The following is a 144179-nucleotide window of genomic DNA, read 5'->3' on the forward strand; positions in this document are numbered from 1 at the left end:
GGTTTAAATAATTTACAAGGTAAGGTAAGAATTTGCCTTTAAAATGCATGCAAATTCAAGGAGTGGGGAACAAAACAGCTGTCATTACATGTACAGATCAAGACTTTAATGGTTAGAATTGCATAATTATTTGCAATAAACTGATGGTGAAATGAATAGAAAGGAATATTTTAATTTCGATTAAGAAAATGAATACAAAAATGGGTTTTCAATCTCCATCATGAGGACTTATAAGGTCAAGCAACGGAGAGGAAACTTGTGAAACTAACGGAAAATCTTACTAGAATTACTTTCCAATTGCAATGGGAACAACGAACGTGGACTACCCTATTTAAGCAAGGTTTATGGGATCTTCCTTGTTCATCCTAGCTATCAGTTCATCAATTTAGGTTCCTCTCTTTCGAACTCTTTTCTTGATACGCATCCCAAAATCATGAACAATACCTATTTGCTTTTTCTTTCATTTTTGTTTATGCAATGTTCCATGGCTAGCTTAGCTATGACTGTGAGGAATCTCGCCACCGATCAATTTGCACTTCTCCAGTTTAAAGACCATATCCTTGATCCTCACAATGTCTTGGCAAACAATTGGACAGCCTCCAGCTCTGTTTGCAACTGGCTTGGTGTTTCTTGTGGTGTCGGACATGGAAGGGTCACATCCTTGACTCTCCCAAACATGAATTTTACAGGAACTATCCCTCCACATCTTGGAAATCTCTCGTTTCTACTCTATCTCAACTTGAGTAGGAACAATTTCTATGGCAATCTACCCCAAGAATTGGGGCAACTTCATCGTTTGAGGCTCATTCATTTAAGCTTCAACGGCCTTAATGGGGTGATTCCATCATGGCTTGGGAAATTACATAGAGTTGAAAAGTTGAGAATGAAAAATAATAGTCTCACAGGCACAATTCCTCAAACACTTGTTAACATGTCCAAACTAGAGATCTTGCACTTGGGGAACAATCAACTACCCGGTCAGATTCCATCTTCCATCGTCAAGATTTCCTCTTTGAAAGAGATTCATCTCCAACATAATAGTCTTTCTGGTAGTTTGCCAGATGATTTGGGTGTCCATCTTCCTAAACTTGAGATACTTGCCTTGGGTGTAAATGAATTATCCGGTTATATTCCATCAAGTATAGGCACATGCGGCAAGCTTCAAATATTAGCATTGTCTACTAATCAATTCAATGGGTTCATTCCAAGAAATATTGGAAATTTAACACAACTCAAAGGAGTATATTTGGGAGTAAATAACATAGAAGGTAAGCTTTAATTTGATTTCTTTAGTCTAAACACATTTTCATTCCTTTTTCATTTTTTCAATGCAAAATTTTTAATTTTCTAAACTAATATACTGAAATAATTAAACAAAAATAGGTAGTCGAGCTAGCACTTTGATTATTTACCTTGTTTGCAGGTGAAATTCCTAAGGAAATTGGTAATCTTTATAGTTTAGAGATATTAAGTGCATCAACTATGAGCCTTACTGGTCAGATTCCAGCTTTCATCTTCAACATTTCTTTTCTGACCATTGTTTCTCTGACAAATAATAGTTTATCAGGTAGATTGCCTGATTATATGTGTCATCATCTTCCTAAGCTTAAGGGGCTTTACTTAGCTAAGAATCAATTATCTGGCAATATTCCATCAAGTATAGGCAAATGCTGCAATCTGCAGAGTTTGATATTATCTATAAGTCAATTCACATAGCTCATTCCAAAAAATATTGAGAATTTAACCGTACTTAAAGAAGTATATCTAGGTAAAAACAGATTGGAAGGTATGCTTTTGCCTTTGATTTTTTTTTCTATGTTAAAAGCATTTTATTTATTTATTCTTTTATTTTAGTTCATAATCTTTTTAGAGTTATTTGGTTCATCATAGATTTTTTCATTAGAATATTTTAGTGCCAAAGTTAACCTAACAAGACTCGATGCTAGAATATTTTTTATTTGTATAATTGCAACGTATCATCAGCCTTTCTTCGCTACCATACACTAGCTAAATTTGCTTTTTTTGAGGTATAAAAATTGAATTAATCTAGCCCAAAATAAATATAGTTCAAGACTAGTGCTATAAAATGTATTTTGAATTTAAACATACTCGAAGAAGTACATATAACTAAAAGTAATTTAGAAAGTATGCTTTTGGCTTTGATTTTTTCCCAAGTCGAAAAACATTCTATTAAATGTGCTTTTCACTTTTGGTTCACATTTTTTGTAATTAGAGTTAGCAAATTTTTAGTGCCAATTTATTGCCTTATATTTTTTATTTGCATATACTCAAGTATATATGATCACAACCTATTTCAAAATTTGAATTAAATAATGTTTATTTTTTAAAATTTAGCACTGCATTTGACTGTAATATTTTGTAATATTTTATTACAAATTAAATACTAAATAAATGTTTTGATTATTTTAAAGTATTTTACATTAATAAAAGTTTAAAATTAGTTAAAATAAACATAATATAAGTTCAACGTAAATGATGCATTTTTTCTTAAATAAGAATGATTGAAATTAAATCTCGTTGACCTCACTATCTTTGGCTTAAACCCCCTGAAGATAGCCTTCAATAACTTATCTTCTACACTATGCATAGATTGTGGATAGGAGGAGGAAAGGAAAGAAAAGGAAAATAAAGAAAAGTAATAAAAATAGAAAAATATATTTATATATCATATGTTATTTTATTAAAAAAATACTATAATAAATTTTCTTTACTATTTATTTAAACAATAATATTAAAATTTTATTTATTAATTTTAATTATTCAAATAAAAAATACATGTGCTCTTTTTTCTCCTTTAATTTTTTTTTCTTTCCTTTATTAATATTTTTCCAAACGATTAGAGCCCTATCACCTATCCCATCGGCTAGGCAATAATAAACCCACTCAAAAATCTTACAAGGCCATAATCTCCTAAGTTCACAGGTAACCGATTTCTGAGTACCTTTTCACCATTTTGACTTGTAATTAATTTCCTCACTGTTTGGGCTTTCGTAACTCCACACGTACCGCCAACATTTGACAACTTCACCTTCATTTTAACACTGTCAATTCACACAGAAATCCCACGAGTAACCAACCACCCCACTAACAAATTCTTCATAACAACTCAATAAATTAAACTACCAACCACCGAATAAAACAAAAAGATTTAGATAGAATAGTATCGCGACCAAGACCTCCTCCCCGACTTGCCCGCCTCCAGATGTCCTCCGTTTCCTTTGATAAATTAGTTTCCTCATCCCCTGTACACGTCATTCTTGCCTTCCAACTTGTACATCTTTCGAATTACCGCTTGCTCGTCTCCTCTCGCCACGATACCTAGTTTTTTGGTCACCGCCCTAGTAGCTTCCGCGTCCCTCCACTCTTCTGGCTCTTCCCAAACTCTAGATAACACTCTATTTCGACTCCGAAAATCCCCGTCTGAGATGGAACCGTTTGCAATCTTATCAGATTTTTCGGTTACTGCAGAGATTTATGCCTCCCTTCTATTTTTTTTAACTGTTCTTTTCCCCTTTTTGTTCACCCTTCCTATTAATTTCTCCTCTATATTCTCGTTGAATTTCCACCTTTTTGCCTTTCTCTGAATCCCGGAGTTCACTTCCCAGCCCTCAATGCTTCTGTTTCTTCAACTATTAATGGGCTTACTTCCTCTACATCATTAAACCGGTCACTCTCTTTCACGACTTCGCCAGGCCCATTTTCTCCACACTATCAATGCCGCCTTATCTAATGGGCCTAGCTGATCCCTGGGATTCCCTTCCACTCTCTGACACCCCTCTAATTCCATCTTGTTTTCCATTGCCCATATCATTACTTTCTCTCCTTCCAAGCAACACTTCCGAGTTACAAGGTGGTAATTGTAGCTTGTCGCCTTTCTGCTACACTGCCTGTACCCAAAGGCCAAAACTAAGAAACAGTGAATATGGGAAAAAAAATGAAATATTGTAGGGTCGTTAATTTCATATATTCATGTCATATAAAATAAATTATGTGTTATAATTCGTGTCAATTTATAAAGTATCAAATATAATTTTTTTGCTTTGTCAAATTCATTTAAAATTTTTGTTAAAATTTTAAATCATCTCACCTTAATATCTTTTATTTGTATTGTATCATTATGTTATATTTTAAATTATCAAATTTAATTATTATTTTTGCAAAGTACCAAGATCTTTTAAGTGAATCTTGAAGTAAAATGTAGGCTTTCAAAAGGCCTGATTTTTGTACTTTTGTCTTTTCTTAATATAGGACATCGTTGTCCTATAATAAGAAAAAATATTGTAAGTATTGGAGTTCAAATTTTAGACTTACTGGATGTTTGGTTTTAAAGATATTTCATGAGTCAATTAAATTAAATTTTAAATTCACTTTTTCTTGATGAACTAGTATTTATGATTATCAATTATGCATATTGTCATATGAGTTGATAATATAATTGAATGAATAATTAAGCTATAATTAACCCATAAAGAGTTAGTTCAATTGGTAAAGAAAGGAGTTTCAATTTTACACTTCCTAAGTTCAATTCTTGTGGGGAGCATTTCAAAAATAAAGTCTTGAATGTAGCAAATCAATAAGGAAAATGCACCATTAAGATGTTTAAAAAAGAAATTAAATCTGAACAAAATTTGAAAATACTTTATACTATAATTCTAAACAAAAAAATTATTGTTAAAATATGAAATTAATCATTTATATATGACAAAAATATGTGTTATAATGTACAAGTTTGTAAACTTGATCACTAAACAAAATACAAAAATCACCACAAATCTTTTTTATTTAGATGTGTTGGTTAACTAATTAATTTTATTCTTTTTAAAGAGATATCTAATCTTAACTCAAGTTTTTAAAAGAGTAGATTTTAATTTATGAAACCAAAGTCATTTCGAAAGTATGGTTATATGCAAGAAATGTTATAGGTCCCTATAACTCCTATCAAAATAATGATGCTAGTTGATTTTGTTTTATCTATTAAGCTTTAAAATTATCTTTAAAAAAAATCCTTAAATTGAAAATTATAATTTTTAAAAAATTTCCTTACTTGAATTATTTAGTAGCAATTTAAAAATATTTTTTAACATCAAGAGTATTCAAGGAGATTACTGTCACTCTTGAAAAGACTCCGTCGTCAGATTTTATTTTCAAAATTTTATTTTTTCAATCAATAAAATCCTTCAAATATATTAGTAAGATTTTATTTCCCAAATAAAATTCTCAAATAGTTTGATAAGGTTTAGTTTTTTTTTTTTTTTAATTCATGAAATACTCAAATAGTTTTGTAAAATTTTATTTTTCCAATAAGATCCTTTAATAGTTTAATAATCTGGAAATTTAACACAACTCAAAGAAATATATTTGAGTGTAAATAACTTAGAAGGAGAGCTTTAATTGATTTCTTTAGTCTAAACGCATTTTTATTTCTTTTTTCATTTTTTCATTTTTTCAATGCAAAATATTTAATTTTCTAAACCAATATACTAAAATAATTAAACAAAATAGGCAGTCAAGTTAACACCTTGATTGTGTTTCTTATTTGCAGGTGAAATTCCCGAGGAAATTGGTAATCTTCTTATTTTAGAGATACTATATTTGGCAGATACGGGCCTTACTGGTCGGATTCCAGCGTCCATCTTCAACATTTCTTCTCTGACCGCTATTGATCTACATAATAATAGTTTATCAGGTAGATTGCTTGATGATATGTGTCATCATCTTTCTAAGCTTAATCACCTATTTTTATCCAATTAAAACTTGTTTTCATTTTTTTTTATTTTTCATTCCGAATTTTTTCAAAAATAAGAACACAAAAGATAAAAAATTGAAAACAATAAACAAAGAAAATGTAAAAAAAAAAAAAGATAGATAAATAAAATAAATTGTAAAAATAAAAAGATAAAGACAGATAAATAAAATAAAGTGTAATAATAAAATAAAAAATAAAGATAAATAAATAAAATAGAAAAATAGAAAAATAGAAAAAAAAAGATAAAGAAAGGAAATTAGATTTTTTATTTTTTTCCTTTTTAAATTTTTTAATTTCTAAAATAAAATAAAATGAAGAAAGAGAAAATAAGCCTAATCTGAATCAAGACCAATTAGTAAATTAAAACCTAAAGCAATTGTTGCCCTTAAGTAAAAATGTTGATTTAAATGGGTTACTTCAAAATTCAATTACATGCCTTATTGGACCTAAATGAATTTTGAAATTTGAAAGATCCTAGAAATACTATGGATTTAATCTCTTTTCATTTATTTTTACAATTTAAATTTTTAAATTTTTATATTATTATATGAAATATGAATTTCAATCTCTTCTTCGACACCATTCAATTGGTGATGTGTGTTTATTAGCTTGATGATAGTAATATATTTCACTTCTAAAACAAAGATGATCTTTCTATTTAAATTTAAAAATAAAATTTATTGGATTGGTGGTTGATTTCTTGGTACAAAATTTTCTATGAAAATAAACATAAATTACAAACATTACAATATTTTTCTTTCAACTTTTTTTTTTTTCGATTTTAGTTTTTATCTTATCAAATTTACTCTGTTTGACAAAATTGTGGTAAGCACAAAATACTAAAAGATTTAGTTTTTTAACAGGTAACTTGCCACCCATGGCTGGGCTTCAAAAACTTGGAAAGCTCGTTCTATGGGGAAATAATCTTAGCGGAAACATTCTCAACTCCATCTCTAATGCTTCCATGCTCATGATCCTTGACGTATCAGATAACTCCTTCTCTGGCCTTATTCCAAATACTCTTGGCAACTTAAGACATCTTGAGTGGTTTCAAATTAGGGGTAATCATTTTATCACAGAACCTGCCACTCACGAGTGGAGCTTTCTCTCTTCTTTGGCAAATTGCAAGAATTTGAGATTTCTATATGTTTCACTAAATCCATTGAATGGGATTCTTCCAACTTACATTGGGAATCTTTCAACAACTCTTCAAGAACTTTTAGCTTCTGATTGTGAGCTTCAAGGTAATATTCCACTGGAAGTCGCTAACTTAAGCAACATGTTTCTCTTAGACCTTAGCAATAATAAAATAAGTGGATCTATTCCAGCGACAATAGGAGGACTACGAAATGTCCAAAGTTTGACCCTTCAGACTAACGAGTTACAAGGGCCCATCCCTGAAAAAATCTGTGGTTTGGAGAGATTATATACACTGAGCTTATCTTTTAATAAGCTCAGTGGACCTATGCCTGCTTGTTTGGGTAATTTGACTTCTTTAAGAAATCTTTACTTGGGATCCAACAAATTGAGTTATGCAATACCCTCAACCTTGTGGAGCCTTAAAGATATCTTAAAAATAGATTTGTCCTCAAACTACTTTAGCGGCTCACATCCACTTGACATCGGACATTTAAGGGCACTAATGTGTTTGAATTTGTCAAAGAATCTACTAATGAGTGATATGGTGTCTACAATTGGGGGCCCTGAAACATTGGTTTCTTTAGATTTATCTAATAACAAGTTTCATGGTCATATTCCTGAGTCATTTGGTGGCTTGATTAGTTTGGAATTCTTGGATTTATGCAATAACAATCTCTCTGGAGTTATTCCCAAATCATTGGAAAAGCTTTCGAATCTAAAATATTTTAATGTTTCCTACAATAGATTGGAAGGAGAAATCCCCACTGGACGATGTTTTCAAAACTTTTCCTATGGATCATTCATGAAAAATTATGCACTTTGTGGTCCATCTAGATTGCTAGTCCCACCTTGCAAGAGTAGCATCCACAGAAATTCCAAGTTGACCATATTGCGTGTTTTAAGGTATGGTTTACCATCAATTGCTACTATTGTAGTAACAATAATTTTTACTATTATATACAGAAAACGCCAAAGTAGGAGTATAACTCTACCTGTTAAGGAAGATTTGTTATCTTTGAAAACATGGAGAAGAATTTCATATGCTGAACTTTCACAAGCAACAGATGGATTTGGAGAATGCAACTTTCTTGGTTCAGGGAGTTTTGGATCTGTATATAAAGGGAGGCTTTCAGATGGGATGAATGTTGCAATAAAAGTTTTCAATTTGCAGATAGAGGGAGCATTTAGGAGTTTCGACACTGAATGTGAAGCTATGCGTAATATAGTCCATCGCAATCTTGTCAAGGTCATTACTTGCTGCTCCAATGTGGACTTCAAGGCCTTGGTGCTTGATTTCATGCCTAATGGAAGTCTTGAAAAATGGTTACATTCTGAACATTATTTTCTTGATATCTTACAAAGGATCAATATAATGATAGATGTTGCATCAGCTCTAGAATACCTTCATGCTGGACAACCAACTCCTATAATCCATTGTGACCTAAAGCCAAGTAATATTCTACTAGATGAAGACATGGTTGCGCATTTGGGAGATTTTGGCATTGCCAAGCTATTAGAAGAAGATGATTTCATGAGACAAACCATGACACTTGCAACTATTGGATATATGGCACCAGGTGATCTTTCGACTACTTATGGTTATTTTCTCTCTTTTTTTCTTTACAATTTTTTCATATTCAGGATTTTACATGATAAAGTTAGACAATCTTTTTAGAATTAGTTAATGATCAATAATACTTTCGATTATACTTGAAATGCAGAATTTGGATCAGCAGGAATTGTTTCCATAAAATGTGACATCTATAGTTACGGGATTCTTTTAATAGAAACTTTTACAAAAAAGAAGCCAACGGATGAAATTTTTAGTGAAACAATGACTATGAGGCATTGGATGAAAAGATCCTTATCTAAAGGAATGATTGATATTGCAGATGCCACTTTATTAAGAAGAGAGGATGAATATTTCATTATTAAAGCAAATTGTATATCATCCATCATGGAGTTAGCTTTGAAATGTTCAGCTGAGTTACCTGAGGATAGAAACAATATGGCAGATGTTGTGGCTATGCTCAAGAAAATCAAACATAAGTTTCTAATCAGCATTGAGCAAGTTTAATACGGTATGAAATGTGTTAGCTTGTCATTATTAATTCATTCTTCATTTTCTATTCAATTCAGCGATGATTTGGCACGTTTTGTTGTTAGATTTAGACAAATATTATCTCTTCAATCCTGTGCTATAAACCCAAGTACATAATTATAAGACCCTAAACCCATCTCTTCAATCTTGTGCTATAAAATTCTTTAAACTGTTAAAATAAATAGAAAATGCATGCAAGAAACTAATTTTCCCTCTTTGCTCTCTCAATTGCTCTCAAGCATTGGGTTCTCGCAGCTGCATTCACTGTTCTCTGCAATTGAAAGTTCATTGCAAACCAAAACCGAGATTCAGAAGCAAAAACCAAGCAGCGGACTGTGCAATCAATTCCAGTTTATATCAGCGTTGAGAGATTGAATTACTTTCTTATTTGTCAAAATGGTGATGTCTGTTTACTTGGTTGTGTCTTTTATGTTGTAAGTTGTTTTTATCTTTTACTGATGATTAGCTGTACTTCTGCCTTTAGAAAGATTTTCCCCTTCTTCTCTCTAGTTAAGTAAAATATTTACCTATCAAAATAAGTTTTAAGTTACATATTTCAATTTCATTTATCTGGAAATGTAGTTGTCTATTATTTTTGGCAATTAAAATTTCTGAATCATTCAGCTTTAGAAAATGAGTTAAAGCAATTGCAGCGCCAAGCTAAGAACAAGGTATGGATCTTTACTCAATTTGATTATTGAGATTAAGTAAATAATTAATTTGCTTACACTATAAATGTCGGAATTTCTAACATTTGTTTAGATTCCCTGAATTAATGGTCCAATTGTTGTTGCCTTTGATATCTTGAGGCTAAATTCTCAGGCCAACCACTCCCTTATGGATATTATGTAAGATTACTGTCATCCGTAGGTTGTGAAAGGTTAGGGGCCGGATAGGTTAACCAACTGACCAGTATATACAAAATTGATTTCTTGCAAGATGTAAAAGACATGTTTGCAACAGTTACGAATAAATTTGGACAACGCCTAAAATTTCCCAGATTGTATTTGCCTCGTCCTATCATTGATCTAAGCCAAGTGAAATGTTCAGCTCTTATTTTTAGTTTTTGATTTGTCTATTCTCCATCCGGGATTCATTGAAGATTCTTGGAGGGAGAGGCTCAATCTATGTGTATGTTCCCCTTTCCCTCTGTTTTGGTTAAAGTTGACTAACCCGCTTTTTATGTTCTTCAAACAAGATTTTATATGCTTTCGTATCCCATTAAGTTGAATGGAATGTTTTCCTTATCATTTGTATTGTGATTCATAACCTATGGTTTAATTATTCACATCTTTGTGGTTAATATTATTATATCATTTAATTGTCCAGATCAACTAGAATCTGTCAATCCGCAAACTGCAAAGACAAATTTGGCATCGGGAATATGGTGGATACTACATCAGAAGCTACAAGTTCCTATTTATCCTCACAAATGGGACTACATGACCAAATTATGCATGCTGATCCAAGGAACTTTCAGCAGTATGCACCAGTTGAGTCAAGGGGAACTATCAGAAGCTTCACATCAATGAAGAACAAGAGGTCGTAGAGACAAAATGAATGAGGCTCCGAAAAGAGAAAACTAAAGACAGTGATGTGCAGTATCGACTAAACCAAGAGGTAATGAAATAGAAATGTCTTTCTCTCAATTATTTTTACTCGTTTTTCCTAGTAAAGTTTTTCTATGAGGTTAAATGGCTATGACAAATTAAGGCTCTATTATCGTGATCATGAAGCTAAGTTTCAATAGGCATTTTGTAAGCCTCTCGATGAAGAAGATCATTCTCACAAACTTAAAGATGTCAATGACAAATTGAGGATCTATTTTTTATATGCCATGCTTATCCTTATATTTTTTTGCCGGCTTTCTAGCTTTAAATCCAATACCCGCCGTCATCACTTGAAGCACAAGACTTGTAGCATGGAAAACATTTTTTATGGATTCTGTCATTTCCTTTTGCTTGATGTGGTTAATGAGAAAGAAGATAGTAAATAGTAGGGAAAGTTAAAAGGGAGTTGTCACGAGGTCACAGATGAAGAGGCTGATTCTGACAGATAGCATTAGTGATTGTAATAGGAAGATTTGATTCTTTAGAAGATAGGGATGCTGCTGGATGTTCTTAACTCTTAGCAACATGTGAATCTGATAACATGTGACATTTAGTTGTAAGCTTTTCGCTCTCTACTATTTTTTTCCTCATTAATAGTTCATTTAGACTAATATAATCGCTGCAAAAGGCTTTTGTTTCCTAGCTTTTTTCACCTCAAGAAAGTGACTAAACCAATTATCAGAAATTTATACCGTACATCCTTATAAACAAAATAGGGAAAAAAACATATATGTGGTATACATATGTCTCTAAGTCTCTTTGGTGGCATTGCAGGTACATAAAAACTTCAAGGGACTTTTTAATGATGTGCAACAGTTGGGAGATACAGTTTCCCAGTGTCTCTTATTCCTACCGTTGAGAGAATCAATGATGTATTTGGTGATGTTTCTGCAACTAGTCTAATAAATCCCTGTGCTGCTGTGACCTACAATCAAAGAGATGGATGATCTACAACTTGAGCAAGTTACTGAAAAGAAAATATTTAGGTGCTGGAACACAATAAAGGATGCACTACGCATTAATTTCAATGTGAGATTTGCGATGGAACATTTGAAGAAAATTGCCCAAGCTTACTTTGGTTTGATAGGACGCCTACTGCTCCAGAGCATAGATGCAAGGATCTTACAATTAGAGGTTGAGGTGGATGAACAGAAGAGGAACCGTGCTGAGACATATGACGGATTTAATTTTGTGTATAACTGTTGCTGAAGAGTTCAATAGACTGCCTGTCAGCACAGGTCTATTTCCTTAGTCCTCCCCACCGTATACAAGATACAGAGGAAATAAACAAACCGTAATTACAAAGTAATGTATGCCCTTCTCATTGCAAAAATCTTTCAGCTATGGAGTAATCGAAAACAATTATCTGTAGAAAACCATTCCTAAAAGTACTAGAATCCCAACAGTTAGATGATATAAGTTACAATCATCATCCTGGTAAATGGAGTAATTGTTAGACTTATGGTATAATCTGCATTTTTCTTGTGATTGCAAACTGATAAATATTTGCAAATTTAAAAAATGAGAAGAGAAAGAAACCTGAGTACAGGTTTGGTAATTTTGGTTTAAAATAAAAGCAGTAATCTTCAGAATCCAATTGAGAGTATTGTCTGGACTGAAAGCTACATATTTCAAAAAGAAAACCATTACAAGAACTGTTTTAGGCTTGATTTCAATAATATAAAAATGCTTGAAACTATTAATCTTTGTTGTGTTCAATATTGGGATATGAATTTGCTACATGTATCATTTTATCAACTTCAAATCTATTTTGCTAGTTTCATTTTGGAGGTGGTCAGTCTGAGATCTTTGTGTATGCTTGATTGGTGTGGATTAATTCTGTCTTGTTGAATTTCCATGATAATGTCAATAAAGATTTGACATGTATGGATGTATAGGTTTGTAAATTTTTTTTGTTGATACTTGAGACTTCTAGGAATTAAACCTTGGACACTGGAACGATATTGCTTACAAAGACGTTATCAATTTAAAAAATCAGATGGACAATCAGGCATCTTGATCCCCTCTTAAAGTTCATTATTCTTCAAGTTCCGAAGAAACAAATATGATCTCCATGGTTATACAGGAGTAGGTGATATATCATCTTTGCAACAAGCTAATTCAACTGAACATTTCAGACAAGAATCAACTGATAAAGGCATTCATTCTGCAGGAGATCAGTCTGCCAAGTCATTACAGCCTTTTGATAATAATTGCTCTGCAAATGAAGCTATGCCAAAATGGAAACTGAGCTTGAAGGAGACAAAACTATGCAAGAATTGGAAAACGATGGTATAATGGAAATCACTTATTAGGTATCTGTACAAAGGGACAGCCGGTAGATTATCTGTACAGTGCTTTAGCCGTAATTGCTGCTCCAAAGAAGTTAGGACCGAGCTGGAAGACAGGCTTAGAATCGGGACAACTTCTCAAGAATGCCCCGCCGCAGAAATTAAATCTAATCCAAGTTGTTCTCTCTTAGACTAGGCTTGTCTTAGACTAGGCTTGAATGTCATTGGAAAAGAAGCTGCAAAGAAGTAATATTTTAAAGAGAATGAAATACTCTAGGACGCAAGGTAAACAAAGAAAGAAACTACGGCAAAAACTTTTTGATGAATTAAATACTCTTAAGAATTCAAGGTCAAGAAAGAAATAAACTTTAAATCTATTATTTTATCAATCGAGTCTATCTGTGGTTAAAATCTTTAGTAGAAAATCACTTATATATTGAGACGACGTGAATCAATCTACGATTGAAATTTTAATTGAATTAATCTGCTATTAGAAGCTTGCCAATGTTCATCATATATTTTTTTGTCATATGATGTATTTGCCTAAATAAATTACGCAAAGACTTGTACAGTCTTTCCGCTGAAAGGGCAACAAGTCTTTTTCTCAAGTATATAGCTAAAGCTTGTGCCCACGGCGGGCAACAAAATTACAGTTATGCCATCATCTCCCAAATTCTTCCATCCGCGCACTTTGCCGTCACCCACTCACCCTACTAGATCAACGATCCTGATCTTCTTCGCCCTCTTCTCCTTCACCATCGTCTCTTTCCCCTTCGCCACTCTCTTCCAGTGGGTCAGGTTACCGTTGTCGGAGCTCCGGCCCAGATCCACCTGGGTTCTTTGGGACAGAACCGGGTTTGGGAATAAAAGTGGAGCTGGTGGACAGATCCATCTGGGTTTAGAATTTCCGCTTCAGGTTAGCATTCTTTAAAGCTGCATATGCGCTCTTTGATTCTGAGTTTTATGTCAAAGCTGATGATGATATATATTTGAGGCCAGGTGACCTGATTTCTTGACTCTTTTATGCATGTGTTGGGTGGTATTCTTTACCTTCATAATTCACTTTTATGTGGCTAGTTGACAGTGTTGTACTATTGTTTTGCAGGTCGGCTATCACTTCTATTAGCAAAAGAACTCCACACTCTCAAACTTGCCTTGGATGCATGAAAAGGGGTCTGGTATTTATTGATCCTAAGCTGAAATGATTAGAATTGTTATATTTACTATTTTAATCTATGGTTTAGATATCTATATTCAACTGCTTTTTTGGCTTCATGTTTTGGGTCACAAGTACATGCATCTTAATTGCACCATGCATCATGTTATGCCTATGTACTCTCCTTTATTGGTAATTATATGTGTAGTATAGAATATCATAGCTTTCTATTTTGAATTATGTTCAACAAAATTCAATGTTAGAGCACATGACGCCAAAAGGGTTGGCTTTGGATATTGATATACTAGTGAGTGATCAGATATGACTAAATTGATGTAGGTATGAGCCACTATCCTATCTACTAGGCAAGGAGTACTTTCTTCATGCCTATGGTCCTATATATACTCTTTCAACTGATGTTGTTGCAAGTTTGGTTGCTATCAGAAACAGCAGGTACGCTTATTGATTTTATATATAATCCTGTAATTATCTGCTAAACCATTTCTCTCTATTCTTATTGTTTCTTTTTCCCTCGGCTATATTTTGGTTCACAGTTTTTCACTTGCTGACTTTGTAGATTTTCTTTCCCAAATTTGCCCAATTTCAACTCTCTTTTTGAACTCAACATGCTTAGCTTTAAATGTTACTCAAATGTTTGAACTCTTTTGTTGAACTATATGGGTCATGGCCAACCTTGTTCTCTCAAGACAATATAATATAACTGAAAATTACGTATGTTGATCAAGCTCTTTATCTTTTCCTCCTCCTTTGTTGTGATCGAGAAGGTTAAGTGGTTTGTTTGAATCGAAAATGCAGATGTTCATAAAGAAAAGTGAGATAATATTAGGAAAGCTTAATCTAATATATATTTTGCAACGTGTTCTATCTTTCTGACAGCCCATTTCATAACATTAGATGAATGTTACTAAAGACGCTTTATCCACTACTATTTTAGATCTCTGATTTGTTATGATGTTTTTCCATTTTGTATGAATTGCAGTTTTTAGATGTTTCCTAACGAAGATGTTACAATTGGTGCATGGATGCTTGCAATGATTGTCAACCATGAGGATAATCAATCACTGTGTGAGCCAGAGCGTAATCTGACACCCATTGCTATCTGAGATATACCCAAATGTTCAGGTTTGTGTCCATTTAAAGCTTACAAATTGATGCACCAATAATCATTCTAAGCCTGGCAACATCATTTATTTCTATGGACGGTGGAACAAAAAAAAAAAAGGGTAGGTGCATAAGTTCTCTTAAAAAAATAAATTTTGTGTACATGATCCCCGAAGATTTGCATAATGAAGTATCAATGGCTTATATTTCCCACAATTTCTTATTATGTTTTCCATCAGTCATAATGCGGGAGCATACAGTTGGATCCATGGATGTACATTAATTTGTTCGATTAAACCAAGTTCAATGCTTTTGACATCAAATGTTTCATGATCAAGTCGAATTTTGATTTTTGGTATGAATTCACCGAGTGCAGTATTATACATATAAGTAAAAGTATAATATTCAGAAAAGGTTTCTATTAACAGTTTTTCTGTTGACCATAAAATGGAAGAATTAATTTGCTGGAACAATTCCTTGGTTAGGAATACCGTAGCTTTTTCAAAAAGAAGGATTCTCTTAAGCTTGTTTAGCTTAGAGGAAATATAGTTTTCTTTTTCAATATTCATATAGATTTAAAAAATTATTTATCTCTTGAATACTGTATTGATTTTCTTCCAAAGCAAAGAAATTAATATCTTGTTGTTGTTTCAACAGATTTGTTAATAAAAGGCTTTAGAAAGCTATTTCTTTAAAATTCTGAAACTCTTTAGCCTGTTTGACTAAGAATTCAGCTAATTTGGTCATTCCTTTTCAAAAGCTGGATTTATTTTCTAAGAGATGAGATTTTCAAACATTGTTTAACAAACTGTAGAGTTGTGGTTCAAGTCCAGGGTTATAAAAATCTTTGATCTTTGGGTTAGAGAGTTTTGTTCTTTCAAGCAGTTGTTCTGCTGAAGAAATTATTTATGAATAGCTCATAGGTGTCCATTCATTTGGGTTTGAAGCAAACTCAGAAAATTTTGGTTGAATCCTCATAAAAGGAGGTTTGTAAAGTGGTTGTTGGTAAAGATATAATCCTTGATTAGGATTATTATAAAACCTAAATCCTGGGTTAGGACTTGAGAAAACAAGGGGTTTTGGAGAAGAAGAAGAAGAGGATTTTTTACCTTGATGGTTCTCCATTCACCTGTATCATGGATAGTGCCCAATCGTTTATGGCTCTTCCATAGTCTTTGAGAGGGATTTTGTTTAGATCTAAATAAGTACCGGCTTGTGAAACTGTTCGTTTGTTTAACAAATCGATTACAGGTGTTTCAATCTTAACCTAACTTGTTTGGTCAGATTCAGAAGTAGATTATATGTTGTGTTCTAACATTACTTTGGCTTATTTGTGGTCGGACCCAAAGGTGGTGTGGCAAAACCAATTGCTACTGCAGTTGAAAGAATCCCATTCAGATTTACAAATGGTCTAGACATTGATAGCAATATTGGAATGGTTTATTTTACAGATGGTAGCATCATCTTCCAGAGGAGGTACCACACTTTTTCTTTCTCTGCCTCTATACTTCATCAATTTCCCTCCCAATATAACATCATATATTAGGATATATAATATCACATGTTAGGATTAAAGCCTTATTCCACTCTCATATGAAAAAAAAAAAAAAACTAATTGCCTTTCTGATTTTGTAGGTATGTTGATTACTTATTAAGATCCACGGTTAGTAATGGGAGGCTACTCATATATGATTCCCACACAAAAAAAGTGCACGTAATGTATAAAGGTTTAGTTTTTTCGAATGGGGTAGCTCCAAACAAAAATAATTCTTTTCTTCTAGTGGCTGAATCGACTAGAATGAGAATTTTAAAGTTTAGACTTGAAAATGAAATAAGAAACTATCATCCAGAAGTGTTTGCTCAGTTACTTAGAGTTTCAGATAACATTAAAACTAATGTTGTCATAATATATAGATCCGAAAATCTATAGTTAGATTTAACAAATTGATAGAGTCGTCACCAATCTTTTTTACTAGGTGTGATTGGTCACTTAAAGAATCTATCCTTTTAAGAAACTTTTAAACTTGATTAAGGGTCCTTACAAAAATAAGTTCGGGTCTACTAACCAAAATAGGATTCGATAATCGGTTACATGTAGGGAAGATTATAACACTCTCACATGCTCGTTCAAAGGTTTTAAATTTATCCTAAGGTCTTGGTTCTAATGGTTTTAAGTTTATATGTATAATAATTTTTAAGATTCTCTATCAATTTGAAAAAACTCTTAAAAATATTTTTTCACCTCAAGAGTATTCAAAATTTTCATTTAATATCTTGAAGAGGTTCCATCGTCAAAAAAAATTTTATTAGTTTTATTTTTTTTGGTCGAAAATATATTTAATTATTTCACCATTTGGATCAAATTAGAATTTTTTTTTTGAATTTCTAAATTCTCCACCATTTAGGTCTATTTAAAAAAAATTATTATTTTTTTAGAAGAAAATAATATGACAATTATTTTTATTGAAATTTCATCTAAATTATTTCACTATTTGGGTCAAATTTAAAGAAAATTTTTCACCTAAAGATTTCTTAAGAATTTACCATTTAAAATTTTTAAGAATCTCATCTTTGGATAATTATCACATATTTTCAACCAAATTTTTATTTGGAAAAGAATACAATTATTTGTATTGAAATTTTATCTAAATTATTTCATCATTTGGGTCAAATTTAGAGAAAATTTTTCACCTAGAGAATTTTTAGGAACTTACCATTTAAAATTTTTAAGAATCTCATCTTTAAGAAATTTTTATTTTTTTATATTTTTTATATTTTAATTTTTTTGGTTTGAAAATAAATATTAAATATTATTTTTGAAACTTTATATAAATTATTTCACCATTTGGGTCAAGTTTAGACAAAATTTCTCACATAAGAATTTTATAGAAATTTATCATTTGAAATTTTTATAAATTCTATCATTGGATAATTAATATTTATTTTCAAAATTTTATTACTTTTTTTATTATTTTGTTTAAATTTAATCATGCAAAAAAAAAAAACTAAAAAAACACAAAATAAATAAATGAAGAAAATACCAAAAATTGACTCGGCTTGTGGCTGAAAAGACTCGGCTTTAGGCACAAAGATCGGTTCGAAAATGCGGTTCAAGGAACACGGCTTGGCTCGGCTCGACTGAGGGCTGACTGAAACGCAAGTCAACCAAAGCAGGTTGCACTCAGGTTGCCCGAATGGAAACGCGCGGATCCTCTGGGTTTATTAATACCAAAACGTCACTTTTGCAGGTATATAAGGCTAAATCTTAGCCTTTTCAGCAAATGCCTCCCTTTCTTCTTTCTCTTTCCTTTTTTTCTCTCCATCTCTCTCTAAAAAAATTCAGATTTTGATTGAATGTTTTACCAAAATTTGGAAAAAAACACTTCAGAAACTGAAAAATCTTGTCGAAAAATTAATCGGATTCTAAAATTTTTTCAAAAATTTTCCAAAAAAAAAAACTAAAAATTAAAAAAAAATTCTTAAAAATTCTAGGATTGCTGCTAGCACCTTCTAAACACTCTTTTTTTTTTGCCTCAGTTTTCTTTGTTTTTCACGTCCTCTTATTTGTGTTCCAGCCTATATTTATAAGCATTGATAAGAAGAGTTTTTGATCAATCTCAATTTCTTCTGTGATTGGTATTCAATCTTTGAATTCAATTCAAACCCTATCAGCCTCAGATTTCACAGTAAATACTTTTCCTTTTAGAACAATAATTATATTAAAATTAATTAAAATAAAATCCAGAACAAATAAACCAAATAATAATAATAATAATAAATAAATAATAAAAATAAAAATGGGCTTATCATGCCCAATTTGGACCAGGCTCAATTAATCCAGGTCTGTACCAAATTGGGTGTCTACAACTATCCCTCTTTACGTATTTTTTGTGCAACAAAAATTGTGCAAGGATGTAAATACCCTGCATGTGATCATCCAAACATATTTGTGCTTCTCTTTTTTTTTTAAAATAAACAAAGCTCCTCTAAACAAAGACGAAACAACTTTGAAAAAATAATTGGTCTTCTAAATAGAGGGAACAAAACTTTGAAAAAATAAATTGCTCTTCGACAGTGATGTCCAGAGAAGTCATAGATTATGTCTGATGAAAACTCAAAGATTCACAATTTGGGTTTGCAATTCAAAGGTTCAGATTTGCAAGAACCTTTCAGCTTTGTCAGAATTCACTGAAATTTGATTATCAAAATTTCAATTTTGTCAGAATTCACTAAAATTTGATTATCAAAATTTCAGTTTTGTCAAATCTCAAGATTCGCATTTGCATGACTATCATTCAAATATTAGATATTCACATCCAAAAATTCGAAACTTCTCATTCTAGTTTAAAGACTCACATCCAATAAATTTCACAGTTGCTCATCTCAAATATTCTTATTTGAAACTTGAAGATTTTCATCTAAAAACTCTAAAATTTTCATTTGAGGATTTCTAAAAGATTCTTATTCAAGAACTCAAATATTTTACTTTTGACGATTCCTAATTTTACCTTTAAAGCCTTCACCCAAAGATTTAGAATTTTTTTCTCAGATGACTTTCAAACTCAAAATTTAGCATGTAATGAATATCATAATCAATGATGCAAGTGATTTTTTAATGATGCAAATGCAACAACAACCTAAGTCCTCGCAATGCCATATTCTTAATACTGCATATGTAATGCATGTAATACAGATGTCTATTTCATGAAATTTTAATTAATTGTGGTACTCAAATTTCTCAAGCTCTTTCCTTGGGCTCCAAACCCCTCAATCTTCAATGTCATTCTCAATCATTTCTCTTATTAAATTCTCGTATTCCCATTTTCAAGAAATCTCTTTTCAAATTCAATGTCTTTATCAAGAATTGAATATTTCAAATTTGCCTTTATCACTCTCAACTTTTTCAATGTAATGTAAAAATATTTCATACTATTATTCATTTATCAGTCATTATTTCAATCTCAAAAAGCAAGAATGCATTCATACATTTTCTCCATTGTACAGTATTGAAAAGAGAAGAGTAAAAATGGCTAGGAAATAATCAATAGAAAAGACACACGAAGAATGAAATGAAATGTCTTTTATTAGCAAGAATGATAGCAAACTTTAGCCAGTTGGCAAAGAAAGAATTACAAAAATGGGTATAGGGTGAAAGCCTAAAAATAAATAATCCGACAATCACGATAACATATCTTGAAGTCCTTTTCAAAAAGTTTAACCACTCAATGCACTCAACAACTTAGAGCTCCTTAGAACATGCTAGCATTTTTGCCAATGAACTTTCAAATTTGATGCTGTATTCTCCTTATCTAAGCTGTTTTTTCAAGTTTTCAACTTAGATAAACTCCCTTTTGACTCAAACTGCCCTATTGGGGTTTTTATCTTAAGTCCTCATTTTTTTCTCTCTTTTTTTCTTTTTTTTATTTTTTTATTTTTCAAGCATAGTACTTTTTCACAGCATCAGAATTTATAGGATGAGGTAAATTATTTCTATCCATCTCGGTCAATATCAATGTTCCATAAAAAAAAAGCTTGTTTCACGACATATGGTCATTCCCAATTTGGAGTCTATTTTTCTTTATTATCGTGTTGACTTAGAAGAATTCTTTTCAAGACTAACTCTCCTTCCTAAAAATAATAAGGTCACACTTTTTTATCATGAGTCATCATCATTCTTCTTTGATATAGTTGATCATGGCATAACGCTGTCAATCTATTTTTTTCGATAAGATTCAACTATTTATAGCACTTTTTAATCCATTCAACCTCTTTCAATTCAACTTCTTTTAGAATACTCAAAGATAAGATCTTTATTTCTATTGATAGCATAGCTTTCATCCCATAAACTAAAAAAAATAAGGTTGACCTAGTAGAGGTACGCACCGACGTTCGATACGCATGCAGTGCAAATGATAACTTCTCATGATCTTCTTAAGAATTCTTTTTATATTTTTATTAGCTGCTTCAACTACCCCATTCATTTTTGGATGATTTGACACCGAATTATGATGCTTAATCTTGTATTGAGCTCATACTTCTTACATCATCTTGCTATTCAAGTTCTTGATATTGTCTGAAATGATTCTCTCTTATTATGAACTTACAGATCACAGATCACATTACATTTTCAAATGATGTTGCCTCTACCAATTTCATGAAATAATCTATCATCATGAAAATAAACTTATGCCCATTAGAAGCTTTTGGGGTAATAGACCAATGACATTTGTGCCCCACATAGAGAATGGCTAGGGTGGTAACAAAACATGTAAAACAGATGACGGAGCATAAATCTTATCAACATTGATCTGGCACTTATAACATTTACGAGTATAGTTGATGCAATCATCTTTCATTTTCAACCAATAATACCCTACTCTCATGATCTATCTTGTCATCATATGTTTATTGGCATGTGCCCCACATATTTCATCATGCATTTTCTCAATAATTTTTTAGCCTCGGCCTAATTTATACCCCTCAACAATACTTGATCATGACTTTTTTTGTAAAGAACATCTTTATTCAAGAAAAAACTCATAGCTAGTTTTTGAATAACCCTTTTATCATTCTCAGTTGCCTGAGCAGGGTATTGCTAGTTCTTAATGTATTGTAAGATATCATAATACCAGGGTTTTCCATCTTTTTCCTTTTCTACATTAGAGCAATGAGCCGACATGTCTTTGACATCTAACCTGATGGGCTGAATGTCAACGCTATCATTAATTTGAACAATTGCTGCTAAAGTAACCAAGGCATCAACAATCAAATTCTTCTCTCAAGGTACATGATCAAATTGAATATCTTTAAACTACTTGATCAATTCTAGAATATACTTACGGTATAGAATATGTTTTGAATCTCACATCTCTTACTTTTTTCAACTGATATATAACTAAAGCTGAGTCTTCAAACGCTTTTAATACTTTAACTTTTCTGTCTATAGCAGCTTGCAAACCCATGACACATGTCTCATATTCAGTGATTTTATTTGTGCAATTGAAATTTAACTTCACTGTTATAGGATAATATTATTCTTCTAGAAAAATCAAAATTGTCCCAATTTCATGTCCTAAGGCATTAGTAGCTCCATCAAAATATATTTTTCAATAGTTCCCTTCATTTTTTTTCTCTTTCAGTTAGGAAACAGTCATCAAATCTTCATCAAAAAATTTTAATCTCATCGGCTCATAATTCTCAGCAGCACGATCTATGAAAAACTCAACTATGGTACTTTTTTTTATTGCTTTATGGCTTACATATATGATATCATACACTGAGAGTATTACTTACCATCTAGCAATTCTTTTAGACAAAGAAGACTTTTTGAAGATGTATTTAATTAGGTCTAATTTTGATATGAGCCATGTGGTATGATAAAGCATGTGTTATCTGAGTCTTTTAACGGTCCAAGCTAATGCAAAATACATTTTTTTTCAAAAAAGAATACTTGGATTCATATTCTATGAATTTTTTAGTCAGATGATAAATAGCTTTTTTTTTTCGACTACACTCATCTTGTTGTCCCAGCACACATCCTATTAAATTCTTACACACCGTCAGATATAAAATTAAGGGTCTCTTTGGAACAGACGGCACCAATACTGAAGGATTTGATAAGTATTACTTAATTTTATCAAAAGTCATTTGGCATTTCTCATTCTATTTTCAGGGTTATTCTTACAAAAAAGCTTAAATATGGGATCACATTTGTAGGTAAGTCGAGAAATGAATTGAGAAATGTAGTTCAATCTACCTAAAAATCTTGAATTTCTTTTGGTGTGCTTAAAGGAGATAAATTTTGAATGGCTCATTTTTTATCTGGATCAACTTCAATCCCTTTTTCACTGACCACAAAGCCTAGCAACTTTTCTGACCTTACCATGAAAGTACACTTAGCTAGGTTCAACTTGAGTTGAAATTTCTTTAACCTCTCAAATAGCTTTCTAAGGTTGGTGACATGATCTTCACCTTTTTAAGATTTTATAATCATATCATCGACATAACCTTAATCTTTTTGTGTATTATGTCATGAAAGAGTGCCACCATAACTCTTTGGTATGTTGTCCCAGTATTTTTTAGACCAAAAGATATGACTTTATAGCAAAATGTTCCCCATATGGTCACGAAAGTAGTCTTTTTCATGTTATCTTTAGTAATCTTTATTTGGTTATATCCTAAGAACCCATCCATAAAAAAGAACATCAAATGCTTGGTCGTATTATCTACTAGCGTATCAATATGAGGTAAAAAAAAGTTATCTTTTGGGTTAGCCTTATTCAAATCATGATAATCTACACATATTCGTACATTTTCATCCTTTTTAAGAACTGGTACAATGTTGGCTACCCATTCTGGATATATGGCCACCTGTAAGAAACCTACATCAAACTATTTTTTCACCTTTTTTTTATTTTTAATAACATTTCAAGTTTCATTTACCTCAATTTTTGTTGGACTAGTTTACAGTCTGGCTTAAAAGGTAATATATGCTCTACTATTTTTGTACTGAGCCTAAATATATCCTGATAAGACCAAGTAAACACATATACAAATTCTTGAAGTAGATTTTCTAATCATTGTTTGTCTGTCGACGAGAGTGACGTGCCAATTTTAACCTCTTTCTCATTTTTTTCATCTCTTAAATTCACCAATTCAGTTATTTTCTGATGAGGTTCAATTGGTTTACTTTCTTGCTCAATCAATCTCAATAGGTCTAGAAGAATAGCATATTCTTCATAATCATTTTCATTATCAAGTGCATTAGTGTTAATTGATTTTTCAAAATTAGCCCCTTAATCGTTATCATGATTATTTTTCTGTTCATTTAAGGACCTAAAATTGAATGAAATGGAATATGTTGGTGAAATGTATGAGAAGAATAAAGAAACAAAAGAAAGGAATGAAAATGCATTTTTTCTAATTTTATTAAAATAATAATAGATAAATGACCCAAATAAGAAAGATCACCCCAAGGCCTTGGGCATAAGCTATTGAGATGTTCAATTACATTGAATCGGTATCAAGGATAATAGGCATTTTGATAATGCTCTAATTGTTCAGCTCATAATTTGGTGGACAAAGACGAACACATGTTTCCTTCTCATACCCACTTTCGTCTTCAATCGCAGGGATGGATAACTCAGTAAATGTCTCATCCATGCTTTGTTCTAAATCTTTCTCTGCATTCGAGTACATAAATCTTCTAAGGCTAAAGGTCTCATAAAGGTGTGGGATGATCATTGCTATCTTGTTGGCTTGTCTTCCTCTAATTTCTCAGTCTTTTATTTCATAACCAAAACCCAATCTCTCTCTGTTGTCTATCATTATCGAAGGCTCCCTTATCCTCTGTAAATTTTTGCCCAGTCCTACTTTAGGATACTAGCCTTTATTGATGACCTGACACATCACTATCTTTGAACATTGTTGACTTTTAGGTCCCTCACCCATAGAGTTGACTAACTCAAAATACCAGTAAAAACATTCTATCGCTTCTTTAACAGCTTTCATATATGGAGCATTCAATGGCTAAATTACTAGCATGTTTTTTTCCCCAAACACTACTACCAACTGACCTTTCACATTGAACTTAATATTTTGGTACAAGGTAAAAATAACAGCTCTTGCCATATGAATCTATGACCTTCCTAGCAAGCAACTATAAGATGAAGAGATATCCATTACTTGAAATTTTACATTGAAAGTGCATAGCCAATTTGCAAAGGCATCTCTATGTCTCTCAAAACTTCTCGCCTAGTCCCATTGAATGCTCAGACAACCATTTGGCTATCTTTCATATGTGAGTAATCAGCATGTAACCTTGCTAAAATTGATATAGGCATGACATTAGTAGTAGAACCATTATCGATGAGGACCTTGGCTATGATGTCGCTCTTGCACTTGACAGTGATATGTAGAGTCTTTGTGCTTTTTTTTTTCTTCTAGAAGAAAGAGAGGAATATCATCATTGCTAAAGGATATATAATTTGGCATGACCAAATTTTTGGTTAAGTGGTTCACATATTTAATAGATACATTATGTGCCATATAGGCCTGGTTCAATACTTTCAGTAAAGCATTTTGGTGTGGTTTCAAATTTAATAATAATGATAACAATGAGATTCATGTCAATATCTTATTTAATTATTCCACCATTGAGTATTCGTTATGTTTTATAAGTTTCAAGAATTCACAAGCTTATTTTTGTGATACTGACTTCAGGCAATCTTATTAGGTACCATTTCTGGGTTATTCCATTTTTTGCCTACCTTGGCCTTTTCTTTTTTAACCTTCTCTAGCATTTTTGGAGTATAGCATCTTCTGCTTCGGGTGATGCCTTCCACACCAATTATATTGGCAACATCAGGCTTAGAGACATTCTCCTCTTGCCCCTGGACTATTATGTCACAGTCATATTTTCATGGCATAGTCTTATTGCTCTTGTAAGAGAATGGAGCAAGGACTTTAAAGGTTACTAGCCTGGAAGTGAACTTGTCTATAGTTGACTCGACCTATCCTTACAATAAATTGTTAACGACCTTGAAAATAGTTTGGATGGCTGATTAGTCATAAACACTTTAGCATTCTTTAAATTCTCTTTCTTTATAAAATTCAATCTGGTATGAATTCATGAGTTTTTATACTTCTTGGCGAAATTGCTCATAAGTTTCAATAGAGTAACCAGATGCCCCACTATGGTATCTACAGCTTTCATCTACTACGTATGCTCTATGATAAGTATATGGACTGACTGGTTGTATTATATCGACTTTTCATAAAGCATCAAATAGCTGGCTGAGAAGGATCTTAATTTTTACCATTTTTTTTAGTTGACGATCTGCTCCTCACTTAAAGTATTCACATTGTGATTTGACAAAGGATTACCACTAATGTTTGGTGTAGTTGCCTTTCTTGTATCAAAATTGATCATTACGTCATTGATCAATTGTTGCACTTTATGTTTCAGAACAATATAATTTTTAATGAAATGACCAACAATCTTATAGTGATAATCATAATAAGCTGTAAGATCATACCATTTAAAGTATGGTGGCTTGGTTGGCTCTACTTGATTAGGAGTAATTAGATGATTATTGTAAAGCTCACAGTATAACTCTGTATAAGTTATGGAGAGTTAATCAAATACAAGTTTTTCTTGAATAGTTTGTTGCTCTCGTAAACCACCTATTAGGCAAGCAGGATAAGTTTGAAGTCTTGAGAGAGGTTGAACATTAGAATTGTATATGGTAGCCAGAGGCCTAAAAGAGGGTCGGTAAGTTTGAGGGTAAGATGGCTATGGATTTAGTTGGTATAGATACGAAAAAGCATTATTCACAGTGGAATAATTTTAGAAGTAACCCTATGGTGTGTAGGGTCGATGATCCCTGAATTATTATTTATCAAAGCTCACAGCTTGAGCTTCAGTCTCTTTCTTTTTTTGGACTTTTTTAGTGGATGCCTCCCCTCCTTCTAACTTGCCATTCTTGATGCCACTTTTAATAATTTTGCCAGAAATCACCATATTGACGAAATTTTTTGTTGTATTCCTTATCATCTTTTTATAATAAAGAGATTTTAAAATGCTGACAAACAACACTGTAGTTTTCTTTTTAGTTAGAGGATATTGCACTTGAGAGGCTACATCTTTTTACCTTTGGGTGTACTCTTTAAAGGACTTATTTGTCTTTTTCTCTAAGTTCTGCAAAGACAAATGATCAAGAGTCAAATATATGATATGTCGGTATTGACTAATAAAACCTGAGCCATATTGCTCCAAGAATGGATGTGAGTTCTGTCCAATTGGATATACCACATAGTAACGAAACCAATAAGGATATCTTGAAAAATATACATTAGTAGTTTTTCATTATGGGTATGGGCTGTCATCTTTCGACAATACATAGTAATGTGGATCTTTGGACACTTTGTACCATCGTACTTCTTAAATTTTGATACTTTAAACTTTGAAAGAATAATCATATCTGGGATTAGGTAAAGCCTAGCAGCATCAATAGAATTATAAAAATCAATTACTTTCATAGCCCGTAACCTTTGTTCTAACATACTAATCTTTGAGTCTTTCTAAGATTTCACTTTTGCCTTTTTTTTTTCTTTTTTTCTTTTTTTCTTTCAATTCATCCAGATCAAGAACTTGAATTGATTCTACTATCTTTTTCAATAAAGATAGGATTTATATAGCTGTGATAATACCCTGGATTAAAGGCTGATGGCATTTTAGGATATGTAAGATATGTGAATTGTTGTGGTGGGACCTCTTGTGTAGACTGGGCTTGAGGTGACCAAAATCATGTGGATATAAAGGGTCAGTGATTTCTTATGATGGAGGGCTCTGTTGGCTTGTGTTCACTTCTATCTCATTTTTCTTATTTAACTTGTTGAGAGCATCCAGAATCTTACTTAACTCATTTTCATTCTTTTCTTATGCCTTTTCTATCTTTTCAAGTCGATGAGAGTTTTTTTACTCTATTTGTCTAGCTCTGGCTCTTATATTGTATCAATGAATAGAGTTTTTGCTGGATGGAGCTATCCTTAAACCTTGAGTACCATAATTATATGATTATTAGAAATCATGTGTTCTATGTATGATATGCAAATGTATGTATGAAATATGCTAATATTTGCCACATCACCATTATTGATAAAAGAAATCTTTATTTGAAACTTTATTTAAGAAATTTTCAAAATTACACCCTAATAAAGTCAAAGCAATAATCTAAAGTCCTAAACATATCCTTTTATTTCTAATGCCTTGTTATAAATTTCTTAGCTTGCTGGTAATGATTTTGTGCCTCGTCTAGGAAATCAAGTAATTGTCGCCTATAAACTCTCGCTAGTTACACCACAGCTTTTAAACCTTTCACTTTTTCTTACATTTTTTATGCTTTATTTGCAGCAATGCATATCTGATTGAACAAATGCCTTAGATGCCTTTGTTTTTCTATGCACACATTTTTCCATAGCTGGCCCTATTGAGCTTGTCTCATGCATTCATCAGACAAGGCTTCTACTTATACTGTGTGTCGATCCACTATCTCTTGTAACATCTAGCTATCTCTGTGTGCCCTAGCAGTGGCCTTTTGTTTTTTCTCCACCCTTACTTTTAACAATTCATTTTCTTTTAAAAATCGGGCAAGCTCGGGTGTGACTAATGAATGTGTCATATCTAAATCATTAAATAAAGCTTGCCACTGATCTTTTTACTCTGTGAGGCTTTGGATTTTCAATTCTTGAAGCTTCAAACTCTCTTCTATTTCTAACTTCGATCATTTATTTTTTTATTCCAACTCGTCTTTCTCGGATTGAAGTTTTTTCTTAGCTGTTTTCACTTTAAGCAAAGGATATTGAAGAATGAGTTTTGAGGAATACCCTAATTGTTCACTAGAAAGTATAATATCCTTTCCCCTCATCGCATGTCACACACTATATTCTAAGGTGACGTCATAAGTAAACCTCTCTTGGTTAACCCTGATGGTTTGCTTTCATGCTTTCTTGATCTTTTCAACCATTCCATATGCCTCTTTATCAGTGAATGAGAACTCTCACTGGTTAAGTCTATAGGTTTCTGGAATAAATTGTTCACATCTAGATTGTCTACTTATCAAAGTTGGGGCATAAGTAACAACACCCCATAAGCCTAATAAGAACACCCACAACTATTCTCCACAACTGTATAACAATGTACCATGATGCATCCAATGTGCTCTCCAAACTATCCTTTGACTATTAAGGGCTCGAAAGTAAGAGATTCATTCTTCTTTTTACGATAGCCCACCTTATTTGACCAGTAAATCTTGTTTAAGTTTGGCAAGTCGAAGTGAAGTAGGACCATATACTCTATAATTGTGGGCACCATATTTATTCTATTGAAGATAAAACATCTATAAGAAGGATCCCAGAACTGAATGATGGCTCTAATCAGATTATTATCCATATCCACTTGAAGCAGTAAAGTTATGTCTCCATATCTGTTCTCAAATGCCTCCTACGTTGTTCTACTCATGCATCTCCAGACATTGTTTAAGTCAGCTAGATCATTCTATTGTAGCTCCAGATGAACTCTCTCGAGTAATGATGAGATAAAATTTTTAAGCAAGCGATCTCTTTGTTTTCTTTGACCTTCATCTGACTTAATTTTCAATTAATGAGCAGACTTCTAATGGACTGATATAGACTTTGATTGCATTTGACTTGCCATGGATGTAAGTGGGAGATTTGATTTATCAATAACTGATATGTGGCAAATATTTTCAATATGATAATGATGCAAATGATAGTGTTAAACATGATCATGAAAATAATATATAGAATGATATGATAATGCTAAAACATGAGGATGGAAATGATGCATAAAATGGAATGATATGAAAATGGTGCAGATGCACAAAATCAAACAAACAAAATGGTTAGATAACAAACTATTTCTTTTTATGTCCTAATTTTGGGTTATATCTATTGATGGGTAGGAAAGGCTCTACCTTAAGTTGGTCTCTTAGGGGTGAACTATATGCAGGTTCTTACAACCATAAAAAACATACTATTTCTTACAACATTTTCTCTTGGATTTTAACGGCGGTCTTAATCTGTGGGCAAAGTCAGATTAGAGGTTTTGCTTCATTCAAAAGTTGGCATCCAAAGAGGGAACAAGTTAGATTGATGCCTATGGCGTCCGATATAATCATACAAATATATTTTTTATGAAATTTTAATTCAGTTAATTTATTCAATTGAGATAATATTTAGTATGTCTAAAATTTAAATTTTAACATATATATTTTTATTTTTAAGTTATGATTTAAAAGTGCTAAACCATTTTCGTAGAATCCTTATTGAAAACCACCTGAAATCTTTGATGAGTCTTCACTTTTTTGGCAAGAAGACGAAAGACTCAGTCGATTGATCGAAACCAATTATGGCTAACACTATTGCTTTAACATTCTTAAACCTCTTCAAGTTTATAAACAACAAAGACTTGGAGAAGCTGTCAGGTTATGTTTTATAAAGCTCTATTTTCTAGCTTTAAATATTATTCTTGGTAGCAAAATAATTTCAAAATGCAGAAAATAATTTGGAGTACAAATGAACAAGTTTTGAGAACAATGATGAAGGAAATGTTATAAATGAGTTTCTCATGGTTGTTTAGAACCATTAACCAAAGGGCGAAGACTATCCAGCAACTAACGAAATTCAAGATTATTGCCCCTAACAAGTCAAAACAATACTCAAAGTAAAAGCCTCATATGTCAACCAATAATCCCTTTAAATTCTATAGGAATCTCAAATTTACCTAGTTCTTGAAACATCTAGCTTCTTTTTACTCATGAATTATTATAAGGAATAAAGAAAAAGGAAGTCAGAACCCAAGAGGGATATTTTCTTTATTTTCTTTTTTATTCAAAAGATAATATTTTAAATATATTTAATATTCAAATCACGAGTTAAGTAAGTTTGGAGTTTAACTCAATTTATTTATATAATTGCTTTTAAAAATCTACAATCAATAAATTTTAATTCAAAATTTAATATTTATAATCGATTGACTCTTTGATAAAAGATATTTTCGACTTAAACCTAAAATTTGCATTGAAATTCAATTTTATTTAAGTGATATTACTATTTGAATTTGAATTAAATTCAAAGTGGGTAAAGGGTGATATTTTAATAGATAAAGATAGAATATTTTCTTCAAAAATAAAAAAATTAAAATAGAACATTAGTAAGAAATTGATACTGTGAAAGTAAGCCGTCAATGAGTTTGAGGTTGTGAGCGACAGTACTGAAGGGAGACAAACCGTCCAAGAATTGAGGGTCGGTTTTCATACGTTTAAATTAAACGGTAATAAAAAAAAAGAAAAAAAAACCAAAGAATTCAGGCTTTGACTTTTGAATCAAATCAAGCCAAAATAAAGTGGTGTACAATTCACATTCTCAATAAGAACAATGCAAATATTCTATAAAATCTTTGATATCAAATCATATGAGATTTTTTTTTAAATACAAAAATCGTTAAAAGGATTTTGAAGTTTTAAAGACTTAATGATAATCTTTACGAAGGAACAAAAACTGTATCAATTATTTTTTTTAGAAAATGGACTACTTTTGCATCAAAATAATTACAAGTTGCTGAAAATTGTCATGAAACATGACTTCTTAGATTTGGAGTAGAAATGACACGCTTTGAGAACAATGGTGAAGGAATTGTTATAATGAGTTTGTCATGTTTGTAAGATGTAGCAGCATTGTTTAGAACCATTAACCAAAGGGCAAATACTATCGAGCGACTGATGAAATCATGATTATTGCCCTTAACAAGTCAAAACAATACTCGAAGTAAAAGCCTCATATGTCAATCAACAATCCCTTTAAATTCTATAGGAATCTCAAATTTACCTAGTTATTAAAACATCTAGGTTCTTTTTACTCTTGAATTATTGTATAGAATAGATGAAAAAAAAAAAGTAAGAATCCAAGAGTGATATTTTCTTTATTTTCTCTTATATTAAAAAAAAGAGTGTTTAAACTGAATTAAGATTCAAATAAAAAATTAAGTAAGTTTGGAGTTTAACTCAATTTATTCTTATAATTATTTTTAAGAATTGATAATCAATAAATTTTAAATTTAAATTTTAACATCTACAACCTATTAATTTTTTTTTAGGTATGTAAACAAACAGAGTTCTCGACAAACTGATCGTGAACATATTCAGTTTTTATTTGTTTATTAAATTTAACAAATGATTTTGAACAATATTTTTATATTCATTTATTAAACGAATTAAACATACACAAAAAATTATTTGGTTCATTTACATTCATGAACAAATTTGTTTAAAGTTTATTCAAAACTTATTCGTTTATTATTCGTTTGTTATTTATTTGTTGTTTGTTTATAATAATATTAATAAAACTATATTTTTATTTTTTACTATAATCTTATTTTAAGATTCATTTATATTTATTTGGATTCGTTTATATTTATTTAGAATTTGTTTGTTTAAATTTATTTGGTTAAAGTTTATTTATTATTTATAAATATGTTCATTTTTATAAGTTCATGAATATATTCATTTAATGTTTACAAACGAGCTAATTTAACTTAATTAAACCAAACATGAATAACATATTATTTAAATGAATGAACACGAATAATTAGACTAATTTTTTTAGCGAATACAAATGCCTCTAAAATTAAATAAATAAATAATGGATATATGTTTATTCATTCATATTCAATTCGTTTACACTTTTAATTCTTTTTTAAAAAATAATATTTTCAACTTAAACCTAAAATTTATATCAAAATTCGATTTTATTTAGTGATATTACTATTTGAACTTGAATTAAATTTAAAGTGGGTAAAGGGTGATATCTTAATAAATAAAGGTAGAATATTATTTTCTTCGAAAATAAAAAACAACTAAAATAGAATATTAGTAAGACATTGATGCTGTGAAAGTAAAGGAACAAGGTAAAACTTGTAGCCAAAATAGCAGTCAACGAGTTTGAATAACTGAGAGACGGTAATGAAGGAAGACAAACCGTCCAAAAATTGAGGGTCGGTTTTCATACGTTTAAACGATAATAATTTAGACCAAGAAATAAACAAAGAATCCAGGCTTTGACTTCTCAATCAAATCAAGCCAAAATAAAGTGATGGGCAATGCACATTTTCAATAAGAACAATGCAAAATATTCTATAAAATCTTTGATATCAAATCATATGAGATTTTTTTTCTAAATGCAGAAATCGTATGAGATTTTGAATTTTTAATTACTTTAACCACAATGATAATCTTTACAAAGGAACAAAAGCAGAATCATTTAAAAAAAAATTGAAAGAAAATTTTATTGAAGTTAATGAGTCCAGATTATCCAAAAACCTAGTCACAAGAAAATTAATTACACCCATTGTCCTTTTCAATCAATGAAAGACTTGGGTATTGTTTTGAAACTTGAAAATATCATAGTCAGAAAAAAAAAATTAAGTTCAAAATTTGAAAATATCCCTAACCCGTATCATGAATAAAGTTAACATGAGCCAAAACTATTATTTTTCAAGATATAAAGTTAACAACATTATCAAGTATGGTGTCAATTAATGACAACTGGAATTCTTCAAAAGTAAAAAAAAAAAATTCCATTATTTGTCACAAAAGCTATCAGGAACATTTAATTAACTTAAATCAAAGAACAAATTTCAAATTCCTAGCTTCCTTGTATAAGTTAAAGCCCTAAAGCTCTTTAGCCTTAAGCAATAAGAATTATGAAAACTTTTAGACCAAGATTTTGCTTCTTTTTTTTTTTCCTTCTCATTCAATTACTTGTAAAAGAAACCATTAGATATTAACAAACAAAGCACATTACTCCTGAATCAAAGAGCCAACCCCAAAATCAACAAGTATTATATGCCTATGTCTCCTAATCCCAACAGGCTAAGGAATTTTTGCCCCATAATGACTAAGTCAGCAAGGCAATGGTGGGCTAAACCCAAATATTGTTAAGAGTTACTTTGGTTGAATTCACTGTATAAAAGTTGTTTCTTTTTTGCCCTTATACAAAATGTTAATTCTAATAAAGTCTTGAAGAAAATTTAGAATTTTGTTAAATTAATTTATTAATCATTTTATCTTATATTACGATTTTATTTATAAAAAATATTAAAGATAATAACATGAATTTTGATTTTTTATTAATTTTTTAATGTTGAGATTAAATAGCCATCATCATCATCATATTATTTTTGAATTGACACTTATGAAGATTGGAAAGAGAGAGAGATTGTTTAAATTTGTATTTTGCATTGTATGACTTACTATAGATAGAACATAAATGTTAAAGAGATGCTTTGCTTTGCCAACGTTAAACTATGTCCATTGTAATTAATGTTATAAATAAATAAATAAATGGTTGAGGAAAACAAGAGGATGTAATAATATACATGTGCAATGCCCTATGAGGATGAAACTATGAACATGTCACAGTACACCTTCCCTATAAGGTGTAATGATAAAGAAAATTTTTTATTCTTTAGTCTCTCTTGGAAAACTCCAATGTTTGTTAAATTACGATCTCTCTCTCTCTCTCTCTCTCTCTCTTTCAATAATTTTATGTATCTCTATTTTCATGCAAAACACTAACTCTTTTTCTTTAATTTTCTTTTTGCATGGGAAAGAACAAGAATATGAATAATGAACATGCAAATTATGTTGTATTTTCTAATTCAAAAACAGTTGACGTTTTTACTTTTTGTTATTTGTTTTTTATTTTCAATTATTTTTTATTGAAAAAATAAAAAGCAAATACCAAAAGCATATGCATTAAGCATAATATGAAATTGGAGACAATTAAAAATTAAAGTATTGCTATCTTTATATATTGAAAAGTTTTTTTTTTTTAATGAAAAGAAATATACACTTACCTTCAAATCAAATCTTTGATGGTAAAATGTATTGCATATTAGACCTTGAGGTTTGTATTTTTTCCTTCTTGAGATAAAAAATAAAATTGAAAACAAAGAAATATTAAATATGAAGACAAGTACAAGTGGTTTCCATGTTGGAATAGAAAAATGAAATTGAAACAAAGAAATATTAGATATGAAGACAAGTACAAGTTTTTGAGGTAAAAAAGAATCATGACATGGGTCACCTTGAAGTAAGCTTGAACCATGCATTCATACAAACAACAATATTATTTAAAAGAAAATGTAAACCACAAGCAAGCAAAGAAGAAAATGATGGCCATAAATTCCCTCTGAATAAACTATATATGCTAGTTGATCCGCCAAACATGGTTTTGAAGCATTTATAGTATCAATCCCTAGGATGAAAAAACTAGTAATTTCTTCTCGTTGAGATGCACCATTTTTTGCCGCACTCTATTCCATTTTTAATTTGGGCTAATTGCTTTTAATTAATTATTACCGATTGCTTTCCTCTCAAGTCCATATTATGCATTAATGAATAATTTATTATAATGAGGATTTTCCGGTCAAGTCCATGTTGTTAATCTTATTATTATTTTTGCAAGTAAGCCCGACTGTTTAAAGTGTTCCCCCAACAATTTGTGGTTTTAGAATTTAAATAAATCATAAATAGTTGCTAAAAATCAAATTCAAAAGATGAATCACTTAATTTTTACCACTCGATTACTGATTAGAATATTATATATGGATCACTTTACATTAAAGAAAATATTGTTATATGTGGGAACAAAGTAATTATTTAATTAATTGATCAATGATCCGAAAAGTTTAAGTCAACACATGATAATTATTATTTTTTGAATGGTAAAAGATTTTTAGGCTTCCTTCAAATTTTTTTGAATTGATTTAAATTTATTTATTTATTTAAAATTTAGTAAATTTATAAAAAGTAATTGTATTATGATTTTTTAACAAATTCAAATTCGAAACAATAAAAAAAATAAATTTTCTTATTAATTAAATCAATATCGATTGATATGTTATTTTAAATTTAGACGTATTTTAACTTGAAAATTTTTAAGTACATGCAGAATTATGTAACACTTTAAACGTCTTGATTTGAAATATTTTAAGAGAAAGGGAGAATTTCAATTGGACTCTATTTGAGAAAATAGCAATAGTAAAATGTACGAGAAAAGTCTTCATGTTATACCGACAAAACTGGTTGATAGGTGAGCATGGGCAGTGGATCTGCGGAAATGCCAGTGGGAAGTCAAGCAAAAGATGAGAAAATACGGAGAAAATGGGTTCAAATAGCAGCTAGCCGTTACAATTGAGAAACTTTAGGAAGAAAACAAAATGATGAGCTAATATGAAACATCTGCCACTTGCGTTCCCAGTGTCAAACAATTTTGCATGACACATGCTTCGTTGTGTTTTCAACTATGCAACGCCAGTATTGTTATTTTATCAAGATATGTCGACCTCGATTAGTTCAGATCATAAGAATTTATGGTGTAAACAGATAAAGCATTTGATAGATTATTTGTGAATAATTTTTATTTTTGTTTGTTTATATTTACTTATTAAATTTAATAAATTATTATAAATAATATTTTTAAAATTTATTAATTAATTGAATAAATTATGAGCATAATAAATTTTTTATATTTAGTTTGTTTATATTCAAAATATAAATAAATAAAAGATTCAACAAATAATTTGTAAATAAATTTGATTTGTTAAATTTAATAAACAATCATGAATTATATTTAAATATTTTTAATTAAATAAGCAAATTATAAATATAATAAATTGTTTCATATTCAATTCATTTACATTTTTAAAAAAAATTCATTTTCTTCATTAATCATATTAATTCAATTTTAATGAAAAATACTATCAAAATAACATTTTTAATGCACCAAAATAATATCACAAATATAATTTTAAGTATAACTTTTGTATGTAAAGTACAAAATATCTTATTGGAATATTTAAAAAATGATATAATTTTACGCAATTTAAAAAGGAAAAAGAATTGTTGCAGCACGTTCAATTTACTAAAAAGTTTCAATTTGAAATAGTTTGTTATAAATGTTTTGAAATAGTTTCAATTTTTATTGACTTAGGGTTTTTTTTTGGATTGTAAGAGTTTAATCTTAAATTGTGATAAATTTTTTTATAAACTTAATCATCGATAAAAAATTTTTTATCATACTATGAAATAAAAATTTTAAATTATATTTAATAATTCATATATTTATATTATATAAAATAATAATAATTTAATATATTATATAAAAATTACATATTATAATTTATTTTGATATAAAAATAAAATTTTTATTTTATTTTATTAAACATATGTATAATTTTAATTAAAATTTTAAATTATATTATTTTTATATTATTTTCGAGCTATATAAATTGTTATCAGTGTTTTGGGTACACCTTAAGTATTGAATCAAACCTAACAAATAGGGCAATGAATAATTTGCTTAGCTGGCATCGATTAGATGGCGTGGTCATCATTCCCCTTCCCTGCCATCACTGACAAGTATGGACTCCTCTGCTGTCACCATCTCTTTTTGACGTCCGTTATATGCCCATTCTTAACAGTACTAACAAATGCTAGTCAAACTGCCAAAATAAACTGGTTCATCTTAACGTCGTTACTAATCTCCGTCATCTGCTTGGCTGGGTGCCACTCTTGTCTTTCCTCCTTGGGCCAGCTGGCATGCCAGTCTCTGCTGCACATGGCCAGCTACTTCTGCCCCTGTGGGCCCACCGAAATCTCCATATGACCCCTATTTAGACCACTTTCTTACCATGCTGCCATTGCTGCTGGCCTGTCTGGCTTTTGGGTAGATACATTATTCGAGTATTCGATATTTGTATAATGTTAAATATTAAAATTAGTGTATTTATATTATATTTTATATAAAAATTATATATTTTAATTTGTATAAATATAAAATATATTTTTATAATTTTTATTAAATTTATATATAATTATTTTTAAAATTTAAATTTAAATTTTTATTCTTTATATTTTTAATGTTATTATATTATATTTTAAATTATTATCAAATATATTTTTTATTTAAAGTTGACATTTTACTCACTTTTTCGAGCTTCTCGAAGTAAACAAGCGAAGATTTTGCATGATTTAAAGCAATTTTGAAATTAATGGACAAGCGATACAGTCTACAGATTTATTGATTAAATTAATAAATTATGAATATAATAAAATTAATTTATTTTTATTATGGATATTTGAAAATATAAAATAATAAATTATTTTATAAATTATTTATGAATATATTTAATTTTTATTTATTTTTATTTATTTATTAAATAATCATAAATAATATTTTAAAAAATTTTAATTAAATAAATATATCATAAATATAATAAAATTAGTTTAGTATGTGATTATTTCCTCTTATAGGTAGGGGCATTTATGTGATTATGGGGGGCAATTTGAGTATATTGGAGGGCCTTTCAAAATATGTATTAGCTTGTGGCTTGCGTAAGAGTCTTAAAAAAGTACTGCTGGAAAGTACAGGAACCTAGGTATGAATTAGCACTCACGAATTTAGAGAAATATCAAAGACATTTACTATAAATATACCATAAAAAATTCAACCTCGCATGTAATCACTTACATATTTTCTTTATCATGACCTGTCATTTCTAGTCTTAGACGACTCATTCTTAATTTATTGTACTTTGTATAAAAAAATTGGAAATAAATAAGTTGTTAAGATCCTCCTCTAAAATGAATTTGATCTAATTTTAATGTAAGATTTTAGTTTAATTTAATATTAAATTTGTCTTATTATACAGTAATTCATTGATTAATTGATTGATTTAATTTAATTTACTAATTTTTATACACAATGTTAATAATTATAACATTATTGATGGGATTTTTTAGTGGCGGTGAGGTGGGACTTAACTGAATGATTTTGTGGAGGTGAATTGGACCGACAAAAAAAAAAAAAAAACAGTCGGAAGGTGTCGAAATTAAGAATTAAAAATACATTTCAATACTCAAATTAATCAAACAAAGGAGGTTGAAGTAAAAAAAAAAAAAAAAGAATGGAGCTTAGAGATAAAAAAAAAAAGGTTTTCTTATTAATAATTTTATGTAAAAAATATTAATTATATCATCATAAGTTGAGTATCATTAACATTAATAACATTCATAACATGTAAATGTAAATATCAATATGTTATGACATTTTTATGATAATGTCACATATATTATCTTAAAATCGTAATTTTTGAGAACTTTAACCACAATCACCTTTATGGTATATTTTACTTAAATCATAATTTTGTTTTATACCAAGAAGTTATTTATAAAAATATTAGAATATTAGACACTCTAATCACTCTTAAAAAATAAATACCTTTAAAATTATTACATTTTATTTCATATAAATGAATAAAATTACTTGTGATATATTTAGCTTAATTAGAAAAAAATTTAAATTTGATTTGTTTATTTTCAAATCGAATTTAAATTTGAGTTACTTAAGTTACAAGTCAAGTTAAATGTAAGTAATTTAATAGTTAATTTGAAAGGTTCACAATAATCAAAATTTTATTTTTGATATATTTAATATAAAAATAAATGATAAAAATATAATAATTAATGTCAATATTAACAATTTTATAAAGCCTATCAAACTAACCTTGAGCAATCAATTACATTACAAACTAAATTCGAACATAGAAAATAAGTTCCGTCGAACTCGAATCGAACTTCAAATTTTGAGTTTTAAAGACAAATTAAACTTGAAGTTAATAATTTATTCACTTTATTTAGCTTAATTACCCCTCTACTTGTGACTTAATAACAAAGTAACATTAATCGTTTTTAGTTGTAAGGGATTTTTAAAATTCACTCCATACATTTTTTTTTGTAGATTTATTCAAATAAAGTTATTTAGATTGAATTAAACAAATTTATAAAAAAATTATTTTTGTACAATCTTTCAACTAATTCAAACTTAAACAACCAAAAGTGAAGCATGCTTCCTTTAGAGTCAATATCATTTGGTAACATTATTCTTACTTAAGCATAAAATAAAAGATTCACATGCTGAGATTAATGGTGAGTTAATATTTTGCTCAAACAATAGAAAAGGTCGTGCTAAATTTGGTAATTACCGGAACAGCAGTAAATGCCCAAAAATTGAATGCTGGTTTGGTATTGATGTATGCTGTGTCCTAAAGTTGCGTCACAAGCCTCTATGGATGTGCCACGTGGTTAGGAAGGCTTTTTTTGGACTTTTTTAGAAGGAAAGACTTGAGTTCAATATTTACCACCGTAAAAAAAATTAACTGAAAATTTGAATATAGCAGCGTCGAAAAAACAGTAAAAATAACGCAGACAGAGAAGAAGATGATGGACCTGCTCACCTCTTTCCTGTTAATTATTTTCATACAATTTTAATTTTGCTTTCTCACTCTCCCTTTATTTTACCGTGTTCACGCGCTACAATGATAATTAGTTTAAGTTTAAATTTAATTCAAACAAATTTGCAAGTATATGGTTTGTTTATTTTATTTTTTCATAAAATATTATGGTTTAAAAATAAAAAAATTACATGTATTGAAATTTTAATTTAAAATTTATTAGATATTATTTATAATTATATAAATAAATTATATTAAAATTTAAGTTTTTAGTATAAAAAATAATTTTATATGTATTTTTAGTTTTTATGATATTTTATATTCTTTCCTTAAAGAATTGAATTTAATTGTGAAAAATGATTTATTTTTTTGTTATTAAGCAAATGACAAAATCTTTGGATGGTTAGGATGCAAAAGTATTAGTTAAATATATATTTCAGAGAGGAAATAAGATAGGTATAATGGATATGAAAATAAAACTATTTTTCTTGAATTTAAAATACATGTTATTTCACTTATTATTGGTTATGTGATAGAAATTAAAAAAGAAATAAGAGATAAAGATGACTCAATTTTATGAAAATTAAGACAATTTTCATTATAATTTTAACTTTATTCATGATATTAAAAAGTAAAGAAACATTCATATAAGTATTTATTTGATAATAGTTTTAATAATTTTTTTATATTAAAAATTATCAAAATTTAAATTTTGATCATTATAATTAAAAAATTAGTATTTGACAAATGCTTGTAATTTATTTTAATTTATTTAATTTTAATAATTTAATTTGATAAAAAAATAAGAATGATGTCCAATCTCATTTTCTAAAATAAAAAACAAATTAAATCCATTTTTTGAATAATTATAAATAATTATAAATTTTTTGGATAATTAAAAAACAATTCAATCTAATAAAAAAATTTTAATGTATAATAATTAATTTATATTGTACTAAAAAATTAGCATTGTTGGATAAAAAATAAAGGAAAAATTACTCTTTTGAACTCACTTAAATCATGCAATTAAAATTAAAATAGAATGTAAATTTTTATTATCAGAAATCTAAAAATTTCTTCTGAGAGTGGGATAAGACATAGCTGATAGCCCACAGCACTGTCTCTCTCTCTCTAAATTCACATTCATTCTTTGCTTCTTCCTTTTATATCACGAGATCCCCATCTCTTTCTTTCTTTCCTTTCCTTTCTCTCTGTTAGATGTCTTCTACAAAGATTTTCCTTTCTTCTTCAAGCTCTGTCCTTCCTACATTCACTTCAAGCTTCTCCTTTCACTCACATTGCCAATAAAAAAACCCAAATACAAGAGAGAGGTGGGAGGGGGACGAGAATTGGGGTAAACCCATTTTTGGTGAAAGGAAAAGGAAGCGAAATGTCGCATCTTGGAAAGCCTGTAACGGAGTTAGGGGGTTTAGAGAAACTCGCCGATCAACTCCTTGACTCACTGAGTTACGATGTTAACAAGCCCGATTTCCGTGAACTCGATCTGGGTTCACCCGTGTCGCCGCTCCGAACTCGGCAACAAGGCCTCACGACGACAACGACGAGTTCGAGCTCCAGCTCATCCGGATCCGTTTCGGGTCGAAACGGATCCAACGCGATTTCTAGAAGATCCGAATCGGGTCCGAATACTCACTCGGGGGAACTTTCCGGGTCAAGCGAAACAAGCCCGACAGCTTCGACCCGTAATATAAAACTGGGTCAGACAAGATCGGAACCCAACACAACCCCAACCCACCCGCTGATCTATTCAGGTCAAAGCTCCGTCAACTCGCCACCAGTCAACGTTCTTCCGACGGGAAATATATGCCCTTCAGGGAAAATCCTAAAAAGTGGTATGGCAGTTAACCGGAGCTCCAGGACCGACGTTTTAGGTTCCGGGTCGGGTAATTATGGCCACGGCAGCATAATGCGGGGCGGTGGAGTGGCAACTGGAGTCGTTACTGCCTCCAAAGGCGGCGTCTTTGAACACAGTAACCCCCTGGTAAGCCGGGGGAATGGAAGTGATTTATTGAGGAAAGCAATGAGGAGTTCCGAACCCGAGGAAGTTAAAAGAGTTGGGAATGAGATGTATAAAAAAGGTCATTTTTTAGAGGCTTTGAGTTTGTACGATAAGGCTATAGCTATGTCTCCAGGGAATGCAGCTTACCGGAGTAACAGGGCGGCTGCATTGACGGCGTTAGGCAGAGTAGGAGAGGCGGTGAAGGAGTGTGAGGAAGCAGTTAGATTGGATCCTAATTATTGGAGGGCTCATCAGAGATTGTCTTCATTATTGTTAAGGTGAAAACAGTTTTGACATATATATTTTTGATGTTTTTTCAATCTGCATTGGCGAAAGAAAGAGTGTCGGTGGAAGTTGTTTTGGATAGTTTTGATATTTAGTGGGTTATTGATAGTTTTATTGATGTTTTGGATCTGGTTTTGTGAGAAAGAATTGTGTTTCTTTCGTCTTCTATTGCTTTGTCTTGATGATATATAGATGCAGAAGTTTTGATCTGGTGAATGAATGTGAGTGATGCTAATGTTTTCATCTGCATTGATGAGAATGGTTACTGAGGTTTTTTTTTTTTTTTAATTGTTAAGTGTTAGATCAATATGTTTTGATTAGTTAATTTTCTGTCTGCTATATTTATCAACACAATTGTCTGCTCCCTATCTTTTCCTTTCTGATCTGAATCATTTTCATTTTAATGGTTGTTTGTATTTCTAAGATAACCTTGTCTTGGTCTAATTTTCTCCTTTTAAATATTACTTGAGTTCTTTGTTGATTTTAGATGTTGGGTTTCCTCTTAGCAATTCTTTGAGATGTAAGGACTTTGTGTTCAATAGTTACCTCCACCAAATTATCGGTTCTTGTAAGTTATTTTTGAAGGATCTGTTCCCTAAGAATGTTGGTTGGCTCATGAACTTTTCGCCTATATTTCTATCTTCTATAAAAATTAGTTATCCGTCTATTTTGGTTTTTTGCCAGTTTATGTTATTCGCTTTTCTTGATGCCCGCCTTTTGCTCATTTAATTATTAAAGGCACTTTGAGATCACTTTTGTTATCCAGCACCAGTCAAATGCATAAGTGTTTAGGTTGCCCCAATTGAATCAAATGTGCATGTAAATATTTAGGTTGCTCCAATTTAACTCCACTGGATTTCAGGTTAGGGCAGGTTGAGAATGCTAGGAAGCACCTATGTTTTCCTGGGCAACCACAAGATCCAACTGAGATGCAGAAGTTGCAGGCAGTGGAAAAGCATCTTAGCAGGTGTACAGTTGCCCGGAGAATTAGAGACTGGAACAGTGCATTATGGGAAACTGATGCTGCCATTGCCGCTGGAGCAGACTTTTCTCCTCAGGTAAAAACTTGTCCAAAACTTTCCATCATTAAATTATGAAGAATTTGTGCAGTTAACAGACATTGAAAATGGCTGAACTGGTTCAAATTGAATTTACAGCTTTTTATGTGTAGAGTGGAAGCCCTTTTGAAACTCCACCAACTTGAGGATGCTGAATCAAGCCTTTCAATTGTTCCTAAATTAGACTCATGCACCAACTATTCCTCACAGACTAGGTTCTTTGGGATGCTTTCTGAAGCGTATCTCTTCTTTGTGCAAGCACAAATTGAGATGGCACTTGGAAGGTTAGTTTTAAAAAAATGCTGAGCTTCATCGGATATAATATGGCAAAGACTTTGGGAGCAAATTAAGAAAATTGATGATGGATACCTTGCAGGTTTCAGAATGCAGTTACAGCTGCTGAGAAGGCTGGACAGATTGATCCTCGAAATGTTGAAGTTGCTGTACTGCATAACAATGTGAGGTTGGTTGCAAGAGCACGAACACGTGGGAATGATCTTTTCAAATCTGAAAGGTTCACTGAGGCCTGCTTAGCATATGGGGATGGTCTCAGGATTGATCCATCAAATTCTGTTCTTTATTGTAACAGAGCTGCTTGTTGGTTTAAGCTTGGGCAGTGGGAGCGTTCTGTTGAAGACTGCGACCAAGCTTTAAGCATCCTACCTAACTACATAAAGGCCCTTCTTCGAAGGGCAGCATCCAATAGCAAGGTAAATAATTCTTTAAAGCTTTCCTTCATCTTAAGAATAATCATCTTTTGTGTATATATTCATATGGCTTTGGTTGCTTCATAGTAATGTTTACTTATTGTGAACTACAGTTAGAGAGATGGGCTGATGCTGTGCGAGATTATGAAGTTTTGAGAAGGGAACTTCCGGATGATAATGAAGTTGCTGAATCTCTATTTCATTCACAAGTTGCATTGAAGAAATCTCGCGGTGAAGAAGTTTATAATATGAAGTTTGGTGGTGAAGTAGAGGAGGTATCCAGTCTTGAGCAGTTCAGAGCTGCGATATCTCTGCCAGGTAAGTGTTTTCCTTAAATTCCCGACATTTTAAACTTTTCCTTACATTCCAGACATTTTAAACTATCTTCAATTGCTCTCTCTCCCCTTTTCACTGTCTGGCAATCCTCTTGAGAGTTAATTTTGAACCACAGGCATCTCTGTAGTCCATTTTAAGATGGCTTCCAACACGCAATGCAAGCAGATATCTCCATTTGTGGATGTACTATGTGGACGTTACCCCTCCATAAATTTTCTTAAGGTAAATGGCCCACTTTTCTTTCTCCATGGTTTATTTGTTTTTTCCATGCTCGTTTAGATAAAGAAAACTTCATTTAAAGCCGTAAAAATAACAGAAGTGTTTCTTCTCTACTTTCTGTTGGTTCTTTGGAGTAAAGGTGGACATTGATGAGAGTCCAGCAGTTGCCAATGCTGAGAATGTGAGGATTGTACCAACGTTCAAGATATACAAAAATGGTAGCCGGGTGAAGGAAATTGTGTGCCCAAGTCGAGAAATGCTGGAACACTCGGTGAGGCATTACAGCTTTTAGAACTCATCACTGTACTGTATTCCTGCTCCACCCTTTTTTTGTTTACTTGCCTTCCAAATGTCCATTTTGTTGGGAACTTTTCCACCCCCCTCCCAATCTTTCTTCCCACCACATAAAGATTACCAGATACCTTTGACATAAACCAGAGCTACATAATATCACAACCAATGCCAGAGGAACCCAGAGAAATTAGCTTTAGTTCCATTTTTGCAGTTGTTATTTATTCATTCATTCCTCATTGCTCTAGGGTTCCCTGTTCTTCCTCCCTTCACCTTTTTGTTAATTTTTTCTCCCTTTTCCATTTTCAAGTAGGCCAGCCTGGTTCTTGTATCACTACTTTCATTTAGTGGAAAAAACAAAAAGAATTGAGAAATATGTGTACAATTTAATTAAAGTGGATAATTAGTTTACATTTTGGAGATACAGCGAAAGGACTGGCAGGCAGGCTGGCTGGTAGTGGAGGATCTGTACATGTTTATGTGATGATATATACAAAACATTGGAAGCCACGAGGGAGACTGGATGTCTGTTGGTACTTAGTTACTAGGTTAGTGAAAGAAGGATGAAATATGTTGTCATTAATACTGTTGTTTCTTTTTTTTTTTTTATCCTCAACCATTCCATAAATAAAAAAATTCCCATTTTTTTCTTCTCTTTCTCTATGCAACTCTATTATTTGATAAATTTCAATTTCACAAGGGCCACTTGTGTCAATTCTCTGATCTGTTAGGCACAGGGGTCGATGAAAAAAAGTACATTTGTTTATAAATGAAGGTTGGTTTTTCTTATTAAGTAGTGGAGTGGGTGGTTGACATTATTCATTGCTTTCTTCCTCTGAAATTCAACTGTTGCCCTCTGGTGATAGGTGAGAGACAGATTGGCCTAGGAACCAAAAACCCCCCACGTCCCACTATTTGTTTCTTTAGTCATTAATGGACTATTATTTTTAGTTTTAGTGCAATTAATGCTTGTTATCTATTCCATTATTAGGAGATTTGATATTATTATTTGTTTGCAAGTTAAGTTGTTGTTTACCTTTGTCATGTGGGGACTAGAAAGGGAGAGGAGAGCCCCTCCCCTCCCTTGAGAGAATGGTTTTTTTTGGGGGGCATTCACATGTGTGGGCACTTAAAAGTGTTTTGCTGCCTCTAAGACCTAACCAAAAAGGGTCCAAAAGGTGCAAAATGGTCGGTGCCAATGTGAGCCGGGTACCCTTGTCCATGACTGACAAAGCAACTCAAGCCCTTCCTTTGGGGGGGTTGAACCCTTGGGCCATGTGTTGTGCTGTGGCAATTAATGCTGTCTTAGGGAAGAGAGATGGAAAATTCTTTGATTTGTAGATGACAATATTGTCTTTTTCTATTTATTTGTGAGTATCATATTTATCTTTTTCAGTGAGCAAGAGAAGCTATCAAAAGCGAAGCCAAGTAGCTAGTTCCAAATTTACAGGTTGTTCAAAGATTCCCCATTCAGAAACTTTGCAATATCAGCATTTGAGAAAAAAATAATAATAAAAGCTTGATGCGTTAGGTTTCTAAGCCTTTGTCACCCATTGTCTTTTTCCCTATATTTGATTAGATATCAGCATTCAACAAAGCACCTGAAACAAGTATTGAAAGCCATTATCAAATCTACTACGAGCTTATTGAGTTAGGTTTTGGAGAATATTTCTTTGGCATATCCTTTTCTTGTTTTTTTTAATCTTTTTTAGAGAACACTCCAGATCGAAACCATGGCGACCATGGTGGTTTCTGCGTGTTTGTATGCATGAGTATTCCGCGAGATATTATTACTTAAATTTATGCATTATTTTGATGCACATACAAACATACATATATATATATATATATAAATAAGTGTGAATTTTAAAAATATTTATAGTGATCAATTTAAATACTTTTATAAATTTTAAAATTAATAAATTTATTTTTAAATGTTTACGATTTTTATTAATTTAGTTAAATTTAATTAAAATCAATTAAAATTAATAATAGAGTTTATAAGAAATTAAAGTACTTAAATTTTAAAAATTTTAATTTCAAAAATGTTAAAAGCTATTGGTTAAAATATCTTTAGTAAATATTTTTACAAATTTTAATTTAAATGAATTAAATTAAAAAAAAATGCTAAACATGATTGACTAAAATATCGTTAAAAAATTAGTGTCAAAAATATTAAAAGTGATTGATAAAAATATCACTAAATGTTTTTATAAATTTAATTTAAATGACCTTTTTTATTATTAGATTATTTATTATAACTATAATGATTTTTCACATCAAATGAAAATACAACTTTTATTAATTTACTTAAGTTTAATTTAAATTAATTAAAATTAAAAATAAAGATTACTTAAAATTTTAAAATTTTAATTCCAAAAGTATTAAAGTGATTGACTAAAATATTTTTAATAAATATTTTTTTTATAAATTTTAATTTAAATAAAATTTTTATTATTAGATTCTTTTTTATAATTAGATTAAAAAGTGCTAAATGTGATTAACTAAAATACCTTTAATAAAATTTTAATCTAAAAATTTTTAAAAGTAATTAATTAAAACACCATTAGTAATTTTTAAAAAATTTTAAATTTAAATGATTTTTTAAATTATTAGACCTTTTTGCTAAATAAAATGAATTTTCACATAAATAAAACTATAAATAGAACGAAATCAAAGCTTAGTATGTATAGAAATAAACAATTATATGGAGATTGTTTCTTTAGTTGTTGTAAAAACAATTGTATATGTTGTTTATGTTAAAAAATAAATTTATTAAAAGTAATCATAATTAAGTTGTTGAAACATTTTTTTATTTTTTGTCTCACAATTTTTTGTTTTAATATATTAACTATATACATCTATTAATGATTTTATTATTTGTATATTTTACGAGTTGATCGTTTGATCATTGATAACATAATTAAAATTTTCAATCCCTTGAAATAATTATTTATTATATCATTTTTAGTTTAGTCTTATTTTTATAATTAATTTTTTTTGTATTCTTCTTTATGATTTTATAATTGTTATTCTCATGAATAAAAATTAATATCAAATCAAATACAAATCAATCGGGACCCTTCATTAACAATTGGTATTATATGATTCATTTAAAACTTTAATTAGATATTTCATTAGTTAAATTATATGAGTAAAGAGGTGGTGCAATTTTCAATAGCTCAGGATTACATTCTATTAAATTGCCATAAGAATTGTTCCCTTGATTGAGACAATAATTAATTTTAATTTTTTCTCAACTTTTATCTTAATATACATATATATATTATATGATTAATTTACATCTCAAGATTATTTAATCTTTCTCAATTTTATTAAATTGCTCACTTTTTTTTATCATCCAGAATGATCTAACATGAATTATTTTGAGTAAAAAAATTATCAAGTAAAGTAAAATTAATTGTTTTTGTGAATTCTTTGAGGATATGGCAAAATTTATTAGAACAATTTTTTGAATGTATTTATGTTAAAATTACATTCATTCATGAAAACTTATGTTAGTAATGCTGAAAATAAAATCATTATAAATTGTATAGGTACTATATAACAAGTTTGTTATTCTTAGAATTAGAAATTTTTTAAGAAAATAGGACAAATACCATGGTTAGCATTTTATTTTATTTTTTAAAATTACGTGTTTTAATTTTTTATATAATAAAAATTTATGTATAACAAATTTTAAAATAAAAAAATAAAGCTTTCAATTGATAAAAAAATATAATTAAATTCAATTGATGGAAACACTAATAGAAAATTATTCTAAGTAGAAAAATAAAAAAATCTTTTGTAACAATTTAAAAGTTCTTTATTTAATATTTTCCTTTCATCTTTAATGTCTTATTTTTATTTTCTTTGTGATTGACTTAATTAATTTTAACAGTATTTCTAAATGAAATTATAATTATAAGTAAATGAGTATACTTTCTTTTTATTTGGATTTATGATTATTTGAATCGAGTTTTTTAAACAAAGAAAAACATGCATAATTATTAAGTTAAATTTACTTAGTTGCATAAGTGAATAAATTAAGTACACTATAAATAAAAATACATAATAGAATTTGACTTAACCTATTTAGCTGCTAATCTTAAGTCTAAAATCTAACTTGAAATTATGAAAAGTCAAAATTCAAAATAATTAAAATACTAAATATACAATTAAATAAAGATTTATCAAAATTAAATAAAGATTTATCAAATAAATTTTACTAAAAAATGCTCTTAAATCACTTTTAAGTTAAGTTAATTTATAATTTATAATAATATTTTATATTAAATATAATAGTGATAATTAATTTAATGAATTTCAATTCTTTTGATTAAACATTATCTAATATGACAACCTTAAAATTTTTTATACAATAGTGAATATTTTTCAATTGACATAAAAATGAAAATGAAAGAGTAATAATATTTCTTTGAATAAAAGAGTTTCATATTAATCTTAAAGAAATTTGAAATCAATAGATTTGTACATTTTTCATTGAAATATGACTAAGTTATTAACTTTTTAAAATCAATTGAAATATAATCAAATTAGTTCATTTTTATAGTTATGTGTATTCTAGTTTTTTTAATTAAATTAAAATCTAAAATAAGTAAAAAATTTATTTATACTCAATTTGAGTTTTGAATTATTTCAAGTATGAGTTAATTAATTTATGTTATTTTGGCTATACTTTTATGGCACCAGTAATAAATTTCAAAATATAATAAGAACACAACATAATGAAAATTTAAGTGTAAAAGTGATAGGGATACTAATGATAATTCTAGAAGAAAATCTTTATGTCGAAGTCTTACAGAGATTTAAAGATATATCTTCTTTTGAAGATTTTAAAATTTGTACTACAAAAATATTAATTTAGATCAATGGATTTATAATTGTTTATTTGTTAATTAAGTTACTGCTATAAAGGTTGAGGGAAATACTTCAAATATTTCATTTAAAAGAAATATCATAGTTCATACTTATTCACAAAGATGGCATAAAGTTAAATATTATTTAGGCTTGTAGATACCTCATTTTGTCCGAAATTTTTTAAAGATTAAATAGGCTTTGAATTTCATAAATTGTGAAATTGTGCAATTAGGTTTTAATTGTGAAACTGAATTTTATGTGCAAAATCAAAAAGTCTAAAAATTGTAATTTTGTTTTGATCCATTTTTAGTATTATTTTCTATTTTAGCTTTTGATTTCTGTTTTAGTTTTTGGTTTATTATTATTGCTATATTTTTTGATTTTTTGGCATGTGATAAAAAAATCAAAATAAAAAAGTGAAAATTGAAAAGGGAAAAGTTGGGCAGATTCAATCTTTGCAAAGGTCCAAGAATATTCAACACAAGTTAATTTTGAAAAACTTGAGTTCTAATCCATAGAAAAAGGAAAAACAATCTTTTGAAGAATTATTTTGGCAAATTTGGTAGGATTCGGGGTTTTCTAAATTGAAAGGGGTTTAATCCCCGTATAAAGAATCATAATTTGTAATCAAAACACACAAGCAAACAACAAGCAGTTATAACAATTAGCATACCACAAAACAGTAGCTAAAGCAGAAAAAATTTTTGGATTTAAAGATTCTGGGTTTTGAAAATTTAATTCAAAATTTGGTGTTTGTTTTGGTTTTTATATTTTTGGGTTTTTGTTTTTTATATGATTTTGGGATTTTAGGGTATTTTTGAAGTTTCTGAGATTTTGGATTTGGGTTGAATTTTTTGGGTTTTGGTTTATTTTTTGAAATTATGGGTTTTGTGAGTTTTTTTTGGGTTTCTTTAAATTTTTCAATGAATTTTGATTTTTTGCCAATGTTTAGGCAGTTAGAGGATTTCTAAGTGACCGGTTTCTGGATTTTTGAAAGTTCTGGGGATGGTTTAAATTTTTTTAGCACCGTTTGAATCTTTTGGTGCCAAAATTTGGATTTTTTGGCTAGTAATAGGATTTTGTTGAATTTTCTGATAGCTTTTAAAGAAAGGTCAGAGGAAAAGGGAGACTAGAGAGAGAAGGGGAGGGGAAATACGAGGAAATCAAAATTTTTTTTTGTTTGCTTTTGTGTAGAATATTAGATTTTAATTTTTGGTAACATTTTTTAAAAGTTTGATCACATTTGATAAAATTTTGGTAAATTATTATATGACTTAGGTGCTCATTAATATAATTTTGCTAATTTTTAATAAATTTTTAATAAGTTTGATACAATTTTGATAGCCTATAATACAATTTTGGTAGCTTATGATATAATTTTGATAACCATTGATATAATTTTGGTAACTTTAGATATAATTTTAGTAAGTTTTGATATAATTTGATAATTTTTTATTTAATTTTGATTTTAATAACCTTTTATATATTGTGATGACCTTTATTAGAAAATTGATAACAGTTAATAAAATCCGGTAATGTTTAATACTTTTTTGGTAACCTTTGATAAAACTTGATAGCTTTTTATATAATTTTGATTTTGATAACTTTTGATATATTGTGGTTACTTTTATTAGAAGTTTTATAGCATTTGATAAAATTTTAATAACCTTTACTTATATTTTGGTAATTTATGATATAGTTTGAGTAACCATTTATATAACTTTGGTAATTTTTTATAAATTTTTAGTAAGTTTGATATAATTTTAGTAACTTTTAATAAAATTTTGATAATCTTAGATATGAACCTTTTATATATTGTGATGACCTTTATTAAAAATTTGATAACAGTTAATAAAATTTAATAACATTGAATACTATTTTGGTCATCTTTGATATAATTTGATAACTTTTAATGTAATTTTGATTTTGATAAATTTTGATATATTGTGGTAACCATTATTAGAAGTTTTATAACATTTCATAAAAGTTTAGTAACCTTTAATATAATTTTGGTAACCTTTACTACTATTTTAGTAACTTATGATATAATTTGAGTAACCATTTATATAATTTTAGTAACCTTTCATAAAATTTTAGTAAGTTTGATATAATTTCGAAAACTTTTAATACAATTTTGGTAATCTTAGATACAAATCTTTTATATATTGTGATGACCATTATTAGAAATTCGATAACAGTTAATAAAATTTGGTAATGTTTAATACTATTTTAGTAACTTTTGATATAACTTGATAACCTTTTATATAATTTTGATTTTGATCACTTTTGATATATTATGGTAACCTTTATTAGAAGTTTTATAGCATTTCATAAAATTTTAGTAACCTTTAATATAATTTTGGTAACTTTTATTACTATTTTGGTAACTTATTATATAATTCGAGTAACCATTCATATAATTTTTTTAACTTTTAATACAATTTTGGTAATCTTAGATACAGTTTTGATAAGTTTTGATATAATTATGATATCCTTTGATATAATTTTTGTTTTGGTAACCTTTTATATGTTTTAGTAATTTTTGTTAGAAATTTGCTAAAATTTGTAAGCATTATAAAATATTGGTAACATTAGGTATTAGTTCGGTAACTTGATATAGTTTTAGTAACATTAATACAATTTTGGTATCTTTTGATTTTGTAACCTTTCATACAATTTTGATAACTTATGATATACTTTTAGTCATTATTGATAGCATTTTGGTAACTTTTAATAGCATTTTGGTAATATTAGGTTTAGTTTTGAGAATCTTTGATACAATTTTGGTAAACTTTGATATAGTTATGATTTTGTTAATGTTTGATATAATTTGGTAACCTTAAATACAGTTTTGATAACTTTTGATACAATTTAATAACCTTTGATGTAATTTGCTAACCAAAGAAATTGTTTTGATAACTTTTAATACAATTTTAATAACCTTTGATATAACTTAATAATTTTTTATATAATTTTGATTTTGATAAACTTTGATATAATTTTGATTTTGATAAAATTTTTTAACCTTTGTTAAACGTTTGATAACCTTTAATAAAATTTTAGTAGCGTTTGATACGATTTTGGTAATCATTGATACAATCTCTTTAACTTATGCTATAATTTTAGTAATCATTGATATAATTTTGATAACTTTGATAAAATTTTGGTAACCTTGAATACAATTTTAGTAACCTTTGATATTTTTTTGGTAACTAATGATATAATATTGGTAATCATTGATACAATTTTGGTAACCTTTGACAAGATTTTGCTAATATATTAATATAATTTTGGTAAATTTTAATAAATTTTGGTAATTTATGATATAATTAATTAGTATTACATAGATAAATTAATGATGAACTAAAATAAATGAAACTAATAATTTATAAAAAAAAGCTAAAAGTTATGCAACCTTTAAAAACTAAACTATGAGCTTAAAAAACAAAAATATAATGATTGCAGGAAATTAAATTATATAAATATTATATGCACAATATGAAGAGCAATTGAATATTTCTTAATTATATTTTATCAACATGAAAAGAAATTGTTTTGACTAAAAAAAAAGAGACATAATAATAAATGTCAACATGCTTTGACTAGAAAGAAATATACAAAATTCAAGGAGCTAAATGTTTGTATGTTTAAAATTGATTAAATTACGAATATAAATTAAAAAAATAAAAGTGTTAGCAATTCATTAAATTTATCATACAACTCAGAAAAAAATTATAAATTTTAGAAGTGCCAAGATGGGAAAATTAGATATGAAAGATAAAGGGTAAATTGAGATTTTAAAAGTAAAAGGGGGCAAGCATGAACTAACAATACATTAAGAGTTAAATTAGCAATAAATCTATGATGGTAATAAATCAGTGCAAACTTAGTGGTAAATTATCAAAAACTCTATGCTAAATCAATTATAATTTAGTTGTGAATCAATGATAACTTAGTATTAAATCAATATTAACTTAGTAGTAAATTATTATTAATTTAATAGTAAATTATTGATAACTTAATAGTAAATCATTCATAACTTAATAATAAATTAATAATAAGTATTAACTTAGTGGTAAATCATAGTTTTTGAACTTAGTAGTAAATCATCAATAACTTTTGCTAAATTGTTATAAAAGTAAATTAAAGATAATTTAGTAATAAATCAATATAAATTTAATAGTAAATTATCAATAACCTTGTAGTAAATCTTCGATAACTTAATAAATTATTAATAACTTAACAATAAATCAATATATAACTTAGTAGTAAAATGTTATCTATATATTTTATATTAAACTCTTTAGTAAAATAATTGTTGTATTGTATGGTATCCTCTAAAACGTTAGTAATAACTATACAAAAAATTATTGTTCTTAGGGACATATTTAAAATGAAAGAGAAATTAGTCTAATCTTATTGAAAAAAAATCATAAAAATTATCTATAAGTTATTTTCTTGGTTACATACAATTTTTAAATCAAAATTTATGATATAATAATAATAATAATAATAATAATAATAATAATAATAATAATAATAATAAAAGTTTGGGATGAAAAAGAAAACATTATATAGTTATTTTATCTGAAGTAACAATAATTTTACAATAATATGATTTTAAATCAAAATTAAAAATTTAAATTCTTAGTAGCAAATAGAATAGAAGTAAAAGTTTGAATGAGTTCACTGATAATTGATTACTTTACAAATTCATAAAAATAAAGATAAAAATCCACCACTAAAAAAATTAAAAAGAAATATAGAGGAAAAGCATTAAAGTAAAAAAAAAAAAAAGTACAAAATCCGATGTGATTATAATAGAAGACGATCCTCTAAGATTGAAAACTTAAAAAATATTTTTAAAAAAATAAAGATGATGACCTATTAATAATATACTTGAAAAAAATTTCTAAATAAAAAATTCAAAATAGAGAAAAAATAGAAATTTATTTTTATTAAAACTTCACTTTAAAATTTTTGTTATATTTATTTGCTTTTGAATTTAAATTTAAAATTTCAATTTAATTTAGCATTACAATTATTATTTCAATTTTATTACTACAAACAAATATTAAAATTATAATTTGATTAAAATCATGTGCATAGCACGTGTCAAAAATTTGCATACATAATATAATTGAACTTTTATTAAATTTGTTTGTATCTTAGTAGCCTGTCAACATTACAGATTTTGTGGTGTAAAATAAAAGAGTTTAGAAATCAGCTAAAGCTTGTTTGGAAGGGAAGCAATTGGCAAAAGCTAAAGACCAAGCTATCAACAGAATTGATGTGAACTATGGACTTCACTCCAAAACCAACCTGATTTCAGTATCTGAAAGTGAAATTTTTAATTTTTCTACGATATAAATTTTTTTTTGTAGAAAACCCAAATAAATTAAATATATAAAGCATGCCTTCTGATACATAAATAGAATGGGAAAATACAAAAAAGTACGTAAAAAGGTACTGTAGAATTACCATTTGTACGGAGTAGGCTGAAAATTTTGGATTTTCTTTTTAACCTTTTATGGCAAGGAATATAACCGCTGTAGGAAATTGATTTTAATTTATGTGATCAGAAAAATGGTTTCGTTTTATTAGTTTCATATTAATTTTTAAGAAGATTTGACAATCTTTTAATTTTATTTCTGCAATACTACTTCACCGGTGATATAAGATAATGATCTATTTCATTTATCTTGTCAAAATCAATAAAAGATTGATTCTATTAGTAAATTTGTTCATCTCAATATTAATTGATTTGGATTTGAATTTTATAAGTGATTTTTTGTCGGTATTAATCATATATAATATTATATTATAACATAAATAAAAATTTAATAAAATTTATTTACATGAATGTTTAGGTGGACAATTTATATTATTGACACGTAAAATATTTTTAAATAATTTTATTCAATCAATTATCTAATTTTTAAAAATTTTAAAGTTTCAAAATTTTCATTTATCAAAGTCTTTCAAAATAAATAAGATTTATCTTATTTTAAATCTAATAAAATATATCTTCTCATATTTCACTCTTACCTAATTCAAATAGTTTTTAAAAGTTAAATCTCTAAATTTTAGGAATTATAAAAAATTATATACCATCTAAATTAATATTTATATAAATTTATATAAATAAAATTTTTGGTTGAACCACTGTTATTTACTAATTTTTTGTTTTTATTTTTTTATAATTTAAAATAAAAAAATAATTTATCTCAATTTAAAATTACACACATATCTAAATTTAAAATTATATTAACTTTTTTTTATCTTAATTTTAAATTAAACTTGGATAAACTAAACTTTGAAAAATTTAAAATTTTTTAAAATTAAATAATTATCAAATATATATTTATGATTTTTTCTCACAGTCAATGTTTTTTTTTGTCATAAAATTATGACAAGATAAAGTTTCAAAATTAAATATGAAAAAATCTTTTATGATATATCACGTGTAAATCTTAGTTTATACTAAAATAATATATACTTTTAAAAATTTATGTAATTGTGAATAAGAGATTAATTTTTTCATTGTTATTTATAGATAATTTTACTTTCATAATTTAAAACTTTCATAATACTTATTTAGATTCGTTCATAATAATTTATATATAGACAAATTTTTTAATTTTAAACTCTAAATTATAAATGGTTATGATTATTTTTATTTATTTATATATAATATAAAAATTAATATAAATTAAAAATTTAAATTATTAAAAATATAATAAAAAATTCCGTGCATGGCACGGGTAAAAAAAAGCTAGTCTTGTATATGTAATTCATCCCTTTGAAATGAGAAGCATCTTATTTTGGACATGGAGATTTTGAGCAATCTATTTGTTTCGAATTTTGTTTTGACAAAAAATAAATTATTTATCAAATAAAGGGAAAAAATGCTTTTCAGTTTGAACCCACAAATTCTCACATATTTGAATGTTGATTGTTGAGCTTATTAACATTAATGTGTTTTTGGTTAATTGGGGGAAAATCAAAACCTTCATTATGACTTTTTTTTTTTTTTTTTTAAGATTTAATACCCACTAAGGAAATGAAGGGTCCCTCGAAATATTGCTACAATGATGTAATTTATCTGATTAGTAAATCAATTTTAGTTCAATATATCCAGGGATTTTGACCATTTCATGGGGTTGTTTTGAATTTTCAATTCTTCTTTTCAAGTTAAAAAAAAAAAAAAAAAATCAGCTCTCAATAATGAGGCCATGATTGCAAAATAGAGTATAATAATATAGGGATTGCAGATGCATTGTGAAGATTGTCAAAGGCCTCTTTCTCATTGCATCAGAGTAAAAACCACTCAAATTTTGGAGTTTCATCAGCCATGGCTAATACCAGAGAAATAGTATTTGGTTCTATGCCTCATGTGGTATGTATAATAGAATGCTTACAAATATTGGAACCTAAGTTTGAAAAAAATAATGAAACACCATACAAAGAAAACAACTACTAAGACACCATGTTTTTCCATACTAATTTTTAGAATGATGAACTTCTAATTGAATCAATCGTGTTTTTGCAGGTAACCTCACCATTGTTCTAAGTAGTTTGATATTTATCAAGAATTCACCTTGCATTGGCAAAAATATGTGCACTTACCTTGTGAAAACAAACCAAAGAATTGAGATGAAAGCATGTAAAAGCTCACATAACAGGAGCAAAAGGAGAAATTTAGAGTAACCTTGCCCTGCATAAGAGAAACAAGAGACTAGGAGGGTTTTGTAATGATCCATCAAAGAAAAGTTCTCTCTTTAAAGCACAGGAAACGAAGTTCTGAGGTGTGATCTTGTTCCAAAAGATCTCATCTTAGTTCTGTTTACAATTTTCACTATCAGCAATAGATATGTGATTTCACTACTCGTTCAAACAATTATGGATAAAAGATGAACCAATAGGTGAACCTGAAACAATCAACTTCTAAATAAGCAAATCCAAAATATCATCTTATAATTGTGGATTCAAGTCACTACTAAAATGATATCCACCAATATTGAGGAGCTTATAAAAACAATCAGAACAAATAAACAAGCAATAATAACAAAGGGATTCCAATCATTTATGGCCTTTTCTAAGGAACACCATGCAGAGGAGCACACTACTGTTCTATCAAAGACTCCACTTTTCGATTCATACTTTTATGATTTTAGCTTTTTCAAGAATATTAAACTGGTCTCTACACTATAAGAGTACAACTCCTTGTAATAATTCTTTCCACAAGAAGGGAGGAACTTGGTCACCAGCTATGGACAACAGAACACATACAAAAGATAGGCTTTTTACCTTCTGGGGTAGCCTATTCTAAAACCACTCAATTTCCCAAGTTAATTTGAGCAGAGGTGAATAGTTAAAAAGAAATTTTAAGATCCTCCTCAAGTGATTTCACAAATCATTCAAACAATTCAGGATACAACCAATGACTAATCAGCAATGCCAAGGATCATTCATTCTACAATCAATAATCATAGATTCAAGTCACCATTAAGGATCAACATACAAAAGTAATCCAAAGAAATAAAAGAAGCGAAAAATGTAATTATACCCAAATAAAAACAAAATTACGATAGTAAAAACTTCACCATCCATTCACTATCATGAAAGGAACAATATTTATCAAATAAACCAGACAGTTAGAACTTGAAACTCCAATTCAAAAGGTTTCAAGTTCGAATCTTTGCAATAGAGCGCTATCCAAATTGTTAGTCCAACAATCAATTAGTTCCAATTTGTGTAAAAAATTTATTCTAAATTTTAACCTTCTTATTTCATCTCCAAATCCTTGGAATCCTACGGAGAACCCAAATCCTCCTTCTCATTCTCTTTTTCCAATTCCTTGACAACCTTTTCCTCAGCCTTCTTCTCGGCTCGTAAAACCGGCTCATAGTAATCAGCATGAGCCTCCATACACTTCTTCAAAGCTGAGGTTGCTTCAAAGCATTTTTCCACAATATCTTCCTTGTTTTCTTCAGCTTCTCGGATGCAATTTTCCCAACCAACAAAGCTCTCTTTGCATCCTCCTGCTTTCATGAACAAGCAAAACCCGCACTCCCCTTCTTCTTCTTCTGATTCTTCGTTTGGGGAATCTTCCGGGGGCTGTTTGGGTTCTGGGTCTTTCAGGGTTTCAGGATCAGGGGACTGTTTGGGTTCTGGGTTTTGAGAGGACATTCTTTTGTGGGGTTTGATGAGTTGAATCCGTGAGTCGGGGAGCCAGTCAAGGTTGGGGTGTTGGTTGAACAGAACTTTCCCTTCCCTTGGGCTGCTTAAAACCTCCTTAAACCCCCTTTGAATTGTGTTTTTTTCTTTTTAAAATATTTTCAATTGTTGAATTTTTCTATTAAAATATATTTATTGGGTCAGGATGGGACAGGGTTCTTTACAAGAACTTTCTCTTGGAGATTTGATTAAAATCCAAGTGGAATTATTTAAGTATTATATTAAAAAGAAATATTTGATATACTAATATTGAAATTTTTTAACTTCACAATCGCATATTTAAAAAGATGATATATTTATTTTTTTAATTAATTTTTTTAATTTTTTAAATATACATTAAATAACATATATTATTATTTTAACCCTTGAAATTAACTCCGTACATCAAATAATTTCTCTACATTAAAAGGCAATTTATATATATTTGCCTAGGTGAATTAATAAAAAATTTGTTTGGTTGATTTTTATTGTTATTTATTTTTTTGACGAAGTCTAATATTCTACACGTAACCACTGGATATAGGCATGCAAATATGCTAATATAGAAAAACTTTTAAAAAAAATTGAAATATGAATTTATAAAAAACTTTTAAAAAATTGAGCGTATCCGTATCATAAATTTATTCGAATAATATATATTAGTAGTTGGGAAATTTATTCTAATAACATATATTAGTCATTAGAAATTAGTTGCCAAGTATTATACGTAAATTTGAAGAATACCTGCCGAATTTGCAGATAAAAAAGATGCATAGATTGCAGGCGAGTCTTTTAGATAAAATTTGACGCAAGTCTTTAATCCAACAACCTGTTGTAAGAGATTATAAATGCACCGTTGAAAGAACTTCTAATATTTTTAGGTTTTCAACATCAAGAACAATACTAAACCCTGAACCCCAAATTTAATCCATCTTCATTCTTACATTTCCAGTTAAAAGATTCTTTCCCCTACCTTTTCCAGTACATAATTTGCTTCTCTCTAGTTCCAATTGATGAACTTGATATATAAATAATGCACCAAACCCTAAGTGGATTGCTAACCGGAATCGGAAATAGCTATATTTGAGAATGATCCAGTAGTTCAGCGTTTGAGTTTTAGAGAAGAACGTATATTATCATACAAAGTTCAGAGACTGCTTCCAACGGTAAACAATTAACAGGTAGCAACTGGAAGCTATGCCAATATCAAACTCTTTCAAACATCAACTCTTCCAAATTTCCATATGAAATCGCCATTGAATAGCTTACATTGCATAAAAGGTTATTTTAAGAGGACAAACATTTCCAGCAGTGTTCATGCACCGCTCGCATATAAACGGGTCCATTCCTTAGCTGCAAAAGGTCAAGGAAATCAAGAACAGTCAATTATAAGAATAGTAGCATTATCATTCCTTGATTTTAGTAGCGATCCCAATGCTCTAAGATGGCAACCACAGATTTTACCTGTCTCAACAGCTTCAGCCTCATTTGTTTTCCAGTGCTTAGCAATATTCTCAGAGAGTGGATCATCGGGATTTGGAGCACTCAAAAGTGCCTGAATGCTGAAATAAAGATAATAATGTCAGTGTAGTATCCTAAAACTCAAGATGCTGCCATAAAAAAAAGATAATAACGCCTTCAACCCAGACTCAAGTGAAACCCTTTCTAGAGTATTAATATGTTTTTGTGTTTGAAATAGAAGTGAAGTCATTCTAGCAAAACAAAAACTACATCTTTACTTATAACACCTAATTTTCCAGAAAAAATTCTGTCAAGATGCAAAATCTTCTAAATATTCTTCAGCATATCATGAAATATTCGTGACACAAGAAATGTACACTGATTTACAACAATAGAGTTACATACTCACAAAAACTTATAATACCTCAAAAGTACAGTCCGGATCTGAAGCGCTGGACTCCACTTGTCTTTGAGAATATCAAGGCATATTCTACCAAGCTACAAGAAAGCTCAACCCTTAAGAGCTAAGAAAATACATCTTTCACACCATAAAATAAGGACAGCAGAAGGACAGATGCCAACCTTATCAATGTTAGGATGATAAATCTTTGTCAGAAATCGAACCTGTTACACCAAATTGGTTAAGGTGGATAAATATACAAAATACACCAAAAAGGACAGTATTAAGGATGATCGAAAATTTCGAAGAACAGAGAACAATAAATCGATGCTGAAATGCCAACTACTGTCAGTTAGCAATTCTATGAATATACTACACTCAGGAACCACTAGTGAAAGAGAGCCAAACAATTAAGTCCAATAACCAGAAACGAGACAATGAAGTCCCAATCTTGGGAAACCTGACAATTAAGTATCAAACATAAGAAGACAATTAAGTCTCAAATGCCATAATATCAGCCATGGAGAGTCCAGTTAGAAGAATAAGCACCTATTAGATCATTAACACGAATCAGAGTTGGTTCTGCACAACTGATCACATGCAAAGGCATCCACAGGAATAATGTTCTTCCCAGGTAAAATGTAAGACTAGAATCAGCTACCTAGGTAATAGCGGGTATGGTATTGACAGAATCAGAAGGACTTTCTGAAAGCCAGTGCATATGACATACTATTAGTATATATTCCGTAATCACCAAGGACACCTTAGAAAGTGATCAAAACTAGACGCACTAACAGCAAAAACATGCTAGATAAAACAAACCCACAAAGTAAAAACAGATTTCTCGACAATGCAAACTACAGCATCCTATATCATATTAAGATCCCTATAAGTAGCATTTTCAGATGAAGCCAAGTAATATTGTATATCAAAGGATCACCAATCCAGCTTGCAACAACAGATACAGAAACAGGAAGGCCATACTACTTTTTAGAAATGAATCAAAGTTGAGTACCTTGGGAGCAGCCATGGGATATTCTTCAGGTAAAAACAGTTCCAACTTGAAAACCCCTCCTGAACAAATATCCCAAACAAGAAAATGCATCATATCCTATATGTAAGCGCAAAATTAATTATAAAATGCAACAAACAACAAAAAAAGCAATGAGATATTACCAAAAACACATTTGATAAGCAGACTAAGAACTGCTTAAGACTGAAAAAATGCTAATTGGACCTATTTCAAGCCTGAAAACATCAGCCCATTTTTCTCTTTTCAATAAAAAAAGAAAATGAAATAAAATAAACACTTCAGAACCATTTTCTCAAAACCTTTCCTACTTTAAGTGTATAGAAATCATTTTAATGACTGAAAATCGGCAATGGTGTCACTCTTTATGACTTAAATCAGCCCACACCCAACTATTATACAATGAACAGTAAAATTTTACATTTCTAACACATGGCAAAATTATTTGCAACCATTATATGAAAAAATCAATTACCTTCATATGGAGACTGTGTGGGACCAAGGATCATCACATTGAAATATCGCATATTATCCTCTGATGGTGAAGCACTAATTCCCGGTGCTGTAATAAAAAAAACCCAAATAAACTCTCTTATTTAACAGAAAAAAAACCCAAAAAGTTATTTTTTCTCATCTCATAACATTTTAAATACTCTATAAAACACCGATACTAAACAGAATTCAACAAGAATTTCTATAAAAAGAAAAAAAATAAATGGGAAAGAAAAACCAAAGTACTTACCTGGTTCACTGAGGAGACGCTGGGTTTCCTGTTTAGATCAAAGATAAAGAAACCAAAATTAAAGCATGAAAATTAACAAAATTCACACAAAAATTAATGCTTTCTTCAATCTCAGAAGGCGATCTTAAAATAATTAGATGAGGATTTTGATCCATCAAAGCCCTAAAAACTTCGGTTATCAAACCAAACAGAAGAAACCCAGAAAAGAAAACCGAAAATGAAAAAAAAAAAGTAAAAGAATTAAGATTTTCTTAAGGATTCTTGGGAAACAAACAAATCGGAGAAATCGAGAAGGATTTGAACGAGATCAAAGGAGGAACCTTGATGATTCTTCGAGGGAGATTACTATTAGCCATTGGCGAAGATCGATTGATGAAGTAAAAGAAAAAGAGAAAGAATTAGGGTTTTGAGAATCGGCAGATGGAGAGAGAAATTTTTGAGAACGAAAACAGAGTAAATAAAAAGGACCCTTCGCTTCTTAACTCTCTTCAGAAGACTTTACAGATATATATAATTATTAATTTTCTCCAAAACGCAATAGTTTTGACCTTTATGTTGTACTATTCTCTTTTTTAACTACATTATTATGTTTTTTTTACTTTTTTACTTTTATGTTACTTTTTAATTTTTACAATGTATAAATTACTAATTAAAAAAGAGTACATAATGTTAGTAAAAAAAGATTTTAGTTAGTGTTATTATCCTGTACATATTTCATGAGACGGATTAAAATTTCATCACTTATTTGTTTCTGGTATACCTAAAGTGATAAATAAAAAATTAAAATTTTTTGACATATTATATAGATATGATACATTGTTATTTTTATTCTACTTTAATTATTTTTATAAAAATTTATAATTTAAAAATAAAAAATAAAAAATAAAATATAAAAATTAAAATTCTAAATTTACTTACTAAATCTCTTCTTTTAAATTATAGAGGAAGTGGTAGCATCAATCTATTTTTGCGTTGCTATAACGCTAAGAAAGTCTTTTGCCTTTTAGTGGAAGTAATTTGGTCCATGCTCAAACCATTTTTTTTTTTTAAATTCCTTTTGATCCTCCATGCATTTTTTATGTGGTGAAAATATGAGTCAACTATGAACAATATACAACACTAATTTTTGTTATCAATAATATGGCCAAAAATCACAGTAAATTTTTCGGATTTTCTGTGAAAGGATTGAAAATTTATGATCATTAAAATTAAAATTTTAATCATTAAAGTTATTTTATATTAAAATTTTTTTTGTTTCATTTGTCAGTACTTTATCGACGAATTATGCAATAGTTGGTAAATCTTAAATTATTTAATTCTTTTTTTTAGAATAAAACAGTGTGCATTTCTTATGGAAAAAAGTACAAAAAGATTAAAAAACTGCGATGTTCTAATGGTTTGCTTGTATCAAATTGAAGAATGCGTTCTTGAGATCATTCGAGATTGAAGTTGAAGTGCTCGTTATTATATTATCCAAAAAACGAAGAGGAAATGGTAGAGAAAGAATGAAAATAGAAGGAGCAATTTATGTATGAAACCCATCTTGTATATTGTTCAATTAAGATCATTCTATTACAGCATCAAGGTTTGTCCATATGATTGAACAAAACCTGATGCCAAACATTGTTATTTTTATATAGGCAAAAGTTGATATTTGCGACAAGTTACAATGTTTTCCTTGAGTTAAGAGGAAGGAAACCCATTTCTTTAAGAACTTCGGCGCATCCCGGAACAGCTTCCTTCTTCAAGAACCCAAGACCGTTGGCAAATCGACGGGGGTCCAATATCCCATCCTTCTTGGTGAGGACGACCCTGGCTTTGTTCCATGATTCCATGAATTCATTACAGTCTGCCCTGGGACTCTTGGTAACCCTAACTTCGCAAATTTCTTCCTCGTGATCGCCCTTGGCTTGGATACTGTATTTGCCCGACTCGTCTGTAACTGCCTCATGGCTGTATGTGATACTGCCATCAATGGTACGATTCCTGCATTCCAATTTCACTATTGCACCTGCAAAAAAAAACACAACATACCAAACCTTCATCACCCAATTTTGATCAATCGAAGGAATCTTTGCTAACAATGTCATCCATCTTAAGTGAATTTAATCCAATGATAAAAGGATTGACGTAAGGTTCATTTGGTAGTTAATGAAAAGAATAATTATTGCGTGTCGTGATATTATTTTATGACTGATATATATAAAATTTACCAACAGAACTGAAATCTTCAGCTTCAGTCATGTTGAACATGCTTATTAAAGGTAAAATCAGTGAAAATGTAGAGCATAATAGAAGAGAAGATTGCTAAACCTTTGATAGGTTCGCTGAGTCTAGTCTCAAATTCAACACGGCAAGTGTCACAGTAAACTTTGCCTTCGACAAAGAAGGTGTCTTCGGCATCGGAGAAGCTGAGGGACGACAGATAGATTGCCAAGGAAACAAGGGCGATGACTGAAGCTTTTGCCATTTTATTATTTTATTTGTTTTTTTTCTTTATTGGGTTATCAAAGCTCGTAAAAGAAGGGTAAATTTATAGGGAGGGACTGTCGGTTTTTTTTTCCCTACGATAGTCATTCAGGTTTTCTATTTTTAAGGAATTGTAGAGAGAGACTCGTTCTTCCCTTTTTTTTTTTCTCTCTAATTGGTTGAACTATTCTCACGAAAAACATTTAAGTATCAAAAAATGGGAATAAAACTTAACTATAGGAAATTGATTGGTGAATGGAGAAAGAGATTATACGATGGTAAATGTGCGATTAATTGCAAAAAATTGAAAATTGACCGAAGGCTTTTTTTTTTTTTTAGCATGAAAAGGTCCTAGCTTTCGTCCTTATTTTTTTCTTAAATTAATTTAAGCAAATTTATTTACGAATTCATAAAAATTACATTCTCACCACTTTTTGAAAACAATAAAGAGAAGAATGGATAAGGTGAATGTATAATAACAAGAGATTAAAATGTCAGATTAGGTTGCTCTTGCAAGTCATAAGTTGTTAAGTTCTAACTCAACAAATAGTCCTAAAAACAAATCCAAGCATTCAAACAAACAAGATCCTACACTCATACCTCCACTGTTTCAGCACCCTGTCTTTTTTCCGCAAAAGGGTAAAGAAAGAAAAACCTGACAAAACAACAAAAACACCGGTCTAAAATCAAGCCATCATAATGTCATAAACCTCCAAGAACAAAAAAAAATTCTAGAAATGGCCCTCTTTATCAACATCGCCATGTTTCCAACACCAAGACCTGTAAAATCCTTCATTTCCTCTTATTCTTGCCCCAAAACCCACATATCTAAAACCCTACAAAAGCCCCAACAAAACCCCGTTTTCTTTTTTTTTTGGTTTCAAGGAGGCAGAACTCTACAACAAGGGAGGGGAGCTTCGGTGTCTTCTTTAAAGCTTTCTTGACCACTAGGCCAAGAAGCTGAGGACAACAAAACCCCATTTTCAAAATCAAAGAACCTTCGACTCTCTCAGGCCACATTACCATAAGTGGCTCAAACAACTCTTCTTTAGCTCTCTTAGCAGCCATTCTCTGCTGCTTACGCTCTTCTCTTACACAACGTTCCCAATGTCTCAGATATCGAAGCTATGGCTTCTATCTTGAGCTCTTTGGGTGCTAAAGTTGAGGCCTTTGATGGGAAATTGATGGTAAACAGTGATGGGGTTGGGAAATTGGAGGTGGATTTGGAGGAAATGAAGAAGATTAGAGGTGGGTTTTTTGTTATAGGGCCATTGCTGGCCAGGTTTGGAGAAGCTATCGTGGACTTGCCTGGTGGCTGTGATATTGGAGAGAGGCCTGTGGACCTGTATCTTCGTGGGTTAAGGGCTCTTGGTGCTGTTGTTGAATTGAGGCAAGTAATAATAATAAATTTTACGTCCCTTTTCCTTTTTCTTTGACTGTAAAGTTGTTTTTTTAGTTAGACCATTGTTGACTATGGCAATTTCTTTTATGTCTTGTTGAGTGACGAGTACTGCTGTTAATCATATCTGCTTAATGTATGATTCTGAAGTCTGAGACTAAAGGAGAGAAAGTTCTGGTTGTCAGTTAATTACCCGATGTAGATAAATCATGAGATGATCAAACAATTTTGGGGTGATATGAGCTTGTTGAACGATATAATAAGTTAAGTAAAATGAAAATTTTGCAATGTTATAGGAATGGGAAAGTGCGGGCACATGCTGCAAATGGCAGAGGATTGGTTGGAGGGACATTCCGATTCGATTACCCGAGTGTTGGGGCAACTGAAACTCTTATGATGGCAGCATCCTTGGCTGATGGTATAACTGTGCTTTCAACTGTCGCCAAAGTATGACTTGAGGAATCTCGCTTTGGTTTTAATTTCTGGTTCTGAACATGATGGGAGGAAATCTAGAATTGTGTTGTCTACTGGAATTAATTTAACTCATTTTAGTGAGTTCATGCTCCATATTTTCACGACAGGAACCAGTGGTCGTTGATCTTGCTCGTTTTCTAACAGATGGTGGGGCATCCATTGAAGGTGCCTGGAGTGACAATCTAGTTATTAGGGGAAAGAACCGGCTCCATGGTTCTGAATGTGTTATAACACCAGATTTAATTGAAGCAGCCACCTTTATGCTTGCTGAAACAATTACACACTCATGCATCTCAATGTCACCTGTCATTCCTTCCCGTATATAATGTTTGATCGACAAACTCTTGAAAGCTGGCTGCAAATTTCACAGTTTGATCAGCACATACTGCAGGTATGAAGATTCTTTAAGACATTTTCCATTTGCCCATTTAGTTTGTTGTTTTTGACAAGAAAAGCTAATGGCAAAGGTTTCAGTAGTCCCTACATATATTGGTGACAATTTGAAAGGTTTTGATATTAGGACAAGTCCATTTCCAGGGTTTCCAACAGACCTCCAAACGCAAACAACGGTACTTCTCACTACATGCACTGGTTCAAGCTTAGTGGAGGAATCTGTGTTCGAAAATCGTATGAGTCATGGTATGTGTGAACTGGTCCATAATGTGTCATCAAATATTGCGTTTCACTTTAACTTCTTCATGTGCAGAACAGAAATATCAAAAAGAGTACTTTCAGATCTGATAACATCTTTTATCTTGCTTGTCTTGGAAATGGTTAACATCTTTTATCTTGTTTGTCTTGGAAGTGGTTACATCTGTTGCTTGGGCATTATTCTCATTGTTGCTCTCCAAAGCATACTATTTCCCTTATAAGCATTGTCAATTTTATGATATATACTGGTCTGTTATCTGTTTACTTCATTCTTCCATGATATCAGCCATAAGCCTTGTCTCATTTCGTTCTCTTGTAAGGGAACTGCCGAAGCTTGGAGCAAGGATTCGGGTTTGTGGGAGAAATGTACTAGTTCCTGGGAAAGATGAAGGAAGCTAAGGTGTTCTATTTGGTATGAGGTTTTGGATGTTCATTTAACTTGGAATGATTTAACATTGCATGGTGCCTTTTGCCAGTTCATTGCGTGGCTCTCATCTTGTTGCAAGTGACCTGAGAGGCGGGGTTTCACTTGTATTAGCTGGATTGGCTGCAGAAGGAACCACTGAAATCGACAACATAGCACATATTGATCGAGGTTGTGAGAATATAGATAGGAAGCTTCAATATCTAGGAGCCGAGATCAAAAGATTGACTCTCGTGCCCTGTCTATCATAACAATTAAAATTTTTCCTTTTGTTTTTTGCATTCTTTTTCCTGGATGAACGTACACTTGGAATAAACGGAAGGAAAAATGCAGTTCTAAGCAGCTAATAGTAAGGATACTCCCGAAAGAAACAATACTAGAACCTAGGAGGAAGTAACTAACATGTCATTTATCATTCTGGTTTCGATACTCTTTCATAAGTTTGTACATGCCAAAGACATTCTTCTGCTGCCACAAGCATGGCAACAAAAAATGATCGATACTTGGCTGGTGAGAGCTCCCTGCCCCAGTAAGGCAGTGCTGCAGTAGGCTGAAACAGGTGCAATTTTAATAAATCATACGAGAACAACAACATAAAAAGGAAAAAAAAGAGAAAAAAAATGTACTGTTATATTCCTGATAAAGTTCTGCATATACATATATGTCAACACTACATTGCTGTCAAAAAGAAAATCCCTTTATCTATGTAGCTCCAGTAAATTTTCAGTTTTGCAATAACAAAATAGACAAGCTACAATACTAGTGTATCATATAAGAGATTATTCAGTACCAGTTCCTGTATCATCATGGTGCTCCAAGATCTTTTAAACCTCCAAGGGAGCAGCATAACCAATGATCAATGAAAATGCACGTGCATGTGAGGCACATAATATGAGTATGAGGGCCACAGGTCGTCTAAGAGTTTTGGCCATCTGCATAAACATACCAAGAACATTTGAATCAGAGCATAGCCATGGTTAATCAAAGAAATGTAGAAGATGATAACTGCATGGTTTGTCCATCCGCCGTGGGAATGGTACTTTTCTTCAGGGGTCCTGGAACCTGTTTCAGCCCTAGTCCTGTCTGGGTCGGATACAAAGCAGCCCAAACTACATCCTGTCCGGCTTTCCATTTCACCAAACGGTGTCGTTGTACGCCTTCTTCCCTCATAAACAAACACACACTCTCTCTCTCTTATTTTGTCTTCTCAAAAATTTCAAGTTTCTTTTTTTTTTGGTTTGTCTTTAAGTATTATTGAATTTTTTTTTAATTTAAGATTGAATTTTAATCAAACCCTGGATTTTTTCAACAGAAGAATTTGATGCTTTGACACCATGAAAGAAGATCAAAGCTCACTTCTCCTCAAAACCTCCTCTCTCTTCCCTCCTCCCCAAGGTCTTTCCTTTCTTTCCCTTTCAAACTAAATAACATTATTTTCATTTCTGTTGCTAAAAAAAGACTATGTTTTGTTTTTGGCTTTTGGTTTTAGGAGTGAAGCTATCATATGGGACAGCAGGGTTCAGGGCAGATGCATCAATCCTTAAATCAACAGTTTACAGAGTTGGGATATTGGCTGCTTTAAGATCAGTCAAAACTCAATCAGTGGTTGGATTGATGATTGCTGCTTCACACAATAAAGTTACTGACAATGGAGGAAAGATTGTTGACCCAAGTGGTGGAATGCTCTCTCAAGAATGGGAACCTTTTGCTGATCAACTTGCTAATGCCCAAACTCCTGAAACTCTCCTCTCAGCAAGTAAATTTTTATGTTTTTGGATGTGGGTTTTGTGTAATTGTTATTTATTGAAATTATTGTTGAAAGAGAGTGGGAATTGGTGCATTTTAAAATATGTTTGCAATTTTCTTGATGGTTTGTGTTGGTGCTCTGCCTGTTTTGTGTTTGTTGTCTATTGAAATAAATGGAGAGGAAATTCTGAGGAAAATAGAATTGAGTTTGAAGAGAGGATTTAAATTCTCTGTGGATTTCTAAATGAGTCTAGAAACGCATATTATACTTATTTATAGTTTGTTTCTGTAACAGCTCATAACTGAATTTGTAAAGAAGGAAAAAATCCCATTAGATGGAGTGCAATCTGCGGAGATATTGTTGGGAAGAGACACACGGCCTAGTGGAGAATCTCTTCTGGAAGCTGCAAAGCAGGTATCTCTCCTCAATCACCATGGTATTTGCTGAAACTTTCATAATTTTCTTTTTGATGTTAAATATGTCTATTATTTGTTAATATCTATCCAATTTTAGGGGATAAGTTCAATTTTTGGAGCTATTGCACTTAATTTGGGAATTTTAACAACCCCACAGCTGCATTGGATGGTTCGTGCTAGGAATAAAGGCATGAAAGCTACAGAACCTGTCTACTTTGAACAGATTTCAAGCTCTTTCAGGTTAGTTGGACCTTAGGGTTTTTATAGCCATTTATTTAATTTGAAATTATACTATTTAGATTATTGTTTAGGTGCTTGGTGGACTTGATCCCAAATAAAAGTAAAAGCAAAAAGACGGATAATACAGTGGTAGTTGATGGGGCTGATGGCGTGGGTGGAGAGAAACTTTAAGTTTTGAAAAACATGTTGACTTGTTTGGTTACTGAGGTTCGTAATTCTGGTAAAGGTGGAGGTCTACTGAATGATGGGGTTGGTGCTGATTATGTACAGAAAGAGAAGGTTGTTCCACGTGGATTTGGTTCCAATGATGTCGGCATAAGGCAAGTGATCTCTGCATATTTGGGAGTAAATTAAATTACAGTTGTCAACTGATTAGAAGCTGATTATTATTCTTGCATCTTTCTAATTTGTTGATCAAAGGTTAAAGGTGCATTTTTGTTGCAATTCATTCTTGCAAGTCCATGTGATAAACAAGATAACATGGAATAAATTTGAAGTCATATTCAGTTCTTTCTATAATTAGTGCATGTTATATTTTGTTTCACCATTATTGGCCCTTTTTCAATAGTTTGATAAGTGGCAAATTAGGATTGCTTAATGAAGTGATCTCTAACTAAGGCACTTGATCATTGACTAAGTAGTATAATGGCTAGTCCTGATGGTTGGCTTATGATGATTATTAATGGTGTTTTTGGTGTGATGCTTGCTTTGGTAAATGTGATTTATGTTAAAATTGGCTAAATGCTCAATTTGGGATTAATCATTTGGGTGGTTGTTCAATTAAGGATCTCGGCTTTAATTTGGTTCAATGTAGGATATAATGGTTTTGAATTTGTTCAAATAAGGACTGAGTTACGATTGTGGCTTACACATGCCGTTAAGTCCACTTTCTGTTAACATTTTCTGTTAAAGCCATTAACTCCAATTGAAAAAACACAAAAATTGAGCACAATAGCAATTGATAATCAATATGGAGGCAAGGAGGAAAATTAAGCACAACAATTAGCCTCGAACAATCAAGCAAGGGAGGCTGAACAGTAACAATTCACAATTAGAGGCCATTGAAAAGCAAGAAATTTGGGCAAAGTTTTTGAATCTTTAAAGGGGCAGAAAAGTACACAGTAGATCAATTGTTCTGAGAAGCTTTTTGGGCTAAGGAAAATTTTTTTGTTAGGCAATCAACAAAGCAAATTCATCAACAAGATCAGCCATCAGCAACTAGCCTCAATTGAGCAATTGATCGAACAAGGGGGTTTCAATAGACAGAAGCAGCCACAGCAACAAGATTTGAGAATTCATCAGCAAAGGGTTTTTTCTGAGTTTGGTTCTGTTTGGGAATTTCTGGGTTTTAAGATAGAGCTAGAAAAGGGAGGAGGTGCTGATCGATCAGCAGCAAAGTGAACGGCAAACGGCGCTGGATCTTGGCAGCGAGATTCCATGATTCTTAAGCTCTTCATTTCCCGGGTTGTAGCTGGGTTCGGATTTCGGGATTTAGAGAGAGAAGAACACAGAAGAGGGGTTGAATCAGAGATTCTGGTTTCAGTTATGAAGAAGCTGTGGTGCTGGTGAAGGATGAAGACCTGCGGTGGTCATTGGCAACAAGATCGATGGAGGAAGAGGCTGATTTCTGAGTGTTTGTTCTTCGGTTAGAAAGAAGTTGGAGAAGGCAGAGTTTGCTTGAGAAGAGAAGTTGGAGAAGGCAGAGTTTTTGGCTATTTTTACTGTTCATTATGTTGCAGAACAGTGATTCATGTTATTTTTTTATGCTTGTAAGCCACAGCCGTAATGGAGGGCCTTATTTAAACAAATTCGGAAATGTTATATCCTACATTGAACCAAATTAAAGTTGAGATCCTTAATTGAAAATCATGCAAATGTTAGATCCTTAATTGACATTTAGCCGTTAAAATCTGGTCATGTTGTGAATATTTTGCTTATGGTGGGAGGACAATAACCTTTAAAAGTTTTTATTTATTAGGTGTGCAAGTTTGGATGGAGATGCTGATCGCCTTGTATATTTTTTGCTGCCAACTAATGTTAGCAGCAAAATTGATCTTGTTGACGGGGACAAAATATTAACTTTGTTTGCTTTATTCATCAAGAAGCAACTAATCATTCTGACCAAGGGGGATGAAAAATCAAATAACAATTTTCAAGCTCGTCTTGGTGTGGTACAGACAGCTTATGCAAATGGAGCATCCACTGATTACCTAAAACAGTTGGGTTTAGAAGTAATTTTTACTCCTACAGGGGTGAAGCACTTACATGAGAAAGCTGCTCAGTTTGATATTGGAATCTATTTTGAGGCCAATGGTCATGGCACTATCTTGTTCTCAGAATCTTGCTTATCTTGGTTAGACGCTAGGAATAATGAGCTAGCTTTGGTGTCTGAAGGTTATTTCTGAATGCAGCCTTTCTCTTTCCAAGAATTATCTATGATACTTTACTGCGTATTACGTTATTTTTTCAGTATCCGAACAGCAGAAAGCTGCTTCAAGACTACTGTCAGTCAGTAATTTGATTAACCAAGCTGTTGGAGATTCTTTGAGTTGCTTGCTTTTGGTTGAGGTTATTTTGCAACATATGGGTTGGTTAAGTGCTGCATATAATTCTTAAGATTAGCAGTTTAGCTAGGTAATGGAGAGAAAGGCTGAGTTTTGACATGACTTTTCACAAAAACTAGTAAAATTCGTTAATGTAATATTCAATTAAAAATCTTGGATTTATTACATAAAAAAGAGAAAGAAAATATCTTGGATAAACCTGGTTAAAGCTGATTTCTGGCTGCTGTTTACTTTAGATTATTTTGCCTTTAAACTTTGATCTTGTTTAGCCTTACATTAGCAATGCTCGTGCTAATTGATGCTTTCGTTGCTTGTGCCAGGTGAAAGTTGTAGACAGAAGAGCTGTTGTCAAAACAAACGCAGAAACTGTGGCTGTGAGGCCCGCTGGCTTTCAAGAAGCCATTGATGCTGAAACTGGTAACATTTTGTCATTGATCTTTTCCTGACACGTTCTTGTGCATATTCTCAGCATCCTATTAGTTTGTTTTCTTTCTTTTCTCGGTAAAATTGTGTATATTATTCAATTAACATCTTACAAAATGCAGCAAAGTACCCTAAAGGCCGGTGTTTCATACGACCATCTAGTACAGAGGATGTCATTCGTGTTTATGCAGAGGCATCCACACAAGAAGCTGCAGACAGCTTGGCCAACTCTGTTGCAAAACTTGTTGATCAGTTTCTAGGATTTGGCAGCTCTGGACAGTAGCTGCCCAAACTTTTTTATAATGTAACAGAAGTCTCAAGATGTCAAACTGGTGGTTCTAGTTTAACCAACTTAAGTTGCAGAGTTCATGATTCAGTATAGAGAGTTATTGTCCAAATTTCGGATTCCCTTTTCCATTCAGCATATATATATATATATATATATATATATATTATGGGAGGGATTAACTTACATTATTGTAAAGCTAAAAAGTTTTATATCTTTTTTAACCATTGATTTCAATAAATATAAAGGACAAAAGAGTCAAGTGAAAAAGAAAAAAAATGAGTTAATTTCATACACTGAATCTATTAAAATTAATGATTAGAAAAAAGTGAAATTTTTGTGTAAGTTGATTTATATATATATATATATATCTTTTACACATTAACTTATATAAAAAAGATTTATACTCTTTTTAACCCTAGATTTTAACTTACATAATTTTTAAAAAACTTTTTAGACTGATTATTTTTTTTAAAATCATATACTTGCTGTAATGGTTTTTCAAGTGAATAGAAAGTAAGGGTTTGGTTCCATTGTTAGGGGTCTAATCAAAATCACTTTGTTGGTTAATATAGTTGCATTTTTTTAATTAAAGATAAAACTTTTTTATTTCAAAATTTCATATCAATGTGAAGTTAACGAGAAAAAATAATATCAAATTGAGATCCAAATTAAAGATTGAACACGCTCCTGTCACAATCCTCAAACGCAGCCAAGGAGACATTTTCACATGCATCTCAATTTGGAGCCTTGAAGAAAAGACATACACGAATGACAAATTGTGGTGGTTGTGGCTTTTAATTCACCCTGTTAGGCTAATTAAATCAAAATATAATTAATTAATTAAGTTAAAATCATGCTTTAGTTAGGTTTCTCATGTCAAAATTCAATGAAAGTGGTATTGATGGGGTAAACACCAGATTTTGTCCAAGTTTATCAGATGAAATCCCATTTTCAGTTTTTGTTTAGTAATAATAATAATAATAATAATAATAATAATAATAATTTATCAGATGAAATCCCATTTTCAGTTTTTGTTTAATAATAATAATAATATTGGTTTAATTAAAATTAAAAAAATTATTAAAAAAAAAGAAAAAAATTAGGATAGGGACAGGGATGGTGCCATGTACCTCACCAGCCTGTTCACATACCGCTGCCACCATCATTCCCAATCCCATCATAGCCCTGTACCTCACCTGCTCCAATTGCCCAAAACCACCTACCTTATCTTGCCATGGCACCCATATTTTGTCGGGCGTATCCTCTACTTGCCACTACCATTCCTAGCCCTATAAAACACCCAACCTCTTCTTCTTTTCAAAGGTTCTCGGACTTTTGGACACTCAGACACAGGCACCCAAGCTTTCCCACACCTAAGAGACCCCAGTTCCTACACCTAAAAACTTTAGCTTTCCCAGAGTCAGAAGCTCTCCCATTACCCATATAGCCCCTAAACACTAAAAAAAAAAAAAAACAATTTTCCTCGTAAGGAGGAACCTTAGCGTCAAAACCATCCTACAACAAAAAAATAGACCATTAGTTTAAGTTTTCAAAAAAAAAAAAGGGAACACAAAAACTTCAAAGCTCGATTTGCTCATTTCGAGATTGTTTTTCAACAAAAAAGAGATTGAATCTAAAAAGATGACGTTGAGGAGAGTTTCTAAAAGTTTTTTTTCATTTTTTGATCATCGACGACCACCGTTGACGATGAACCTTAGAGGTGGCCGGTGTGACAGCATGACATCAGATTTCAACGAAGGCCAAAGAGTTTTTTTTAATGTTAGACTTTTTTTTGAAGGAAAGGAGAAAATGATCTAAAAAAAAGTTGACTTTTATATAAAAAAAATAAAGGAGCAAAACGATGCCGTTTAAAAGGGGAAGGATTTGCGTGTGCCTATGACTTGACCCAAGATTTGCTCAATCGATATGCTGACCCACCTTCTTCAATAGCCTTGAATCGATTCAATCAGGCCGAATTGAACTACCAAATCACCAAACCGATCAAACTGATTGAACCGACGTTGACCGGACCGTTGATTGATCCAGTTTAGGTAAATTTTTTTCATCTTTTTTTTTTTTTTTTACTTTTATATATATATATATTTCTTTTACTTCATTATTGCTATTTATGTATGTGTAAGACTTTTAAAATTTATTGTTTTACAATAAGTAATAATAATAATAATAATAATAAAATAATAATAGTGATAATATAACAACACCAATAATCAAAAATATTTTTTTAAAAAACTTTTGATTCTTTTTATTTTTTTTTAAGAATAATAACCCAAATTTTAAATAATAATAATAAAATAAGTATAAAATGATCATAAATAAATTAGTAATAGGAATATTTTCCTTGACTAGATGTTGGAGGAAACTTAATCATGTTTTAAATAATGATAATTTCACCTAGATGTTGAAAAATTATTATTATTATAAAAAAACAAACACTAAATAAATTAGTAATTTTATTATAAAAAAATATATGAGATTTTTTAATTAATTTTTAAAAATCATAAAAATTGAACTTCTTCCAAAAATCTGCCTGAATGTTGAAAATTTTTAGAGATGTTCAAGTTTTTTTAAAAAATAAAATAAAAATAAACCCTAAACCCTCAAAACCCTAAAACTAAACCCTTAAAACCTTGACCTAAACTTCTACTCAAAATAATTTTGAAAACTTTGAGGATATATGTGAAAATCTCGAGTGGAGTAACTTATTCCCGAATACCGCTTAGATGATGTGGTATTTAGAAAATTTTATTTCATTAAGTTTTTCATACGAGTTCTTAATTCATTTTAACAATGAGGTTAATAACTAATTAATAATAAAAGTATAATAATAAAATAGGATCTTAAATATAAATAGTTATACTTAGGCTCTGCCTAAATGTTGAAAAGTCAAGGTGGTCTCATTATATTTAAGAATTCATTTTTTTTAAAATTTGTATTTCATCATATTGCATAATATCCATTGGCATATATATGTAAGCATATTAGCGTTGGCAATTGTTTGCATTCCTCTGTCTTTAATTTTTATTTATTACTTGATGATAAAATGTTTTATAACAAAAAAGGGACAATACATATTTTTTAAAAAAACTGTGATTTTATAAAATAAACAAAATTAATATTCTGAAAGAAATAATTCTCGATACTCTACTTAGATGCTAGAAAGTCACCAATAATTATCTTTTACAAAGAGTGCTATTTTTATTTTAAGGAATATTGTGTTAAATCTTAAGCGAAAATAGTTATTTTAAATTTTACCTAGATGTTGAAAAATTTTAAGATAATTCTTTAACTTAAATATTTTCTCAATATTTTTAAATAAAGAGTTTTAACAAAATTTTCCTTTTTAAAATGAAAGGAATTATTATTAAATTTTAAATTAAAACTATTTCATCCAATACCGAAAATAGCGCATAATTAATTGGTACTAATTTATGGGTGTTGTAGGGATGCTAATCCTTCTTCACACGTAATTGACTCCTGGATCCAACATAATTTTCGTAGACCGAAATTTATCTTTAAACCCGCATTTATAGTTTTATTAAAAGATAAATTTTTAGGTGATCAATTACACCATAAAAAATATTGGTGGTGACTCATCTCATTTTTTTTCAATTTTAAAATTTTTTTCGTCTGACGGTCCTAAAACTGTTATGACAGATGGCAACTATATTAGTAGTTTTTTTTTCTTTATTTTATGTATATATATATCTATAAATTATACATATAATGTTTAAATCATATGTAAAACATAAAGTTGTATCCTAAATTGGTGAGATTTAGATCTATTTAAAGGTCGAGTTATCCATATAAACCCAAAAGTTCACCTAAATTTTGAGAAAGTTTGGATAAAAACTTAAAACTCGTTAAACGAGATTGAACATAATTTTTAGGTTTGTTTAAATTTTGGATAGAGTTTTAGATAAAAAATTTAAAATTTGAGTTTGATCCGACCCGATCTAAATTCACACGTATATAAATTTTTTATTTTTATAATATGTGAATTATATATAAATTAATTCACATATATATAAAAAATAAAAATAAAAATTACATATATTTTATTAAACTTAATTTTTATTTTTATATAATTTTGATTTTTAATTTATATATATAAATTGAATATAATCTCGTTAAACTTAATTTAATCACTTTTTTAATTTTTTATTATATAAATTAAATTTAATGAGTGAGTTTGAGATTTATTTTTTTAATTTGGATCGAGTTTGAAAAAATTTTGAAACTCAAAATTTCATACCAAATCGAGTCTAAACAAATATATAAAATAGATAAAATATGAACCCAACCTGAACTTAATCCAACACGACCCATAAACACCTTTACGTGCTTTTAACAATAATTTATATATAAAATAATTATGTAGCTAACTCTTAGGCATGAAATTTGACTCTTAGATGTTGGATGCCAATATCATTCTCTTGATTGAGATGGCAACTTGTGTTACTATTAAGCTAGTTTGCTGATGAAATTGATGGTGGAAATTTGTCAAAATTTATTACTATTTCATAGTACCAACTTGGTATATTAAATCTTAAAAGCTTGAATGCTGACTCCACTAAGAAGACAACAATGCCCACCAAAAATGTGCTCAAAGATTTCATTCCTTAAGTTTCTTGCTAGGGGAAGACAAATATTAGCAACAAGTGGAGGTGCAAAATTTTCTTAGGGAGCCGTCTTCAAGTAGTCTAAAATCAATGCATTTACGTTAATTTTACGGTGGACATTTTTCAATTTCAACATTCTTAATTTGAATTGTCTTATTTTATAACTTATAAAAAAAAAATCACAATTTAAGATGTTCATGGGTCAAGTAGGGTCAAATTTGAGTAAAGTTCATATTTGTTATTAATAGTTTTTATACTTGTTTAGTCTTGATCGATTTGAAATTTTGAGCCAAAAAAATTTTTCACCCGTCTAAAATTTAAAAAAATAAATCCCAAACCTACACATTAAACTTAATTTATATAATAAAAAATTAAAAATAAGTGATTAAATTAAGTTTAATGAAATTATATTCAATTTACATATATACAAATATTAAAAATAAAAATTATATATATAAATTAAAAATAAAATTATATAAAAATAAAAATTAAGTTTAATAAAATATATAATTTTTATTTTTAATTTATATATATATATGAATTAATTTATATATAATTCACATATATATAAAAATAAAATTTTATATATATGTGAATTTGGGTCGAGTTGGACTGAACTTGAGTTTTAAATCTTTTATCTAAGCTTCAGCTTGAAATTTGAATAAATTTAAAAATTATGTCAAAGTCAATTTAATGGGCTTTAAATTTTTGTACAAACCCTATCAAAATTTGAGAGAGATTTCGAGTTTGAACAGATAATATGACTTTTGAAATGATAATTATTAACAAGTTTCCCAAGGAGGTGTAAAATTTTCTTAGGGAGCCGTCTGCTTCAAATAGTCTAAAATCAATGCATTTACATTAATTTTACGGTTCTTAACTTGAATTGTCTCATTTTATTATTTTACTTTAAAAAAATCACAATCTAAAAATAGAAAAGAGATTATAGATAGCAAGACGTATTTCATTTTATTACCTTTTCATAAAAAGATAAGATTTAAATCTTTCACAGAAAAAATTACTTTTTCTTTTCACTGATACAATGTATATTGTTATCATTCTATCAATTTTAAACGTTCTTGTGACATGCTTTATACTTTTGCACATTAAATGAATAATTAAATCTTGGGTTACTACTAAACAAAAGTTTTCATTTTCAACTCAATCCCCCTCCTCTAGAAGGATTCTCCTTTCTCTTTTTCCATTGTTTATGAACCTTAATATGTTTGGTAGGAAGGATATAAAAGAGAAAGATGAAAAGAATTTTAATTTAGTAGTTGAGATTCATAATAAGGTGTGCTATTTTGTAACTTAATCCTCATATTATTTTTTTTCCTTTTCTTTCATTCTTATCGAACAAAATTAAGTGTGATTAAGGGAGTGAGAAATTGGGCAACAGCACTATATTTGATGAGTCCAGGAGGAAGTAATTTTTTGAGAAATTGGGCTTTGTCATTAATAAAATGAATGCCAGTTACTGGACTCCACAAGTTAGTAGAATTCTTGAAACAGATTAAAAGGGGGGAATCTGATATTCAATAGTTTGTATATATGATTGTTTCTGATAAAAAATCTAAATGTCTATTAGAAAGAATAAGGTAAAAAGGAGACAACAAAAACATCACTAACAACTTGGTACACAATTTTGATATAATCTAAGAACCATATAGTATTGCATTGACAGCAGTAGGAGATGATGATGGTGTGGTGGTGTTGCTATAGCTATAGTGATGGTAGTGACTTCCATATTCAAGAAAAATTGTTACAGATACAGGCCAATTCTCAGAATATCATGAAATCCACCAACGTGGCAGCGGCGGCAACTTATTCGTGTCAGTTGGTAATTAGCATTGTTATCGTGATTGTTGTATTTGATTAAGCTGATACTTAATCATCGTTCATTATAATATAAAGAAACATGTTGTTAGAGTGTTGAATTCTTAATTTTAGTAATCAAAGATCAATTCATGATAATTTCAAATATAAAAAAATTATATTGAAGGCCAACCGGCTCATCTAAAATTACTGTATTTTGCCTACCCCATCAGCTATAAGAGTCAAAATCATACTGTTGAAAACTAGCAGGGTGAAATTGAGTTTTTCAAGCTGTATGCATCATTATTTTAATTTTGTTATCTGTATCATACAAAGGTGCTTTTAAAAAGGTTGGTAAAAGGATAAAAAAAAAAAAAATAAAGAAAAAGAAATGAAACAGTCCTTGGAAAATTTTAAAAAGTTTTCTAAGTGGAAGTGTTAAGGACTTAATCTAGACTAAGTCATGAAATACAAAAGGCTGCAGCCTGCATGCATACCAATCCCAAATGCAACATGGATGAAAGAGTATTAATTTATTTCTTAATTTATGATCAAATCTTTAAGGCAAGAATATTATATTGATGTATATAAATGATAAGGTAAGATTAATCAATAAAGAACTTATAAAACACGAGAAAAAGTGCAGCAGATCATGTCTAATTATATATTTTCTATCCATATGATAGTAGGCAATGATCATGACCTTGCACCACAAAATCCACTTCAAATACTGCTAAACAAGGTATCTGCAGCAGTTAATAGATGATGTGCTACACTATATTTTAATTTTATTATTGTAATGGGATTTCAGAAGGCTCAATATGTGATTAATAAATTATCATTGTCTCTAAGATAGCTGTGAAAGGAAATTAAACCTCGTTAGAGGTGGCAAAAATTGACCCAATTCGAAAAATTCATTTGATTTGTTCGAATCTAACTTGACTGATCTGATTTGATTAAAAAAAACTAATAACCCAAATTTGATCCAATTTAAATATGAACTGATGTGAACCCATATTGTCCCAAAATCAAATTGACTTATTATAAACAAAGCTTGACTGTTTGAGTATTTTTTTTTTCTTTTTCAATTTCAAGTAATAAGCAAAAAAATTATTATTGTTTTTCATCAACATAATAGTTGCTGGTAGAGATAGGAGAATATAATTAATGCAATCCTTCTCATTAAATAATCCTATCAATACTAAGATTATAGATTCTATGCTGTCGAATTTTTGCTTTCCAAATTGGAAATTTCTTATTAATCAACTCACTCTAACTCGGGTGAATTCACAAGGGAAAAACCTGTTCAGAATTTTTAAAACTTAGTGCTAATTACGCTAATGTACTCGACAATGATTGCTTGGATGATGGAAGAAGAATTATAAATATATAGAAAAAATTATAATTAAAGGAAGAAAATAATGTGAGAGCAAGAAAAAGAAGAGCTAAAGCACTTTGATAGGACCCATAGCTTGTCCCCTCATTAGCCCCATTGATGTGATCTTCATTTTTCTCTCTTCTGCAAATTTTTTTTTCTCTTTTCTTCTCAAGATTCTTTCCTTCTTTTCTGTCTAGAAAGATAATATTGGAGAAAAAGAAAACTTCATTAGACAATTATGACGTCAATCAACAAAGGAAAAGGAATAGCAGAAGGGTCTTCAAGATCCACAGCTGTTGCTGTTGCTGCTGCTGCTGATCAGCAAAATCCGCCTCCGTTAAGCAGGTATGAGTCACAGAAGAGAAGGGATTGGAACACTTTTGGACAGTACTTAAGGAACCAAAGGCCACCAGTTGCTCTTTATCAGTGTAACGGGAATCATGTGCTTGATTTCCTTCGTTACCTTGATCAATTTGGCAAGACCAAGGTGCACTTACAAGGTTGCGTATTCTTCGGCCAACCTGAGCCACCAGGACCTTGTACATGCCCTCTTAGACAAGCTTGGGGTAGCCTTGATGCTCTCATCGGACGACTTCGAGCTGCTTATGAAGAGAATGGTGGCTTGCCTGAGACCAACCCTTTTGCAAGTGGTGCTATTCGAATTTTCCTTCGTGAAGTAAGGGATTCCCAAGCTAAAGCTCGAGGAATTCCTTATAAGAAGAAAAAGAAGAAGAGAAATCCATTGAAGATAGCTCATGGAGATAGCTCCAGCTTCTCTATTCAGCAATCTTGATTTCTTTCTGCAGGTTTTTCCTTATAAAGTGGTAATTATAGTTTATTTATTTCCCTTCAGCACAGTCATAGCTCAGTTAGCTGCTGTTTAGATCTGGTACTGATAGAATAAAACTATGACTTCATGGAATGAAACACAAAAAAATAATTGAACTTGACTGTAACCAATAAGATTATATAAGCTTCAATTCACTACCAAAATTAAGTTTATTATATACGGAATTTTACCGATGGAAATTTTTTATGATTAAAGCCTGTATATAATATTGACATTTAGGCCATACATTCTTTTGCCTTCATGGTAATAAACCCTAGAGGCAAAGGCCTTCAAAACCCTAATTTGTATAGTAATACACGGTAACAGTACTTAGTAACTTTACCTTAATATCAGTAACAAACATTAATTGCTGTGATGTTAATGAAAATCCCTTCTCCTTCCTCTCTGTCTCTCTCCCTCCTTTTTTTTTTAAAATTTTTTGCTCCCTCTAACTCTCTCTCTCACATGCAAGATCTCAATAACTTCAATGGTATCCAAAATTGATATTGATTCCCATTTTCAAGCTTCCTTTTTTTTTTTCTCTTGTAAGTCCTAGCTCTTCTAGGATTCTGCACCATCTTGTGCCCTCCATGAATTAATGGCCATAACACTAGATATAATATATACATGTATATATATATATATATATATATATATTGGTGTCCTTTTCATAATCTTAAGATAAGTTCATGATTGAAGATCTTACGACAGTAGGATAAACCCAAATGCTTATTCATATTGTCTTTTGTTTTTTGGTGCAGAAACATAAGCTATGACTAAGATATCCTACAGTTCCCCATAAATATATATATAAGCTATTGGTTTTTAAATTGACATTATATTATAAATGTCCTTTTCTTTGGTAACAATTCTATATGCAATTGACCTGAATCAGATTTTCTTTTGTTTGCATCTGAAAAGTGGTAATTGTTTCCTTATTATATTAACCCACAAATGCTTTGCAGCTAATATTAGTGACATGCAATGTGACAAAAAAATTCTGCAAAAGCATCATAATTATGCCATCTATGATGTGGAATTACCCTTAATTACTAAGGAATTTCACAATCATATCCTATCAAATTAGCTCTAAAAACCCAAATTTCAAGCTTATTAATATCATGATTTATTCCTTTCCTTTCATTTTGTCTCATTTCAGGTCCTAAAATAAAAGTCTAAGTTTGAACCAGTTTGCTACTACATCATCATGTCAAAGCTCCATCTTTACTCGAAATGGCAATCATTTTCCTCTTTGGATCAAGATATTGATCATTTAATAGATAGCTAGATGCCTAGATCAGCACTGTGTTCTAGATGGGGCAATATATATATATATATATATATATATATAAACTGGAGTTGAAGAGGGTAAGTTGCTTTTTTTCTTCTTTTTATATATATATATATATATATATATCCTTTTCTTTTTCAAGTCAGTTAATCAGTATTTTGTAAAAATGCAGTCAAGTTTGTCCCATGAAACTATTCTCCAGGTATATGTCTATTGATGCAAGTGACTATGACAATATTGCACTTATTCAACTGTTCCATTTTTGTTAATGACTTGGGATTTCAACATTTAGCACTAGCTAGGAGGATAGTACATTAAATTATTGGATGAAAAATGATTGAGTGCTTGGCTCTATATAGGAACATTTATCATGTTGAATAATCTAGTGTAGATTACTAAAGGGTAAGGAAAAAAAACATTTTGTATGTGCAAATATTTATGAATATAAGATATCTGTGTATGTCTGTACTTCTATAACTATAAAGACCAAAAATTTTTTGGGAGTTTTTAGTATTACAATTATATTTATATTCAATACACATGATCCATTAGGCATGGATGTTACATGAGTTGTGTTTAAATATTAGGCTAATGGTAGTCAAATAATATAAGATTATTCGAGATCCATTTTCTTAATTTTTGTTTATCTTTATCCTATTTCATAATTCCTAGTGGTATATATCCCCCACTTATATAATATCTTGTCCCACATCTTCATAATGTTCTTTGATTTAGAGTACATTGGATTCCTCTTCAAGGGTTAATAAATATTTACATTAGTAATTACTGTGATTAATCTTCCCTTTCCCACTCAATGGTCAAGTTTCTCCTCCCGCCATTTTGATCTTTACATTGCAACCCTTTTTTTTTTTTTTTGAAAGGCAAGCTTTTTAATTAATAGATAAAAGGAAGAGCACAATAACATTGAGGAATAGAAAGCAATAAGCTGCTGTACTTGAGAAAGGAAAAAAAACCAAAGGAGTCGTTTAATTCGCTACAACTCTAAAAAAATAACTTACATTGCAATCCATCTATGTCAAGATCTGCAATTCTTGTTTCCACTGAAAAATGGCAAAATTTTCTGATATTTTAACCAAAAACCTTATCCCTAAGCATACTTAATGTAGCTATATATGTATACATTGTCATACTTATACTCCTCTTTAGCAAGGTAATGGTCAAAGGCTGGAATCCCCTTCCCACTTGGAATTTCTCGTGTATATCAAAACACCTTGCAGGTTCAATCACACATCTGAAAATTTTCTATCAATGGATAGAAAATTTTTACGTATTATTTCTTGTTTGATATATTTGGCCAAACTTAATGTTGCTCATATTGCCAGATGGATTTGAGAACCATATACACCATATGCATTTGCTCTTATTTTTTCTATCCCAAGCAACAAATTAAATTTCTATCCGCCATTTTATATCTTTCTGCATTCATGATGATGATGAGCTTGCCTCTTATTTCTGTTTTAATTAAATCTAGGATGATCAACTAAGAATTCCCTAGTCTTCTAGTTTGTTGGGATAAGATTTGAGCCCTAGGTTGATCATAATAGTAGAATTGGTTACCATTTCTTTAGATTTTGTAGTATTATTTAAGAATGTGACTTAGTTTATTAAGGGCCATAATAATAGTGATAATGTATATTCACCACTTCAATCTGAAGTGGTGAAAACATTCTAATAATTAAATCCTCTAGAAAGTATAAGAAAATAAAATGAACCCTTTAATTAAGTAGAAATCAAAATTGGAATTGATATGAGGAACATAAGTATAGAGATAGTCTAATAATTGAGATTTGGCACTTGTTTTTTGTCCTACAAACCTATATCAGAATTATTCCAAAATTTATAAATAATTAGTTTAGAATTCCCATGGTCCCCATTTTCTTTTCTTTCAATGAAAGTAAAATATTAATCATTAAATGCAAAGAAAAAAGATTACATCAAAAAGAAATAAAGAAAAGCTATAGATCTCTGTAAGGAAGCCCATGGCATGTATTAAACATACAAAATCCTTGAAAATATACATATGTGCTAGAATTCAGATGTCAAGGAAACTTGAAAACTTGAGAATAAAACGTACAATTATCAAAGTATAGGAACAAGAAAGGGAAGGCAAAGTAAGATTCTTGAAGTGAAAACTATGAAAAGAAAGAACAAGTCAATAAAAGAATCATAAGTTTGTTGAAAATAATTGACAAAGTTTAGGCAGAAATGCAATAACGTAATACAACTTGAAAGCAATTTCCTTGTCATCATTCATAGCTACTCCAAGATGCACAAAATCCCTAATTTGATATAGGTGAATAGCACGCATAGAGTTGTCCCGTTTCCATAGAAAACTTATATACTATAATTTCTCCTTCATTTCCTTTTTCATTTGCAGTTTAAGAACAATGAAAGTTTCATCTGATCTAAAACTAATTGAGTTGCTTCTTGTTCTTCTGGTTTCACCTTTACTTGCAATCCTCATGATTGATTAGCATGCCCTCCAGTTGGATGCCAGAGAGCCATAGTCTTGTTCTATGATTTTTTTAAGACATTCCATTCTTCCCTAGCTAGTAGCCACTCAAAATGGAATGACCTATCAGATTGTACTTGAAGATGCCGTTAGCGTGATTAGTTGCTGCATTTTAGACTTTCAGATGGATATATATTATTTCTTTACAGTCATCATAGCACCATTTTTTAACCAATGCCAATGCATTAAGGTAGTACATTTGCTCTATTCTTAGCACTAGCAAAGAGTGGGGCATTTATAAGGCCAATAACTCCTTGTTCTGTACCTCTTTCTTTTGGAATTCACTGAAGAAACATGATATGCAGACATCCATAGAACATTGACAACACACTCTCAATTCATAGCTTAATTACACTACTTTTCTCCATAATTTCTGTCAAACAGGAGATTAGATATGATCTCAAAGGGGATGGGAGAGGGAGGGGGGGCAGGAGAAGTGATTGCGAATTGCCTTCTGTTATTTTCAAAAATCAAATGTTCCATCATATGGTGAAAGAACTTGAAAAAACCAAGGATCAAATCAATGGTACAAGAGGACTAAGAAGTATCAGATGGAGCAAATTTGATGCTTATAGCGCATAAAATATCAGAACTTGAACAATAATAAACTTGTTCGTTTGTATTTCCAATCAATTTCATCATTTCAAGTTTCTCTTTTTTGTTTGTGTTGTTGTATTGTATGCATGTTTTCATTGGCATGTTGCATGAATTTGCAGCATTCAAGCTTCCAAACAAATGACAATTTGTACAATAGTCACAGTAGGCTAATGGAAGATGTAATTGTCTCCTTTCTAACTATAGGAGAAATAGGAAATCATCTCAATGTTTGAACTAATCATAAAGATAGTTTTTGTTATATGCATACAGCTATTTATGGGTGAATTTCATACTGGTTAATGATCTGTTTGGAAGCAAGAAAATCTGCATTTATAAATAAGTAGGATTAACATAATTCTTGTTAATTCCTTCAAATACTCTTTAAATTTTGACTAATGCTTTTCTATCCTAAGATTTTATTACAAACAACGTATCTTATAAAATAAAAAATGAGTAACCTAGAATTTCGATTTTAGTAGCATCATTTTTGAGAAGTCGAATTCAAACTTTGAAAATTTGGTCCCACATAGCAATTTCTTGAAATTATTATGAAACATCTTTTTCTTTTACTTTAAAGAATCGCATTTAGAATGCCGTGTGGTCATAGGATTCTCTTTAATAATATAATTCTTAAAAGATTTACTAGAGATTTTGTTCAATCACTAAGAATTTCTTTTTCTTTAAAGCATATTTCAATAATTTACTTTTAACGCAAAATACGCTTAAAATGACACGTATATAATATATAAAAAGATACATTTCAATTTCAGTATTGTAGTATTATCTTCTTCCGCAAGCAAGTTAAAGATCCTTAAAAATCATTTCATATATAAAACAAACACATAAAACCAATTCCCTCCCCTTCCCTCTTTTTCCCCAATACCCCACCTGTTGTCCTAGTCTTATGGCAGTTTTTGTTAAGGGTTCTTAAAGTTGCAGGTTGTTGATCAAATCAAATTAATCAGAGTTTCTGCAGCACCGTGCATGGACATGGGGATTATAAGATAGCTTGCCTCCTTGAAAATGAAAGGAGTATATAAGCACTTAACTATATATTAGAGTAGTATAGTATGAGGAAGCACAACATTAGTGTTTGTTTTTAGGTTATAGTTGAACTTTGAACTTGAGACATTCAGTTTTGGAGCCGATTTTAGTACTATTAAATTAAAAATTTAGCAGTAACATTAATGTACTTATATATAATTAATAATATGGGATTCAGTTTATTAGTGTGACACATCAGAATCCATTAATTTCCATTAAAACCATTGTTTTCTTTATAGAAGTAATTTCCATAAATCCTGGGTTATGGAAGTGAGGTATCAGATCAAAGGGGAGCAAACAATTTTTCTGGGTAAATGAAGGAATACATTTCTTTTTTTTTTTTTTTTTTTGGGTAAGGTGAAAAGTATGATAAAGTTAAAATAATGAATCAAAATGATGAATGAAATACTGTTTTCTTCTTATCAAGGAAGCAAAATACTGACCAAACAATTTAAACCGCAAATCAGATGCCGATATAGCCGAGATTTACTGATCTGTACGAGAGGACTATTCGCGTCATTTACTCAAATTGGAAGAAACAAACAATTTTGCAAACCAGACAGACAAAAGTGCGAGTGGCCACTTCTGCTTCTGGAATGGGTTATTTACATTGAAGAAAACTTGCCCGTTGGATCATCAGGCAGGGTTGATGTCAAAAAAAGTCTTGAACCAGCTTCTACGGGAACCAGACAACAAGGCAAAACCAGGATCTCTTTAGAAATACGAGCATGTGCCTTTTTTACTTCACCCCCACAATTATACCATCCCAACCAAGAGTCAGATAGTAGTTTTTGTACAGGCTAAACTTTGAAGTATTCATTTTTCTTCTACTTGAGACTGTCAAAATTCAAACCTTGATCACTACTGTAACTAAAAGTTCAACGCTCTCTCAATAGACCGCTGATAGACCACTTATAGAGAATTTTAAAGTATTCCATATTCCTATAACCTGGCATATTCCATTTCATCTCTTAATATCAAGAAGTAATTGCCACTTGCATTAAGTGGAAGGAATGACGGTTCAGGCAGTCATTAAAAGGAATATATACACGGTCAAGGAGCTTTAAATCTCATGTCCAATGCTGTGATGAGTTGCTTATTAAAAAAAGGGAAAAGAAAAAAAGAGAACACTTTACAACTTTTTTGCAGAGTGAAACATGGAATGACAAGGATGAGTTGGACAGCAAAGTTTCAGTTAATTACCTGCTTCCTCTTCTTCTGTTAAACTTCATCAATATGGAATGAAAGCTTTTATATCGACAGGAAGCATTCCTTTGCCCTGTTTATGGAATTTCATAACAGCCTTATTATAGAGTAATCAGCTGTATTTATGACAATTCCATTCCATCCCAAGACCAAAGAGAATAAACTGTAGGTCAAAAGTTTATATGACTCTTTTACTTATGCAAAGTACCCCATTTTGATTCCAATCAAGCAAATATCAACAACAAACTGAAAAATCCATGTACTGAAACCACTTTTCTTGAAATATCTGATGAAATTATTGGATGTTGTCACTAGTCTGGAAAACAAACCACTATTTAGTGCTCCATGACAATGCATAGGGACTAGAGTTAATCAATTGAGACAATGTGGGAAGTTCAAAAACTGTTCTGCACCAATAATATTAAAGAAACTGAAAATTTTCAATAATTTTTGATAACTTGAATTTTCAAACAATGACTCTTAGCAGTTAATGCTAAGTACCTAGAAAATCATATAAGGCAGCCATTGTTCTTGCATAAAGCACAAGTACCATAATGTCGAACACTACTGAATGCAACAAAAGATCGTGAATAATTAACAGAGATTCTAGTCTTACAACTATGCATATTGGTGCATAAACAAGTATGAGGAAGAAATGGGAATCACTGAGACTGTTAATCAGTAAATATTAGTCAAACAAGCACCAAAGCAGTGTCTACTGCCTACTATGCTACTTCCTTTTCTGTCCTATTCTCTGGTACATTATGAATTACTGGAAAAATATCTTAGGACAATGGTCTTTTAGCAGGACATCTAACGACATACATGCAACAACCATTACAAAGACCATACATTGACCTAATTGTATACTTAAATAATGAACTTCAGATTGAAGTCCCAAGAATATACATGACCAAGGGAGACACAAACAACATAAAATTTTAAAATGTAAATGAAAGATATTATCTCTGACAAAGAATAGCAATGACAAAACATAATATGGCACTAATATTTAGGCTGTGCTAGAGAAAGGACCTTTCCATCATTTTATATTATTTCTGGCACTTGCACAAGCAGTGCCACATACTCTTAATAAAGTACAAGCTAGATTTCTGGATTGGCAAAGATGAATAATCAAAATTTCCCTTCAACTAGATTATTCCTGAAGCCCTTAATTCAGACAGAGTTTTAAACATGTTATGAACATGTTATGAAGTCAAAGGGTGGAAGTATAATACAGTAGAAGTCTCTAAAAATATATTTAGATCTTGAATCAGACAGAATATACTTACTTTATAAAACCCAACAAAGTCTCTGAGTTGCAAAATTTTACTTTATAAAACTGAACAAAGTCTGTTATAAACTAATCTATCGTGTAAGTCAAGTGATATATTATAAAAGTTTAGTTTTAGGATGAAGAACCAAACTAAAGTCCAGTTAAAAGAAACACCTAAGATCATTCAATTGCAAAAAAGTGAAAAGAAAAAAGAAAATAAGACTATTTACAAATTCATCTGTCTTCATAATAATTATAAAAAATGGAAACACTTACAACTTATTTGGTGTATCCATATGAAGGAATCTTGAGAAAGATCTAATTGGAAAACTCTACATAAAGCAACTCAAGAATTGAATTAGTCAAATTACTAATTTCCATTTGGATCAATTACATGAGATGCTAGAAAAGCTCTTCGAGCTGGAAACGGCCACCATCTGCTAAGACCATATCCAAAATGAGATTTTGCTCTTTTATTGCATGTGTTTCTCACTTCATCATAAAGAATGGTGTAGTTTGAGCTGCTTATGTTCCTAGAGTAGCAAAATTTACTGCCATCATAATTATATGTTTGTTGGGTCCTTGCCACCCCGCTGACAGCCAGGTCATCTTTTGTAATCATAACACCCTTTCCTTTCTGCAAATTCCTAAGTGAACTGCTAGCCGACCTAGCATCAGCATCTTTAAACTTCTTCTCATCAAATCCCAATGTGACATTAGCTACAGACAATGCAGTTCTGTTCCCTTGTTCGACATAGTCAGAGTATAAGTACAAAAGAAACGTTTTGTTTGATTTCTTTGATTTGACATTAGAAGATGGCATAATCGCATAAATGCTGTCATCAAAATGGATCGTCTGATTCACAATCTGCAGATTTCCATCCTTGGCCATCACCATGGAGTTACTATAACTTAAATTTTGAATAGATTTGGTTATGACTGTCCCATAAGTGGATTTGACCCATCCATTGGAGGATATGAACCTGGTTGTATTTGTAACAAATGTTCCATTTAAACCCTTAAAATCTAACACAGAGGAAACACCAAGAGGACCAACGTCATGCTGCAAAAGCTTCCCTTCAGTCTTTGTGCTCTTACTATCTAACCATAGATGCAAATTGGCATCAATATACCATACATTTAAGGCATTTGTGACACTAAAACTTAGTTTGTGGGGTTTCCCATCCAATATATTACCCAAAAATGGGGTAATTTCAATATCATAAGTAGGGAGATCAAATGAACCAATACCGCTAATGGGTCTCCACAAGAGAGGATTAATTCCTCCAGTGTAAACCACAGTAAAAGGCCAAACAGCACCGACCAGTTTACCATCCAAGCTGACCAAAACTTCCCTAAATGGTCCATTCCCTGCTAAATCTGTAAGATTATTAGCAGCAATATACTCGTTCGGAGGATTTGCATACCAAAATTCATCATTCTCATGAAAAGACACATATACCTCCAACACAGCCCGATAAACATTCTGAGGAATTTCAAATTCCTTCACTTTAACATCAGTAGCATTCTCAATCTCATACCACAACCCATCATTCAATGGCAAATCCCGCGAAAAGGGTATGATCAAATCAGCTTTAGAACTAACCCCAGACCCTAAACTTCCCTCCTTTCCCATAAAAATGTTAAGTTTTTCCACAGCAGGGTAAAAATAAAGAGTTACATTGACATGATAAACACCGGTATAAGTTTTGTCAACAATATTTCCCAAATAAACAGCAAAAGTTTGAGTCTTGTTCATCAAAAGCAATGAGGAATACCTTGTTACATCCTTTTGGACACTCCAAACAATCCCAGTAGCTCTAGGCTCAGCTGTGCAGCTCCTAAGAAGCTCCACCCCAGATAGCCAAACTCCAAAAATCCTGTCAAATTGCCTTCCTTTACATGTAGCATTCCACTCCAGGACAATCTTGGAAAATTCCTGATATGGGCAATCAGATGGAAAGCTATAGTTTGCAAAAACAGGAGGTTTCCCATAAGTGTAGCCAAAGTCATGTTGCAGAACCAAGAGGGAACACGGCTTGGCGTTTGGGACATAGATGGGTTTGGTGACTTCAAAAAAGAGAGTTGGTGGGATGGTTTCATTGGTAGATGGTTGGTAGATAAGGGATGATTTGAGGAGGGTTTTGGATCGTTGGAGATTAGCTTGACTGAAGAGAGGGTCGAGAAATAGAAAGGGAAGAAAGAAGAGAAAAGGGAACCAAGAGGAAGACATGAATGGCTGTTGGTAGGGGAAGTTGTTGCTTTGAAGGGTATTAAATAAATTTGGTTTTGGAGTTGAAAGCAATGCCAATGACCATGATTGAAGAGTTTTGGAGGCAGAAAAAGTTAGAAGTGGAAATTATCGGGGAGAAAACAAGGGAAAGGCTTCGAATTGAACCAGGAAAATGGATCTGACTTGAAAAGAAAGTACAATGATGACAGGAGTTTAATGCTTGCCGTTCGTTCCAATAGAAATAGAATCAAGATGAGTGCTAGGACATTTTATAATCAGGTTTTAGCAGGATTTTAATTGTCAATTTATTACCGATTATGATTCATATAGTGATTTTAAGGCTTTCATTATCCAAGCTCAGTTGTAAATAATATTTTTATTTATAAATTATTTATTATTAATTTAATATTTAATTGAAATAATTTATTAAATGTTTAATTTATAATTTATAATTATTATTTATTTTTGAGTTAATTTTAATTTATTAATTTAATTTTATTAACAATATGCATTAAAATTGATTGTTAATTTGAGTTGCAAGTCAAAATTTGATTTAATAAACAAATATTTCACGAATATTCCTATATTATATTAGTAAAATTCATAGAGTAAAAATTAAAAGTATACAAATAATTATATCGTTCAGATATCGTGAAACATAATCAAATTTGAGTATAGATATTCAAAAACAAGAAGTATCCTCACTAGTGTCATCCTTAAGTAAAATGTAATTATTAGGTATAAAGTGTTGGGAAGATAATTTTATTAGCCTTTGATATGTACGGAAAAATGCTCATTAAAATTAAGAACTAAACATTTTATTAAAAATATAATGATAATTTTTTAAATTAACCCAATATGTATCAAAATAAGTTTGGTACACTTAGATATTTTTTAAGGTTTTTTAAATGGAAATTACCCTTATAAATAAAATACCAACTTACTAATTAAATTATATTAAATATTATTTTCACTTCCAAAACACATTTTAATACAATAAAGCTTGCTCTTTTATAGTTGTTTTTATATTTGATTTATTGTGAGTTTATAAGATATTATATGTAGTAAGTAAATCATTTAATGATATCTCATAAAACAATAATTTTAAAGTTTTAAAATTTAAAATGTAAATCATAATTCGTGTCCACGTACTTAAACATAAAATATATTTTTTAATTTTTTTAAATTTATATATTTTTTATCAAAACTTTAATATGTGCTATTTGTATATCTTTTCGTATGACTTTTATAATTTATAATTAGTTTAAATGTTCAATTAAAGCTATAATATTTGGATATTTTTTTAATTAAAAATATCAACTTTAATTTAGATTAACGTAAAACTAAATATTTTTCAATTTGTTCAAATCAAGATTTGCTTAATGGCATGATTTGCATGCACCGTTCAATTTATTTTATTGTTAAATTTTTTATTTTTTATTAATTAAAAATACTTTAGATATGACTTGAAAGTCTAATATTACTTTTTTTTATTAATTTAAATTCTTACTATAAAATATAAAATTTCTCAAATCTTTCATTTTTCACTTTTCATTTTCTTTCACCAAAACATAAACTCTCTTTTTCTCTCGCCAAAACCAATAACACCTTATAAACCCAGAAATTGGTGACTGGCCACCATTTTTGCCACTGTCTTTTGCCATGAACCTCCGACCTTCGTTGTTGGAATGAGCCCAAAATTTATCTACTAGTCCATCTTGGTCCTTTCATTCATGGTTTCTGTGTGAATTTTCCAACAAACACTTGGAAATGCCTAGATCTACAAATAAGATGCAATATTTCAACCCCTAAAAAATCCCACCTCTCTTGCTCCAAACGGTCCTGTTTTCACTATGTTTTTCTCCTTCACCTTACCATTTTTTTTTACATTTTTAAAATGTTTCAAACTTTTCCTGCTGCAATTGGCACTGTCACCTCTGGTGGTGCCGTTTTTCTTCTTGTTCAGAGAAAAATCCAATATTTGAAGAAACTACTGGCGACATAGAGTTGAAGTTATGTTGCCATGAAACCCATTTGATCGTAGACGAAGAACAATCAAACTCTTGAGTCTTTCCTCTAACTATGGTGGAATTATTCCAGTTAATTTATTTTTCCCCAAATCAAAAAGTTTCAATTCTATACAATTTTCTAGGGATTGAGGTAGTTCACCATACAAATTAGTGTTATGTAAACGCAATGATTCAAGTCCAATGAGTGAGCCCATTGTATTAGGGATTATCCTTGACAAATTATTATTCTCCAAATTGATAACAATCAATTGCCAGTACTTCATCCAATAATCTGAATGTTATCCAATAACAAATTGTTAGAGAGGTCAAGATATCTCGAAGGATTAATTCTTTTTTTGTAGAGAAAAGACTTCTTACCTTTCTATCCTTCGCCACTAAAAAAAAAATAAACTACATTACTTAAATAATTTGTCCGAGCTTTACACAAAACCTTTTTTTTTATCTTTGAATTTATAAAAATTTACACCCAACTTACAAGGTAATGTTCATTTTGACCTAAACGTCTCATTGTTTTATCCAACAAAAGTCGCATTACAAGTTTAGACTTAAGCCTTTATTTATATATTATAATAAATCCTCGAAACATTTTGATGTGGGATTGGAGTATCACAAACTCCCATTTTAAACCAAATGTTAAGATTTTAGATGTGACTTCTACCATGTAGCACTTAATTTTTGCAAGATTTTAGAGTGTCTTTATGCCATAACACTTAGTTCTGGTTTGACTGGTAATTTCTTTATTATCATTTGTGGAGACTTGTACCTATCCTGTAAGAAATTGTTTGCTTTGACTTGAAGATTTTAGGATTTTATCATATAAAAAGCACCTCAAAAGTATGGGTTTAGATCTTTACATATATATATCGTATCATATTCTCATATTCTTTTAATATAGGATTGAGAACGTTACAATTTTTCTCCATTAAAGATTGATAGAAAAAAAAAAAACGCACATATATCTACAGACTAGGATCACACAAGATGTTAAGATTCTAGAGGTGACTCCCACGGTACCGTAGCACTTTGTTATAACATATAAATCCAAAAATCTATAGCTAAACTTAACTTAAAGAGTCACCATTAATCTTTTTTAACTAGGTATGATTGGCCACCTAATGAATCTATCATTTTAAGGAGCTCTTAAGTTTGACTAAGGGTCCCTAAAAGAATAGGTTTTGATCTACTAATCAGAATAAGATTAAAAAATTCTATTACATATAAGGAAGGTTATAGCACCCTCACATGTCCATCCAAAGGATGGTACCATTTTATTTTAAATTATCATAAAGTCTTGATTCTAATAGTTTTAAATTTAATATTGAATATTAGAAATAAGTTTTAAGATTTTTCAATCAATCTGGTAAAATTCTTTAAAAATTATGCTTTCACCTTAAGAGTATTCAATAATTTCATTTGTTTTTTTTTTTAAGAGACTCTGTCATCGAAAAAATGTTTAATCATTTTTTATTATGGTTTTTGTATTGAAAATATATATAATTCGTCCACCATTTAGGCTAAAACTAGAAATATCTTATTACTTAGAAATTTCTTAGATAATCAACCATTTGAATTATTAAAAATTTCATCATCAAAATTTATTTTTATTTTTATTTATTTCTAAATTTTTAACCATTTGGGTCAATTTAAAAATTTTCTTTTTGATTTCTAAAATTTTTCACCATTTAGGTCTATTTAGAAAATTTTTTCTTTCTTTTGAAAAGAAAATAATATGACAATTATTTTTTGAAGTTTTATTTAAATTCTTTCACCATTTGGGACAAATTTAAAGAAATTTCTCACCTAGAGATTTCTTAAAAATTTACTATTTGAAAATTTTAAGATGTTTAATCATTTTTTATTATGGTTTTTGTATTGAAAATATATATAATTCGTCCACCATTTAGGCCAAAACTAGAAATATCTTATTACTTAAAAATTTCTTAGATAATTAACAATTTGCAATTATTAAAAATTTCATCATCAAAATTTATTTTTATTTTTATTTATTTCTAAATTTTTAACCATTTGGGTCAATTTAAAAAATTTCTTTTTGATTTCTAAATTTTTCACCATTTAGATCTATTTAGAAAATTTTTTCTTTCTTAGGAAAAGAAAATAATATGACAATTATTTTTTGAAGTTTTATTTAAATTTTGTCACCATTTGGGACAAATTTAAAGAAATTTCTCACCTAGAGATTTCTTAAAAATTTATCATTTGAAATTTTTAAGATTCTCATCCCTGGATAATTGTTAAATATTTTCAACCAAAAATTTTTAAAATTTTCTTATTATTATTTTTTCCTTTTCTTCTTTTTTTTTTGAATTGAAAATAAATATTAATTATTATTATTGAAATTTTATCTAAATTATTCCATCATTTGAGACAAATTTAGAAAAAAAATTTCACCTAGGAATTTTATAAAAGTTTACCATTATAAATTTTTAAAAATTTCATTATTGGATAATTATTATTTATTCTAAAAAAATTATTTTATTTTATTTTATTTTTGTTATTGTTTTGAATTTAATCATTCAAAAATACTTTTTAAAAAACAAACAAACAAACAAATAAATAAATAAAATACCAAAAACAAAAATGGCTTGGCTTGGCAGTTACAACGGGGCTTGCTTCAAAAAGAAAAGTTGAAACGGCTTGGGATGACTGCTTGACTTGGCTCGGCTTGAGACAAAGCCTGAACACAGATTAAACGCAGGTCAATGCTCAGGTCAGGTTGACCTGAATAGAAACATGTGGATCATGGAAGGTTGTTTAACGCCAACGTCATTTTGATGGGTATAAATAGCAAAATTCTATTTTTCCTTCACATCTTCTTCTTTCCTTCTCTTTCTTTTTTTGATTTTCCTTTCTCTCTCTAAAACTCAAAAAACATTGGTTGAATCTTCGCTAGATTTTGAAAAACTCACCAAAATCTAGGTTTGTTCACTAAAAATTCATTGCAAAATTCAACTTTTGTTGGAATCTTAAACCACATTCTAGAAAAGTCACTAAAAAAATTCAATCATCATTGAAAAATTCATCGAAATCTGAAAAATTTTGTTAAAATTTGGGAATTTTTCAAAAATCTTTAAAATTTTTTTGATTTTTTGCTGATCTTTCTGTTTTTTACTATATATTTTTTTGCCTATCTCCATGTGTATTTTTCTAGTTTCTATCTATTTTTGTTTTTTTGATCTCTTTTCTGTGTATCCTTTTAGGCTTAATTAGGGTCTATATTTATAGGGTTCAAATCAAAAGAACCCTATGTCAATAGAGTTTCGATCCCCTTTTAAATTCTAACTTTCAGATAAACAAATTCACACAAACCCAACCACTTATTTTTTTATTTTTATTAACAAAATCAAAAAAATCAAGTAGATCCCTAGATAGATTGGGGTGTCTACAGCTGCTCTTTTTATGCATTTCTATGAAATAAGAATTGTATAAAGATGTAGACAATCCAATCAAGGATCATTTGGACATATTTTTTTAAGCATACTTAAGCTTCTAGAATAACATAAAAACTCCTCTAAACAAAGGCTCTACGACTTTTGAAAAATAAATAAAGCTCTTTTAAATGGAGGCTCAACAACTTTAAAAAAATAAATAAGGCTACTCTAAGCAAAGGCTCAATGACTTTAGAAAAGTATATAAGGCTCTTCTAAGCAGAGACTCAACGACTTTGAAAAATAAATAAAGCTTCTCTTAAGTAGAGGCTCAATGACTTTGAAAAGTAAATAAGGTTATTCTAAATAGAGGCTCAACGACTTTGAAAACTAAATAAGGCTCATTTAAGCAGAGGCTCAACGACTTTAAAAAATAAACAATGTTTTTTTAAACAGAGGCTCAACAACTTTTGAAAAATAAATAAAGCTCCTTTAAGCAGAGGCTCAACGATTTTGAAAAGTAAATAAGGTTTTTCTAAACAGAGACTCAACGATTTTGAAAAATAAACAAGGCTCCTTTAAGTAAAGGCTCAACGACTTTGAAAACTAAATAAGGCTCTTCTAAGCAGAGACTCAATAACTTTTGAAAAATAAATCCTCTACAATCATATTCAGAGGAGTCGTAGATTGTGTCTGAAAAAATTTTAAGAGATTATACCTAGAGGTCTTATAAATTATTCATAATATTGAGAAATATCCTTTTCCAAGGATTAAAATCTTACCTGATAAGTCTTTTTTTTTTAAATGAGAAATTGAAATTCTTTTATTAGAAAGTTTTCATATTTATCTTCTCCATGAGGAATCTTGAAATATTCCTGCTTTATACATTAAACATTCTTACATGTAATGCATGTGATGCACTAAACATTCAGAAATGCAATGCATGCTATGCTTTCCTCTAAAAATTTAAAATTTCTTGTTATAAAAATTCTCAATCTTTCATTAAAGTCAAAACTTTGTAAAAAATATCATGATAATGATGCAAATGCAACAGTCTCACAATACTATAGATGCCATATCCTAAATCATGATTCAAATGTTCATTGCCTGATGCAAGTGCATAGCCAAGACAAATTATATACATGTAATGCAAATGTTACTAACATTAATGTCATGAAATCATAATTAATTGTGGTAATATGGTTCTCAAGACTCTACCATCTCACATTTTTTTTTTTTTAGCTTTTCAGCACTAGCCATTTAAGAATAAATTATGTCAACTGATCTACATTATTTTCATCATTTGATCACAACTCATAAGCTTCTTAGTACTAGCAATTTCAAAATGAATTTCATCCATTGATCCATATTATTTTTATCATTGAGATTTTCAAGTTAAAACGGATAATACTTCATAAGTGTGATATAGGTTTCCACAAATGGTATCATAAAGGTTACCAGTTAGATGAAAATTAAGTGCAACATCATGGGAGCCATTTTTAAAATCTTGCAAAAGCTAAGTGCTACATGATGGAAGCCACTTATAGAATTTCAATGTCTGGTGTGATTTTGGTTCAGGAGTTTTGTGAGTACGATTTTGTGATTTTGTATGTGCTTTATATTGGGTTTGACAAGGATGTCAAGCTTTAAAGGAAAAGTTTGTGACACCCTAATCCTACATCAGAATGTTTTGAGGATATACTATGGTACATAAATAAAGACTTAAGCCTTAACTTATAAGGAACCTTTTATGAAAACTCGTATCTAAGCAGGATAAAATATCACAAATTATAATTTTATTAGTCTTTTGTAACATATTATGACCACATTTAACCCCTATGACATATGTCAGAATCAAAACCATAGTCATGGTTATCCCATTAATGCAATGGGATAAAAGTATATCAAAAGCAACCTGGTGGTTGCACTAAACAATCATAACCCATTAGTGTAATGGAATAGAACAAAATCACAATAACTCCTTAGTGTAATAGGATATAAATATATCATTGAAGGTATGGTGAACAAAATCCACTATTCTCAATCGGTGATAAAATTTGAAACCAGTATTGGTACCATAAAGTACATGTCAATATTGCCAACAATTAAATCGCATTAGCAGTGTCAAAACATAGCCATACTAGAAGACAAATATATTTTCAAATTACCCAATTTAGACAAAATCAATATTCATATACTTTTTCAAACATAATTTGTATATAACAAATTTTGTATATCATTTTAAAGTAAAAATTCATACTCAAAAAAGTAGTGGATATATCAATATATTATTATAAAATCATATTCAGAGATCAAAGAAATAACAAAATCATATCCAAATTCATAACAAAGAAATCATATATATATTTTGGAGATCTACACCTAACCTATGAGGTATTGTCCACTTTGATCAAAAGTCTTATAGTTTTATCTCGCAAAAGATGTTATGCCCTTATCCCATATCAAAATAATATGAGGTTCTGCTATGATATATATGTAAATATCTAAACCCAAACTTGTAAGGCGTCTTTTGTGAGATAAAATTGTGAGACCTTCAGGTCAAAATGGATAATATCTTATAGGTTAGGTATAGGTCTTAATAAATAATATCAGAGAGGTCACCAGTTAGACAATAGCTAAATGCTACACTATAAGAGCCACTTCTAGAATCTTGTAGAAGCTAAATGCTATACAGTGGGAGTCACCTTTAGAATCTAAACATCTGGTATGATCATATGATTTGTATGTACTTTGTGTTAGGCTTGCTTAACGTTTGGTATGTTTTGGAGGATCTGTGTGTATGTTTTAGTTGGGCTTGACAAGGACGTCAAGCTTGAACGATGAGAGTTTGTGACGTCTCAATCTCACATTAAAATAATCTAAGATTTTATTATGATATATATGTAAGATTTAAACTCAAACATACGAAGTACCTTTTGTGGGATAAAATCGTGAGACCTTCAAGTAAAAAGAAACAATACTTTCTAGGTTAGGTACAATCTCTACAAATATTATCAGAACGGTTGTTAGTCGAACATGAGCTAAGTATTACATGGTGAGAGCCATCTTTAGAATCTTAAAGTTTGATGTAATCTTATGATTTATGTGTACTTTATATTAGGCTTGCTCAACGTTCAATGTGGTTTAATAGATTTGTGTGCTTTATGTTAAGCTTGATGGGGACATCAACTTTTAATAGGGGAGTTTGTAATATTTCAATCTCATATCGAGATATTTTGAGAATCTACAATGATATATAAGTTGAGACTTAATTCAAAACTTATGAAGCACCTTTTATGGGATAAACTGTTAGACCTCCGAGTTAAAATGAATAATACCTCACATGTTGGATGTGAGTTTTCATAAATGATGTCAAAGCGATTTTGAGTCAAACGGGAGCTAAGTGCTACACATGAAGCTTCTTTTAGAATTCTGCGAAAGCTAAGTGCTATATGATGAGGGCCACCTTTAAAATCCTAACATTTACTGTGATTTATGATCTGTGTGTACTTTGTGTTGGACTTAATGGGAAAGTCAAGCTTTAACGGAGAGAGTTTGTGACACCTAATCCCATATAAAGAGATTTAGATAATCTGTTATAATATATATGTAGAGATCTAAATCCAAACTTGTGAGATACCTTTTGTGGGATAAAATTGTGAAACCTTTGGGTTAAAATAGACAATACCTCACAGGTTGGGTACTGATCTCCATAAATAGTATCACAGTGATCACCAGTAAGATAGAAGCTAAATGTTATATGGTGGGAGCCACCTCTAAAATACTACGAAAGCTAAGTGTTACATGGTGGGAGCCATATTTAGAATCTCAACGTCTGGTATGATTTTGTGGTTTATGTGTACTTTGTGTTAGGCTTGCCTAATGTTTGGTGTGTTTCAGTGGATGTGTGTATGTGTTTTGTGTTAGGTTTGATGGGGATGTCAAGCTTTAAGCGAAAAAGTTTGTGACGCTCCAATCTCATATCGAGATAATTTAAGGATCAATTATAATATATATGTAGAGATTTAAACCTAAACTTACGAGACGCCTTTTGTGAGATAAAACTGTGAGACTTTAGAGACAAAGCGGATAATACTTTATAGGTTGAGTGCGGGTCTCACAAGTTTGGGTTTAAATATCAACTTATATATCATAACAAATCCTCATAATATTTCGATGTGAGATTGAAGTGTCACAAACTCTTTTGTTAGAGCTTGACATCCTTAGAAGCATAGAACTGTACACACAAAACTAAAGAATCATGATTACACCAAATGTTGAGATTCTAGAGATGGCTCTAACCATGTAGCACTTAATTCTCTCGAGATTCTAAAGATGACTCTTATGGTGTAGCATTTTGTTCCCCTTTCACTAGTGATAATTTTGATACTATTTGTGGAGACCCATACCTAACCTACGAGATATTGTTCGCTTTGATTTGAATGTTTCATGGTTTTGTCTCACCAAAGGTACCTCACATATTTGGGCTTAAGTCTTTATTTATATGCCATAGCAAATCTTCAAAATATTCACTGTGAGATTAAGTTATCATAAACTTGCTCCGTTAAAACTTGACGTCCCTGTCAAGCCCAGAGCAAAGTAAATACAGAATCATAGAACCATAAAACCAAGATTCTACTAGACATTGTGATTCTAGCGGTGGTTTTCACCATATAACACTTAGTTTTCATAAGATTTTAGAGGTAGCACCCATAGTGTAGCACTTAGTTCCTATATGGTTGGTCACTGCTTTGATACCATTTGTAAATATGTGCACTTAACTTAAGAGATGTTATCCGCTTTGATCCAAACGTCTTACGATTTTATTTTAAAAAAGGTGTTTCACAAATATGAGTTTAAATTTCTACATATATATCATATCATATCTTTATATTCTTCTAATGAAATGGCATTACATAATTTAAAGCAAGTTTCTTTGGGGTTTTGACTGTTAAGAAAAAGTTGGCTTGAGTAATTTATGTTGGTGCTTTCTCGTGGGTTGTGATTCGATAAAACTGAGTTTTCATGGTGTGATAAAAACTAGGTTTCATGATTTGTTAAAATTGAACTTTCGTTTCAAGTTTAGAAAAAATCTATTTTGAGGTATGGTATATTGCCATAAAAACGGAGTTTTGAGTTCTCAATTTTGATATAGAGTCGGGATTTTGGAGTATTATTTTTGGAGTTTTTTTTTATCTTTTTTCAATTTAATTTTTTAAGAGTTTAAAAATTATGATTAAAAATATTTAAAACCTACTTATGAATTCATTTATAAGATCCTTGTTTTACTATTTTAATTACCAATTTTAAAATTTATTTCATTGGTGAAAAAAATTGAAGAAAAATAAAATTTACTCCTATTTTCTTACCCACATTATTTTAACGCGAGTGATTTACACTATTGTAATTAAATCTTTATTTAATCCAATAAAAATTATTTAATTTTACATTAATTCAAATTAAGGTTGACATTGTTAATTGAGAAAATGCTTAAATGTTACATCGTTAAATGAGCATTTAGCCTTTACAACTGTGTCATGCACAAAATTATCATAAAATAGCTACAGAAGAAGTTTTTAATTCAGTCTGGTGACAGAAGCACTACTAATCAAAGGAGAGAGAAAAAAAAAAAAAAAGAAATGTGCAAAGCAGCATAGAATGTAGAAGACACACGCAATCGATTGGAGCCTTAATTCCTTGATAATGGGTAAACGAGATGACATTGATCTGATCCACTCCGACCGTTACCGCGACCCTTAGTTCTTTGAGGTGATTGATAGATTGAGCCATCCAGTAATTGATGAGAGAATCTGAATGCTGCAAATCAATTGATGAGTGAATCTGAATGCTGCAAATCAAGGACAAAGAAAAAAAGCAATGATCATAACTAAATAGAACTTTAAAGAATGTACCTTTGAGGTTGACGGAGCTCTGCTTTAACACAAATATTTATACAAACGAAAATCACCAGGCTTGTAGGTGTCACCATCTAGTCCTCGAGTTGTATAACGGAAATAAACATTTGGAACTTGCTTGATTTTCCAACAATCTGGGCCTTCATTTGGCAGTATCTTTCGACTGAATTCCTTTGGCATATCTATAAATTCTATAGTTTCAAGGCATTTCAAATTACAAATGTTGCTTGGAACCTCCTGTAATCGAGGACTAGGTCCTATTACAAGAATCTCCAAACAAGGCAAAGAACCATTATCTATCACCAGTCTATTTAATCCAGTCAAAGAACGAAGTACAAGGTGTTTCAGTTTTTCGAACTGTCCATCCTCAAAGTGCAATTCAGCTCCATTGTAGCTTTCATGAAGCCACAACTCCAGCAGATTTGGCAAACCTCCAAGGATTTTAATCGAATCATGTGATAGTCTAGACCAGTGTAAACAAATTTTGACAAGGTGCTTTAGTTTAGAAATCCAATCAGGCAACTTCATTAATCGTCCTTGCAGGTGAACACTTTGAAGGAAAAGTGGAGGAGAGGACATTGATTGTCGTTGAAGAGAATCATCCTCTTTCACTGACGCAATATGTAGTGTTTGAAGATGGTGCATCTTCTCTATAGCATCACACAAAGCCATACGATCGTCTGACTTTAGTTTCCTGATCCCCAGTTTTCTCAATCGCCTTAACTTTCCCAATTCACTAAAAAAATCCCCTCTATTTTGTGCTTGCAAGTCTACATGATAAAGGGTTTCTAATGATTCCAAACTTCGAACACTGCCATTGATCTTCAATCCCTGGTGAGTGTTGATAGTATAATGATGATCAAAATCAACACTGTAAGCTACAAGATATTGCAAATTACCAAGACTGCTTATCTCAATTGGTAACTCTTGAACGAAAGAACGTTTCAAATCCAAAGTTCGGAGGAAATGCAATTTGCCAATGGACTTTGGAAGCATCTTTACTTTTGTTTCTTTCAAGCTTAAATATCTCAAATGAAACAAATTCCCCAACTCCTTGGGGACGTACTCCAATGGAGCTCTTTCAAAATCTATTTCTCTCAAAAGTTTGAAATTCGACAATATTGAGAATATAGGTTTAGGTAACTCTTCTAAATTGAAAAAAAAATCGAATGAGTACGGAAGTTACCATACTTGCTCCTTGGTAAGTCACATGCTCCATTGTAGATCGAAAGATGTTGAGCTGTACCATTGGTACATGTCAAATGTGCTTGTTAGGATTGACTCAATTTAGTTCTTCTAATTGGGAAAGAGCAACTTCATGTATCAAATCATGAACTCGACAGTGTCTAACTCTACCAGTGGAGTCCCTCCATTCAACTTGAACTAAGCTTCTATGAATGAGCATAGTTAAGTATTCTTCTGCAATTTCTTCCAATGTAATTTTTTGCCTTCCTTTTACAAGACCCTCTGCAATCCACAATCGAATCAGTCTCTTGCTCCTAATGGAAAAATTTTGTGGAAACAACCCAAAATACAAGAAAGGAGATTTAAGGTAATGAGACAGATCAAGATAACTAAAGCAAAGAATTTTCTTGACATGTGTAAGATGGGGATTGCTCTCCAATTGTTCGCTAAGGCTATTGCGGAATCTTTCCCACTGCAAGACATCCTAGCCTTTGGTTGATGGAAGCCCACCTATAGCAACAATTCCAAGTGGTAATCCCTCACATTTCCTGACAATGTCGAAAGATAAATCCTTTAACTCAGGGGGACATAGCTTCTGTTGATCAAATTGGAAGGCTGTTCTGCATAAAAGTTCTTGAGCCATTTCTAGAGACAAAGGTTCCAAATTGTGAACGTGAATAAGGGAAGATTTCTGGCAAAATTTAGCAACACTCGTACTTCTTGTTGTGATTATAACTCTAACGCCATTGTTATTTTCTGGCAAAGCATATTCCATATCTTGCCAAAAGTCTTCATTCCAAACATCATCAAATACTACAACATACCTCTTGTCTTGTAAATATTCTCTTGATTTGCTGATCAGTTCCTCCTTGTCCATTGCATCAATTCCATGGGGAGGGATCTCTTTCTTTGCTTCATAAAAACGTCTGATCATTGTCCCAAGCCGCTCAACCATGTTATATGATTGTGACACTGTGATCCAAGCCTGGCAATCGAAATGCCCCTTAACAGTTTGGTCATCATAAACTTTCTTAGCAAGAGTGGTCTTGCCAGTCCCTCCCATCCCCACAAGTGAAATCGCTGTAAGCATTGCTGCTCCATGGATCAACCTTCCTAACAACTCCTTTTTAGGAGGTTCAATGCCCACAAGTGCGTTGTTCTTAACAAAGTGAAGGCCAGCTCGTGGGTCGTGCCGTTTATTATCATTTGAACCGCGGCTTGATCCCCCTTGATCGGAGATACTGAATCCATATCTTTTCCCTTTTTCCCCGATTACCTGAACTGATCGTTTGCATTCTTGTATCTTTGATACCATCTCACGCTGTTTCCTCACATTCTTTATCAGACAAGCTATTTTTGTTAGAAAAGCCATGAAACCATGTTGATTACGCTGTTCTGCGACATGAAGCATGTACTCATCGATGGCATCCTCAATGTTATAAGCTGCTTCCCTTATATGTTTCACCCATGTCTTTAGACCATTATTGCTTTCTTCTTGGTCCGCCCTTGAATCTGCATCTCTCAGGAAAGAGGAAATGAACTCTAGCTCAAGCTTTATGTCTTCAACTTCTCTATGGACATCTCTTACCAGTTCCACCTCTTCATTGAGCAAAGCAATCAACCTCTCAAGGACCAAGTTAACGGCTATCTCGGGCATTTCCAATTGCAGTATCCTATATTTGACAAAGTTTTCGGAGTGTTGAAATCTTGAAGATTGGAAATAGGGAAGTTAAGATGAGAGGAAACATGCTCATAGCAAGTTGTCTAAAAAATAATACCCAGAGTGGGAAGCCAACATTGTCTTATTATCGTCACTTCTCTTACAGCAAATGCTTTCCCATGTGAAAGAACCAAATAGCTACAAAAATTATTGTAAGTTTCGAAGTTGGTATGTTATTATTTTTATATTTAAAATTAGATTAATTAATTGGAAAAATAATATAATGATATTTTATCAAAATGATATGAAACAAATATTAAAATAACATAATTTAAAATTTTAAAAATATATATAAACTTAATAAAAATTAAAAATATATTTCGTATTTAATATGTTAAACACGATTATAATATGATAATTTTTATATTTTATACCTATTTAATATAAAATAAAATAAATATAAATACATAAATTATTAAATTTATTTAAAATTATCAATTAAATTTTATCATTGAAATAAGAGTTAAATGCTCTTACCAACAACAGCACAAGATCAAAAATTTAAATTTGTTACTATCAAAAAGTAGTCAAGCTTGACAGACCATAAGGAACGAACCAATTAACATCCAGTTCAGAAAAATAAAATATTGAATATTTTTTTTCATTTTCTTTTAATATCCACCAAGCAACTCCTTTCATTTTAAAAGAAAATGAAAAAAAAAATATTTTCTTTTAATATTCACCAAGTAACTCCTTTCAAAATATATATTTACTATTTTATTCATAATTTATTGGGCGTAGCATGCGGGTATGTCGCGAATTAGGTGAAGGGGAATCTTAACGTTTTCTTTTTCCTCCCGATAGTGCACGAGTCTACCTCGTTGCTATAACAATTTTCATTTTCCTGTTATATTTAATTTGTTAATCATTGTTATTTCGAAACAAGAAAATCACTAACAAAATATCCGTGTATTGTTGCAGGTAAAAATTTTTTTGTTTTGTTATATTTACTTAAATAATTTTTATTGTAAAATTTATTTAATTTAAAAATAAAAAAGATAAAAATAAAAAACCAACGAAAATAAGATGTAATTATTTGGATTGGACTTATTTTCACAAAAGTTATTTAATTTAAAAAAAAAGATAATAAAAAAGAAAAGAAAAAAATTAAAAAAAACCCCTCTAAGAGCTCACAAAAAATGTGATACGGACGTAATAATTATGTTTAAAATATTAATTTTTTAAATTAATATATTAAATAATCAATTTATGAATATAAAATATAAAATAAAATTAATAATAAAAAATATTTTTATATGTACTTCAAAATTGATCGAAACAGAATACTTTAAATATGCTTTCAACTTAATCTCTTATTTCTTTAGAAAAAAAAACCTATTTCAATTTATCTCGACCTAAAAAAAAATTGGTCCCTTATCGAAATGTGTTAAATTTGTAGAATACAAATTATTTAAACATCTTTATTAAAGGACATTATTGGTTGTAAAATTAATTTTATTAAAAAAATAAAAAAAATGAAAGGAAAAAGGTTAAATGGAGTTTTAATGTGGACATTTTAATTGATCTTTTTTTAATTAAATTAATTTAATAAAAAATAAAAAATTTTAAAAAATAAAAGTGAATTTATTAATTTAAAAATTAAATAATAATCTTATTAATATAATACACACATATATATATATTAAATGAAATGAAATAATAGAAATAAAGTTAGATTTTAAAAAAAAAATTGAAAAAAATGATAAAAAATCATATATCGATATTGTAGACACTTAATTTTATTCAGAGTAATTTGATTTTAATTCATTTTATACTTGCTTTGAACGTGTTAATTTAGGACAGCTCAAACATTTTAATTGGATTGAGCTAATTTGGTTTTATTTCCAATTAATCGTTTTTGATCATTTTGCTTGGGTCAAAGCCTAATTTAAGTCAATTTTGGGTTAATCTTATATCAATTTAGAGGAAAATTAGAGTTCAAATTTTAATTTTAAGGCTTCAATTGATTAATTGAAAAATTACAAAAATTAAAAAACAAAGAAAAAGAAAATTTACAAAAAGAAAAAAAGAAAAAAAGAAGGTTAGTTGCCATGGCGGCCTTTACCTCATTCCTTTCCCCGTATTGCCTCCATAATTCCAGCTCTACATTTTCCCTTTCTTATTTTGCCTCTTTAACCTTCAACATAATTGGATCAAACATCACTTTCCTTCTATCACAGGCACCCTCACTTTCTCTTTTCCCGAAATGCAGAGCCCCTACAGCAATAGTGAGCTGGCATTCAACCCATGACTTGTCATTGCAGATTGGGCAATTGGGGCCCGGTGAAGAAGTGGTGGGCTGTTGTAGCTTAGACCTATCCAATGCAAAACCCTTGAAGCTTTGGATTACTTGATTTTTTTGGGTGCACTTCTTTGGATTTAAGGCCCAAAAGCTTCATTTGGGTTGATTTCCTTCTCTTTTTGTTTATTTGTTTTATTATATCCTTAATATTTTTATGTTTGGTAATGTTTTAAGAATAGTGAAAAATAATAATTGTAATAATAAATAAGTGCATATAGATATATTCTTAAAAATTAATTTGCTTGTGGATGATTGAGAAAATAAAATGAAATTTGAATAAAAAATGAACAGTAATAATTTTGTAACTTAAAGATGATTTAAAAAAAATTTTTACAAAGGGAATATAAGATAATATTTATAGGTAAATATAATATTTAGAGATCTTATCTAGATATTGGAGAGGATTCAAACAATTATTTTTACAAAAGAATATTATCTTATTTTTTACGTGAATCTCTCAAGTGAAAAATCAATATTTTTAATTCCACATAAATATTGGAGAGTTAAAAAATAAATAAAATAAAATAAACAAAATATCTCTAATACCAAAATGCCATTATCATCCCAAATAAAATCTACTCGGGGAAGAAATAAAATTACGTGCATGTTCATATTGTCATTTATGCATTTTATTCATTAATGCAAAATTGTAAAAAAACAATTTAAAAAAATTAGAAAAAATAGATTAAAAATTAAAGAAATGATTTTGGAAACTCTGTTTAAGAGAAATTCAAATAATATTATTACTAAAGAATATCATCTTTATTTTTTGCCAAAATTAATTATGAGAATTTCTTAAATGAAGGATTAATTTTCAGAAATTTCATCTAGATATAAAGAGAATTAAAGAAATTCTTCTAACACAAAAAATAAATAAATAAAATTTCTTTTATCATCAAATGCTTTTTAAAATAGTAATAAAAAAATAAAAAAATATAAGATCAAGAATTTATAAGATGGAATTAAATTGGTCATTTGCATATTTAAATTTGTATTTGTATTAAGATTGTTAATATAGTATAGGATCATCTTTTAGTTTATTTTAAAAATATGGTATATACCACTATCAGTTGTTTTGGTATATTATTTTAGATTTTTCGGTTTAGTACAAATATATTTATAAACATGCATGAACTTGTATATTATAATATTATTAATAAGCCACAAAATAAATATGCAATATATTCAAATCAAATAAATAAGTTTAAAAACATAAAAATAATATCATAAATTTTTGATGATATTTTTAAACACTTAATCTGATCTATGATATTTAATTAAGTATTTTTTATATAAATATTAAGATAAAAATAAAAAAAAATCAAAACTATATGATTGCTAAACTTTATAAAAAGAGTATACTTGTTTTCTTGAAAAAAACTGAAATTTTTATAAACTTTGGTTTGAAAAAAATAAAATATAAAATTATAAACTTTGGTTAGAAAAAATAAAGCATAAAAAAAGTAAAAATAAAAAAAAACTCAACTTTTAACAATTATTTTGTCAATTAATTTTATTTTTGTTAGGTTAAAAATAGTTAAATAACAAAAGATACAGTTAAAAATTATAAAATATATTTTACATTCACATACCAGGTGAAACATTCTATTCCAACAAAATTTAATGAAGCACGCTGAAACTAACGAAAACAATCAGTATTACTCGATACTAAATCTGATGTAAAAAATCATTCTTAGATGTAACGTATTTTGGTGTAACTGGAGCATATCGACCGGTACGATCGGTACCGAAACAAAACTAACAACTATGATTTGTATCATTTATTTGCCTCATGCTACATCACTTGCATTTTATTATTATAAAAAATATATAAAGTAATAAATGGGGATTTTGGAAAAATTTTTAATCACAAATAAAAGTTAATATTTTTAAGTAAAAATAATTCTTAGGACCCTATTTAGATATTGTGTTTCTTAATAATTGTTCTTTATAAAGGAATATTGTGTCAAAATTTAGGGATATGAGAATTTTAAGTGAAGAAATATTCTTTGGAATTTTGCCTAAATATTGAGGAATTTAGACATATTTTTTGAAATTAAAGATTTTTATTTTATTCCTAAATAATATGTTTCAAAAAGATTTTGTGAAAGATAAATAAATAAATAAATAAAATAAGGGGAATCATTTTAAATATCTAACTTAAGAGCACTTTCATCCATAAAATATGATAACATGTGACTAGTTGGTATTAATTTTAAAAATGGTGTTGTGTGAGTGCAAATCTTTTCTTACTTTTAATTGTACTTTTAAACTCAATTTTGTTTTTTATAAAACAAAACTATCTTTCTAATAAGTTTTAATTAACTTTTAAGATTTTATTGAAAAGATAAACTTTTTAGATGACTAATCACACTTAACCAAAAAATATTAGTGGTAACTCCTTGTTTTGATTTTTTTTAAATTTATCTAATGATCTCTAAAACTGTTATGACAGGTTGACGACTCCTTTTGGAGAAAAATTTTGACAATCAGGCCAATATTGATTATATTTTACCCTAAGTTTTGATTTAATAGTCTTAATTAATATTTAACATTGATTTCTTTTATTTTGATTTTCTTAAAAAATGTTCTACATTGTATTCGTATTTTGGTCGTGTCATTTATTTTATGCATTTTATTATGTTTTACATGTTATCTTAATAAAATGATAGAATATGATTAGACACTTAATTTTGTTCAGAATAATTTATTACTTTAATTTATTCTCAATTTGCAATTGGGTTTTGATTATAATATTTTGGACCCATTACACGATCTAATTTTAAAATACTCAATGATGAGGACCAATGTGTGCTACTCAAGGATGCCCATCATTTTGGCCCAAATGAAGACACCTAAAATAACGCAATAAATGTTCAATTAAAAGCCCATTTTTAAAGCCTATTAATGGCTTAATATTAGCCATTAAACAAAAGACTAAATAAAAAGATATAAAAACCAAATATCAAATATAAAAATATAAAATAAATATAATAATAATATAAGTAATAAAAAATAATGAATAATTAAAAAATAATAAATAATAAATAAATGTAAAAAGAGAAAGAGCCTGGCCAAAAAAAAAAAACATAAAAAATGAAAAATGAGCTTGAAGATAAAGATGACCCAAGTTTACAACATAAAAAAAGCCCAAATAAAAAAATAAAGCCCAAAATAAAAAGCAAAACACAAAAGCCCGAATGGGCTATCAAGCAAGGCCAGTTGGCTTATAATTTGGCATCATGTGAACAAATGAAGGACAAGGCATGCATGAGGACGTGAAAGATTAACAAAACCGCTGATGCAAAGGGACTGAAAACTGCATGGAGGTATGGTGCAACGAGGGATGGATGGTTTCTCTAACTGCGAAAGAAGAGTAGTGAGAAAGAAGAAGGAAGTAGCAGCCAAAAAAAGAGGGACTAAAAACGCAAACAAGCAGCAGAAAGCAAAAAAAACCTGCAGCAAAAAGCGTGAGGAACAGCAGAAAACAAACCAGAAAAATAGAAGAGAGCAGTAGTGTGAAACAGTAGAAAGAAAAGAAAAAAGAAGCAGTATAATACAAAAAAATGCAGCAATAGCGAGGGGAGAGGGGCAGCAGAAAAAGAGGCGAACAGAAAAGCAGAAGAGGAAGAACGTGAAGGAGAAAGCAAAAAAAAAAAAAAAAAAAAAGAAAAGCAGCGGTAGACTAGAAACCAAAAAATGAAAAACTAAAAGACACGGGAAGCTATGGTTGAGGAAAACTACAACAGTAGCGAAAGAAGCAGGCGACAAAGGACCGAAAGGTGAAGCAGAAAAAAAGCAGACAAGGAAACCAAAAAAAGAGAAGAGAACACCAGTGGCAGCAAGCGGCAAAACAAGCTACCAGAAAAAAACATGAAGAAGAAAAGAAGGAAGAAGCGTGAAGCAAACGGTGGCTAAACTGGTGTTCTTGAAGCACATTCAGCAGTGAAAAAACAGTAGAAAAGGTGCAGTAAAAAAAAAGAAAGAAAGAAAGGAAGCAGAAAAAGAGAAGAACGGAAAAAGGAAGCAGCGAAGGTAGCATGCCATTTCATTTTGTGCTTTTTTTCATGTTTGAATTTATCACTTTAATAAAAAATTAGTTTTGTCTTTTGTTGTCTACGCAAGACTTGAAATTCGTTGTTTTCTTTCTTTTCCTCTTACTGTTTCTATGTGTGCTTATTTATAAGGTTTTGGTTCATTTCTCTTGAATAAGTTTTATATGATGATTGCTTTCATTTGCATGTTGGCTATGTTAGGGAAATCTTGATATTCATGGTGTTTTAGTTCCTTGTTTTTTAAAAATAAAGACTTCATGGAAGCATAGGAAGTGAATGTCCAAGGAAGAAGTTCATAAAAAAAAAAAAAAAACCTTTCATAGCTATAAAGCTATATTTCAAGGGTGGCCATTCGGTTATAGGTGGTGGGAAACAACAAAGATAGGATAGATGAAGAAAATATGGGTTTGCTTATGACACTTTGGGGTAGTCTTTGCCTTTTCCTTTTGGCATTTAGTCATTACCTGGTTTGAGGGTTGCTGCATTCTCATGTTACCGTTGTGCTCGTGTTGTTTAATCCAAAATAGAATAAAAAACGTGGAATGGGTAGGATGGATAGATAAAAAGAAGCAAAAAAAAAAAAGTCCTGGTTTTATTGGCAATTTTATTTTATTTTATTTTTATTTTAGGTATAATAAACAAAAATTTTAGAATATGAGGCTTCAGGTTTCATGCATATTTCGTATCGCTTGTGTCCATGTACATATGTTTAGGGTTGATTAAGTTAATTACAATTTAAAATTCCATGCATTTTTAATTTCGTTGTTGGTTGGATTTTGATGCTCATGTTAATTTTATGCGATTTAATTTTTCAAGCTTTAATTTATGTTTGATGTAATTTATTTTCTATGTATTTCAGCTTTATGCAAAATAAAACAATTAATAATCATAATGCTTAAACAAAAGCAATAAAATTTTTAAAATTTTTACCTGGGTGTTGGAAGGATTCAAAATTGAATATTAAAAGGTTAATTCTGTCAAGCTGTTGAGGAATTAAAACTTAATAGAAGAAATTTGATTTTGATAAAAAGTTTTAAAATATTAGAAACATAAAATTAAATCATAAAAATAAATAATAATAAAGGATTAATAAATACTAATAATAAAATTTTAATAAAAGGAAAATAAATAAAATATATAAAATTCATTTTAGAAAAATTATAAAAAATAAGCTTATTTTGAAAGTTTGTATAAATGTTGAAAATTTTTAGATAGGTTTTTAAATTTTTGAAACCTTAAAATAAAACCCTACAAGGGGGTCTCTTTTGGGAGCAAAAACTTTGCTTCTGCTTGGGATCAGTGGCATACGGAAAGATATACTATTAGGTTCTGGCGTTTACTCTAACTCATCTGTTCTGTCAGCTTTAAACAGACTGTCATAACGTCTAGATCCGGGGATCTATCACTAGACATTGACTTAAGGAGTCGCCACAAATTTTTTTTATTTAGGTGCGATTGACCACTTAAGGAATCTGTCATTTCAGGGAACACCTAAGTTTAAAGATCCCTAAAAGAATAGGTTCGGGTCTACTAACCAGAACAGGGTTCGGGAGTTCGGTTACGCGTGAGGAAAGTTATAGCACCCTCACAACGCCCATCAAAAGATGGTACCAACTTAATTTTGTGTTATCCAATAAGCCGTAAAATTTTATCAAGTAATTAATTATTGAAAATTATTTTCAATTCACTCTAATACTTTTAGCAGAAAATTAAAAAAATTCTCTCACCTCAAAAGTATGCAAGAAAACTACTGTTTCACTTATAGAGGCTCCATCGTCGATTATTTAACATTAAAGAAAATTCAAAAGAAATAAAAAAAAGAAAAAAATGATTGCTTTTGTACAAGAAAAAATTGATACTTTCAGCTTTTTCTCAAAATATTTTTTGAAAACTTTAATTTTGAGGAAAATTGATACTTTGAACTTTTCCTAAAAAAAAACCCTTTTTTTTTTGAAAATTTATTTTTAAGAAAAATTGATACTTTCAACTTTTCCCTAAAAATATATTTTTTTGAAATTTTTAATTTCGAAGAAAATTGATACTTTCAACTTTTCCTCAAAAAAACCTTTTTTTGAAAATTTATTCTTAAAAAAAATTGATACCTTCAACTTTTCCTCAAAAATATTTTTTTTGAATTTTATTTAAAAAAATAAAAAAAATAAAAAATAGAAAAAATAAAATAAATGAAAATAAATAAAAAAAATAAAAAAATTAAATAATCCTAATATAATAATAATAAATAAAATAAAATAAAATAAAATAAAATAAAACGAAAAAAAAACCTGAGAACGGCTCGGTTTAGGCTTGGCTCGGCTCAAGGAAGAAAAACGGCTCGGAGACGCGGCTCGAGGTGTCGACTCGGCTCGGAGAGGTGGGTCACGTGCGGGTCGAAAGCAGGTCGACGCTCAGGTCGGGTCGGATCTTGGCAAAATGTGCGGATCCTCTGGGTTACTTAACGCAGAAACGACATCGTTTTGGGAGGGTATATAAGGCTGATTCCTTCGTTTTTTCAATAGACCGAGCCTTCCCTCTCTCTCTCTTCTTTTTTTTTCTCTCTCTTCTCTCTAAAATTCTCAAAAAACTCCGATTGAATATTTATCGAATTTTGAAAATTATCATCGAAATTTGAGTTTTTCATCGAAAGTTCGTCGAAAAACTAATCGGTTTCTGAAAATGATCGTCGAAAACTGGAAAGTTGGTTGAAAACTTCAAACTTGGCTGGAATAGTCTCCGAAAAATTCAACCTTCGTAGAAAAATTCAACTGGAATCTAAAAATTTTTCAAAAATTTCCAAAAAAAAATTTTCACAAAAATTCTCCAAAAATTTCTACCGATTCCTGGAGCTGTTCTAAACGCACTAGAACCTTTTTAGTCTTTAAATCTTCTCTATGTCTACCCTTTCTCTCCCAGTACTCTTTTTCTCTCCCTCCTCTTTTGTTTCTATTTCAGTACCTATTTATAGGGATTGATCAGAAGAGTTTCTGATCAATCTCTATTCCTTTTTGGATGGGGATTCAATCTTTGAATCCAATCTGGATTTTGATTGAATACCCATTCACGGTAGGATTCTTCAACAAGTTCAATCTTAGCCTCCCCAAAAAAAAAGGAAAAATAAATCAGATAAATAAATAAAAATAAAAAAATTAATAGATAATTAGAAAAAAAAAAGATAAATAAAAAATATTACAAGATAAAAAAAATCATAATAATAGATAAATTATAATATATAAATGAATAAATAAATATATAACTAGATAAATAAAATATATATATATATATAAATATTAATAGAAAAGAAAGAAAAAGAAAAAAAAATAAAGATATACATATATTAATAAATAGTAATAATAAATAAATAATAAATACATAAGATACAAAGGAAAATATATACATAAAATATAAAATAAAAATAAAAATAATAAAAAATATAAAATACAAAATAAAAGTAAAATTGGGCTTACCCATTTGGACCAGGCCCAATTGATCTGGGCTTGGACCAAATTGGGTGTCTACAATTACCCCTCTTTGCACATTTTTGTGAAAGAGAAATTGCGCAAAGACGTAGACACCCAATTAAGACTCAACTCGACACTTTTTATTTTTTAAGATTTGATCAAAACTCCTCTAAGTAGAGGCTCAACGACTTTGAAAAACATAAACAATGCTCCTCTAATTAGAGGCTCAACGACTTTGAAAATGAATAAAGCTCCTCTATTCAGAGGCTCAACGACTTTGAAAAATAAATAAAGCTCCTCTAATCAGAGGCTCAACGACTTTGAAAATGAATAAAGCTCCTCTAATTAGAGGCAATTTTTTGTTTTATTGTTTTATTATTTTTACCTTTTTTTTGTTTTTTTTTTTTAATTTGATCAAAGCTCCTCTAAGTAGAGGCTCCATAACTTTGAAAAGTAAATTGCTCCTCTAAACAGAGTCAACGAAACTTTGGAAAGTAAATTGCTCCTCTAAACAGAGGCAACGGAACTTTGAAAAAATAAATTGCTAATTGACAGTAATGTCCAAAAGAGTTATAGATCGTGATTGAAGGAATTTTGTAATGGGAACTTAAGGATTCACAATTTGAGTTCAACATTCATAGGTTCAGATTCGCAAGAACCTTCCAACTTCGAAAGAATTTACTGAAATTTGATTCTTTAAATTTCAGTTTCATTCAAATTTGTAAGATCTCAAGATTTGCATTTGCAACTTGCAAGACTCGCATCAAAGACCCTTATTTGAATTTTGGAGGCTCACATCCAAAAGTTTAAGACTTTTCAAAGGTTCTCATTTGGCAAAGTTGGAATTCATATCCAAAAATCTAAAGCTTTTCATTTGAATTTTGGAAATTCACATCAAAAAATTCAAAGCTTTTCATTTGAGTTCAAATGCTTACATGCAATAAAACTTAGAGTTTCACATCTAAGTTCAAAGGCTCTCATTTAAAACATTAGAAGTTCATATCCAAAGGGTTGAAGCTTTGTATTTTGGAGATTCACATCCAAAAGTTCAAAACTTTTCATTTGTTTGAATATTCACATTTGATGAACTTTAGGGTTTCACTCCTCAAAGATTTTCATTTTGAAACTCAAAGATTCTCATTTGAGTTCTCAACAATTCTCATCAAAATATTCACAATTTATTTTTCAAATGACTCAAAAATTTGCATGAATGAATGTTATGACCAAAGATGCAAATGCCTTCTTAATGATGCAAATGCGGCAACCTATATTCCCATAGTGCCATGCATGTCCAAACAAAGTTTAATTCAACAAATTATGTGTAGGTACTATTCATGTAACAATGCCAACATGTTACATGTAATGCGGATGTCAATAATGTCATGAAATCCTAAATAATTATGGAATATGGTCCTCAAAACCCTACCATCTCACATTCTCCCCTTATTTAGCTTTTCAACATTTTGAAACAAGCTTCATCAACTGATCATTATTGTTTCCATTACTTGATCGCCATTCATGGACTTTTCAGCACTAACAAATTTCAGAACAAGTTTCATCCACCATCTCTGGGTCATTACTCATATGTGTCTCAGCATTAACCATTCCAAAATAAACTTTGTCCATTGATTATTTTCATCATTCAATCATAACTTGCAAGTCATGTCGACTAATTCATCCTTGTACTCTTCACTTGGTCATCATTCATAAGTTTCTCAGCACCAGTTTCATCTATTGCTCCATATCATTTTCATCACTTAACCATAACTCATAGGTTATATCAACCAATACATCCCTATATTCATCACTTGATTATGCCACTTTTAAGATTGGCCTCATCTTCATTTTATTATCCAATCCATCATCATATTCTTCATTTGGTCACATCATATGTCTTTTCAAATTATCTCTTTTAGGTTTCTACCATTTCTTCATTTTGTTACCACCATCATCTTAGATTTATTTTCAAATGAATGTAAGACTCTTTTAAGCACATATTTATTCATTCATTATCATTTTAATTCTTGACAAATACAATGCAATCAAGCATTTTCTCAATTCATTCTAGGGGTGTAACAATAAGAGAACACAAGGTGAATTATGGTAAAGATAATCAATGAAGATCTATTTTGGTACAAAACAAATGGGAAAGGAAATAAATTGGATACATATCATTGCGATGAATGGTATGTCCAAATGATGAATATTTAGACAATTCTTAACATTAATCTAGGATTCTTTTTCAAAAACTCATTTCATTTACTGTTGAAGTCATCTTGAGCTTGGTGAACTTCGCCTCAGTCTTTGAGGGATCTTCAGATGTCTTTGATCTTTCATCCATGTGAACCATTTGACCTGAATCTTTTTCTACCAAAATCACCATTTCAGGTTTTCAATTTGAACCTCTTTTTTTCATTTTTTCATTTTTTTTCATTCTTTTTTTTCTATTTTTTCTTTTTTTTCTTCATCTTTTTTTTCAATCCATTGTTGATATCTTCCACACATCAAACTTTAGAGCAATGTAGCATGATTTCATTGTTTCATCATGAGTATGTCTTTACCCAATATATGATCATTCAATTTGAACATTCACACTTGATCCAAATGGACTTTTCAAGGTTGTAATGTAGGTCAAGGTGAGGGGTCATAAAAGAAATGGATATAATAGGCTCAAAACATGTATTAAAAAGGTTTAAAACCAAGGATCATTTGATGCAACTTGGCATTTTACCCCTACATCATTTCACTACTTTTTTCTTTCCTCACACAAAGGATTCTCATTATTTTACCCCAAATCTTGTGTGGCATTTTTTTTTCTTTTGCTTTTCTTTCTCTTTCTATCTTTGAGACCTTTTATGATTTTTTTCAAAAATTACCTTTCAGTGTAGAGGGTGATCCTTGGTTGGTATTCTTTAAAAAAAAAAATCATGATAGGTTCAAAGGGGTAGCAATAAATGGTTTTTCGAATGATAAAAGAAAGATGGCCATTTTTCATCTCAATTGTGAATACCTTTCTTGAACATCATCTATTGAACAAAGCTCATGAACCTATATAAAAGATTACACATCTTCAAGACATATCTATTTCATCTCCAGTAACAACTTACTTTTTATTCAAATCATCTCCTCATATTAATGTGGATGAGTTCTCAAAATTAAATCTCAGAATTATTGTTATCATTGTCTAAATATTTATCATCTGAAATTTGAGAATGAGAATGTAAAGTTATGATAGCTAACAGGACATGGAATAATGATCGAGTGAAAGAGAAAATATAATGAAATGCATTAACTTGCCCTTATTAAGATGATAACAAGTGAAATCATATTGCAAAAAAGAAATCTTAACATTACTTTAAAGAAATCCTAAAATGACAAAAAAAAACTTTCAACCAGCCTTATCTCCACTCTCCAAAATTGTCCCCTATGTGATCAGGTGAAGAATCTCTATTAACATCTTGCCCCTCAATTCATTGTGACTCTCCGGACCCTTTCTGACCAATGTGTTCTTGATTGTCACTTAGAGCACTAACATCAGGTGTTGTTACTTTTCCTTGATCAAAACTTACCATTCCATCATTGATCAATCATTGCACCTTATGCTTTAAAGCAGTGCAATTTTCAGTAGAATGGCCAGTAATTTCATAGTGGTAGTCGTAGTGGACTGTAGAATCATACCACTTAGGATAGGGTAGCTTAAGTGGCTCCACATGACTGGGGGCAATCAAATGGCTATTATAGAGTTCTCGATATAACTTCGTATAAGTCATGGGGATTGGATCAAACATAAATTTTTCTCGAGTAATCTGTTGTTCTCATGAACCACTTGCTGGGTTAGTAGGGCGAATTTGGGTTCTTGCAGGAGCTTGAGTGTTAAGGCTATATGTAAGATCTTGAGGGCTAAAAATTGATGGGTGTGTGGATGAATAAGGTGGTTGTGGGACTAGCTGGTATGGGTAGGATGAGGCATTATTCACAGCAAGATAGTACGAAGAGTAACCTTGAGATGGATAGGGTTGATAACCCCTGAATTGTTATCTATCAAAACTCACAGCTTAAGCTTCAGTTTCTTTCTTTTCTGATGCCTTCTTGGTTTCTCCTCCTTTTAACTTGCCATTTTTTATGGCACTTTTAATAATTTCTCTACATATCACCATATCGATGAAATTCTTTGTTGCATTCCCTATCATCTTTTCATAATAAGGAGATTTCAAAGTGCTGACAAATAACACCGTAGTTTTTTTCTCAGTTAGAGGAGGCTGTACTTGAGAAGCAATATCCCTTCACCTCTGGGTATACTCTTTAAAAAGCTCATTTATCTTTTTTTCTAGGTTCTGTAAAGATAAACGATCATGGACCAAATCGATAATATGTCGATATTGATTGATGAAGTCATGAGCCATATTGCTCTAAGAGTGAATGCGAGTTCTGTCCAGCTGAATATACCACTTGGTCGCTGAGCCTGTAAGGCTATCCTGAAAGACATGCATCAAGAGTTTTTCATCATGAGCATGAGCTACCATTTTTTGATAATACATAGTGATGTGGGTTTTGGGGTACTTCGTACCATCATATTTTTCAAATTCTGGTACTTTGAACTTATGAGGAATAACCACATAAGAGACTAAGCAGAGCCCAGCAGCATCAACTGAACCATAGAAACCAAATCCTTCCACAACCTGTAGCCTTTGTTTTAGCATACTAATCTTGGAGCTTTCCTGAGTTTTCACTCTTATATTTTTTCTCTTTTTCTTTCAAATCATCTAGATCAAGAATTGGTTCTACTGTGTTTTCAGTGAAGACAAGATTTACATAGCTATTATAATGCCCTGGGTTGAAAGCTGACGATATTCCAGGATATGTTGGATATGTGAAGTGTTACAGTGGAACCTCTTGAGCAGACTGGGCTTGAGGTGGGCCAAAACCTGAAGGATACAAAGGGTCAACCACTTCTTGCAATGGGAGAACTTGTTGGTTTGTATTGTTTTCAACTCTTTTTCCCTTATTCAACTTATTAAGAGCATCTAGAATCTTGCTCAACTCACTTTCAATCTTCTCCTCTGCTTTTTCTATTTTTCAAATCTGTGAGAATTTTCTTGCTCTATTTGTCTGGCTCTAGATCTTGTGTTGTATCGATGGGCAGGATTCTCGCTAGATAGAGCTATCTTTGAACCTTTAGCACCACAATTATGACTAAAAATGTTATGCTATAATTTATGTATGATACTTTGATGCATGAATGAAATGTACATTTTCCTGAATAAAATCTAATATGAAATGGATGCAAATGATTGTGTTAAAACATGATCATGAAAATAATACAGATGCATAAAATCAGACAAACAACATAGTTAGTTTCATGGATGAAATGAAAGTGATGCTATGCATAATGTTACATATGATAATGAAAATGATGCACAAAGTCAGACAATTAAAGTGATTAGATAAACACCCTTTTTATGTCTTAATTTTAAGGTATATCTATCATTGGGTAGAAAGGCACTTCCAATATAGCCAATCTCACCTATTAGAGCTGAAGTTGATGTTAAGCTGGGAGGGACTCAGTGCAACATTATAATGAGTAGATTAAAGCCTTGGTTGAAGTTGCAATCCTTCAAAAAGAAGATAATGGTTCTTCAAGGGGAAACTTCAACTATTGTGAAGTCACAATCAACTGAATCCAAAGCCTTCATATGGACATGAACCACAGTACATATGAAACTTGGTGAGCTGAATTTGTATGTGGCAGATGAATATCAAGAATGCTTGAAAGAAAGCCTTTTCAGTGTTTTAGCATGAAAAGATCCATATGTCTTGGTTCCTTCCCTCCAAATTGCTGAGATCCTCATGAAGAAGCTTCCTGGAACTTTTTCCAAAATGTTTGTCTGAGAGGGTGTGGTTTATGCTGTGGACCAGCTTGTTTTAATTGGTAATCAAAATACCGCTCCTGCTCAAACCATCTTTTGTTGGGTAGGATAATAACTTTGTATCTGGAACGTCATTACATTCCAGGTGTTACAGACAACGCAGTGATAACTCTAATCCTGAAGAAAGTTCTGTGGAGGAGTCCAAGAATTCAGCATCTTTAAATATTGGCTCACCTCCAAGTTCTGTCAAAATTTCTACTGGTGTTGAGAGTAGGATCTAGATATGAACATATTAATCACAAAATGATTGTGAAAATATTTAAAATTGGAGTTAAATATACTATGGACTCTTATTTCACATATGAGTAAAGTTTGAATTTATTATATATCCAAAAATGTTTTGACCAATTAAAAGTGGTGAATAACAGAGATACATAAGTTGTACAATGGTGAAGAAATAAAGTTTTCATAAAATTTTGATATTAAGTTTAGAGGTTTTAATAATCATTAACTTATAATTGGTTATTAGGCAATTATTATATGCATTGAAAACTCATGATAACATTTGAGATAGTTGGATTTTACTAAAAGTCATCATTATAAATGAGATAATTTTAATAGCTAAATCTACATGATTTGTAGGTATGAGGTGGATTATTATGGTTGGCTTATAATAGCCATAAGCCAAAATTGATGCCATATTCTTGATCATGTTGTGGTCATTTTTGTTATGTATATGGTCTACTTTATGGATTGTACAAATGATTTATTATCTATGATTTTATATAGTGAAATTTTCAAAGTATATTTTACTCTGGAAGCCATGAGTGATTCAAAGATCTTGTGAATTTGAAAACTTTTATAATAGCAAAAAGAATGCTATTTAATCCATTTGGGTGATAAAATGGTTTTGTTCGTGGTAATAAAAAAAATTATTAATAGTGTCCGTGATGAAATAGATTCATATAAATATTTATGAATGAACATAAAAGTCTTAAAAGAGACTATAGAAACATGATTATATTTGAAATTTGCTTATTAAGGTAAACTTTTATATTGAGTTAAAATATTAAAGTTTTGAAACTTTTATTGAAATGTTAAGATATCATCTAATTATTTTTCACTAAGGGTGGATTTGGTGGCCTCTTACTTAAAAAAGAAACCACCAAATAATTAAAAGATAAATGAAAGAGTAACTTGATTAAATATATATGATATCTTGATAATTGAATGAGATATTCTTTAATAAAAGAATGCATACTTGCACATAGTGGGGGTGATAAGAATCAAAAGACATAAAAATTGCCACTATAATATTGTAAGATTGTAGTAAAATTTTATGAGCAAATTATACAAGCTAATAAGTTTGGACACTTATTAAAGTAAAGTCATAAAGGTCTTTAAAATCTTAAAAGAACTAAAATCATTTGGTTTATTCATTGAGTTTATCCAATTGTACTAGAAGTATGATTGTATTAAAAATGTATAAACGTATGAAAACAAAATGGTTGAAATTAATAAATATAGAGTTGTGACCACAACCAAAACCAAATATTTTCTAAAATGATAAGAATAAGGCAATAATATTTGGAGCATATAAATAATATGCAAAATGAAAAGTTTGTACACATTAGCTTGAAGTGATTATATTAGAGATTCAATTTCAAGTAGGGGTAATTACTATAAAAAAATTGAATTCCAAGATATTTAGTTAGTAGTACTGCAAGTAGAATGAATTTAAACTCTTACTATTAGACACCGATAATGGAAACCCAACTTTGAATTAGTAACCTCTAATTACAAAGTTTAATGGGTAAAAACAAGCTATTGTTATATGTCTGTCAAACACTAGTAAAATCCATTCAAATTTTAAAAACTAGTGTATCTATTACATGGGGAGAATGAGTTTTTATACTTTTAATAGAGTTTTAAATGTCTAAAGCAATGAAGACATAATGAAAACTCTACCTATATAAACATAGAAGTGGTGCCGCGTCAACAAAAAAAATTAGGGTCTCTCTTGTAAACATTTATGAATAGGATAAGCACATGGCCATAATATGCTAAAAGCAGTTATAAACCTTTGACAGAAGAATAAATAAGTATTGTATATGTTATATCTTCAATTATAACACTAGGAGTTAAGGTTTAATCTGCGGACACTATCAACTTCGTTAGAATTCTAAGATATATACGCTAATTGAAGGTTTAAATTGAGAGATATCTTTTTGTATTCATAATATTTATCATGTGAAAGGTAAAAATTAAGCACCAATATTCCAAACTAGTGGGGGATTATTGGTAGTTTAGAATGTAGTGCATCCCACATTGGATAGAAAGATTTAATTATTGATGAATAAAATTAATTTTGTATTAATTTTTTCATATTTTAAATAATTATGTTTGAATAGAAACAATTATCATATGATAAATGGTCATAATTATTTGAATATAAATAGATTATTATTTATAAAGGTCATAATTATACAGGTCATAACTATCTAAATAGAAATTTATATCTGTTCATTCATTATAAATAAATCTTTTAAGTATAACCATTTTCATTGCTTCTGATTGGAGAGTTTGAGGTTTTGTTGTATCCTAAAAGCATAATTTCCTTTAAGAAAGTGTTCTTCATGCTTCAAAACCAAAGTTCTTTTCTATTATTTATCTTTTCTTATTTATTTTTTTTAACATTTGTTTCACAAAAGATACCTCATAGATTTGAGTTTAAGCCTCTACTTATATATCACTGCATATCCTCAAAGTCTCTTGATGTGTGATTAGGGTGTTACATTTATATATATGTATATATATATATATATATATATATGGAGAGAGAGAATGAGAGAGGACATTATATATAACGTTTCATCAAATTAGCAAAAAAATTTTCTATCTAATACTAATTGACTATTCTACATCTTTTACAAAGGAAAATTACAATTAATTATTTTTTGTAATTATTCTAGTTTTTTTGTAATTGTTCATACAAATCACAAAAAAAAAAAAAAACTTTTTAATTGAGACTTGTAATTACGTGACATATTTATTTCAATATGCTTATTAATTGATGAATTTAATTATAAATAATTGACTTTTTCAATAATGTAATTACGTTGTAATTTGAATAGAAGTGATATTTGTTAATTGGTTTGGTTAATTTATTTTCAATTTTCAATTTTCAATTTTCAATTTTTTATTTTGATTTTGATTTTCTATTTATTTTGATTTTTTTGTTTATTTATTTATTTTATTTTATTTAAAAACAAGAAAAAGAAAGAAAAACTTTGACATGAATTTTTAAACTTATAGTTTATTTATTTGCATGATATTTCGCATAAATTTTATTTATTTATGTAGTTTATTATGATTTTTTTTTGCATGATTTAATTATGATATTATTGCATGATATTTATGATTTTTCTATGATATTTTGGTAATACTTTTGTAAGACATTATTCTGTAAATAAACAAAAGGAATTAGAATTTAATTTTTTGTTAGGTATTTAATGAATCTAATAGTGAAACCTCTTCAAGTGAACAACAAATTTATTTTAAAAACTCTTGGGGAGAGTAAAAAATATATATTTTTAGTGAAATATGTGATTAATTGTGTATCAATTTTGGATGTTGTGGAGTGATAAAACCTTTTTTATACATAATTGACTTTTGGATTTAGTTCGGTTAAGGTAGACTATAATCTATTCTTTTTAGATTTCTTAGTCTAAGCTTATCATAATCTTAAAAATGATAGATTCATTTAAATGGCCAATCACACCTAAGTAGAAAAAAAATTGATGATAACTTCATATTTTTTGTATCTAATGAGTAGATTCTCAAATTTAAACATTATGACAAATAAACGAAATATGTTAATATAAACAAACTATATCAGATGTTTGCATCAAGCCAAATAAAGTGATATGTGATACTTGTATGAACATTTCTACTAGCTTTTTGGATGATGATTTTTTTTAATAGTGGGTGATAATTGATAAATGTCAAAGTTTTAGATTATGAACAAAAATGACATTTTAAAAAAAATAGTGGATTGCGAATGAATTTTAATGGATGAACTTAGCTCAAGTATCAATTTAAACTTTTCTTTTTACGTCTAAAGTACAATAAGAGATAATCTCTTCTTATTCATAAGTCTCACCTTTTATTCATCTCAAGATTCAAATCTAAAACCTCGAATTAAAATCCTACTTTTGTTTGTTGGGATATGCCCTTTGGTATTAAAATAAACAAGGATGATAAAAGCAACAGGTTTTGACACGTAAAAAATTTTAGTCTTGAGTACAAAAATAACATCGGAACAGAATAGGATCATTAAGATAATTTCCATGTAATAGCCTATGTCAATGCACGGCAAACTTATTGCAGTGGCCCTAAGAAACAAATATTGACCAACGACTTTACTCATTTTCCAATTAAAAAAGTTAGAAAAAAAAAAAAAAACCTTTTTGTTCGGCTGTCAATTGTCCTTTTCATGCCAAAGACAGCATTAATTTCCTGTATTATTCACAACTTGTAGTTTGGAAATGTGGTTGACTGACTCAAGACATACATGATCAAATTTTACCATCTAACCCAAAAAAGAAGTTTAATAAGTTGCATTGCACTCTTGTCAATTCAATTGTTTCTAGTAGGGCACTTCGTGGTTATAGAAATCAATCAATTATTGACAAAACAAAAAAAAATGTATATTATATATTGCATATGATACAGCAAAAAGCTATTGAGGAATCTATTACAAACCCACATATGCAAGTTTGAGTAATGATAATTTTGATAATTATCATAAAAATATTAGAAGTGTTTATGAATTAAATTGGATCGAGTCAAATTTGATTAACACTTTTAAATGATAGGTATTTGATTCACCTAAAACTGTTAATTTAAATCACCGGTTATGTAAATCTCATATTATCTAAACTCGCATAATTTAATAGAATAAATATTGTAATCTATTATATAAATAAATTTAAATTGGAAAAAATACTCAATGACCCTTCTCCTTGTCCCACCCAACGTGGCAATGCTCTAAGGCCGTTTGTCCCTCTATTTCATTTTTCCTTGTTTATATATATAAGAGTGATTATATTAAGATATTGGATTTAAAGATATTTTGAAGACCACAAAAAGAAAAAAAAAAAACAAGAACAGTGGTGTTTAATTAATTTATATTTATATTACTAAACTATAAGAGTTTCAAAAAGAAAAAGGCTGAGATATAAACGTAGTGTGGTGTGTTTGTTAATGACAGACAGCTTGAGTTTATGGTCAACTAAAAAGAGCAAGAAAGGACAAGGGTGAGTGAAAGAGGGGATGATGAATGAATATCAATGGTATTTTGAACCAGATTGGCCACTTTGCAAAATTGGAAGATTATGCGACGTTGACAATGAATAGAAGTCTAGAAAAGAAATTGTTCATCATTAAATAAATAAAATGAAAATACAAAAGAAATTGTTCATCAACATTATACAAAAAGTAAATGGCTTTTTAACTTTACTTAATTTCTTGTTTGTTCTCATAAATATTATGATCATTGATAATTTTACACTTGTTTTGTGACGGGTTTAATGTTTCTTTAAAAAAAATGAAAAGTTAGCATATTTGAAAAAAAAAAAAAATCAAATGTGAAATTGTAGACACCTCAGTCCACTCTCATGCATTCAGTCAAGTTCCATCTTTGCAGAAAAACCCTTTCTAATGTGAAATGTGAAATCTTCTCTTCTAACGTGGGATTGGGATTCCCACTTTCTAATTTGAAAATTTAGGAAAAATATAATGACTTTCAATTGCTTTTCTATATCAATTTCACAAGTGATCAAATTACGGTCCAATAACTCACGATATGGAATTAACCATAAAATGATTAAAGACCCAAAATAAGGGGCATTCCAATTTGTCACTTGACATGGCCAAAACTGAAGACCTTGCAACTCTAAGGCTCCAACTATATTTTCATATTTTTCACATTATAACATCTCAATAAAATCAAAATAAAGGTATCATTTTGGATCACCTATTCAAAGCTTTGCCTCCAAAGATTGAGCATTTAATTTTACCTTATTTTGATAGAAGAAAAAGGTAAGTGAGTTAGATTGTTGTTAGACAATGCAATTCGTTTTTAACATCCTTAATTACTTGCGTAATAGAAAGTTCACAATTCACGTTGCACTAATCGATTGTTTCTAATTAAAGGTTAAAAAAGGGAAAAAAATTCTTTGTAGATAGACAAAGTTTTTTCAATACGATTTTTTGACTGATCTCAAACCTAAAGAATACTTTGATAATTGGTTTCCCACTATTTTGAGGAACTCTGTTTTTTATTTCTTGAAGAGATGAGAAAGACAGACTCCTCTCCAAAAGAAATCAAATCTTTAAGTTTAGAATAATGATTTCCAATTCTAAACAATCTGTACAAGGAAAAAAACTTTTTTGTTTAAAACATTTTGCGGAAACTTAAATCAACCAAAACAAATAAACATCAAATACAACATAGAACTTTATAGCAATTCAGCAATTCATGTAATGTTCAAGACCACACATTAGAACAAAAGCCCACAAACACAGTTAATTTATTAAGGCAAGCACTCAAATACGAATGAATTGGGCTGAAACTATGGATTTGCTAAGCTTAAAGGAAATCAAGAAAGACAAACCCATAAGCTCAAAGGAGTCAAATAGAAAAGCCAGCTACATGAAAGTTCTCCTCATTAGGCCCGCCTATTTGACTCATGTAAAAACTTGATTTTAATCTTCTTCAGCTTAGCAACAACTTCTTTCATGTCAATCCTCTCTTCTGGAACTTCTTCTGAACATTCCAATGCTAATTGCAAAATAGATAAAGCACAATCCCTTGTGGCAGAGTATTGTCTTTCTCTATTATTTAACAAATTGGTATCGACAACTTCCATTAATGCTGATGGTAATGACTGTTTCACCCAATATTTTATGCTCATTTCCCCAGCAAAAATTTCATCTGTGGGTTTCTTTCTTGTGAAGGTCTCCATCAAAAGAATACCAAAGCTGTACACATCACCTTTTGTTGAAACAATTCCTTTTGATCCGTATTCTACATGTAAATTGTCAAAATCATCATCAAAGCATACAATGATGTTACGTTAGTCATCATAATAGGATAAAAGAGTTTTAAATTTTCTATTACCTGGTGACATATACCCAATCGTTGCTAGTGTCATGGTGTGTATTGTTGAATCGTGTTCACCTAATAGCTTTGCAATGCCAAAATCACCCAAATGTGCAACCATATCTTCATCAAGAAGAATGTTGTTGGGTTTTAAATCGCAATGGATCACAGGTGTTGTATAACCATGATGAAGGTATTCTAATGCAGATGCCACATCGATCATTATGTTCAACCTCTGCAAGATATCCAAAAAATGGTTATGAGAGTACAAACACTTCTCTAGACTTCCACCAGGCATGAACTCAAGAACCAAGGCTTTAAAATCAACGTTAGAACAGCTACTGATGATTTTGACTAAATTTCGATGGCGAATGTTACGGAGGACCTCGCACTCAACGCCAAAGCTCTTAAATGCTCCTTCTAACTCCAAATTGAAAACCTTTACTGCAACGCTTAACCCATCTGAAAGAATTCCTTGGTATACTGATCCAAAACACCCCACACCAAGTAATTTGCTTTCAGAAAATCCATATGTAGCCTGTTGAAGCTCTTGGTATGAAACTCTTCTCCATTCTGCTAATGCTGGGAAATTTTCTTGAGCAGTTGGCAGATTTGCATTCCTTTTTCCTCTTCGTGAAAAAGTGAGAATCACTGCAAGTACTAATATTATTGAGCCAATTGGAAATAAAATGTATTCAACAAGTTGAATAGCTTTCCTCGAATGCTTTCCAAAAGAATTAGCCTTGCATGGTGGGAGTGGGAGTTGCAGTTGAGGTACGGCACATAGCGCTTTATTTCCCATGAAAGATTGAATGGAGAAGTTGGTAAAGGATCCTTTGTTAGGAATTTCTCCTTGTAATCTATTGAATGAGACATTAAAATGTTCAAGATACAAGAGCTTCTCTAAAGACTTGGGGATGATTCCTGAGAAATTGTTCCTTGACAAATCCAGGACTTGTAAACTTATTAGACCCCCAAATGACTCAGGTATAGGTCCTTGCAATCTGTTACCAGATAATGAGAGATAGGTCAAGTCTGTAAGATCACCAATGCTCATTGATATTTCACCTGATAATTGATTTTTGGAAAAATCAATGCTAGTGATAACCTTCCACTTTCCAATGTCAACTGGGAGGGGCCCGCTTAAACAATTGGAAGACAAGTTTAGCTGTAAGATATCTGTAAGCCTTGTCAAGGTTGAGGGTATTGAGTTGGCAAACTTGTTGGAGCCCAAAAATAGATATCTAAGAGAAACAAGATCACCTAAACATGCTGGTATTGGTCCAACCAATTTGTTACCGGTAAAATACAGGTAACTCAAACTCTTTAAATTGCATAACTCAGCTGGGAAGAATCCTTCTAAATTGTTGCCTTGAAGAGATAGACGTTGCAAATTTTTTAATCTTCCAATTGTGGTGGGAAGAGATCCACCCAGTTTATTGTTATCTAGGTCCAACCAAATCAAGTTGCTTACATTGCCAATTTCTCCTGGAATACTGCCTTTAATGTTGCAACCATAAGCTAGAAATTGTTCAACAGAGAGATTTCCTATAGAAACCGGAAGTTTACCACTGATCATAGGATTGATGGCAAACTCCAATACTCTCAAGTGTTTGCAATTTGCCAATGAAGATAAAAAGCTCAACTCTGAGGACGAAGGAGTGCTAGCCAAATTATTCTGACCTACCGCGAGAATTTGTAGATCTCTTAAATTGCCAAGGTCAATAGGAATATATCCAGAAAACGAGTTGCCGTCAATGTCAAGAATAGTAAGCCGAGAGGCATTGGAAATGGAGGCAGGTATCAATCCACTTAATTCATTTTTTGCAAGTTCAAGGATTTCAAGCTTCGGAAGCCAAAGACCTGTGTTTGATGGAAGATAGCCTGAGAGCTGGTTTGCTGGTAGAACAATGAATCTCACAGTTGAGCTATTAAAAATGCGAGGAGGGATGATTCCAGAGATACTATTAAATGACAAATACAATTCTTCCAATTTTGGAAGGTTGCCAAATTGTAGTGGTATATTACCTGCCACAAAAATCAGAGGGTAATTCCATTGTCCTATATTGATCCACACAGTAAATGACAAAAACAAATGAAAATGTTATTTGCACGTATCTCTTGGTATTGTTAATTTTATATCATTCTTAATAATTAGTGTCGGTAACATAATCAGTCAAATAACTAACTTCAACAAAATAAAATGATTTTGAAATCTAACATACTAATCGACGATGAAAACGGTTAGACTTTATTAAATTAAAAAAATAAACAAAATAAAAAATGATATGGCTTGGAATAGTTGTCTACTTTAAATTAAATTAATGATTTTATACTAGCTGGGTTTAGATTTTACAAAAAGGTTTTGCCTAATTCAAAAGCCATAGACATCTCTATGCACCATTTAAATCCATTTCTTGCTTATTCTCTGGATTCAACCATTCCTATTTCCCATTCATTTCATCAATCTTACAATTCTATGAAAAATAAAGAAGGTTATGTAACTACAACTACAATAAGAGAGTCTAATTATAATAATATTAATATTCACTAATAATAAAAACATTAATATTCAAATATTAAAAAGATGAAGTTATAACACAAATGGAAATAATGTGATATATTACCGGTCAAGTTATTGGAGGCAAAACTGAGAGCTCTCAGAAATGTTAGGTTGCCAATGACAGAAGGAACAGCCCCTATTAGGTAACAATGTGCAAGAGTTAACATCTCCAAACTCAGAAGATTACCAATCTGTGGTGGAATTTTACCTGCATTTATAATGAAATTTTATTTCATGTTAAAATTATTGGCAAATTTCGTTTTCTTATACATGAATACGTCTTATTTCTTTGTTAATCACGAAAGAATTAAACAATTTTTAAGTAATACAAAGCATTAATTTCCCCACAAATAATTTATTTCTTATGTTTAATATGAATAAAATATATTAAAATGAAAAAAATAATATTAATAGTACATACAAGGTGGTAATAATTAATTGGTGAATGATTAGTCAATGAAAATTACATGCATGATTATTAAAGTAAAAGTTTCGGATCAAATGAGAAAATCTAAAAGTAAAAAAGAAGTGAGTCGAATTTAAATTAAAAAAAAAAAACAAGGAAAGTAAAAAAAGAACGTGACACTAATCACAAAAAATAAAAATGAAAATGAAAATAAAAAAAAAGAAAGAAAGAATCTCAAAAGCCAGAATATTATTTGCTTGCAGCAAAAAGGATGTGAAGCATAACAGTAAAGCAACTAGAATTTTTTAATATAATTTTCATTATTTTATTTAGCTACAAATTGAATAAGGTATGGTGTTAAGTTAAGTGGTTTCCTAATTTATATTCTAGCAAATTTGGTAGTGAAAAACCAGTCTCGACGAACATAAAATCATATACTTTACATAAAAAGAAGATGCTAAAGAAATTAAAGTCAAATTAAGGGTAAAATGCCTAAATTAAAAAGAGATAGGTAAAATGAGATTAAAGAAACATTTGAGATTTGCCAAAAAGTGACATTGTCATTGTTCAAAAAGAAATAAACTCAACAATAATTTTCCTTTTACCTTTGAGGTTGTTGAAGCCAAGATACAACTCCCTAAGCATAGTCAAATTTCCGATTTCTCCAGGTATAATCCCCTCTAAATAGTTATGAGATAAGGACAATTCTTCCAATTTTTGGCACTTGAATAAACCAATTGGTATTCTGCCAGAAAGCTGGTTTGCACCCAAATAAAGCCCTTTTAGTTTGGGTAGATAATCAAACATATTTGGTGGGATATGACCAGTGAGATTGTTAAATGTTAAATCAATTGCTTCTAAAGAAGAAATGTTGAGTTGGATGGAGGGTATTGAACCAATTAGCTGGTTGCAACTGAGATCAATCTGTACCAATGAAGATATGTTGAAGACCGAGGAAGGTATGAAGCCTGAAAACTGATTCTTACTCAAATATAACCATCTCAGGCTAGAAAGATTTCCGATTGCCACAGGAATCTGTCCATATAGATTGTTTTCATACAAGCTCAAGAGCTCTAGTTTTAGCAAAGAACACAAAGAAGATGGGATAACTCCCATGAAGTTGTTACCACTCAAAGACAAGCTCAGAAGTTCTATGAAGGAAGCAAACCAGGAAGGGATTTCCCCGTTGAAATTGTTGTTTTCCAAAATTAAAAATTTCAGCCGACGCAAATTAGCCATTTCGATAGGCAATGAGCCATGAAAACTGTTGTTTTCAATGCGGAGCACAGCAAGAAACGACAGATTTCCCAGGTGTGGTGGTATGGTACCGGAGAGATTCATGCCAATAAGATTCACAGCCGTGACCCTTCTGTGCCTAGAACCGCAAGTGACACCAATCCAATTGCAAACAGAACTAACAGTTGACCAATTGGTTGTAAGGAGGTTTTGAGGATCACTATTGACTCGGGCTTTTAGTGCAAGAAGAGCCAACTGGTCAGTGTTGATATTGGTTGTTGCTTTAGTAGAGAATGAAATCATAAAACTAAACAACAGAACCGCCACCATAAGAATCGGAATGAAGCGAGTGTTTCCCATTATTACAATTTTAAACTGGAAGTTGTGAGAGGAAAATTTTTGAATTATAGATGAAAAAGATAATGTTTTTCTTCATACTTATAATTTTTTCAAGTCAGTAGGTCTTTCTAAAGTCTTTAACGTATCCATCTTTTTCCATATTCATTTTAGACGAGCTTTTCCATGCATTTCAATTAAAAATACATTCCCTTTTTTTTTTTATTGTAAGAAAAGATAAAGGAAAAGGAGCAACTTTGAGAAAACCCTCCTCTTGTGCCCAAAAAGAAGATCTCAGTGTTATCATTGGATATTTGTATGTTTTCCCAGAAAATAAGAGTAGACTCAAGTCTAGTCCTACGCTCTAAATAGTGATAAGCATGAATCTCATGTTTTTTACCAAACCATCATAACCACATTATCGAAAAGAATGCTATAATTTTTCCCAAACCTTTGGACATAAAGATTGAGACAAATGTTCGAAAAAAAAAAAAAACCATTTTCTTCAAAATTTCTTGAAGAATGCATTCATACATCACAAATCCATAAATTGATATATGAAATAAATCATAGTGTAGACATCCTCTTTAATCTGGGGTCCAAATCGGTTGAATTCAAGTCTTTTCGGGTCCAATTATAGATTTTGGATTTTTATTTTTATTTTTTATTATTTTATTTTTCATTTATTGAATTTATGATATATATTTATCTTGTTTTTTGTTATTATTTTGTTTATACTTATCTTTATTGGATATTAAAAAAAAAGGAAAGGGTTTAACAATCGAAAATAAAGCTGTAGAAAGGGTCGACGCTATTGGGATGATAAGACTGGTTTTATCATGATCGAATGTAAATCCTTCAAGATAAATTTTATTTTCATGATAATTCCTAGTTTTTGAATATGAAGTAATCCAAAATTATTTTATTTTCATGATAATTCCTAGTTTTTGAATATGAAGTAATCCAAAATTCTCCCGGTTTTGGTCTTATAAATAGACTTAAAATTTGATAGAAAAGAACACATACATCAATCAACAAAGAAACACAAGCAATCAAGAAAGGTAGCAAAAAAAAAAAAAAAAATCAAAGAGAAATCACACAAAAAATCAAAGAGAAAATGAGCAATAAAGTTTTTTTTTGGCAAAGAGGTTTTGAAGAAATTTCTTTGGGAATTTAAGGTTCATGGGTTTTGATTTAGTTTGATTCAGCTATTGGAAGATTTAGGAGGTCTAATTGGTGTTTTTAGCATTTTTTCTAAAAGTTTCTAGAAAATTTTATGAACTTGAATTCCGTGATTGAATTTTTTAATGAGATTCAAGTTTTTTGATGAGATTTTGGCCAAAAATCCTATATTCCGACATGGTTTTTCTGAATCCAATGACAAACCTAGATCCCAATTGAATTTTCAATAATGGAAGAATTATTTGATGAAAATCGCCAAAATGCAATCACCAGTTTTCTCTATCTAGAAAGAGAAGCAAAAGGGAAGAGGGATAGGGGAAATTGAAATCTAAGAAAAGCAAGAGATTTTTAGAACTCTTATACCATCCGAAAACGACGTTGTTTGGGCTTTTAATTGGTGTTGACCAATATATTTTACCACTCATCCAACTCGATCCGATTGTAACTCGACTTGTAACTTGAATCCACTTCAACACCAAGCTATTTTAAGTCGAGCCAAAGCTGAGCCATTCTAGTTGCTCCTGGTTCTTGTAGCATAGCAACATTGTAAGCCAAGCTGAACCGACTCTATTTTTGTATTTTTTAGGATATTTATTTATTTATCTATTTTTGAAATATTTTTGCATGATTAAATTTTTAGAAAAAGGTAGAGGAAGTTTTTCTAAATTATAAAAATTTATATAATAAAACTTTAATAAATTTTTTTGGAAATAAATTATAATTATTAGAAAATAAAATTCTTAGAAATTACAAATAGATAATTTCTAAGAAATTTTTAGGTGAGAAATTTATCTAAATTTGACCAAAATTGAGAAAAATTTAGATAAAATTTCAATAACAATAATTAGTATTTATTTTCAAATATATATATACTAAACTTTATAAAATTTTGCAAATGGGTTAACAATTATCTATAATGAGATTCTTAGAAATTTCAAATAGTTAATTTTCTAAAAAATCCATAGGTGAGAAAGTTTTCTAAATTTAACCCAAATGTGAAATGTTTTAAACGAAATTTCAATAAAGATAATTGCATTCAATTCCAAACCAAAAATAAAAAATATATAACTTATGGATTTCTAGGTAAAAAATCTTTTCTAAATTTAACCCAAATAGTGAAAAATTTTGGATAAGATTTCAAACAATAATTGTCATTTTATTTTTTATTTTAAAAATTAGAAAATAAATAATGAATAAGATTCAACAATAAGAGTCCAAATTCTAAGAAAAATATTTAGAATTTAACCCAAATTGTGAAATATTTAAACATACTTCAATACAATAAAAATTTAGATATAGAAAACCCAGAATAAAGAATAAATTTTAAGAAAAAATTCTTAATAATTGCAAATGGATGATTATCTAAGAAACTTGTCTTTGATGGCTTTTATAAGTACAAATGATGCTATTTGAATATTTAGTGGCATTTTGATAAAAAAAACGCCTTAAGTTCTTGTGGGAAAACACTTATTTACAGTTGGTTGTAATCTTGTAATCTGTATATTTATATTTGTATCTCTAAAATTAAGTATTTGTATCCCTAGAATTAAGGAAGATTTAGTTTCCTAGTTTAATCCCTAGTTAGTTGTATACAAACCTAAGATTCTTGTATAATTAAAAATAAGCAGTTTTTCAATATACATTCAGTTTTCACATGGTATCAGAGCTTTAGGCTCTTCTTGGGAAGCAAAATTTTCAGCTTTCACTGTTGAATCCTGTTTAGGCCTTCATTGCCGAACCCTTTTAAAGAAAGATATCACTACCTCCCAATTTGAGGAAATGTTAACGGAGAAAATCATTGGAGTACTACAGATGTCTCAAAAACAAAGAGAGTTCAACAGGGAAGAGATTGAAAAGCTGAGAAACTTATTGAAAATCTTTGAAAAGCCTACTATGGTATGTTCTTTGGGTAAAGTTTCTAGTTCAGGTAAAGCTTTCGGTTCTCATGGATTAAATGTCTCAGCTAAGTTTATTACGAGTTCTTGGGTCATTGACTCAGGAGCCATAGACCACATGATACATTCCTCACAAAAGTTTAATACATATAACCTGTGTCCTAGTAATAAGAAAATTATTGTTGCTGATGGTTCACTTACCACAGTGGTAGGACTAAGAGATGTTCAAGTTAATCCCTCGTTTGTTCTAAAAAATGTTCTTCATGTTTCTGGATTGTCTACTAATCTTATATCTATACAAAAACTTACCAGAGATATGAATTACAAAGTAGCTTTTTATCCCTTTTATTGTGAATTTCAGGACTAGAGTTCGGGGAAGATGATTGGACTTGCTAAGGAGAAGGATGGACTATACTATCTTGAGACATCAAATAACACAAGTAGTATAAAAAATAGTTTACCTTTGTCATTTCTTTCTGAAAAATCTTTCAATAAAGACAAAATCTAGCTTTATCATTTTCGTCTTGGACATCCTTCTTTTGGAACCTTGAGAAACATGTTTCCTTCTTTGTTTAAAGGATTAAATGTTGAAGATTTTCATTGTCATATTTGGGAATTTGTAAAACATAGACGTGTGTCTTTTCCAATCAGTAACAAAAGAAGTTCTACTCCCTTTTACTTGATTCATAGTGACATTTGGGGTCCCTCTACAATTTCTAATATTTCTGGTGCGAGATGGTTTGTTTCATTCATAAATGATTGTATTAGGGTCTCCTAGGTTTTTTTACTTAAATCCAAATCAGATGTAAATAGTATGTTTTTAAGCTTCCAAAACATGATTCAAAATCAATTTGGAGTGAGAATCAAGAGATTTAGGTCTGATAATGCAAGAGACTACTTCAACTAGAGTCTATCCACCTATTTTTTAAAAAAAATGATTATCCATGAGTCATCTTGTGTTAATACTCCACAGCAGAATGGAGTGACAGAAAGGAAAAACAGCCATTTACTAGCCACAATTGAAGCTTTTTTTTTTCAAGCAAATGTACCTAAATCTTATTGGGGGAAAAGTTGTTCTCACTGCCACACACATTATAAATAGGTTACCTTCAAGAGTTTTAAGTTTTAAAACTCCTATAGAACTACTCTCATAATTTTATCCCAACCTCAATACCACAAACAATCTCACACCTAGGATATTTGGTTGTACATCATTTGTTCATGTTCATAGTCATAATAGGGGAAAGTTGGATCCAAAAGCGATTAAGTATATTTTTGTGGGGTATTCTTCAACTCAAAAAGGATATAAGTGTTATCATCCTCTTACCAAAAAATTATATGTGTCTGTAGATGTCACTTTCAAAGAAAATAAATCATTTTTTACTCAACTTTATCTTCAGGGAGAGACTTCATTCATGGAAGATAAGTATAAAGACTTTTTTTTGCTTGATTTTCCTCCTTCTTCAACATTTATACTCATTAATTCTTCTGAGTCGAAACCTGTTTCTGCTGAGCCCAAGTCAAACATTGAATTTGAGTCTGAACCCATTCCAAATACGAAAGATGTGACAAAGGATAATATTGTTCTTGATTCTATGAAGGAATTATAGGTGTACTCAAGAAAAAAAGTTTCAGATCCTGAACCAGTGCCAGTCCAAGAACCTGGTCCTAACTCTGAAAATGAGGTAACTACAGTTTTTGACTCTATTTCTCAAAATGAGCATGAATCTCCTAAAACTATAACTAGTGATTATGATTTGCCTATTGCCATTAGAAAAGGAACCAGAGAATGCACCAAGCATCCACTATACCCAATATCTAATTTTGTGTCATTTGAAAAATTCTCACCATCCCACAAAATTTTTCTTATGAGCCTAAACACTATTTTTTATCCAACTACATTATTTGAGGTATTATCCAGTAAGAAATGGAGGCAAGCCATGAAAATAGAAATGGAGGCCTTAGAGAAAAATTAGACATGAAAACTGGTAGAGTTGCCTAAAGGAAAAAATCCAGTAGGGTGTAAATGGGTTTTCACTGTAAAATACAAGGCAGATGGTACTGTTGAAAAGTATAAAGCTAGGTTAGTTGCTAAGGGCTACACTCAAACTTATGGAGTGGATTACTAGGAAACCTTTACTCCAGTTGCCAAGATGAATACAGTTAGGATTTTGTTATCATTGGCTGCAAATTACAATTGGCAGCTTCAACAATTTGATGTAAAAAATACTTTTCTACATGGTCATTTGGAAGAAGAAATATATATGAAGGTTCCACCGGGATTTGGAGGTCATTTAGAAGCAAACAAAGTATACAGGTCGAAAAAAGCTTTATATGGCCTTAAACAGTCTCTTAGAGCTTGGTTCGAGAGATTTGCCAAAGTGATGCTAGCAATGGGATATAAATAGAGTCAAAGAAGGGCAGCTGTAGAAATCGATTTTGTCCGGGTCTACTATTTTCATTTTAAGTATATTAATACTAATAATAAAAATAACAATAATAATAAAATATATATTAATTAAAAATTAAAAAGGGAAATATGACAGAAGTCAAGGGGTTGGTACGATGCCGAACCAACCCCAACCAACCCTCGACCAACTACCCGACCAGCCATCCTACGGCCATCAACTAACTACCTTACAGCCACCTAGATCCCCCTAAATTGAAACCCTTTAAAATCCCCAGCCATCTTCCTCATTCCTGGTCTCTCGGCTCTCTAACAAAAAAGAAGGAAATCCATTCTCAGACGAACTCTTCCCCCTCAAAACACCCTCAACACTCTCTCTCAGACCCCCTTTCTGGAAGCTCGTTGGAACCTCGCTTTTTTGAAAGCTCTCTCAGACACATAGCCCCCCCTTTCAACACGCTTTTGAATACCCAAAATCTTAGCCTCCCACACTTAGAAAAACCCAAACACTACACCAAAATACCCAAAATAGAAACGAAAAAAAATAGAAACGTAAAAAACAGAAATGCAAAAACAGAAACAAAAAAAGCTACAAACACAGTCCTCCCCGCAGGGAGGAACCCAGCGTCGAAGCTACCTGTAAAAACAGAAAAACAGATCAGTCTTGCTTTAACAAAACAAAACAAAAATTGAAAATAGAAACTTTAAGCCCCCGATCTACATTGATTGGGGCTGTTTTCGACAAAAAAGAGGTCAGATCTTGGAAGAGCACGTTGAAGAGTGCTTTTGGAAGAATTTTGGCATTTTTCGATCACTGGCAACCATCACCGATGGTGACCCAAACGGTGGCCGGTGCGGTGGTCCGACGACCGGACGACGGTCGAACGGACCCCTCCCCTAGAGCTCTCTCTCTCTCTCCCTTTTTTTTTTTTCTGAAAATAGAACCAAATGAACAAAAAAAAATTTTCAAGTTATTTATAGAAAACATTAAAAGCAAAACGACGTCGTTTTGGGCATAGGGCCAAAACGATGCCGTTTCAACCAGGGAGGATCCGCGTGTGCGTCGTGACCCAACCCGAGATCTGCGCAAATTGACCCGTCAACCCACTTCAGCCAACCTTGAACCGATCCAAAAGAATCGCCAGTGAACCGGTCTGAACCAGTCCGAACCACTGGACCGCCCGAACCGCTGACTGAACCGCAAAACCGATCAGATCGGTCCAGACCAACGTTGATCGGATCGTTGACCGGTCCGGTTCAGGTAAAAATTTTTTTTTTTTAATTTTCTAATTTTTTTATATTATTATTTTTGTTATTTTAAATATATTTTTATATTTATGCATGATAAATTTATAAATTTACTAGAATAAATTTTAATTGTTTTAATAATAATAAAATTGAAAACGAATAATGGTTAAAAATATATATTAAAAATGTTCAAAAAAAATATTTATTATTATTATTATTATTATTTTCCCTGCCTAGATGTTGGAGGGAATAAAAATATTTTTCTAAAAGTAATTCCGCCTAGATGTTGGGGAATTATTGTTAATAATTTTTGACAAAAAAAAATATATAAGAAATTTTTAATTAGTTTTAAAAAATTTTAAAAAATTGAACCTGCTCCGAAAGTCTGCCTAGATGATGGGGATTTTTAGAGATGTTCGCGTTTTACTTAAACCTTAAATACTAATTTTTAATTTTCAAAATCCTAAAATCCAAACCCCAAAATCAAAATCCCTTAAATCCAAAATCCCTGAAATCCAAAGTCCTAAAAATCCTAAAGACACGTGTGAAAATTCTATTTGAAGCAATTTGTTCCCGAATGCCGCCTAGATGATGGGGTATTTAGGAAATTTTACTTTGTTAAGTCTTTTCACATGATTTCTTAATTCGCTTTAATAATAAGATTAATAAATAAAAGCATAACAGTAAATTGAGATCTTAAATATAAACAGTCGCACCTAAGCTCTGCCTAGATGTTGGAGAGTTAGGGTGGTCTCATTATACTTAAGAATCCAACTTTTAAATTACATTTCATTTTACATAACATTCATTGATATACACACATTAGCATGTTATTATTAGTATTTATTTGTACTATTCTGTCTTTAATTTTTATTTGTACTACTTTTAAAAAAATAAATAAATAATAAAATATGATATTACAAAATAAATTAAAAATAACATTCTAAAAGAAATAATTCTTGGTACTCTACCTAGATGTTGGAGAGTCACCAACAATTTTTTGTAAAGAGTGTTATTTCATTTTAAGGATTGTTGTGTTAAATCTTAAGCGAAAAGGGTTATTTTAAATTCTGACTAGATGTTGGAGAATTTTAAGATAATTCTTTAACTTAAAGATTTTCTCAATATTCCTAAATAAAAATTTTAGTAAAAATATTTTTAAATGAAGGGAATTAATGTTAAATTTCAAATTAAAACCATTTTTATCCAACGTCGAAAATAACGCATAATTAAATGGTACCAATTTATGGGCGTTGTGTGGGTGCTAATCCTTCCCCACGCGTAACCAACTCCTGGACCCAACTTGATTTTTCGCAGACCGAAATTTATCTTTTTGATAAACTTTAAACTTGTTTTTATAGTTTTATTAAAAAGATAAACTTTTGGGTGGTCAATCACACCCTAACAAAGATTGGTGGTGACTCCCTTTTTTATTTATTTTTCTCGATTTTTAAACTCTCATTTTTACGTATGACGATCCTAAAACTATTACGACAGCTTGGCGACTCCGCTGGGGACTTGTTTGAGAGTCAGGCCAAAATTTTAATTATACGCTATTGACAATGGTTGGATTTAATTGATTTTATTTGATATTTAATTTAATTTTTTTATTTTATTTTTTTTGAAAACAGTCATGTTAATAAATGAAATAAATTATGTGCTAGTTATTACTTCATTTTGATTTTGTTTTTGATTTATTCATGTTATTTTGATTAATACATTACCTTGCACACACTTCGCATATTCACTCGCATACATGAGCTCTATACCCGAGCTTCATCCTTTTAGGAGGAAGTGAAGTAGCTATGCTCTCGTGAGGTGATAACCTCTGCATTTGCTAGCAAAACACTTCCACTCAGATTGAATCCTTTCCGTTAATAACGCATAATGGGCGAGGATCGGGGAACCTTACTAGTCTATAATAGACGATGATGTGAGAAATAGTCTGGAAACCTTTAGACATATAAATCTTAACCCAGCATATTGTGAGCCATAGGAAGCCTGCCTAGGATAGTGCCATGTCCCCTTTTTAGAAAATTTCCAAAAATTAAGACATTATACGTTATATTATTTGGTTGTATGGTTGTTATATTATTTCTCTTACTTGTTTGTTTTGAATTCTCGAGTCATTTTATTTTTTTATTTTATATATTCTTTGATTGTGTGCATTATATTTGAATATGTGATATTTATTTTAGGTCAATCATTGAAAAAAAAAAGAAAAAAAGAGACAAAAGAACATTTTCAAAGATTAAAGATTTTTCTTAAATCCTTTGTTTATTGGTCGAATAAAGACTAATTTTCAAACCTTATTTCTTTCTTTTTTCCTTCTCAAAATAAAAAATTTCATATTTTATTTCATATTTCACATTTCATACATGTATCTCACCCCATGTGCATTATAATAGGATAATACGTGCATTCCATCCTATCCATATCAATAGGTAGCACATGCATTTTACTTCATGCACATGCATCCCATGCACTTCTTGACAAGTAGTACATGCATTCTATCTCATTACATATCTTAAGGCAGTGTTTACCTTATTAAACCAGCACAACACATGCACTGTATTTCATACATACATATCTCATCATACAGTAGGTCCGTGCATTCCATACAAGTATGCTGCATTAGTCATAGGAATACATCTCACCATTCATGTAAATATGTCATTGCATTTCATGCATATAGATTCATAAGGTCGTATGGAACGTACATTGCATTTCATATCCCACCATTCTTGTAACATAACATTGCATTTTTTTTGCATACGCATTCATGGTTGACGAAAATTTTTATTTAGATCTTTGTACATATAAAAATTCATTGTCATAAGTATATATATGCATTCTGTGACATTCTCATATTCATGTGTTCATAAACATACTTTGTGTGTCATTGTTTTTGTGATATTCATTTAATAAGGGTAAGACTCTAGAATTTTTGGTTTAAGTCCCAGAATAAAATGTCTGTCTTAGTAAGAATTAGAGTGACGAAAATGGGAGATCAATTGAAAGTAAAGATTAGTGCTTTGGAGTTAAATCAAGAGGAATTATGGCTTGCACGTCATGCATCATCTGTTTGAATTCATTATTTTTCATGCTAGTTAAAGACAAAAGATGATGATTGTGAATATGCTTTTATTAAATCTTCAAGGCTAAAAGATTTTTTATA

General features: G+C 30.3%; 7 protein-coding genes, 1 long non-coding RNA gene and 4 pseudogenes across 19 annotated transcripts in view; 6 read left to right on the top strand and 6 right to left on the bottom strand.

The window, feature by feature from the left end:
* LOC111288770 (receptor kinase-like protein Xa21) overlaps positions 1-12083 on the top strand; it is a 19216-nt gene extending 7133 nt beyond the window's left edge. The window contains exons 4-8 of one of the 2 annotated variants that reach the window (XM_089759335.1): positions 1424-1567; positions 6631-8484; positions 8629-8988; positions 9248-10628; positions 11393-12083. In XM_089759335.1, the coding sequence (XP_089615461.1) occupies positions 1424-1567; positions 6631-8484; positions 8629-8984 (2354 nt within the window). In that variant the 3' untranslated portion in view covers positions 8985-8988; positions 9248-10628; positions 11393-12083. Of the gene's footprint in view, positions 1-1423; positions 1568-5551; positions 5708-6630; positions 8485-8628; positions 8989-9247; positions 10629-11392 lie in introns of those variants that run through there. The other variant, XM_089759334.1, reaches the window with a different exon arrangement.
* Positions 12084-13341: 1258 nt separating this feature from the next.
* On the top strand, positions 13342-27763 carry LOC149519076 (uncharacterized). 5 transcript variants are annotated; one of them, XR_016341462.1, is made up of 6 exons: positions 13342-13825; positions 14015-14087; positions 14405-14518; positions 15066-15208; positions 16537-16663; positions 16823-17284. It is a non-coding gene; the product is annotated as an uncharacterized LOC149519076 (long non-coding RNA). The 5 variants fall into 5 exon arrangements; XR_016341461.1 differs by lacking the exons at positions 16537-16663; positions 16823-17284 and adding an exon at positions 27330-27763; XR_016341460.1 differs by lacking the exon at positions 16823-17284 and having other exon boundaries at positions 16537-16777.
* A 13441-nt stretch (positions 27764-41204) lies between these two features.
* Positions 41205-45630, top strand: LOC111288260 (TPR repeat-containing thioredoxin TTL1-like). 2 transcript variants are annotated; one of them, XM_022879075.2, is made up of 8 exons: positions 41205-42359; positions 43229-43424; positions 43524-43708; positions 43801-44134; positions 44245-44449; positions 44583-44689; positions 44826-44957; positions 45405-45630. In XM_022879075.2, exons 1-8 carry the CDS (start codon positions 41452-41454, stop codon positions 45459-45461), a joined length of 2124 nt encoding a protein of 707 aa, XP_022734810.2. In that variant the 5' UTR covers positions 41205-41451; the 3' UTR covers positions 45462-45630. The 2 variants fall into 2 exon arrangements, with proteins under 2 accessions (XP_022734810.2, XP_022734811.2); XM_022879076.2 differs by lacking the exon at positions 45405-45630 and having other exon boundaries at positions 41233-42359; positions 44826-45129.
* Positions 45631-58621: 12991 nt separating this feature from the next.
* On the bottom strand, positions 58622-59192 carry LOC111287354 (uncharacterized). Its single transcript, XM_022877863.2, is given in 1 exon segment — positions 58622-59192. A coding segment is annotated over 1 exon segment (414 nt). The 5' UTR covers positions 59051-59192; the 3' UTR covers positions 58622-58636.
* A 935-nt stretch (positions 59193-60127) lies between these two features.
* On the bottom strand, positions 60128-63190 carry LOC111287353 (ubiquitin-conjugating enzyme E2 36). 2 transcript variants are annotated; one of them, XM_022877862.2, is made up of 8 exons: positions 63031-63190; positions 62711-62738; positions 62444-62530; positions 61954-62012; positions 61121-61162; positions 60963-61036; positions 60542-60639; positions 60128-60430 (listed from the first exon to the last, which is right to left on the bottom strand). In XM_022877862.2, exons 1-8 carry the CDS (start codon positions 63064-63066, stop codon positions 60393-60395), a joined length of 462 nt encoding a protein of 153 aa, XP_022733597.1. In that variant the 5' UTR covers positions 63067-63190; the 3' UTR covers positions 60128-60392. The 2 variants fall into 2 exon arrangements, with proteins under 2 accessions (XP_022733597.1, XP_089615463.1); XM_089759337.1 differs by having other exon boundaries at positions 60948-61036.
* A 718-nt stretch (positions 63191-63908) lies between these two features.
* On the bottom strand, positions 63909-65358 carry LOC111288082 (anther-specific protein LAT52-like). Its single transcript, XM_022878842.2, has 2 exons — positions 65024-65358; positions 63909-64721 (listed from the first exon to the last, which is right to left on the bottom strand). Exons 1-2 carry the CDS (start codon positions 65178-65180, stop codon positions 64375-64377), a joined length of 504 nt encoding a protein of 167 aa, XP_022734577.1. The 5' UTR covers positions 65181-65358; the 3' UTR covers positions 63909-64374.
* Positions 65359-65396: 38 nt separating this feature from the next.
* Positions 65397-68469, top strand: LOC111288365 (uncharacterized; annotated as a pseudogene). The gene is made up of 7 exons (XR_016341871.1): positions 65397-65457; positions 66145-66569; positions 66875-67025; positions 67160-67443; positions 67520-67695; positions 68024-68122; positions 68180-68469. The product of XR_016341871.1 is annotated as an uncharacterized LOC111288365 (transcript).
* Positions 68470-69316: 847 nt separating this feature from the next.
* Positions 69317-73915, top strand: LOC111288364 (phosphoacetylglucosamine mutase-like; annotated as a pseudogene). Its single transcript, XR_016341463.1, has 9 exons — positions 69317-69522; positions 69617-69879; positions 70169-70288; positions 70388-70530; positions 70602-70850; positions 72509-72924; positions 73001-73164; positions 73415-73511; positions 73640-73915. The product of XR_016341463.1 is annotated as a phosphoacetylglucosamine mutase-like (transcript).
* A 7718-nt stretch (positions 73916-81633) lies between these two features.
* Positions 81634-84028, top strand: LOC111288471 (protein LIGHT-DEPENDENT SHORT HYPOCOTYLS 7-like). 2 transcript variants are annotated; one of them, XM_022879377.2, is made up of 2 exons: positions 81634-82445; positions 83628-84028. In XM_022879377.2, exon 1 carries the CDS (start codon positions 81878-81880, stop codon positions 82430-82432), a length of 555 nt encoding a protein of 184 aa, XP_022735112.1. In that variant the 5' UTR covers positions 81634-81877; the 3' UTR covers positions 82433-82445; positions 83628-84028. The 2 variants fall into 2 exon arrangements, with proteins under 2 accessions (XP_022735112.1, XP_022735110.1); XM_022879375.2 differs by having other exon boundaries at positions 81645-82463.
* Positions 84029-90614: 6586 nt separating this feature from the next.
* On the bottom strand, positions 90615-92997 carry LOC111288628 (peptide-N4-(N-acetyl-beta-glucosaminyl)asparagine amidase A pseudogene; annotated as a pseudogene). Its single transcript, XR_016341464.1, has one exon. The product of XR_016341464.1 is annotated as a peptide-N4-(N-acetyl-beta-glucosaminyl)asparagine amidase A pseudogene (transcript).
* Positions 92998-103941: 10944 nt separating this feature from the next.
* Positions 103942-106939, bottom strand: LOC111288015 (disease resistance protein RPM1-like; annotated as a pseudogene).
* A 21535-nt stretch (positions 106940-128474) lies between these two features.
* On the bottom strand, positions 128475-134580 carry LOC111287911 (uncharacterized). Its single transcript, XM_089759338.1, has 4 exons — positions 133303-134580; positions 132356-132499; positions 129747-131756; positions 128475-129653 (listed from the first exon to the last, which is right to left on the bottom strand). The coding sequence occupies exons 1-4, from the start codon at positions 134291-134293 to the stop codon at positions 129295-129297; spliced, it is 3504 nt and encodes a 1167-aa protein (XP_089615464.1). The 5' UTR covers positions 134294-134580; the 3' UTR covers positions 128475-129294.
* Positions 134581-144179: the final 9599 nt, after the last annotated feature.

The sequence above is a fragment of the Durio zibethinus genome, chromosome 4 (assembly GCF_047325235.1).
Source record: "Durio zibethinus cultivar Kanyao isolate XHJ-2024 chromosome 4, ASM4732523v1, whole genome shotgun sequence".
Taxonomy (NCBI): domain Eukaryota; kingdom Viridiplantae; phylum Streptophyta; class Magnoliopsida; order Malvales; family Malvaceae; genus Durio; species Durio zibethinus.

Bases quoted from the DNA above. Each gene is read 5' to 3' on its own strand.
- LOC111288471 (XM_022879377.2), top strand. From the start codon at position 81,878: ATGACGTCAATCAACAAAGGAAAAGGAATAGCAGAAGGGTCTTCAAGA.
- LOC111287353 (XM_089759337.1), bottom strand. From the start codon at position 63,066: ATGGCTAATAGTAATCTCCCTCGAAGAATCATCAAG. The intron at 62,013-62,443 runs GTAATTGATTTT...ATATTTGTTCAG, and splicing joins CACACAGTCTCCATATGAAG to GAGGGGTTTTCAAGTTGGAA. The intron at 61,037-61,120 runs GTTGGCATCTGT...GCTTTCTTGTAG, and splicing joins ATCATCCTAACATTGATAAG to CTTGGTAGAATATGCCTTGA.
- LOC111288082 (XM_022878842.2), bottom strand. From the start codon at position 65,180: ATGGCAAAAGCTTCAGTCATCGCCCTTGTTTCCTTGGCAATCTATCTG. The intron at 64,722-65,023 runs GTTTAGCAATCT...TTTTTTTTGCAG, and splicing joins ACTCAGCGAACCTATCAAAG to GTGCAATAGTGAAATTGGAA.
- LOC111288260 (XM_022879075.2), top strand. From the start codon at position 41,452: ATGTCGCATCTTGGAAAGCCTGTAACGGAGTTAGGGGGTTTAGAGAAA. The intron at 43,709-43,800 runs GTTAGTTTTAAA...GATACCTTGCAG, and splicing joins ATTGAGATGGCACTTGGAAG to GTTTCAGAATGCAGTTACAG. The intron at 44,958-45,404 runs GTGAGGCATTAC...TTGGAGATACAG, and splicing joins GAGAAATGCTGGAACACTCG to CGAAAGGACTGGCAGGCAGG.
- LOC111287911 (XM_089759338.1), bottom strand. From the start codon at position 134,293: ATGGGAAACACTCGCTTCATTCCGATTCTTATGGTGGCGGTTCTGTTG. The intron at 131,757-132,355 runs GTAATATATCAC...TTTTTGTGGCAG, and splicing joins TGCCTCCAATAACTTGACCG to GTAATATACCACTACAATTT. The intron at 129,654-129,746 runs GTAATAGAAAAT...ATTTACATGTAG, and splicing joins GATTGGGTATATGTCACCAG to AATACGGATCAAAAGGAATT.